General features: G+C 34.6%; 10 protein-coding genes and 4 long non-coding RNA genes across 19 annotated transcripts in view; 6 read left to right on the plus strand and 8 right to left on the minus strand.

Annotated features, from left to right (window-relative positions):
* LOC132061544 (disease resistance protein RPP13-like) overlaps positions 1 to 3,026 on the minus strand; it is a 3,186-nt gene extending 160 nt beyond the window's left edge. The window contains exons 1-2 of the mRNA XM_059454337.1: positions 2,790 to 3,026; positions 1 to 2,401 (exon numbers count right to left, since the gene is read on the minus strand). The exon at positions 1 to 2,401 is cut by the window's left edge and continues 160 nt beyond it. Coding sequence (XP_059310320.1) covers positions 1 to 2,401; positions 2,790 to 2,835 — 2,447 coding nt within the window. The 5' untranslated portion in view covers positions 2,836 to 3,026. The remainder of the gene's footprint in view (positions 2,402 to 2,789) is intronic.
* Positions 3,027 to 4,808: 1,782 nt separating this feature from the next.
* Positions 4,809 to 6,287, minus strand: LOC132060052 (uncharacterized). The gene is made up of 2 exons (XR_009415875.1): positions 6,148 to 6,287; positions 4,809 to 5,170 (listed from the first exon to the last, which is right to left on the minus strand). It is a non-coding gene; the product is annotated as an uncharacterized LOC132060052 (long non-coding RNA).
* Positions 5,176 to 6,062, minus strand: LOC132060054 (uncharacterized). The gene is made up of 2 exons (XR_009415877.1): positions 5,942 to 6,062; positions 5,176 to 5,567 (listed from the first exon to the last, which is right to left on the minus strand). It is a non-coding gene; the product is annotated as an uncharacterized LOC132060054 (long non-coding RNA).
* On the plus strand, positions 6,255 to 8,739 carry LOC132060053 (uncharacterized). The gene is made up of 2 exons (XR_009415876.1): positions 6,255 to 6,394; positions 8,352 to 8,739. It is a non-coding gene; the product is annotated as an uncharacterized LOC132060053 (long non-coding RNA).
* A 2,708-nt stretch (positions 8,740 to 11,447) lies between these two features.
* On the minus strand, positions 11,448 to 16,105 carry LOC132060055 (mitochondrial intermembrane space import and assembly protein 40 homolog). The gene is made up of 4 exons (XM_059452914.1): positions 15,954 to 16,105; positions 13,089 to 13,123; positions 12,871 to 12,996; positions 11,448 to 11,914 (listed from the first exon to the last, which is right to left on the minus strand). The coding sequence occupies exons 1-4, from the start codon at positions 16,054 to 16,056 to the stop codon at positions 11,705 to 11,707; spliced, it is 474 nt and encodes a 157-aa protein (XP_059308897.1). The 5' UTR covers positions 16,057 to 16,105; the 3' UTR covers positions 11,448 to 11,704.
* Positions 16,106 to 23,265: 7,160 nt separating this feature from the next.
* On the minus strand, positions 23,266 to 25,693 carry LOC132060056 (homoserine kinase-like). The gene is made up of 2 exons (XM_059452915.1): positions 25,232 to 25,693; positions 23,266 to 24,414 (listed from the first exon to the last, which is right to left on the minus strand). The coding sequence occupies exons 1-2, from the start codon at positions 25,584 to 25,586 to the stop codon at positions 23,654 to 23,656; spliced, it is 1,116 nt and encodes a 371-aa protein (XP_059308898.1). The 5' UTR covers positions 25,587 to 25,693; the 3' UTR covers positions 23,266 to 23,653.
* A 4,949-nt stretch (positions 25,694 to 30,642) lies between these two features.
* LOC132060057 (transcription elongation factor SPT4 homolog 2-like) lies at positions 30,643 to 38,150 on the plus strand. The gene is made up of 5 exons (XM_059452916.1): positions 30,643 to 30,903; positions 34,257 to 34,348; positions 34,458 to 34,513; positions 37,004 to 37,065; positions 37,677 to 38,150. Exons 1-5 carry the CDS (start codon positions 30,814 to 30,816, stop codon positions 37,725 to 37,727), a joined length of 351 nt encoding a protein of 116 aa, XP_059308899.1. The 5' UTR covers positions 30,643 to 30,813; the 3' UTR covers positions 37,728 to 38,150.
* A 6,051-nt stretch (positions 38,151 to 44,201) lies between these two features.
* LOC132060058 (pyruvate kinase, cytosolic isozyme) lies at positions 44,202 to 50,494 on the plus strand. The gene is made up of 5 exons (XM_059452917.1): positions 44,202 to 44,438; positions 46,041 to 46,314; positions 47,686 to 48,147; positions 49,115 to 49,503; positions 49,885 to 50,494. The coding sequence occupies exons 2-5, from the start codon at positions 46,054 to 46,056 to the stop codon at positions 50,306 to 50,308; spliced, it is 1,536 nt and encodes a 511-aa protein (XP_059308900.1). The 5' UTR covers positions 44,202 to 44,438; positions 46,041 to 46,053; the 3' UTR covers positions 50,309 to 50,494.
* An 11,433-nt stretch (positions 50,495 to 61,927) lies between these two features.
* On the plus strand, positions 61,928 to 66,831 carry LOC132061545 (alpha-galactosidase 1-like). The gene is made up of 15 exons (XM_059454338.1): positions 61,928 to 62,031; positions 63,179 to 63,237; positions 63,345 to 63,401; positions 63,648 to 63,766; positions 63,862 to 63,965; positions 64,054 to 64,129; positions 64,219 to 64,277; positions 64,370 to 64,435; positions 64,548 to 64,631; positions 64,815 to 64,878; positions 65,072 to 65,163; positions 65,258 to 65,331; positions 65,406 to 65,455; positions 65,543 to 65,683; positions 66,564 to 66,831. The coding sequence occupies exons 1-15, from the start codon at positions 61,928 to 61,930 to the stop codon at positions 66,657 to 66,659; spliced, it is 1,245 nt and encodes a 414-aa protein (XP_059310321.1). The 3' UTR covers positions 66,660 to 66,831.
* Positions 66,832 to 68,695: 1,864 nt separating this feature from the next.
* Positions 68,696 to 73,268, plus strand: LOC132060060 (alpha-galactosidase 1-like). The gene is made up of 15 exons (XM_059452918.1): positions 68,696 to 69,026; positions 69,814 to 69,872; positions 69,977 to 70,033; positions 70,265 to 70,299; positions 70,409 to 70,512; positions 70,591 to 70,666; positions 70,793 to 70,851; positions 70,954 to 71,019; positions 71,114 to 71,197; positions 71,274 to 71,338; positions 71,710 to 71,792; positions 71,895 to 71,985; positions 72,120 to 72,169; positions 72,259 to 72,399; positions 73,042 to 73,268. The coding sequence occupies exons 1-15, from the start codon at positions 68,863 to 68,865 to the stop codon at positions 73,132 to 73,134; spliced, it is 1,227 nt and encodes a 408-aa protein (XP_059308901.1). The 5' UTR covers positions 68,696 to 68,862; the 3' UTR covers positions 73,135 to 73,268.
* A 907-nt stretch (positions 73,269 to 74,175) lies between these two features.
* LOC132060061 (katanin p80 WD40 repeat-containing subunit B1 homolog KTN80.4-like) lies at positions 74,176 to 84,753 on the minus strand. 2 transcript variants are annotated; one of them, XM_059452920.1, is made up of 18 exons: positions 84,274 to 84,753; positions 82,930 to 83,060; positions 82,483 to 82,600; positions 82,160 to 82,386; positions 80,992 to 81,094; positions 79,372 to 79,442; positions 79,154 to 79,228; positions 78,918 to 79,061; positions 78,601 to 78,829; positions 77,870 to 78,385; positions 77,029 to 77,088; positions 76,836 to 76,954; positions 75,791 to 75,955; positions 75,425 to 75,499; positions 75,224 to 75,336; positions 75,015 to 75,131; positions 74,866 to 74,934; positions 74,176 to 74,771 (listed from the first exon to the last, which is right to left on the minus strand). In XM_059452920.1, the coding sequence occupies exons 1-18, from the start codon at positions 84,302 to 84,304 to the stop codon at positions 74,708 to 74,710; spliced, it is 2,427 nt and encodes an 808-aa protein (XP_059308903.1). In that variant the 5' UTR covers positions 84,305 to 84,753; the 3' UTR covers positions 74,176 to 74,707. The 2 variants fall into 2 exon arrangements, with proteins under 2 accessions (XP_059308903.1, XP_059308902.1); XM_059452919.1 differs by having other exon boundaries at positions 77,870 to 78,394; positions 84,274 to 84,752.
* A 6,043-nt stretch (positions 84,754 to 90,796) lies between these two features.
* Positions 90,797 to 95,466, plus strand: LOC132060062 (uncharacterized). The gene is made up of 2 exons (XM_059452921.1): positions 90,797 to 91,102; positions 94,819 to 95,466. Exons 1-2 carry the CDS (start codon positions 90,887 to 90,889, stop codon positions 95,017 to 95,019), a joined length of 417 nt encoding a protein of 138 aa, XP_059308904.1. The 5' UTR covers positions 90,797 to 90,886; the 3' UTR covers positions 95,020 to 95,466.
* Positions 92,348 to 93,044, minus strand: LOC132060063 (uncharacterized). Its single transcript, XR_009415878.1, has 3 exons — positions 92,914 to 93,044; positions 92,746 to 92,855; positions 92,348 to 92,488 (listed from the first exon to the last, which is right to left on the minus strand). It is a non-coding gene; the product is annotated as an uncharacterized LOC132060063 (long non-coding RNA).
* A 621-nt stretch (positions 95,467 to 96,087) lies between the features above and the next one.
* On the minus strand, positions 96,088 to 118,217 carry LOC132060064 (pre-mRNA-processing protein 40C). Of its 5 annotated transcripts, XM_059452923.1 has the most exons (18): positions 118,080 to 118,217; positions 115,343 to 115,421; positions 114,275 to 114,518; positions 114,039 to 114,191; positions 112,498 to 112,698; positions 111,699 to 112,338; positions 111,423 to 111,586; positions 109,740 to 109,777; positions 107,221 to 107,299; positions 106,446 to 106,916; positions 103,676 to 103,759; positions 101,882 to 102,022; positions 101,390 to 101,496; positions 100,918 to 101,041; positions 99,716 to 99,859; positions 98,560 to 98,706; positions 98,020 to 98,142; positions 96,088 to 96,738 (listed from the first exon to the last, which is right to left on the minus strand). In XM_059452923.1, exons 3-18 carry the CDS (start codon positions 114,512 to 114,514, stop codon positions 96,466 to 96,468), a joined length of 3,129 nt encoding a protein of 1,042 aa, XP_059308906.1. In that variant the 5' UTR covers positions 114,515 to 114,518; positions 115,343 to 115,421; positions 118,080 to 118,217; the 3' UTR covers positions 96,088 to 96,465. The 5 variants fall into 5 exon arrangements, with proteins under 5 accessions (XP_059308906.1, XP_059308909.1, XP_059308907.1 ...); XM_059452926.1 differs by lacking the exon at positions 115,343 to 115,421 and having other exon boundaries at positions 111,699 to 112,332; XM_059452924.1 differs by lacking the exon at positions 115,343 to 115,421 and having other exon boundaries at positions 114,275 to 114,530.
* Between the last annotated feature and the right edge of the window lie 4,749 nt (positions 118,218 to 122,966).

Raw genomic sequence — 122,966 nt, forward strand, 5'->3', positions numbered from 1 at the left:
AGGAACTCCAGTTGACTGAAGCTGTTATCACTGCAGGTAATTTCTTCTCCTGAATAAGCTTTCCATAATAATTCGAGATACCTTAGGTTTGGCAACATTCCCAGAATAGGCATCGGATCTTCCATGAGGTATGAGCTAGAAAGGATCATCATTGTGATTGAATTTGGAAATGGGTTTGACGGCGGCAGTTTTTCTATTCTCCCTTCTAACCTCAATTTCTGGAGCTTTTGACAAGAACTAAGAAATTCTAGGGCTGGCAATGATTCATCACACCACAATTCGAGGTTGCTAAGGTTTTGCAAGCTGCTGATGTTGTTTAGGGAGTAAGATTTCTTAATATAATACATGCTTAATTCTCGAACATTGACTAAGTCAACTGGGTCAACATCTTTCCACTGATCACAACGAATGCTTTGAAGAACTTGAAGACTTGTGAGTTTGTTTATATGTTTCAGAGGTTTTGAATATGGAGCAAGTAAATGTCTTAGATTTACTAGGTCAGCTGTCTCCGGGGGTAGTTGCCATCGGTCTAAGTTGTTTTGGACATCAAGTGTCTGTAAATTCTTGAGGTTGCCTATGGAGGAGGGAAGAACACGGATACCTCTCAATCTTAAGAACTTAAGGTGGTACAAACTTCCTATGGCATCAGGTAATTTAGATGTATTGCCACCACGAGAATCCAAGTACAACACATATATATGTTGGAACTGATTACGGAACTTTATAAGACTTAACTTATAAAAATCTCTATCGAAGAACAAAACTGATCTTAACTTCAAGTTAGAAAGATCAAGTGAGAGGTACCTTTGTGCTTGACCATGAATGACATGTCTGAGACATAAGGCGGATATGGGGTGATTTCTTTGATCATAAATGCCAAAGAATTTTTCCTCCGATGCCTTTTCTACAGCAAGATCCCGAAGTAGATCATGAATCCTGCATTCAGTAACTTCTTCCCAAAATGTACGTGCTACTTGAACCAAGCTTCGTCTTATCAGCTCATTCAGGAAGTCTTCAGCGACATCCTCCATTCTTTCTTCTTCTCTTGGTATGAATCCCTCCGCCAGCCACAACCGCGTTATGTCTTCCGCAGGGATCACATGATCTTCTGGGAAAATACCGAAGTAAAGAAAACACTTTTTGAGCTCAGTTGGCAAATCATTGTAGCTCAATGAGAGTATGTTGGAGATAGGAACAGAGTCCTTTTCAGAGTCCCTTTTAATATTCTTCCAAAGGTGGTCCTTCACCTTTTGCCATTGTTCTAGTCCCTTTTTATGCGAAAGTAGTCCACTTAATACAACAATTGCAAGAGGTAAGCCTTTACACTTGTCCACCATATCCTTAGCTAGCCTTTCCATTGTTGGGACCATTACCCGAACATCGAGTAGTTTCTTGCAAAAGAGGTCCCAACTCTCTTCTTGGTCAAGGTAACGGAGTTTATGGACAAAACCTTTGTTATCTGCTCTTTCGGCAACTTCCTCCTTCCGCGTGGTAATAATGACTCTGCTGCCATTCTTGCTATCCGGGAATGCTCTTTTCAGACTTTTCCAAGCTTCTGTATGCCATAAATCATCGACCACCACAAGGTATTTGCGTTCTTTTAATAGATCACGAAGGTGACATTCTAGATCTATTTCAGTCATCTTTTCCAACAAATCTAGATCTTCCTTGGTGCGTCCTTGGATAGATTTTATGATACTCATAAGAAGATCCATAGTATTGTACTCTTGAGAAACACATATCCAAGCCCGTGTTGGGAAGCTAGAAACTATATCAGGACTATTGTAGAGGTTTCTCGCAAGAGTAGTCTTGCCTAACCCGCCCATGCCATAAATGGAGATGGCGCTTCGGTGAGGCTCTGCTTTGAGAAGTTCAGCTAGCAATCTTTTTACAACATCCTGAAAGCCAACAAAAATCTGATCTTGATCATCCACATAGGAGGTAGTTCTCCTCAGTGTTCTAACCATGGCAGACCGATTGTTTGGTCGATTACTTGGCCCTTCTCCTGCAATATTATCGATATTTCTAATACCATAAGTCTCTCGTCTGCGAGAGATATCCACGACTCGCTGCTTGAGGGATTGGATCTCCTTGCTGATATCGTAGAATTTGGCCTCCTTCCTACAGATGCAAGCACAAGCCTTGAGACGACTAGCAAATCCATCGTCATCGCCTTTACTAGCCTCAAAGCTATAAGTCTCTAGTATACCGACAGCGTCATTAGCAACAGAGTTGATATCAGCCACCCATAGTTGAACTCTATGATCTCCAACTTGCTTTTCTTCTGCATCTTTGAGGAAAGACTGCATGTACAGAAGCTCATTTCGAAGCCACTGCACTTCCTTTCTCAGACTTAAACGCAGGTTAACTTCCTGTATGAGGAAATCCCCCAGTTTTTGAACTGCATATGACACAGAGGCATCAACCATTTTCAAGAGGCTTGATATTTAATATGCTCAGAGCTGGAAAAAAAGGGGTTGTATGGAAAATATTGGAAGAAAGCTGGAGAAAGAGAAACAGTAGAGATAAAACTAAGATCAAGTTGAAGAAACTGAAGCCGTTGATTGTGAGTTTGATAAGAGATGAATACTGTTTTTGTGTTAATGAATTGAGTGTTTAAGATGGTCCATTAATAAAAGCATAAAAAATCCGACAGATGAACATGGGGCTTGTGGAAAAATATATGTGGGGAAAAGTTAAAAGTAACAATAATATGTGTTGTACAATGGTCCACCACTTAATAATTCTGTTTGGACAATATAAAAAAAAGTTTTAAATCCTTCTTTTACCTTTTCTCGTTTTGTCCTTCTTGAATCTGGTGTTACAGCAATACATGCACCAGGCATATAAGGTCGCTGTCCCCTTTGCTGTTTCCTCTTATTTAAAAAAGGCATATGGGAGAAATTTAAATCAAGTTGGCTGCAACTGCTGCCAGAAAGAAGTTTGATACGTATATTTTAATATGTTGCTAGCTGTCATTTAACTACTCTGATATTTTAATTGTTTCAAGTTTGACCAGCCACTTGCATCCACCCTCAATAATTGATGTTTGTCCAACCCCCCCCCCCCACCCCCCAACCCCCAACCCACCAAAAAAAAAAAAAAAAAAAAAAGAAACAGGATATGCATATTACTTTTGATCGTAATCATTCTGCATAAAACAATAATTTCCAATTTGGACTAATACTAACTGGATTTGTATTCATTGTTTGTACACATCCCCCAGAAATTAATTTAACTTATATATCGAGTATTAAATAGTAGTAGTAGTATAATTGGTTTGTTTGGAGTGGGAGACCTGAAAAGCATCTTTGTATACAATCATTTGATTTTATAGGAGACAGTCAAATCAAAGTTGGCTGCTAATTGCTGCCAGAAATAAGTTTGATATAGAGTTTGTTATGAATGGGCCTGAACCACTATTTGTAAATGCTTAATTGATGTTTGAATGGGATCTTGATGATAAGTAATCGCGCATCTTTGCATATACAGTGATTAAGAATTGGGGTTATGTGAACTTCTCATCTATTCTTCAGAATAGAATCTATATTAAAAAGCTAATACTCGTCATCCCATTCTTTTATTGTCCATCGTTTCATTTCTTAGTTTTCCAATTGTAATTTCCTATTTCAGTTTGTTAAATACAATCATCTTCCCCATTGTCGAGTATTTGTAGTAGTGTTTACTACAGAGTTAAGTATATTTTAGTTTAGTTTCTTCTTTTTGGATTAATTAAAACAATAACATCAAATGCCGATTGACATTAACAACTACAGTATTATTCATTGTTCATACACATTCCCCAGAAAATTTAAAATTAATTTGAACGGCCAAGGAACTCCCCATGTTATGGCCCCGTTGAGTATTAAATAGGAGTAGTAAAATTGGTTTGGAAGCATCTTTCTATACAATCATTTGACTTTGTATTATTCCATCAGAATAATGATCAGACATTTTACATTGTGCCTCACATAACAAGCACAATGTGTTCTTCTAATTTTTTTCTCCATTTGCTCTTCTCAGTGTCATTTGCCTTTTGTGTTTTCTGATGTTTTTATTCATCCTCTGCCTTTACGAACACCCATATGCTGCCTCTGATTGTTTTTTATTCTTTTTCCCTTCTTTAGACTATCAATGCATATAAACACTATTTGTTTTGTTTTTTGGTTCTTGCCTTCGCTCTGCAACTCTTGCTGATGAGTTTGAACTTCTATTTTCTTTTGACCTTCTTCTTGGCCTATCTTGATTCATGGATATGCATGGTGTTATGGCTGACCTTTTTTTTTTTTTTTTTTTTTTTTTATGTGAATGTCGTTATACAAAGTGCCAGGTGTTTTGAGGACATTAGTAATGAAGCACAAAAGATCAAACTGAATTGCATTAGACTTTTTTGTTTTTGGTGTAAGCAGATATATCCAGAAGATACTGAGTCCATTATGGATATTCTAGGATCTTGTTAGAATGTTGGATCAGTTTTTCTTTTGCCTAAAGTAAATATGGTTTTCAGCACAGCCTATGTGCTGGTTTAGTCTATAGGTACTACTGTTACCTTCACACACATACACACACACACAAAAAAAAAAAACAATTGCCAGGTGTTTTGAAAAAATGTCACTGTAAGAAATTCGGACCTTGTTCGCACTGTTGAGGAGTGGAAATCTCAGTTTTATCTACCTTTAAGTTCTTACTGATTTTCACTTTCAAGTTGCTTCAGTTGTTTCGTTGAGGAAATTCATGTCACGCCTCAATTTTTACTTCACTAGTTTTGGACACGGGCGTTGCACGTGTGTCCCATGGAAGTAGTATGAACGATATAAATTATATTAAAGTTGCAGCAAAATGAGTTATAACAAAAAAAATTAAGTGAAAAAGTAAGTTAATTGGGCGGTGTTAGAGCTTTTCATTTGAAGTTTCGGATTCATTGGCATTGCCTGTGTATGAGGCTTTGCCTGATCAAAGAGAAAATACTGAGAAGAAAAAGAAGTAGAGAAAGTGAAATCTTGGCTCTTCAAAAGATTTTTCCAGCTAGAAATCAGCCTAAGTAATTGACGCATAGGCTCGATCACAATCAAATGTTATATTTCGTGGTAAATTTGGATGAAGTGTTCCCATTTAATTCTTATTACCGGGTAGTGAATACAACAATATGTTCCTTTTCCTTTTGCTGTCCCTTTATTGTCTGATTTGATCTAATGTTGTTTCAAGTGGGAAATTCTAATGTTATATTTCTTGGTAGCTTATCAGTGTAGTCGGTTCAATTTATGATAAAAGTGAGAGTTTCAATCATCATGTGCTCAAAAGGACAGTTGTTTCATCCTTTTCTATTTTATCTACTTATGTTTATTATACGTGCAGCTGTAATAATATAGAAAGAGCATGTTCGTCGACTTTGTTGTGTTTAGGGAGTGGGACTTGTAGTGTTTTGAAAATTGGGAGAGGAGGAATGGAAAATGGTGAAGTTGTGGAGAATGTTTTAGCTGCCATTGAAGGAATTGTTGAGTTTGTTCCGAAAAAATTGGGTGGTGTTAGAGCTTTTCATTTGAAGTTTTCTGATTCATTGGCATTGCCTGTTTATGAGGCTGTGTAAGTAATCAACGCATAGGCTCACAATCAAATGTTACATTTTTTTGGGTAAATTTTTCCGTTTTTAATCTTATTACTAGGAAGTGAATACAAAAATGTGTTCTTTTTCCTTTTGCTGTCCTTTTATTGTCTGATTTGATCTAGTGTTGTTTCAAAGTGAGAAATTCTAATGTTATATTCCTTGGTAGCTTATCAGTGTAGTCGGTTCAATTTATGATAAAAGCGAGAGTTTCAATCATCATGCGCTTCAAAGGCTGGTGTTTCATACTTTTCTATTTTAGCTAGTTGTTGTTGTGTATTATACGTGCAACTATTTCTAATCTTGAGCGGTCATAAACTTTAGCTGATTCCTGATCACTCGTTTTTTCAGGTTTACAAAACTTAAAGCGTTGATAAGTTTGGTTTTGGATTCTGCATAGGACAGCTATATCTGTTATGACATTTTATATGTGGATTGTGTATGTGCTTATTTTATGTCATAAATGCTAAGCAGCAGCAGCACGGGTTCATTTTAATAATATGGTGATGAGGTCATCATTGGTATAGACAACAAAGGATCAGAACATGAGATACGTAAAATAAAACATCCAAGGTTCATTACAGAGCTTTTATGCAGAAATGTTGTATCTTAGATGGAAGAAATAAGGCCTCTCTCTTTGAGGAATGTGATGCAATCATCTAACATCTCTTTAATGGACTTGAACTTCATTCCTAAGCCCTCCAGCTTCGAAGTGTTGAATTCATAGGGAGGCGATCCAGTTCCTTAAACCAGAAATAGCAGTGTTGGCAAATGTGAATCTTCATCAAAACGGTACTGCATTTCTTTCTAGTTTCTATTACTATATGATTTTAGCAGAGATAACGAATAAAGATGTAGCTGTAGATATTTCTAGGTCACAGAGACGGATCCAAGATCTCAAAGCAGTGAAGTGCACTCTCTTTTCTTACTATACTCACATACATACATAGGTTTTACTTTTTCACTTCTATATGCATAGTAACATATACAGGATTTTGTGCAAGTGTTATCGTCCTATTAACAGAACTTGGCTTGTACATGTAGTTGTGACTTGAGCTGTAGGGCATTTAAGGCGTTACTTCATGTTCTAAATTAATGTTTACTTTGTATTATTTTGAAGTGGTGCTAACCTATTGTATTTGCACAAAAATTTTCTACAAAACATTGTATAGCGAAATTTTAGCAAAGCAATGTCAGATGACAACTCCTGCTATAATCCGCCACTACATATACAGTCAGACCTTTCTTGGTTTAAAAAAAAAAAAGGGTCAGACCTCTCTATAACAACATCTCACTATAACAACCATATCTTCTGTGGAACCGATCTTTCATGTTATGTTATATATTCTCTATAACAACATTTCACTATAGCAGCCAAAAATATCGGAATCGGAATAAACATCGTTGTTATAGAGAGGTTGACTGTATGTAACTTGAGTTTGAGACAATAGGTTCAAATGCACCCATAGTTTATATAATGAATACGCCTCTTCTTGGGATTATACTAACCTTTTAGGAATAGGCAAAGACGGGTAGTGCTCTGATAGAACTGAGACAAGTTGATTGTTGTCAAGAACCTTTGAGCTGCAAAGGAACCTCCCATGAGCATTTGGATGCTCTTAGACAAGTATATGAGAGAGTGCTACATCATCTATATGAACATAACCCATTCTTCCATGGAATTCAAACTTATCTGTCTGTCCTTTAAGCAAACCAAGAACATCATTTGGTGTTGAACATAAATCTGGAGGCAAACTTGGCCCAATGATGAAAGAGGGGAGTAATGTAACAAGATCAACGTTGTTTTGTTTACAGAATTCCCAAGCAGCCTTCTCAGCTAGGGTCTTTGATAGTACATACCAAATCTTGCATGGAAAGAGTAAAATGGTGAGATCATTGTTTATACTTTCCATCTGAATTTATATGACACTGTTCTTATTTTGGTAAGTGTCAAAATGTTTGATCCCATTCTATTTCTATAAAACTTCCAAGAAAATTCGAGAAAATATTTAAATTTTAGGATGTGTTTGGTATGAAGGAAGTGTTTTCCTCGAAAGTAAGTAGGTTGCTTACTCATTTTCTGGTGTTTGATGCGTAAACAGAAAAAGTAGTCTAAAGAGCATTTATATAATTTAGGCAAACACTGCAAGGGTGGAAGTGGGATTGGTGGGGGTGGGGTAGCGGTGGGGAAGGGCAAGGGGGAAATGGGGGTGAGAGTTAGGGCTGCAGGGAGATAATCTAACATGAAATGCCGTTTATGAAACTTGTTTTCCCTAATTTTATAAGGGAAGTAATCTTCTGACTTTTAAGAAACTTGTTTTTCCTAGAGGAAATGTTGACCAACCAAACATAGAAAATTTCCTCCATACTGAACACACCCTATTCTCACTATCAAACTATCTTTGCAACTACTAATTTAGTACCCTTCTGTACATAAAGTCAAACTGATATTTATCAGTGTATATATACTATATATTTCACGCGCTCTAAGCCAGGCCTGTGTGTGGTTAGGAAGATTGGCCGCAGAGCGGTACAAAACTACCCTACCACCTATAGGACGGCTGCCCGAAAAGAAACCCTTATTCATGGGGAGTCTATTGACCTATATAGATAGATCAATTTTTTATCAGTGTATATATACTATATATTGAATCCCTTGAAAGGTATAAATTATATTTTGACTCTCCCAAGTGAGTATTTTGGCTTATGATTGTGTGTAACTATTTGATTTCAATACAAATATATGCAGGGGCAGAGCTACATCTTATGAAGGGAAAAGGAAAAGGGGTGTTATGCAACTGATGGGTTTGAGCCATCTACCTCAACTGTAGAAGGCAAGGAGCTCACCAAATTAGCCACCCTCAATGCATGAAGGGAATTCAATTGAATCCCCTCAGTCGGAAAATTATATTAAAAGGATAGAAAGAACCGGAGTTCTTTATCTATATGTTGAATCCCCTTGTACATGGAAAACTTTAGGGTAGTGGCATAGGTGGTTCAAAAATTGCTTTAGGTCGCAGGTTTGAATCCTTGTTATGGAATTCTTGTGTTCTTTTTTTAGTCCCTTCGTTAGAATTTCTGTTTTCGCCATTGTATGTGACATAGACAAGTAATGAGAGTATGATTAGTTCGATGTACCTGGATCTCTAACCGTGCCAATGACATGATAACCAGACAAGAGAAGGCGTTTGATCAATCATGAAGCTACAAAACTCCGATGCACACGTCACACACACTTTTCCCTTGTAATTTTTGGTGTTTTCTTCTACTACTACATTTTTATCCTCCATTATTTCCATGCTTTACAACTTCTTGATAGCACCGTGTTCATATATTGATGTGTACATATATAGGGGAAAGTTGAGCCTTCTTGAAGTTGGTTTAAAGAAGATGAGTCATTAATTTTCCGTGGCTTTTTTTTGCATTCACAAGCTGCATGTAGTTTTTTTTTGTTTCAACTAATAAAAGCGCTACCACCCTATTGTCGCTTTAGATTATTACTAGTATTAATCAAATTGTCTTTGTGTGATTAAGAGTGGTAAACAAATTATCTTTCTGTGATTAAGAGTTATAAGCAAATTATCTTTGTGTGATTTAAGAGTCCCAAGCAAACTATCTATGCAATTAAGAGTTGTATGCAAATTGTCTTTGTGTGATTAAGAGTCCCAAGCAAATTATCTATGTGATTAAGAGTTGTATGCAAATTGTCTTTGTGTGATTAAGAGTCCCAAGCAAATTATCTATGTGATTAAGAGTTGTATGCCAATTATCTTTGTGTGATTGAGTCCAAAGCAAATTATCTTTGTGTGATTAAGAGGTGTAAGCAGATTATCTTTGTGCGATTAAGAGTTTATTTGTACTGAGTTTATTTGCGATTAAGAGTTTATTTGTACTGAGTTTCATGGTTTAAATTTTCTTCCCGAATACATTAGAAAATAAAGCATATCTTTTGTGCGGTGATTATTTTGTCAAATACATCTTACCAGATGTGCCTCTAGGGCAGAAATGTATTTAGGATTTAAACTTAATGAATTAGATCCTTTAAGATTCTTGATACGAAACTTATCGTACTATTAAAATTATAAGTTTAAATGTAATATTTATTAAAATTTTAGTAAATTTTAATATCGTTGAAAATTAGCCAATACGATACATTTGCCTGCCTAAAGGACTCGTTTGGTTTGGTGGATTGGGTAAAATAACCATGGTATAAATTTTAGTATTTGCTTATCCAGTGTTTACTAGTTTTTTAAGTCATGCATCGCTAATCTGGGTATAATTTCATGCACTAATACGTGCATTATTTTATACCTAATATATCATGGAATAGCAATTCATGGGTTAAACATATACACTAATACGTGCATTATTTTATACCTATTATATCATGGAATAACAATTCATGGGTTAACACCAAAAGACAAAATTACCCTTTACTTTTTACTTAAATCTATCATCAATACCCTTTAAATTTGTCGAAGTTTAAAAAATAAACCGATATCTAAAATAACTCGCTGAAAAATGGAACACATTTGCTCATTTTGACAGGGTGTTTTCTGTCTTTATTTGTTGCAATTAACCCCTAACATTAATATTTTACAAGTTAATAATTTGTTACGATTAATATCAAAATTAAGTTGATAGAGCATGGAATCCAGAAATATGTCAAAGCGTGAGTTTAGATAAATTATTCTAGTGTGGGTTGTTGAATCCAAATATCTGCCAAAGCCATTAATGTTTTACATGATTTTCCGTACCAAAAGTATTTATTACTCTAAAATAAACTTTTTTGTTTCCCACGATTGATCATAAAATATCCGAGAAATACTTATACAAAAAGTGCATAACATGTACCTTTTACATAAATTTTATACTTAACTTGTAAGTTGTAAATATGCCGAACTCCACCTTAATACAATTTAGAGAACTTGTAAGTTGTAAATATGCCGAACTCCACCTTAATACAATTTAGAGACTACAAGTTAATAGTGAACAAAGTAATAAAAAGGCAACAAGAATAAAAAAAAATCAACCCATTTAGTATACTAGTATTTCCAAATCAATTAAGACCAATTAAACCCACAGAGAGCGAAAAGAAGCCTTTCAATTCAACTCGTCTCTTAAATAAAGAAAGCTCGCTTTGGGCCTGATCTCTCCATGTTCTATTCTCATCATGAGAAAGACACACAAAAGAGGTATTCCAAGGAGAGAGGATGAACCCGCACCACATTTTTTCGAATCGAAAGCCCCGGGGTCCCAAGACCATCTCTTCGACGACGTAGACAAAGGGACTTGTCGGTAGATCAGCTAGCTCGCGCTCTAGTCTTTCATTGATCTTTTCTCCTATTCATAGTCCGGCTAACGAGGAGGTTAACCCCTTTCTATGGGGTGGGAGGACTCCAATAGGGATTCGATTCCTAAGAAAGAAATGAAGATCAGAGCATCAGGTCGTAACACTAAAAGACTGTATTGTTATTAGTTATAATAGTTATCCATACATCTATTTGGAATTTTAAGATATTAATATATGTGCATAAAATAGTATAATTACCTTGGAAATTTTATGTCTCACCTTGGTGCAATCATCAAAACTATGATAGAATTATCCCCAGTACATGATCAAAGATAAAAGCAGCTTAACCAAAGATAATGTACAGGATACTTCCTATTCTCATCCAACAATTGTACAGAATTGTCCCCATAACTCATTATAGTCAAATTTTTTGATTAAGCACCGGGTGTCCGAGTCTCTTTGAGCCCCGACTAATCCCGGGGGTAACTCATTATAGTCAAATTTGAAGCTAAAAGTTCTATTTCTACATCTTGCAGGAGTTAAGGAAGAGACTTTGAGTGAAATTTTCCATGAAATAGAAATTCATAACACCGAAAAGTTGATATCACATGAAAACTTGAACCAATCCAAAATTCCTTAGAAGCAATGGCCTAGTCTCAACAGTTCCATACTAATAAACTTTAACAGTTTGATCATGTAAATCACAAGGGATTTTTTTTTTCTGGCAATACTCTGCTACTTAGTGTAGTTATACCACCAGAGCTTCCTAGAATGAAAGGACCAAAAAACGAAAGATAACGACGAGCCATCTAGAGCTTATTACGCTTAGTACCCTTTGATTCTACAGACCAAATAGGAGGGATGATTCTGTATTCTTGTTTTGCTGTTTCCTCCTTCTGCACAGCATCTTGTTTGCTGACATCATCCCCATCATCCTCGAGGGCGTCCTTTGAAAATGCATTAGGATTTGCCTTGATGCAGCTTTGAAGAGCGACAAAGGGACTAACGCAGTCCGATCCCTACAGTGGGAAATAAGAATTTTCACATGTTAGAAGGATGGAAAAGAAAAATGAGAACACATTTTTCATCATTTTCTGTTCAAAAGACAATCTTTGCGAATTTCATTTTAACTGTTGCGTATGAATGAAAGGAAGATGACAAACTTTCTGATCTTATTTGTTACACTACATCAAAGTCATTTACAGAGGAACATCAACGTTGGAGGCCAAAATTCTATGGTCACGAATGATCTTTAATGCCTGGTCTTGTGCAGTGGCATTCACGCTACAGGTAGTAGCAAATTTATCTAGACTTTGGGGAAAGGAAAACAAAAATTCTGTTAAGCAAAAAAAAAAAAAAAAAAAATCAGCCTCCAGCAAACCATGATCTTGATTTTTTCCACCCACAACGGATGCGTTAGCTTTACAACATGAAAAAAAATATATATATCTTTTTTGACTAACCTTATCAAAAGTGAGAAAAAAGAAGAAAAAAAGCACACATATCTTAATCTTTCTCTCCTAATATAGAACAAAGAACTATATACAACGTTAACTTAATAAGCTGATCAATGTTTTTCCATGTTACAACTTATGTGGCACTTTATGACTTCAAGTTCATAAAGGAATATTCAACTCCCAGAAATGAAATCAGATGAAATGAAACAGACTCTCTCGGTTTCAATTTAAGTGTGTCTTAGTTGGAATAGGCGCGGAACTTAAGAAATAAAGTAGACTTTTGAATCTTGTGGTCTTAAACCAGCCATGTACACGGTTAGAATTAGAGAGTTACCAAATACAGAAAGAGAACTTTCTTTCTGAAACAGACTAAAAAGGAAAGTAAAACACTTAAATTGGAACGGAGAGAAAATAATGAATCTCTACACAGGAGATGAGCAAGATAGACCAATAACATAAATTACAAAAAAAAAAAAAAAAAAGGGGGGGAGGGGAGGGGAGAATTCAAATGCAGTTACCTTTTCTTCAGCTGTGCTCTTGAGAAAACAGAGGAAAGCATCTGAGAACTGGTTGCCACAGGGGCCACTCCGTAAATGAGCAATGCAAGGGCATTCTAGGGCTTTCCGAGCTTTCTCATCAATGGACTAAAAGTAGAGTTTCAGTTCCTTGAGCATAGATATTTAACAAATTTCAACTTTTATTGAGCTAGTTTATGATCCGAAAAACTTGAACCAACCTCATTCTCACCATCTTCACCATATGCTGCAGCTTCTACAAGAAGAAAGGAAGAAAACTTGTGATAAGTTTTAGGAGTCTTTTAAAACTTGAAAACATGGTCCAAACATCATTAGGCAGTAGTCAATCAATATTAATACATGACGCTCAAGTCTTTGGGATAGCTACTTAGCATATTTTCACAATAGATCTAATACACACCTTGATGTTATACAAACAGATCAACTACAGTTACTGGATCTAAAGACAATGTGTCTTTTAGGAACTTGGGATAACAAAAAGCACTTGTAGAGACATAGAGCAAGTAGTAGAGGAAGTTGCAAAAGCAGAAATCAGTGAGAAAACAATACGTGGAAATGAGCAATGATAGCTAATCGCATGGGAAGTGAAATCAGAGCTTTATCAGTTTTCCAATCAGCAAATAGACAGAAATTGTAAATTGTAATCAATCAATTTTGTCTCAACCAAGAAGTTGAGGTTGGCTATAATGTTACGTATCAATAGATGAAAGACATACATTACATAACCAAAAAATGGAACTCAAGACTCCCTAATGTTTAACAGGAAAACTGCATTTCAAGATTATCTTTCCATTTAACTACCACCCCCACCCCCGCAAATTACAACAACAACAACATACCCAATCAAATCCCACAGTATGGGGTCTGGGGAGGGTAAAGTGTACGCAGACCTTACCCCCATCTCGGAAGATAGAGACGTTGTTTCCGAAAGACCCTCGGCTCAAGAGAAAACATGATGAGAAAAGGTCAGATAAGCGCCCCCCCCCCCCCCAAAAAAAAAAAAAAAATTGAAATCGCATTATGCATATAACTCTCTGCTATTGGTTTCATCTCGTAGTAGTAAACATATGAAACCACATATGCAACAAACCAGCCCCTTCACTCTCTTTCCCAACCAGCAAAGGTGAATCTACATTTTAAGTTTGTGGGTGTGGATTACCACTCTACTTATTACTTCTTTGGTAAATTTAAACTAGATATATGTAGTTCAAAGAACAGACAATGGATACAAAGTGTCAGTACCAACTAGTTGGCATCAAGGTTGGTTGTTATTAGCACCCTAACAATAGGTCAATATGGGTATAGATATAGCGTAGTAATAGAGCTAACAGTATAGAAAGTTACAAAATGAGAGTCAGTGAGAAAACAATACATCCAAGAAGCAGTGATAGGCTGATAATTAATCACTTGGGAAGCGAAAACAAAACTTTTCTCAGTTGCCCAAACAGCATAACAGTAAAAACATTTGCAAGCAATCAACAACGCCTCGATCCCAAAATAGTTGAGGTCGGTTATGACATTACATATCAATTATCATTACACAAAAATTATATAAGCAAAAACAAAACCAAAGATTCCTTAATCGGTGTTAAAAATAGACCTTGAGACTAAAACTCAACTCCAAAAGCTAGCTCATGAGGCGAGCATTGCCAAGATCATATAAGGATACAAAGCATTCCAACTTTACCAGTTTTTAAAAAAGGATGCAAAGCATCCCTCGACCAATATGGGACACTTACCCCCTCCCCTCCCTCTACCCCCAAGCCTAGTGTTTGGAGCGTGGATAACATTAACACAGGGGCCAACATTGGGAAACACAAGCATAGGGATGGGTTTGACTCTTACACCGTGTTAAAAATATAGACCCGAGGGTTTAACTCAACCCCAAAAGTTAGCTCATGCGATGATTGCTCAAGACCATATAATGAGATGAACAACCCATCCCTCAACTAATGTGGGATATTTAATAGTAACTGTAAAACTGCATTTCAAGATTACCTTCCCTTAATTAGCGCCACTTCCAAATAATTTTACGCAATCAAAATATTGAAACCCCATTATGCATATAACTTTATGTTTATTGCTTTCATCTGGTAGATAGAAACACATAAGAAATCGCACAAGCAACAACTGCCCCTTCACTGCCATAGGTGAATTTAGATGTTACATCCGTGGGCGCGGAGTGCTACTATACCTACTACTTTTTTGTTAAAATAGATACAAACTTTATATAATTATATATCTTAGTATAAATGTAAACCATACACATATAGTATAACACAATGAAACAATGCCAACTAGTTAGGATTAAAATTAATTGTTATTAGCACCTTACACTAGTTCAGTTTGGATAGATAAAGGCTAAGCAAGTGTTGTCCTAATGAAATAGCGGATACATTATAACCCCATAAGTCCGCTCCTTTTAATAGACATTCTTAGCAATCTATCTAATTAGATGAAGAATGAACCGATAGTGATACTTTTTGATAAATGGGAAATATCACCAAGACGCCTTTGGTCGATGTTCACACCTGATCCACCGTCTGCACTTACCACATTCACTATGGAGAAGGTCCTATCTCAATAAGCCAGACCGATCGAATAAGCAGTAATTCAACATTGAGTAGATGAATAATGGGCTATAAAAATGTAGCCACAAGTACAGAATTTTAAATAATCTCTAGTTTAGATCCATATTTACAAATTATTGAGAGTAGTGGAGTAAAATGAACCTCAAAACTACTTAACTGAGGATTCATATAGTCGACCCACAGGTTTGGAATTGATAATACATATATGTAGCTCGAGCAGAAAGGAATAGGTGCATCCATCCCCTAACTTCACTATACAAAAAAAAATAAAAAAAATAAAAACATATATAATAAGAAAAATCCACACCCCACCCCCACCCTTAACTCCTCTCCTTACCCCCATAAAAGGAAAAAAGTTAAGCACTTGTAAGTCCTTATAGTGCAGTTACTAAGCCATACAATTCTTTGAATCTTGATTCTTGAAAAAAGAGCAAACATTTATCCAAAAAAAAATAAAAAAAATTGAGGAGTTACCAGCAATCAAAGAATCAAGAGAACGTGGTTGAGAATCACCATCAGAATCATCATCAGTACTTTGAGATTGATTGTCAATGGCATCACTTTGCACTTGTCCCATTTTTATTTTTGTTTTGCTTAACAATTGTTGGGTCCTTGACACTATGACCTTTGCTATTTTATAATGAGTCCTTTTTTTAAAAAAAAAAAAACTAGTGGACCTATTTTAAGGAAGTAATAAAAAGAAAAAGTCATGGTGTTTACCGCAAATGAAATTTACACATTGGTTCCTATTTTTGTCATATGTGTTACTCAGGATGGTTTGATATGTTGGACAAACATAAATAGTCTTAAGGATAAAAATTTAGTATTAGTACCTTATCTTTTGTTTGGTTAGTAATCCTGGGATGAGTTATACGTAACTAGTAATAGTATTGAGATTAGTTATCCCTTCCGGATGGTAGAATAATAGTACCGGAATTAGTTATCCCTAAATAAAACAATGAAAAAAATACCCCTAAGGTTCTTCAAACCATTTTTCTAATCAAAAAGGTGGTGGGGGGATGTTTTTGAAAACAAACAACTTCTTCTCAGAAATTATGCAATGCATGTTATTTTTAATAAAACAATTAAACCGTTTTGATAATTAATCTCATCATAACTAATCCCAGTATAACTTGTCTTCTGACCAAATGATCCCTGAGTTTTAGATGTCTTATTCCATCCTTGGTTTATATTTATTTTCAATAAGTCCACTGAAGAGTGAATCGAACTTCTTTTTATTGATATTTTTTCAAGTTTTTGCTTCATTCGGATCTTAATTCAAGTAAGAATAATATCTTAATATTTAGTTCAGGATAGATGAACTTACTGAGTTGGACAAATTAAGTGACAACCACGATTCAAATGGCAATACAATAAGTCAATTCAACGTGATTATTGTGGTTTAGATAGATTTTACCTACTTTTTACATAATTTTATGTTCATTCAACATAAAAAAAAAATGACAACTTATTGAGCAATAAAATAGAGTCACAAGAGATTCCTTACGGTATAGAACTTACGAATTAAAGAGAAAAATAACAAAATTTTAGGGGTACAACTTTTCCATCTCCCCACCTTTATTATAAGTTTTCTTCCAAGTTTATTTTTGTCACTACTGCAACTCTTCTCCCTTCCTCTACACAGGCTCTCTTTTGGCATACCTTCTCCATTCTCTCATTGTTGTTTTCCATACCTTTCCTTGTGCCCTGTGCACAGTGATGGAGCCAAGGTTTCCGCTGAGGGGTTCAAAATATAAAAAAGTAAATATACGAAGAAGCCTAAAGGGGTTCAACATCGACTACATATACATAAAAAATAATTTTAACCTTGTAAAAACAGTGTTTTTTTCTGCCGAGGGGGTTCGGCCCTCGGCTCTATGTGGCTTCGCCACTGCCTGTGCGTGGGTTAATGGAGGTGGTGAATGGACAGGGTAAAAGATATTTGACTAAGCTTATAAGCTGATAAAATTGACTCATAAGTATTTTTTGATTTATTTACGCAGTTGGCAAACACACAAAGTGCTTATAGGTCAAGCCTTTATAAACCAAAAACTATATATGGACCATTCTTAACTTATGATTTTTCAGCTTATAAGAATTTATAGTTTGACCAAAGTTAAGTTTGCACGTTTAAAGTTATTTTGATTCATTTCGGCCATTTTGAGTTCACCTCATTGCAGAAATGAAATATAGTAATGCAAATTAAGTAGCCGTTTGGCCATAAAATTATTCACTTTTTTCGAATTTTTTTCTCACTTTTTTTACTTTTAAGCGTTTGGCCATAAATATTCGGAATACAACTCCGGAGTTGTATTCCGGAATACCAAAAACAAGAAAAACTTGTTTTTCAAAAAAAATTCACTTTTTTACACTACAATTCACCAAAAACTATAATTTAAAAAATTATGGCAAAACACAACTCCAACTTCAACTCCAACTTCAAAAATTCCAAAAAAAGTGAATTTGTTTTTGGTATTTATGGCCAAACGGCACCTAAATGTACTCATAATGGTGTTCAATCATCAGAAACAGAATTTTAAAAAAATTTAGATGACAGTTATGATTCTGTCGCTGTGAGCTGTTGGGGAACATTAACTTATTATCCCTAAAGTAACTTTTATCAGTTGAACGACGACCCTTACAGTCACCGTTGAATCACTAAGGCCGACGAATCAAGTAACAAAACAAGTCATAACCAACTCGTTTAAACTTGATACTAAATTATGACTTTTTTTCCACATCCGCAAAAAAAAAATGTTAAAATTGATAGGTGATTGAGCGAAAAAGGAATTGTGTTTCCCACTAAGCATCTGAAGGACAGATGGACCCAAAGTGACTTTCTTAAGTGTAGCAGTCAAGCTGGACAGAAGCTTTACCAAAATTGATTTATCCTCATATTTTGAGATATAAGTCGAGTTACAGAATTTAAGTTGTTACCCCCCATATCATAGAATTAAGGTTTGACTCGTATCGTTAGAGTTTTAGTAGAAAATTCGAAGGTTTGAACGTTTTTCGAAAATGGTTAACGGACCTACTTCGGGCAGCCATAACCCCTTAATTAGTTAGGAATTTGGAAAAGGTCTCTTGATGAAAATTGTACCTTCCCGAGCATATAAGGATCAAGTCAATCGGAGATCGGAGCAAGGAGATATGATCGTCGCAAGATGGCTAATAGTAAGGTGCTCAAAATTCGAAAGAATTGGCTAAGTTTACGGCAGGTCTGCCTTCCAGGCCAATTTCATGATAATCCGTTGGGAATTTGAGAAAACCTAAAACATGAAAGTTGTATTCCTTTGAAATAAATTTCCAGCGGTATATTATGGAGCCCGAACGGAGCTCTGTACAAGTTATACCCATTTTACTGGACACTGTGCAGAACTGACACGGGCTGCGCGTGAGGGCGCGTGCGATGCGTCCGCTTCGCCGGCCAATCGCCCAAAAACACCCTCTCTAACCAGGGACCTACAAGGGGTCCTGAAATGGCCATGCATCGCTGGCCCATCGCGAAAAATGGTTGGGTTTCGGATCAAAAGTCGGATTTTCTTGTTTTCTCTTATATTTAAGCTTGGGGTTTAGTTCCCTAACACCCCTAATCACAAAAAATCATCCTAGGGCAAGAGATAACAAGTCCCAAGCTTCAAGAACCCTCCAAGGTGAGTTCTCCAATGATTCTAGGTTGATTTCAAGTCTCTAATCCCTTTCTAACTTGAGTAAACCTTTCTAATCCATAGAGTTGTGATTGGAACGTTATTGTTGGACGTGAAAACCCTAACATCCGAATTCAAGGAGATAGAACTTCAAAAAGGTAATACTTCTACTCTCTAATCACTTATAGTTGTGAATTGATGAGTTTTGGGGAGAATAGTGAATGGGTTTGATAAAGAGCATCTTATGAACTATGCTAGGGCTTTGGATTATTGACTTAAGATTGTTGTAATCTTATGGGTGACGAAGAATGATGTTAGTTACACCTAATTGATATTTTGGAATCAGCTAAATAATAGAATGGGAATTGGATGAAGAAAACACCATTAATAAAGGTGTGGAGCTTTATGCCCACCAAGTGTTTGATAAAATGCTTAGATGACCAAAGCATGGATATTATTGCTAATATGAAATCCCTTTGACTTGTATTGCTATAGATTAAAGTTGAAAGGAGTGATGAATGTTGTATTACGCTCAAAGGCTAGAATTAAAGTATGTGAGGCTAACTCTCTACGTTTGGGAACGTTGATGATTCTCCCTGCAACACAATTCATTGGTTATTACGATTTGCCTCAAAATTACAGTTATATCTTAGTTCCATGAATAGTTGCAGAACCTCTATTCTCTAGTTTCGTAATTCATCCATGACTTTCATTCCGAATGACGTGAACTCTAAACGTAATCCAATAGACTCGTAATTCATACCCAGGAGTCTCAGTATGCTTAGAAAACAACCAAGGCTTCAGGTCCCATAATCAATTTGTGAATACATGTCTCAACCTAGTTCTATTCAGTATAATTCAGTATTTCAGCATAATGTATTATAGTATGACTTTCAGCTCTTTTATATTACATGAGTCTCGGCCATGAAAACTCGGTATGTGTACACTCCATAATCAGTTCAGAAATACATGTCTTAATTCAATTTTGACTAGTTTTCTAGTGTTATGCATTACAATATGATTTTTCAGTTCCAATATATATTATGGAATGTTGAACACCTGCATCTTTACCCAAGGGCACAGTCTTATGTATACGTATACGTTGCCAAGGCCACATACTGACGCATTTACTTGGCCAAGGCCATAGTTTTGTGCATTTATAGTGGGCCAAGGCTTGGGAGTGTTAGCACCTACTTAGCCAAGGCCATAGTTTTGTACATCCATATTGGGCCAAGGTCCCGGATTATTAACTCTGTAAAACAGGTGATTTATACTCAGAGCCAAACAATTGACATAAAGGTAAACTTATGGATGAAGTGTAAGCTTTAGTTGGAGCAAGTAGTGTAAAATAAGAATTAATTATCATGGATGTTGTCCACAAGGTTCCTCTATCACCTTGAGCCAAACAATTGACATGAAGGTAAACTTATGGTTGAGAAAATCAAGAACATGAGGGAGAGAATAAGGAGAGTAGTAAAGAGAAGCGTCCAATTTCCTAAATGTCCTTTTCTATAGCAGCAATTGAGTCTTTTCTACTATTCCTCTATACCAATATAGTTGGTAAATGACCAAAAAAAGCAAAACAAATAAACAAACACAATGATGAAGTTAGTGGCGAAGCCAGAATTTTAAATCAGAGGGTTCAAAAATGTAAAGAAGTAGACAAACGAAGAAGTCGAGGGGGTTCAACATCTACTATATATATATATCTCTCTCTCTCTATATATATATATATATATATATAAAATAATTTTTTGTATATAGGGGGTTCGGGATAATTTTGGCCCTTACTACATCTGCCACATTCAGGATGAACCCCCTTGGCCCGTACTACATCCGCCACTGGATGAAGTGTTGAGTAGAGCTGAAATTGGTACTGATGATTAACAAACCTAAATCTTTTCTCCCTCTCTCTGCCACTATCTATACCATCGATCACCCTTTCTTCCTTCTTTGACCCCTATGCGGCTATACACCTACATTAAAATAGTATTATATATTGCATGTTCAAGTCGTTTAGCGCATTCCCTCTTAGCGGTGTAGGTTGTGGTGTGGTGATAGGGAGAGAGAAAGAGGAAGGAAAGGGGAAGAGAAGATGGTGGTGGTGGAGGTGATGATGACAATGGTGGCGGGAGAGACAAGGAGAAACGAGGAAGAAAGGGTAATTTGTGGTAGAGGTAGTGGCGGAAAAAGAGAAGAACAAACAAATAAAATATAAAACTCAAAAGTTAGAGAGAAGGGTCAAATTTGCCCTCGAGCTATGCGAAAGGGTCAACTTTGCCCTGAACTATGCAAAAGGTTCAAATTTAACCTCCGTTTAAGAATTAATTCTTAATTGCGTGACACGAGGCATCACCAGGTGCTAAGCTCCCACCGTTTAACTACAAAGGCAAATTTATTCCATTTTGCATAGTTTCGGGGCAAATTTGACCCCAACTAGTAATGGTGAGGACATATTTGACCCCAGCTATTAACGGAGGGCAAATTCGTTCCATTTCGCATAGTTTAGAAGCAAATTCAACCCTTTACCCTATTTTCTATTTTGTCGAGCCCATGCGAATTTCTCAATTGTTTTGTTAGGTATTGGAATGGGTAAGAAAGAAGACGAGAAAATCAGAAAAATAAAGATTTAAATCGCCTATTTTTCCCACTTTAATCTCGTTTTTTTTTTGTTTATTCTCGTCACGAAACATAACTGTTATAATAATAAACAATCGAAGCAGGTAAAAGTACTCACTTCACGCCCTTGAAAAATTATTCACGGATGATTAAAGTTACTTTTTGTTGTGGACTTTGTTGGAATATTGTGGTGTGTAAATAGAGATCTTTCCTTTGCATTAATTTGGTTAGGGATTTACCAAGCGTGATTTTTTATGATCAACAGCAACACTTGAAGACCATTGGCCTTCCCTCATTAAATGTAGCTGCAAACCTGATTAAGGCCCTTAATTTCAGCCTCCGTTGGTTGTTTCCACCTGAGATTAATGAAGATCTACGGGACATAGATTCCGTAAATACTCGAACGCTCCTTCTCCTTGTTCAGCACAGTAGCGGAGAAAACTTACTCGTACCCGGTGTTTAAACCGTACCATTAATTAACTTTATTTAAGACAAATTGAATTAAGGGTACATATTTATCAACTATAGTTAATCGATACCAAGTTTATTTGATTGCACATCTCATGCATTCATTGGTTTGGTGTAAACACATACCAATAGGTCTTTGCTATTGTGGCAGCAGACCAGTGTTAATTGAGCAAGAGTTAAAGAAACAAGTGTGAAGCCTTCTAATTGTGTAACTGTGTAAAGGTTTGAATCTCCTTCAGTCTATTTCTCTTTTATTCTTTTAATTTACAGCTTGAAGGGAAGTCTTAGAGCAACAGTAGAGTTGTTTCCGTGTGACCTATATATAGGTCACGAATTCGAGCCCCGCTTGAGATAAGGCCCTTCTCCGGACCCTGGATGCTTCACGCACCGCGCTGCCCCTTCATAGTTGTTTGAGGCTTGTCTGTCAAATTTGACAAAATGGGTACTCTGATCCGAACACATATATATAAGTAGAAGACATATCTAAAGCAGGAGAAGTTATTTCAGAACAAATCAGGAAGAGAAAAGCTGAACATGTACAATCACACTTGATTTAGGAAGAACTTATAAGCAATGTTTCTTATTCTTAAAATCAAATTGCTAACCTTGCAGAATGCAGATCTTGTTAAGAAGGGTTAAGAACTATGAGATCATAGGACCAGAAAAGATGAAGAAACAAAAAAGTAGTCCTCGTTACATTAGACCAAATACAAAACAGTGTGTATATAGTGCAGGAAATGGTAAAATTTTGTATAACAATAGTTGGTGTTTTACAGGTGGAAAGCTGGAAAAGATACAAATAAGTTTGTTGATCTGCTGCAGATTTACTACATAACTCTGCAACGCGGCGCCTAATAAATAATAATTACTACAACATAGCATTGGTTCTGACAGCTACAATCAGCAAGTTGAAGAATCAAGAAACTAAATAGCATACTAAGTAATAAGCCATGAAAGATCACTCCTTCGTGACACGAACAATATTGAAGAAAGCACACTAACTGGGTATAAAAGCCCAAATATGAAGGAAGAATAGCCAAGTCCATGCAAAATAATCCAAAAGTGCAGGTGACATTCAACATATTGCAATATAGATATTGAACAAACTGTTTCCCAGAAAGACAAATCAAGAATGCCTATCAATTAACAAGCAAGCCTTTGTCAAAATGGCAGCTTCAACTATTTTATTTGCTCAGTAATTAGCTGAGAAGATGCAGACCTTACCCTACCTAGGGAGAGGTAGAGAAACAGTTCCCGATAAGACAATTAGCTGATTTCTCAATGACCAATATATGATCCATTGCTAATTAATTGCATAAAAATTCCTAAATATCATCTCACATAGCATGATGACTTCACAGTGAAAAGATATAAAGGGTACATACAACCGAACACCAAACTAGACTGGAACTAAGGCATAGTTGATTCATGATTAATTGATCATCTCGGATTGCTACTAACAAGCCGGGCCCCAACACAATCAAGCTTCTTCACCATAGCTTTCGCCTTTAAGTTCCCTTCCTTCATAAACGCCTCCACCATTTTCTCCCCAATCTCTCTCCCCTTCTCCTCACTATCCGTCACCGCCACCAAAGTAGGTCCCGCTCCACTTATCGTACACCCAAAAGCCCCCGCCTTTAACGCCGTCTTCTTCACTCCCTCCATCCCCGGTATCAACGGGCCCCTCCTCGGCTCCACAATCTTATCCGACGACAACGCCTTACCTAAACCCCTCGCATCCCCGGTCAATATAGCCGCAACCAACGCGCCCGCCTGACTAGAATTCCATATATGATGCGACATTGTCACCTCTAATGGCAATGCCGCCCTCATTTTCTTCGTTGGGGCCTCGAATTCCGGGTTCACAAGCACAAAAAACAAATCTTTATCATACGGGAATGTTAATGGTATCAATTCCAATGGATCATAACTTCTGATCAACACAAAACCCCCCATTATCGAAGGTGCTATATTATCAGCATGATAGCCGGAAACCTTCATTTCCGATTCTAAACCTGCAGTAACAAGATCGGAAACTTCCAATTTCCGACCAAAAAGCTCGTTAACAGCCACAGCTGCCGCAGCAGCACTGGCTGCACTAGATCCTAATCCACTACCTAAAGGCAACCCTTTTTCAAGATTCATTGAAAGGCCAACAGATTGTATATTAAGCATTTTCATAACAGAAATAGCAGCAATACCTGCACATAGAGGTGGAAAAAATTAGGCCATGAAAATATAACCCGACCAACCCGCCCACGTAGCTAAACCCATTTCAGCCCAACAAAAGTTAGACTGATATATGCCCAAATTGACTTATGATCTTCTCAAAAATTGTTTGATATATATATATATATATATAGCCATAATAGAGAAAAATAATAAGTTTATAAGCTACTCTCTCCGTTCACTTTTCCTTGTCCACTTTTGACTATGCACACCCCTTAACAAATAATAAATGAAGAGGATAATTTACCAATATACTCATATTAATTGGTGCATATTTTTATTAGATTTGAAAAATAATTTGAAGTGAGTATTTAATACTATAGGTAAAACAAGAAAAAAGAAATTATCTTGTCTTAATATGCTAAGTATCCATTTTTAGTATCTTTAGATAAGTAAAAGTGAACGGAGGGAGTACTAAAATTTTCCCAATTTAAGTGTCTTACTCTCCTTTTTTGTCTGTCCCAAAAAGAATTTCTCTTTTTATATTTAATAAGTTGACAATTCAAAATCCTACGTAACAAGCTTAAAACAACAAGATTCAAAAGACATTTTAATACATTAAATACATCTTTAATTTAGAACCACAAAATTCAAAAATCTCATTTTATTACTTAAATTTGGTGCATAGTCAAATTAACACACTTAAAATGAGACAGAGAGAGTATAAATAACAAATAAAGCAATTAAAACTTAACAAGAATTGGCGGGCTGAGTTATGATGCGCTCATTTATTAACTCAGCCCATTTTAACCCGCCCAAATTCAGCTCATACCAGTCCGATACTTTTACCTGCACAGTTGGATAAAGGGTCTTTGCTAAGCTTATTTCCATCGCCAGAGATGCCCGAAATCGAGACTTGACCCGGTTTGACATCCGGGTCGACCCGAAGAGTGATGAAATCTCCGAGTCCATCAACGGCGCACCCGAGGAAATCGAAACCCGGCCCGAGATTGGCTACGGTTGCTGGGGCGAATGATTTGACGGATGTGAAAACGGGTTCAGGTTCGGGTATTGTTAAATGGGTTTGGATTTTAGAAGAGACTGATTGGAGATTCAACCCGATTGAAAAACGGGTTTTAGGGATTGGATTTGAGATGGGATTGTTGAAGTTGAGTTTAATGGGAGATTGAAAGGTTATAGCCATTGAGATGTGAGAGTTTTTGAGGAGTTCAGAAGAAAACAAAATGCAAAAAACAGAGGTTTTAGCTTTATTGTAGATTCAAGATTTTGGGTTATACTTCATATATGCACTTCAACAACAAAAATGAAAGAAAATATTTTATTGATAGAGTCTGTGAATGTGAATGTATATGGTTCTTCTAAAATAACTAGTAGTATTTTTATTTATAATAATTTGATTATTAATCCTAGCTAGATATGGATTAAAATATTAAATTTTAATTTATTTTAATTTTTTGTAATTTTAAATTATTATTTTTAACAAATGATATATCCAGTGTAATTCTGTAAGTGAGTCTGAAAAGGATAGGATGTATACACAGATTACCTCAACATTTATGGGATAGAGAGGCTATTTTTGATAGATTCTCGGCTCAAAAGAAACAAAGTCAATGCAGAATTTGAGTTTACGAAAATCTCACACTTGCATTTGAGTTTGATTAGTAGGTTTGGAATTTTTGAAAATGGAGTTTGAAGATGGGAGTTGTATTTGATTATTGTTTTTGTAAAAGAATATTTTTAATTATTTGAATATACTTAAAGTGAAAAATGGTGCAGAAAGTGAAAATAGGGGTTTAGTTTTATTTTCAAGGTCAAACCTAATTTTTAAATAAAGTAAAAAGAATTTCGGAAAAAGTAAATAATTTTAAACTCGCGTCGGAAAAATTTACATTAAGGATAAAACACATCCTAATAAGGGTGACTTTGTAGGCAGTAGAGCTTGAACTCGGAACGTTTGGTTATGGATGAATTTATATTTCATTTTTATGCACTACCAAACTCAGGACTTCAATTTTATTAAGGCAGTGATAACGAAAGAAGGTATTTAAATTGTTATGAAAAGAGAGTGGAAAGAGACAAACGTCACATTCAAATTAAATAGAGGTAATTCAATAAATTTAGATTATTACAATTTATGAAAAGAACAAACATCACACCTAATCTAAACTGTAAATAGTGTGCTAAATTAAAATATTGAAATTTGTAAAAACCTGATATTGAAGAAAATAGGATAAAAATGTTGAAATTTTTATTTTTTTTTGAAATCAAGTTTGCTTGAATGCACATTTAAAAGGAAGCAAATTATTATAATTGAATTAAATAATAAATTAAAAATTTGATGTATTAGAGAAGGTGCTAAACCTAAACATAATATTTGAATTATTAAAAATCACACAAATTGGATATGACTATTATTATTGGAACAGTTATCAAAAATTAGACATCGAAAAAACCAGTATAATAATACTATGAAAAGCCACGTGTTTAAGATAAATTTAAAAACTTGTAAAAGAGACCAAAATTAAAACCTTCCTACATTCTTTGACTTTAGATGTTTCTTAAATGAAAATGAAAAAGTAAATAACCATACCCGACATGGAAGGGCAGGCAAGAAGGTTATAGCCTAGTATAGGTTGGGTAATGACCTTATTCTTATAACTCTGTGTAAGCACATGAAATTTAGTTGATTTTTTCAAGTGCAATTATATGTATGGATTTAGTTTCGTTTGAGTGTGAATAATTAATTTGGACAAACAAATTAAATAATATCATTTTAATTAAATTCAAACCCAAAGACTATTTATCGAAGGTCCAAACTCATGGCACCATTCAATGGCATCGTATACAAGTCAAATTCCAAACCAACAAAATAATGTCACGTGTTTAGATGATGTAAAAACAAGAAGCAATTAAAAACTTTGGTGCCAAAATGATATATGGGAGAGATTAATTCACCATTGGAGTAAGCATTCCATAGTTTAATTGTTCACTCCCTATCACTAAAGTGGCTACACAACTCTTTGGTGTCATTGAGAATGGGAGAGAGAATTCATCATTGGAGTAAGCATTCCATAGTCGGCGAAGGCCAGGGGCGATTCAAGAAAATTTGTGGCCTAAAGTCAAACTTTAACGAGAGGCTCCAAATTATTTTTGAAAACTTCATTTATATTTTTTATTTGAGGTCCAATAACCTTTTGAGATGAGTTTTAGTAGAATTGTAGAATAATAGAACATAATTCAAGAGCTTAAATAACTTGATATATATATATATGTGTGTGTGTGTGTGTGTATTGTTTCAATATAGTTGTTTCAATATAGTTATTACAATGCTTGAAACCTCAGAAAACATTCAAAAGAAATGCACGGTATTTCTATTCAACAACTTTAAATATATATATATATTATTTTTAGTAAATACCACTCCTATATAGGCTAACCTTAACACAAACTTGAACTTGGATAAATTAAGAAAGGCAGGTAGTATAAAAATCAATTGCAACACATAAATCTGATGAGAAAAGTTAAAAGGGGAACTTAAAACTCTTAGGCGAACTAAGAAAGGAAGTCTAAGAGTTACTTTCCATTCTTTTATAAAAGAATTACTTTCCATTTTAAAGCACCCAAGATTTCTTAAAAGCAACTATAATCCTCGATTTTGCGAATGTATAAAAGTGGTGTATATATACCTTTATATATATATATATATATATGTGTGTGTGTGTGTGTGTATTGTTTCAATATAGTTGTTTCAATATAGTTATTACAATGCTTGAAACCTCTTGTTATCAAAAGTGGTATATATATATACACCACTCCTATATAGGCTAAGCTTATAAAATGAACTTGGATAAATTAAATATATAAAAATCAATTGCAACACATATATCGTTACGAAAATGTTGAACTTAAATATACGAACTAAGAAAGGAAGTTTTTACTTTCCATTCTTTTATAAAAGAATTACTTTTTTTAAAATCATTTAGGTTATTTTTTAATTTAAAAAATGCCACTTGATTTTTTTAAAAAATCAGTTGGGTTATTTTTCTACCCATTTTTTTTTAGTAGATATATTTTCTAAAGCCACACAGTAATTTTTTTTCCTGGTCTTTTGGGTCTAGTTCATTTAAAAAAATGGGTAGCCTTATTTTTTTAAAGTTACGGGAATATTTTTTTAAACGAACCAGACCCGAGACATCAGAAAAAAAATTACCATGTGGCTTTAAAAAAATAATAGGTAGACTTTTTTTTAAAGGTACGTGACATTTTTTTAATTAAAAATAACCTAAATGATTTTTTTTTTAAAAATTCCGTCAGCGAAAAGGGTTTATTTGCACCATTTGTAACGATAGGGGTATATTTGCACAATTTTGTAACGGTAGGGGTATATATATACTACTTTTGTAACGAAAGGTGTATCTGCTCTAAATCGCAAAGTTGAGGGTTATATTTGCACCTTTGCCCTTTCTTAAAACAAACAAAAATTAACCTACTCATTTTTTAACCTATATAAGTCTGCTATTACCAAAATTAGGGGCCGTGAAAAAATTGGGGCCCAAAGCAGTTGCTTTATCTGCTTGGCCCATAGGGAGGTCCTTGCGAAGGCATTCACAAACATAGAGACCCAACGTCAACTACATACAATTCTTCAAAAAAAGTTGCGGTAGACGTAGTTTTTCCTGAAAGTCAATGACGAAGTGCTGACCAACGTTTTTGATGATCAACTATAGCATAAGGAAGTCCGCATCATGCTAAGTTTGAGAAAGACGTTGCTTCTAGTCTTCAATCACAAAGAACCTAGAAAGAAGAAGAATATATATAATTGTACACAAAATTAATATAACTTTTTTGTGATATTGCATCAAAATCGGTTCATAAACAAAAAAGATATGAAAAAAAATTATGTATAAATATTTGTGAATATAATTCTACGCATTTCTTTAATTATTTTCTCCAGAATTCTCCATGCATGATTTGAGAGCTAGATATAAGCGTGTTTTAAATGTTGAGAAACAAATAGACTAAATTATTAATATTTAAATCTTAATACAATTACTTAATATTCAGATACGTACAGTCAAATTTCTCTGTAACAATGTTGTTTGTCTGAATTACTATAACGAAATGCTATTATAGAAAACATGTAATATTTGTTGTTATAGTGAATGACTATTATAGAGAAGTCTGATAGTATTAATAGGGGTGTCATTGGTACGGTCCTTGCGGTTATTTTATAAAATTTATACCATACATATTTTTCTGTTATTTATATAATATAACCTAAATTAGACTTTTCGAAACTATTCCATTATCTTGATTTTCTTCGATATTATTACACTTCGGTTAATATTCGATATATTTTTAAAACAAAACTTCATGTAAAAATTACTAGTAAAAGTTAGAACACGATACGGTGGTTGGATTTTGACCAAAATTTCCTAGACATTTTTACTGTTTAAAAGGTGATGAATCAAGAAACATGAAAGACGACAAGAAAGAGATTGATCTCAATATAAAACAAAGTTAAGCAAAGACAAAATATATAAGTTAAATCACAAGTAGGAAGAAATCAATCGAGATAAGACTCAAGGACTGAGTCCACTAGATTAAGTATCCAATAAGAGAAATATAATTTAAATCATATGAGAGGAAATATATCTAATATCTTGTAGTTTGTTATCCAAAATCATTCGAATACCTTAACGCTTACATGTTACTAATCGAGATCCTAGTCCCAAAACTAATGTAGTTTTAATATATAGTAGTAGTATAATACTGCAACATCTTAGAGCCCGTTTGGATGGCCTTATAAGTTGGTCAAACCAACTTATAAGCTATTTTTAACTTATTTGAGTGTTTGGCAAAAATAAAAAATAACTTAAATTAAGTTAAAAAGTGCTTAAAATAAGCTAAAACTAAGAAGTTACTCAACCTCAACTTATTTTTTTAGCTTAAAGGCCATTTTGATTCTGCCAATAACTTTACTCTTTTATCCCTTAGATTTTCTATTAATTCCAATACTACATTTACTTCAAAAAACCCTTTAAGCACTTTTATCCAAACACGTGACTGTTTATTTATAAAATAACTTTCAACACTTATGCTTAAAAATCACTTTTTTTCAGCTAATCCAAACGGGCTCTTAATCTTAAAAATCAAGCTCTGCCTCATTTACAAATACTGTAACCCTATTTTCCAATTTTAAACAGTCAATAGAAAATCATCTTCAAATTAATAAGGGAAAAACCAAATCCACCCTAAACATGGACTAAACCAAGTAGTACTATAAATTATGTTGGTGGGATTATTATTCCCCAAATAGCCAAAGACTGGAAAGCAGGTTAATCAAATTCCAGTAAACTCTCAAAGAGAAAACCAAAGTTGCCAAAATTATACTGCAAAGAGAGTGAAGAATGGGAAGCCAACCAGCACAAATTCCGACCAGTTTTGGACATGAACTAAGGGCTTGTTTACGTTGTCGCCTTGTCAAAACTTATGACCAGGTTTTAATCTTTTTTTTTTTTTTTTTTTTTTTTTACACCCTTTTGAGATTTCTTCAATACCCATCATTTTGTTTTTCTTCTTTCATCCTTTTTTTTTTTGGCACATTAATCAACTGTATCTTAATGTTGGGTTGGCTGTATATATCATAGGACTAACGATTTTGGGTTCATTATATTTGGAATAGACTGTGCTTTTCCCTTAAAAGACTGAGTCTTTAACATTTTTTTAAGGGAAATTTATGACCAGGTTTAATTTAAATCCTTTTTTTCAGACACCCTTTTGAGATTTCTTCAATACCCATCAATTTGTTTTTGTTCTTTCAACTTTTTTTTTTTTCATCAATTGACTATATCTCAATGTTGGGTGGGATGTAGCCTCTATGAATCATACATGACCTTGGATAGGAAGGTAGGGGGTCGAGGATTAAGGTAGAAGGTTAGTAGGTAACAGAGTGTTGTCCTACCTTGAGTCGTATGATGTAGGAAGGTATGCAGGTCGAGGATTAGGGTAGAAGGTTAATAGGTTACAGAGTGTTGTCCTACCTTTAGTCGTATGATGTAGGAAGGGTATGAAGATCAAGGGTTAGGGTAGAAGGTTAGTAGGTTACAGGGTGTTGTCCTACCTTGAGTCGTATGATGTAGGAAGGTATGGAGGTCGAGGATTAGGGTAGAAGGTTAGTAGGTAACGGAGTGTTGTCCTACCTTTAGTCGTATGATGTAGGAAGGTATGAAGGTCGAGGATTAGGGTAGAAGGTTAGAAGGTTACAGAGCGTTGTTGTCCTACCTTTAGTCGAATGATGTAGTTAGTCGCGTATTTTTCGCTAATGTGTATTGATATCTGATGCTACTTTTGTTTTGTACATTTACTATTTAGTTGTCTCCTTTTCTTTCCTACATTCCTGCATCAGTTACATTTTTTTTTTTGAGCCGAGGGCCTATTGGAAACAACCTCTCTTACTTCACAAGGTAGGGTAAGGTTGTGTTACACCACCCTTCCCAGACCCCACTTGTTGGATTACGCTGGGTATGTTCTTCTTGTTGTTGTATTGTAGTTAGATTGTTTTCATATTTTTTTATCCGGGTTTGGGATAGACTGTGTCTTTTACTCAAAAGGAGGAGTCTTTAACATTTTTTTTAAGGGAAAAAAGAGAGTGGAATTAGGGTTTTTGTTGGATATACTGGTAATGGGGTTAATGTTTAAACCCTTTTTTTCATACACCCTTTTGACTTGTTCGATACCCATCAATGTGTTTTTGTTCTTTAAATGTTTTATGGGGTCAGCTATGTGAATCATTTGTATTAATTCCATCACATTTAAGGACTAACCAATTTGGGGTTCATTATAGTTTGATTATTTTTATATTTTTGTTTTTTCATACACCCTTTTGAGATTTCTTCAATACCCATCACTTAGTTTTTCTTCTTTCAACTTTTTATTTCATCAATTAACTATATCTCAGTGTTGGGTCGGCTGTGTGAATCATTTGTATGAATCATTTATATTAAGGATTGACACATTCTGGTTCATTGTAGTTAGATTATTTGTATATTTCAATTAGTTTTTCTTCTTTCAACTTTTTATGGGGTCGGCTATATGAATCATTTGTATCAATTCCATCACATTAAGAACTAATGATTTGGGTTTGTTGTAGTTAGGTTATTTTTATATTCTTGTATCTGGGGTTGGAATAGGCTATGCATTTTGCTCAAAAGGCGGAATCTTCAACATTTTAAAGGGGAAAAATGGGTGATTATGACCAGGTTTAATTTACATCCTTTTTTTCATACACCCGTTTTTGATTTCTTCAAGACCCATCAGTTGTTTTTGCTCTTTCAACTTTTTAATTCATCAATTAACCTATGTTTCTGTCTGATGTCGGCTATATGATTCATTTGTATGAAGGACTGACGCATTCGGGTTCATAGTTAGATTATTTGTATATTTTTTTATCTGGGTTTTGGAATAGGCTGTGTTTTTCACTCAAAAGGAGGAGTCTTTAACATTTTTAAGTGAAAAAAGAGAGTAAATTAGGCTATTTGGTTGGATTTACTGGTAATGGGGTTTATGTTTTGGATGGCTGATTAGCTTAAACCCTTTTTTTCAACCTTTTTCGATTCTTCAATACCCATCAATTAGTTTTTGCTCTTTCAACCTTTTCCTCAGCAATTAAAGTATAGTGTTGGATCGGTTGTATGAATCATTTGTATTCTTGTTACCTTTATCAAAAAAAAAAAAAAATCATTTGTATCAATTCCACCACATTTAGTGACTAACTTTTTCGGGTTCATTGTAGTTAGATTCTTTTCATGTGTTTGTATCCGGGCTTGGGATAGACTGTGTTTTTCCCTTAAAAGGCTGAGTCTTTTACATTTTAAAAAAAGAATGAATTAGGTTTTTTAGTTGGATATACTGGTAATGAGTTTATGTTTTTGATGGGTGATTAGTTTAAAGTTTAAACCCTTTTTCATACACCCTTTTTCGATTTCTTCAATACTCGTGAATTTGTTTTTGTTCTTTCAATGTTTTACGGGGTCGGCTATATGAATCATTTGTATCAAGTCCATCACATTTAAGGACTAACGAATTCGGGTTCATTATAGTTGGATTATTTTTATATTGTATGTGGGTTTGGAATAGGTTATGTTTTTCTCTCAAAAAGCGGAGTTTTCGACATTTTAAAGGGGGAAAAAGAGTAAATCAGTGTTTGTAGTGGGGTTTATGTTTTGATGGGTGATTAACTAGTAAATTGGAGCTTAGTGGATCATTGTAGTGGGGTTTATGTTTTGATGGTGATTAACTAGTAAATTGGAGTTCAGTGAACCCTTATTCAACGTTATATTTCATTGATTAGGAATCAATTAATTAAGTTTCATTCTGAAGTTGGCTATATGATTCATCTGTATCAGTTGTATTAAGGACTAACGCATTCAGGTTCATTATAATTTGATTATGTGTATATTTTTGTATCCGGGTTTGGAATAGGCTATGCTTTTTCCCTCCGATTTCTTCAATACCTGTCAATCTTTTTTGTTCTTTCAACCCTTTTTACTTCAATTAACGTATGTTTTACTGTTTGGCTCGGCTGTATGTATCATTTGCATCAATTCCATCACATTTAAGGACTAATGAATTCGGGTTCATTATAGTTAGGTTATTGTATCCGGTTGTGGAATAAGCGATGCCTTTCCCTCGAAAGGCGGAGTCTTTAACATTTTTAAGGATAAAAAGAGTAAATGAGGTCAGTTTTAATATATATATACACACACACACACAGAGTTTCAAAAAAGAGTAAATGAGGTTTTACTTGTAGTGGGTTTATGTTTTTGATGGGTGAATATCTGGTAAATTGCAGTTTAGGGAATCAGGCTGCGAGAACTGTCCCTTCTTCAAGATGGATGAAGATCATGAGCGTGTGGTGGACTGCACTACTCCTAATTTTACTGGGTATGGTGATGTTTACTTTCTTATACACGAAAGTTTTCTATCTTTTTTCTTTTCTTTTGGGACCCGGGTGCTTCTTTGAGTTAGTAATTTTGGAGCTATAATGTCACAGCCTGATCTCTGTCATGGATCCAACTAGGAGCTGGGCTGCCCGGTGGCTTCGAATTGGTATGTAGAACCTTTCTTAAATTCGTTTTGGCAGAATTTGTTTACTTATATTTTGCATGCTTGAGGTTGCGTATATAAGTTCTTTATAGTGCTCTTGGCATAATTTAAGGTGCTACACGGTATTAGTAGTGATTATGAGATATCTTTCTCCCTTTAGTCTCGAAATATGAAACGAGTAGAAGTTGTTATGCCTTGGGGATAAAAGGTTCTCGTGCCTAGAATTGTTTACTGCTATTAGCATGCACATGAACTCCTGTATCAAGGGTTCTTAATGTTCATTAACCTTTATGAGTAGGCTTACTTGTAAGCTTTCTGTGAGGGTGGGGGTGTATATATCATTTTTATTTAGGAATTCTCCAAAAACGCACAGATTTTTGGTGTACACTGCATCCTGTGGAAGTTTTCAGGCATTTGATGATATAAATTCTGGAAATTCCTTAATATGCATTTTTAAATTTATTTGATCAATATTTGGGTAGCTCTAACTTTCGTGTATCCTCAAAGGATAAATGCTTCCTCACTGGCTAAATAAAGCATGTTGACCTACGAGATGCTACCACATTAAAGAAAAAGAGAGATGCTGCCACTTTTTGCAATATGTTGCTGTTTCTTTGCTTCTTGAGGATTTTTTAAGATTTGTTCATGTGTGCATTTCGTACTTACCAGCATAGTGCTCTGAGCTACTTACCAGCAGAGTGATCTGAGCTTAAAAGGCAAAATTTTGATTTCCAATTCCTTTTAGATATAGCTTTGCTGCAAACGTTTGGAAATTATGTAGGCACCGATGGTAGAAAGTAGTAAATTGAGGCTAAGCGGGAATGTTTGAGGGTTGTTTCTTTTGCTACTTCTGCATTTTGCCTTAATAGCTAGAAGCATGGTGCTTCAAGTTTAAAGGGCTGAATTTTTAGTTCACATTCCTTCCATACCTTCTTTTTTTTTTTTTCCGCAAAATGATTGGAGATTTTGTGAAAGGGACCATGGTAGACATAATTTAGGTAGTGGGTTCAAGATGCTAACAGGGATTCTGTTCTGTTTTTAACTTAAAATCAATAGATTCATCTCAATTTATTGAATTTGGTCTTGTTATGTGGGGAAGCGCTTGTCAGAGGCCCTTCTTGTACGTAACTTTCCTATTTGGCTCATAAGTGAGTACACATTTGTGACGAGAAACTTCAAAGAGACTTCCTTTTTTACAATCTTTTTTCTTTGAAACTTATCTAGGTAGTTTGTCCGCCTATATGCCTTTTACCCCCGTAATGTTCCTATGTTTCTTTCCAATTGGTTTTGAGTTCACCGTTAAGTGACATATATTCCTAGTAAGGCTAACAGTCTCGAGTCCGGAGTACTCCTTAGTGCATCACTATTAAGAAGTCCAGTGAGGCTATGTTGAAAAGAAAGCAGTCTTGATTTGACAAGAAAGATTTTCAATGCAAATATATGCCCTGAATCGGTAGAACAACTTAAGACTTCCAAAATGCAAATAGTTAATGATATTATGCCCTAAGTTTATAGCATATTTGCTTGGAGATCGGCTAGAAGATAACAATTGGAGGGGGGAGTTCATAAAATAAGGAGTATCAGCAAAGGTCTCATTATCCAAATAAATCAGCAGATTTGTGTCCATACGTCTCTAGTATACATAAGTAGCTTTTTTAATCTAAGGAACTCCTCTTAAGATAGTCAATACCAGTCAGCATTCCAACCTTTTTTACCAAGGTGTTTCACCTTTTTTGGCTTCTGAAGAGCACTGGTAGGTTTCATAGTCAGGATTAGCAACCTGATTGGTTGATAATGAGATGTAGTGAGTTGTATACTATCCTCCATGTTATCCTTTCAAAAGTAGGATATCCTGTTTAGATGAAGGAATAAGGTGTTAACCTATACTTCGTAGATGCTTCATATATCCATGGCTCAGAGTGATAAAAAGTGTACGCATGCTATATAGATGAAGGAATAAGGTGTTACAGTTTGGAGAACGAGAGGCTGAAAACTTATTTTACCTATTCTTTTTGATATCTTAAATATTCCATTCCCCCAGCCATTGCAATGCATGAACAAAGAAAAGGGTCTGGACCACCTAAGAAACCTCCAGATATACTGAGGTAATTCTAGAAAACTAATGAGTACTTAAGACTCAAGTTTTTACAAAAAAAAAATAAAAATTGAAGCATCAGATTTTGCAAATTGCATGGGTAAGTGAAAGTTCAAATGATAAAAATCTGAGGATTGACCTTTTCTAGTCCATTCAATGGGAATCTTCACTGAGGGGAAGAAAGTCAGAAAATTTAAACGAAAAAAGTACACATCGATATTTGTGTTCTTTGCTCTTTTGCTAGTGACTGTTTGTTTACAAATGTTTTCTGTCTGAATATTGTATGTTGGTAAAAATCCTTCAATCTTTATACAAAATATTGTTTTCTTGCTATTGCACAACTGGACAAATTGTTGACCCGGATTCTCTCTTCTATTTTCTTTTTTAAACATTTGCAGCACGGTATGTCCCTGGTTGTTACACACTTGCAGTGTCTGAGGCACTTCCGGAAGATTTGCAGGTAAGTGATCCCAGATGTTTGCTACTCCAAAGTCCTTTTATCTTTCATCAGATAGCTGTAAATTTGCAATTTTTATTTATCTAGCAGCCATGCCAATATATTCTTTTACTTGTAATAGTCTCTTCGTTCATGTCTTGTATTATATTGTATTAGCTATTCCTTGATGGGTCAAATATTTGGTCAGCTTAGGCCTTTTTTATTTGAAATTCCTTTTAGGTTGGTGAGGATAATCCCTCTTTGTGTTGGCTTACTTGGACTTGTCGAATCTCAATATCTCTTTTCCTGTTTAGCTTTTACCTTGTCTGAGCATGTGATAATTCCTAAGAGTTGTTGCAAAAAGTTATATTTACTGTTGGAGAGACGGATCTCTGTCTTTGTCAAAGCATATTAGAGTTTGCTAACGATATAAGTGTCACTTTGGGAGCTCAAATCCTTAAATATTAGGCTAATGAGTATTTGCCAAATTCTAATCAACTTAGCTCTGTGGAAGAGATTTGCATTTAAGGTCGCATATTGCTCATTCTGGAATGTTTAATTTGCTAGTCTACACATCTTAATTTGAATTGTGCATTTATTTCGCTTGTGATTTACTCTTTTTTCTTTTTCTGCAGAATCTTTGTGAAGATGAACATATCCCTTATGCTCCTCCAAAACGCCATTGATCGGACAGACCAGCAGTGATAACATCAGCACATTTTGGGTTTTGATATGGGAAGTAGTCGCATTTTGCAGCATCTAAAGTAAATTTAGGGTGTCTTTAGGAAGCCGGGACAAATGTTATGTAATTAAGACAACGAATTACTGAAATTATCATTAACCCCCCTAATCTGGAAGCTGAACATATTTCATGTCTCTGTGTCTCTTAGTTATCTGCTTTGGTGAACTCTCGTGTACTAGTGTTTATGTCCCCCGTTATATTGTGGTATTTTCTTGTATTAATCTTTAAGGTGATGTGTTTGTAGTAGAAATGGCTGTGTTAATCATTTTCCCAGCCAACTGTGAACACCATTTGTTGGCTGTACCTTATATGCTTTGTTAGTAGTACCATCAACCTATATGGCATATGATAGGCATGTTTGATCTTGCATTCCTTTACTTATCTTTATAACCGTTGTGTCCGGAACAACTCGTGCGCATCTCGACTAATTCTATTGGGTATCGTGCTATCTCCTACCAACACAGGTATCGGGTAACTCTGTCCACCAAAGCTTGGACAGATGAATAGAGTCACCTAGTTTTTTATTTTTTATTTTTATTTTTTTTGGACAGATGGTTGTGCTTGAATTCTTGGTTTAGTTTTATGCCTCCCAAGTTTTTTTCTCTTTTTGTTCATTTCTTGATTTTTTAATTTGGAAGATTGTGTTCTGTCTATTTGTTCCCTGTTATATCTCCCATTGAATTCTGTCTATTTGTTTTCTGTTATATAAACCTAAGGTCAATATTTGCACTATATATTCTTGTTGTGCATTTAACATCTATATTTTTATTTTTTAAGATTGGTGCTTTTTTCATCTAAAATTATAGAGTTAATACAATGCCGTCCAAACTTAGTAGGGCTGAAGTTGTAGGTTTGACAGTTCCCAATCCATATCTCCTGAGGTTGTATTTTGTCACCTAAATTCTCTTTTGAAAGTGAGATGTTGGTTTCCATAAGAGGAAAATATCACTCTGTCGACGTAGTAGATGTGTCGTTAACAAGAAATTTCATAAAAGAAGAAAAATTGCGTTAAAATAAAAGATCCACAAGATCAAAGCATCTTTCTTCTTTTGATTCAACAAAACTATCCTTTCATATAGATTGTCGGATGTTTGATAATTCACTAGCACATGGTAGGGTAGTATTTTCTTATTTAGCTACTTTTTAGGGTTGATACTGTACCAACCAAACTTGGTAGGGTAGTACTTTGTCATCTAAAATTCTGAATTTATTGCACTCTGTCATCATGTGAACTTTAAACTTCTTCAAGGGGCAAATGTTATCTTGCAAAAAAGGAAAGAAAATTTTGGTCAAGACTCAAGACAATGACAAACCAAAAAGATGTGCATCACTGTCAAACTAGTAAATAGCTTAAATGCAACAAATAATGAAATAAACAGGTCGCTAAAGTCTCAAAGAAATATTCTATGAACACAATTTGTTTGTCTTTTTGGGGAGTGGAGGGGTCAATGAGGACATGCAGCAGTATTCCACGGGTCCCTTACTTCCATCTTATAACGTGAGTGCAAACACTCACCCGACGTCTTAATTTATGTGATATATAATTTGACTATACACGAACGTAAGAAAAAAAAAAATTAAATTACTCGCTTAAAACAATGTTGTAGATATTTCGCGCGCTATAAATCATTTCAATAGAGAGCTTTAAGTTAAGTTATTTCTAAATTTAACGCATCATTCTTTTTTTATCATATAAATTGAGACATATTGGAGTATTAATAAAAGGGAAAGATCCAACTACACGTTAATTTGTACAATGCAAAACGATTTAAATATGCCCTTTATTAATGAAGTAATAGAGTTTGAACATATCATCACCGTTATCAAACTACTCCCTCTTCCCAATTTATGTGACACTTTTCACTTCCCGAGATTCAAACTGCATGAACTTTGACCAATATTTTAAGATATATTTTTTTACAAAATTAATATGAGAAAATTTGCAACTTATAGTACTTCTCATGTAGTTTTTAAATATATTAAATTTTATTGTTACAATGTTAGTTAATCTTATTCAATTTAACTTCAAAATTTAGTCAGATTAATTTAACTTCAAAATTTAGTCAAATTGACTTTCAAAAAGCTAAAAGTGTCACATAAAGAGGAAAACCTTGTAAGGGGGGATATGTTTGATCTTTCAAGACTCACATCATTTATATAACCGACCTAAATTTGTAGGTTTTATACTTTACGATCCAAACTCTATAGAATTGAATTTGGTATGGTTGTATTTTTGTCACATAAACTAGTAGGTTTGCTACTTCACCCATCCAAGCTTGGTAGCGTTTTACGCTATCATTAAATTATTTTCGCTATCATTAAATTATTTTGTCAAACTTTAGTACGTTTGATATTTTACCATCCCAACCATAGGCGAATATAAGATTGCTCGAACATGAGTCATTAAATAAAAAAAAAAGAGAAAAAAATGTATTAAGTAGGACTTGATCTCTAAATCTCTAAATAAATAACTCAACCTTCAACCAAGTGCATCATTGAGCTTTTTTGTAACATATGTTCCAACAGATAGTATTATACCAATTTTAGAAAATATATACATAAAATACTTAGTGTTACGGAGAGACCACGTGTTCATGTGCCTCAATTTTAGCACCTGAGATCGCTCCTGTCCAAACATAGTAAGTTTGTGCTTCGCCGACTAAACTCTAGATATATATGTACTTTCTCATCCTATATATGAACCTAATATTTTCTATGGGCAAATCTTAGCTTGCTAAAAGCAAGAAATTAAACATTAATTAGACTTGATGAAAAGATAAAACCAAAAAGAAATGCATCAATTAAAATTAGTACAAAACTCCTATTCAACAAATAAAAATGGTTGCAAAAGTCTCAAAGAATATTAATAATAAAAAAAAAAAAAGGAGAAGTTTCTGTCTTCTGGGGGATGGAGGAGTCAATCAGGACATGAAGCACTATACCATAACATATTTGATGGGAAATCTTTTGTGGGCTCCATGGCTCCCTTATTTCCAATTCTTATAAGCAAAAAAAAAAAAAAAAGGATTGAATATACTTGTCATAAGGGGAGGTAGGATATTTATCCACCAAGTTCAGCATTTATTTACTTATACTAGTGTCATTTGGCTCGTGCTAAGCCCGAACCCAAACTGATCTTACAAAATTTAATTTGTAGATATTTTGTCAATTTTTTCTGTTATTGTTCCTTTGTTTTTCTAATATCAATTTGATACTTTCAATAGACTTCTATCCGAAAGTTAAGGGAAAACATTTTTTTTAATTTATATATTGGATTTTAAAAATAATAATCAAACATTGGCTTTTCTAATTGCTATTTTACTTAAATATTTTTAGAGTAAAATCTCCGATGATCCAAATCCAACTTTTCCTATGTTAAATTAATTTTTTTTTTAAAATTAAACTTACTTATTTTTTATCAAAAATTATTACAATATTCAATTAATGTCAAAAATATTTACTGCAAAAAAATATTGTTGTTTGATGAATCAATAAAGTTAACTTATAAACAAATATAAATAATTAAGACCCTTGATATTACAAGATATTTTTTTAGATGTTTTCTCAAATTAAACACACAAAAAAATATTAAAAAGTCCATAAAATTAAATTGTTCTTACTTTAAGCTTTCATTTTCCTTCCAAAAGATGCATGTTAAAAAATAATATCTTTTTCTTAATTTAATAAATCATTTTATGAAATTCACATTGTAATAACTTTTTCATTTTGAATTTAACTATTTTGTCTTTGATTATACGGTATTTTGCAAAATATTTTAATATTAAAAAGGTAAAAAATATACTCCACTTTTTGCAATTGTTTAGTATTATTACTGTTTGGTTTCTTTAACTACAGTGTTTTTCTAACTATAATATTTTATAATTCCTCTTTTAATATAGTAATTTATTAGTTATGTTTTATGTTGAAAGCGTGCGCACGTAAAATTTGCATGATTAGCTAATGCACTTTGGACTATAATTTACAATTTCGATTCTTTTTTAAGTATATTTAACAATGATAGTCTATTTGTATTTATTCTTTTGATTTTAAACCTAATCTTACCTTAAGTAAAATCTTTGTTAATTACTTATTTTTGCCAGCATGTACGACACAAAATTACAGGAGAAAATAAAAAACTTTATCTATAACCGGACGAAGAAATTTTTAAATAGAAAATGATAATTGGTAATTAAAATCAACAAATAATAAATTATAAAACAATAATTAAGCCTATATTATAGAATTTGATTGACATGATAATTATATTCTTTAAGTGCCTATAATAAATTCTTAAGGAAATATAATAATTTTAAACAAATTTAATATATTACTCATAAAAGACTCAAATATGTATAAGCATGTTTTGTGGGACCACTAATCTTTTCCATGACATCATCATCTCTAGTGGCATAAAAAAAGCCCTTAAAGTTCTCAAAATTTACCAAAATTTGTAAGAATTCACAAAGTAATAAAAACTTTAATTAGGGGTAAAAAGAGACAAAAAATCCATGTAAGGACTATAAAAAATTGATATTCTCCCTTATATATAGTAGTAATATACATTAAAGAAAAATCTTGTATATAAAGTGTAAAAATTCTTATTATCAATATTATATTGTGGGGTTGATTTCTCCGATGGTCACTCCATAAATAGTTATTATCTCAGGAAATCACTTTTTTATTAATTTCAATTTTTTTCAATGAAGAAAATGACTTTATGAGATAATGTAACAATTAGTTGAGTGACCGTATGAGAAATCAACTTCAATATTATTCCATTTAAACTTATCCCACTCCAATATTACAAATTAAAAATGAAAATCAAAATAAGCACCAAAAGCTTTCTATATTTAGACATATAAATATTTGACAAAACTAGAATACTCCCAAAATACATTAGAGATTACATACCGTAAATTGTTTTTTTCTTGTCTTGGTGGACTGAAAAGCATGGAGTCCAAACAAGGAGGCGTCCAAACAAGGAGGCCATGCATAGTATATCCATGGTTTGGAAGTGGAGTAAATTAGAGTTATATTCATGAATAATCACTTTTCAATCTTCATAATTGAAAATAATTATTGTTATAAAATTTGACAATTTATATATAAAATTCCAGGATGTTATTAGAATAGTCCACCTTTGAGATTTGAAATTATATGAAAATAATTATATTTTAATTACATGGACAAAAAGGGACACGTGAAAGCTATTTATACACTACATTAAGTGCCAAAAAAAGTAGCCGCTGAGATGATTCATTAGTCCACTTGGCACATATGTCAATATCAGCTATGTAGCTAAGTATCGTTCTATGTTGATGCCATAATATTCTTTTACTTATTTTAAAGAAGCACTGCACGTTCACTCTAAGGACCACTACCTCGGCCTACCACAAGTCCACAATTCAGATTCAGATGGGAAGTTTCAATGTTTTTTTTTTCCTTTTTTGGAATAGTTCCAACTTCCAAGTAACAACAACAACAACATTATAATCTCAGCAGTGAGGTTTGGGAAGAATGGTGTGTGCGCAGCCACCCATACCTTGTGAAGATCGAGTAGTTGTTTCTGACAGACCCTCGACTTAAGTAAAACATAACAAAGAAAATTAAGAAAAAGAAATATAGCAGTGAAGAAGCCACGTAAAAAATAATAGAGAAAAAAATCACAGCAACAATAAATAATGCGATAACCGAAGAAAAGGAAACACCATGTAATAGGACTACTAATATTTAAGAATATAATAGGAGAGTAATGATAATAATACTGATAAATGAAACTAGACAACGTTCAAATAATAATACTGATAAAGAATAAAATAGCCGAAGAGTAATAATAATAATATTTTCTCCGTTCATTTTAGAAAATCAAGAGATAATTTATCATATTATACATACTTTACCCTTATTATTAACTACAATCATTTTCTAATGCACTTCCCAAAACAATGAATTTATTATATTCAAAAGATGACATAATAAATTCGTTATTTTATTTATTACTCTTTAAGAGGTGTGTCAAATTAATATATGATAAGTAAAAATAGACCGGGAGTAATATTTCTACGATAAACGTTTTTAATATTGAGGTATAGTAAGTTCACTTAAAATTTTGGACCTTGACTTAATTTTTAGTCCACAATACTTATTAGTTACGCCCTCCGTTTCAATTTATGTAAACCTATTTCCTTATTAGTCTCTATGAAAAAGAATCATCTTTTTCTATATTTAAATGCAATATTTATAATCACATAAAATATGTGACTCATTTAATATCATAAATTTAAAAGTTTTTCTTTTCGTCTTTAAATTTCATGTCTAGTCAAATAAACGGAGGGAGATTTCTTCTAGAACAAAATACAAATGGAAAGGGCATTTTATAACAGTCAACTTTGGTCATTTGTATAGAGCAGCAGCCCACCGTTTAACACGACTCTTTTTCTTTTGTCCTCTCTTGTACTATACTTTAGCACTTTTCCTACTGTGATACCCTATATAACAAAAGCAACTGATAATATTTTTTTAGTCCCACAGCCATAGTTGAATCTCACAAATCACAAAAAAAAAAAAAAAAAAAAGTAGCACCAAAATCTTGAAGTAGAAAAAGGGTGTTGCTCTACTGTGTTACTATCTTGATCTGTAGTTTCTGTGTTGACTGGTGAGAACCTTTTTTTTTTTGCTTCAAGAACTTGTGTAAATCCCTTGTTTGTTGTAAAGTTTTCATTTTTTTTTTTGTTGATTTGGTCATTTGGGTTTTGATTTAATGTTGTTGGAGTTGATCTGTAGGTTTTTTGGTGACAGGTGAGGACTTTTTTTTGGCTCTGTTATGATTTTATTACTTGTATAAAACCTTGTTTTGTTGTAAAGTTTCATTTTTTTTGTTGATTTTGTGATTTGGGTATTTGATTTAGTGTTCTTTAAGTTGATCTGTAGGTTTTTTTTTGTTTTTGTTTTTGCTCTGTTATGCTTCTGACACTTGTGCAAATCTTGGTTTGTTGTAAAGTTTTCATCTTTTTGTGATTTTTGTTGATTTTGGTCATTTGGGTATTTGATTTTGTGTTGTAGTTAATCTTGGTTTGTTGTACAGTTCTTTTTTTGGGTAATTTTTTCTTGATTTTGGTCATTTGGGTATTTGATTTAATGTTCTTTTAGTTGATCTGAAGTCCCAGATTTGGAAATGACAAAAAGTTCTTTGCTTTTGATTTGACCATCTAAGCATCTGTTATGATATTTTTTCGATCCCCTTTTCTTGTTTCCTTTTGTTTGAAAGTTCAAGATTTCTATTCTATTTTGTTCTCAGAGGAAGTATTGTCCTTTAATCTTTTGGTTGAAGGGAGAAATGTAAAGTCTTGATGAAGATTGAATGGCCGGGGAAATCCACCTATTTGTTGTTCTATATTTCACCTATATCCTATGTAGCTCGGAATCTTAAAAATTGTTGCTAGGTGTGTGTCTGATTCTCTAAAAGTAGTCCTCTTTTTGGAGGATCCGATACGAGTACGACAACTTCTTTGGGAAGTTCGAGCAACATAGAGCTGATATAGGTGTTTCTATCTGTCTGATTTTTCTCAGGAGCTGTTTGTTGATTGTCAAACCCTAAGGGTGTGTTTGGTATGGAGGAAAACATTTTCGAGAACTTATATTTCAATTTTCTCATGTTTGGTTGGTGAAAATATTTTGGAAAGCATTTTCTCTAGGAAAACAAGTTCCTTAAAAATGAGGAAAATGACAACTAGGGGCAGCAAGTTTCACAAGTGGCATTCCACACTAATTGTCTCCTCCCCACCCCGTATAGGCCCCATAGCCCCATCCCACCACCCCTATATCTTACCTGCTCCTGTAGTGTTTACCTAGATTATATACTAGTGCTTTTGGGACAATATTTTCTGGTAACTTACCAAACACACACACACACACAAAAAAAAAAAAAAAAAAGAAAAAGAAAAAAGAGGGTAAGAAAACCACTTGTTTTCCTAAATGACTTCATACCAAATACACCCTAAATGTTTGTTCGTACAGTTAAAGGATACATGGAAGTTCATATTTGTTTTAAATCAGTACCCTGCCTCTAAGCTCTAAATGTATAAGTAATGAGTGTGGTTCTAATTGCCAGAGTTTTCTATAATGGTCCTTCTTTTTGCTGTACATACATGTACTTTCTTGGTACAAATCAATGAAATTTTTACTTATCGAAACTCGTTTCAGAATGAGTTAGTTATATTTGCTACTGAAAAATGGTAAGTTTTGTCCTTTTGAACAGATATATTGAAGAAATGGCCAACATAGACATAGCTGGAATCATGAAGGATCTACCAAATGATGATGGCCGTATCCCAAAGACCAAAATTGTTTGCACTTTAGGGCCATCTTCTCGAACAGTGCCCATGCTGGAGAAGCTTCTTCGTGCTGGCATGAACGTTGCCAGGTTTAACTTTTCCCATGGGACCCACGAGTACCATCAGGAGACCTTGAACAATCTTAAGATTGCTATGCAGAATACTCAGATTCTGTGTGCTGTCATGCTCGATACCAAGGTTTGATTTTAAAGTTTATTTTAGCTTTTCTGTTACTTTCTCCTTAAATTATTTGCCGTGTTTCTCTTTTAGACGCTTCTTAAGAAAACATTAATTAAGAGGGGTTTTTGACTGTTTTACCTAGTGTATGTCTTTAGATATAATCTCTCTTCATTGAATATATCCTTTATTTATGTGCCATCACCCCATAATTGAGGTGTTTGTAGTCTTCAAGAACAACTACTACTAATGGTAAAATGAGAAAAAATAATTAATTTTGTCTTGAACTTCTAAATTTACAAATAATTTGAGACAACTATTTTTGGAAATCACGACAAATAATTAGAGACGGAAGGAGTATTTTTCTTCTATTTCAACTTAGTTTTTGTGCAACTGGTTTGCCATTTTTTTTCTTTTTCTGTTTTTGTTTGTTGTACTTCTATAAGAAGATGTTTATGTGCTAGTATCTTGAAATTCCGAGGAAGGTAGGGTTGTTTTAAGTTGTTACACCACTGATCTTTTAAGTTCACTATTAAGACGTACCTTCTTGGTTTCATAAACCAAGTAGTACAATGTTCTTTAGAATTCGTCCAAGATGGAAGTCAAATGTTGGGAAATCTGAATTATCTTTGTTCAAGTTAGCATTTGTTTCTACAGTACAATATTTTTTAGTTTGATAAGTCTTCTGTCTAGGGAAATGGAACAAAAGGAAGTACTTTTGAGGTGATAGTAATTTCAGCGTGGTATTTGCTTGAGGATATACCTAAACCAGGTGTAGTCAGCTAAATTAGGGTATAATTAGAGTAAAGTGAAGCTGATTCACACAGAAATACACGTTTTGCTTACAGTTTCATTGGCAAGGATGCTACTTTTTGCTACTTGTCTCTGAGCCTCCCCACCATCCCTTTTTTGTGTGAATTAAGTTTCTCAAACTGGTATAGTAGCATTTTATGGTAACATACATTTCTAGCCGATTCAGGCAAGGGGTAGAGCTTCCATGGAAATGAATCAATTTCTCGTGGTGGTTATTATGTATACCTGATACATGACAGACATGGAGGATGAACTTTTTACTGCATTAACTTTCAGTCTCAACTCTTTTACTGTCTTTTTATTCACGACTTTGAAATCTGAAGGACCACGTTTCCTACGTAGTCTGGAAGGGCTTTATGTTTTTTTATGTGGTCCTAAGCAATGCCCTTCTTTAGTGGCGGATAAGTGCAATATCTTGTTTCTAGGTTCTTGATGATTAATGCATTTGGTCATAGAATGGTGCTATCATGACAAAGTCAAGAGTACCGGTTTAAGACCATTCTTTTATTCTGCATGTGCGACAATTCTATAGCTTGAATTTTCTTAAGAGATGTTGGACTAACGTACATATTTATGCAGGGGCCTGAGATTAGAACTGGTTTCTTAAAGGATGGGAAACCGATTCAGCTTAAGGAAGGTCAAGAAATCCTTGTATCCACAGACTATACCATAAAAGGAAATGAAGAAATGATCTCAATGAGCTATAAGAAGTTGGTAGTGGACTTGAAGCCTGGCAATACCATCTTGTGTGCAGATGGTACAATAACCCTTACGGTTTTGTCAACTGATCCACCAGCTGGTACGGTGAGATGTCGCTGCGAGAATACTGCCACCTTAGGAGAGAGGAAGAATGTAAACCTTCCAGGTGTCGTTGTGGACCTTCCAACACTTACAGAGAAGGATAAAGAAGATATACTAGAGTGGGGTGTTCCTAACAACATCGATATGATTGCTCTTTCATTTGTCCGTAAGGGTTCAGACCTTGTCAATGTTCGCAAAGTTCTTGGCCCACATGCCAAGCGCATTCAACTAATGTCAAAGGTATGCAGAGTCATTTATAGCCAGTTTGGCCAAGCTTCTAAAATCAACTTATTTGTAAAGTGCTTTTCAAAAAAGTTCTTTTGGTGAGAAACAATTTGTGTTTGACTATCAATTTGAAAAACACTTTTGAGCAGCAATTAGTGTTTGGCCAAGCTTTTGAAAAATGTTTTTGAGTGTATTTTTCAGCTTCTCAAAAACAACTTCTGCTTCTAGTCAAGTTCACTTTTTCTCCTGCTAAAAGCTTGGCCAAATACCTCAACTTTGAAAGAAAAAACCCCTGTTTTGGAAAGGAAAAAAAAAGCACTGTTGGCCTTGGAGAAGCTTGGTCAAATATGCCATTAGTCTGTATGTTTTGTATGGTTGAATTTTTTAGGCATATGCATTGTTAGGAGAGAAGAACATAATACATGGCAATGGATTGGGTTTTCTAAATTTGCATGTTAAACTTCTTCCCAAACATGTCTTTTCATTTATCCTTCCCTTTCTCTAGTTTTGGTTTTCTTTTGGAGAAATTGACATAAATAGCCGCCCGCCAAAATAATATGCAGGAAATGTATAGTTTTGTATATTAATGTATGATGTGCATTTTTTTTTCTTTGCCATGATTGCTTGCCGTTATTTCTTTTTCTGATCTGCTTTGATATGCTTTTCCTTGAGCCGAGGGTCTATCGGAAACAACTTGTCTACCTCCCAAGGTAGGGGTAAGGTTTGCGTACACTCAACCCTCCCTAGACACCACTTGTGGGATTACACTGGATATGTTGTTGTAATAGTGTATATTTTTTGTATATTTGGCCGACTGGCCAAATGTGTAATTTGCCCTTTCTTTTGGGGGGAATGTGGGAGAGATTTTGGGATGGTGGATGATTCAATGTGGGGAGTCAAATGTCTATTTTACAAACATTTTGACTGCTAACTAGTTTTATGGCATCCACTGATGTTTTGATAAACTAAAATTGTCTTGAAGGTTGAGAATCAAGAAGGGGTTGTCAACTTTGACGAAATTCTTCGTGAGACTGATTCTTTTATGGTTGCTCGAGGTGATCTTGGAATGGAAATTCCAGTTGAGAAGATTTTCTTGGCCCAGAAAATGATGATATACAAGTGTAATCTTGCTGGGAAGGCTGTGGTAACTGCCACTCAAATGCTTGAATCAATGATCAAGTCTCCACGACCCACCCGTGCTGAGGCTACTGATGTGGCTAATGCTGTCTTGGATGGCACTGATTGCGTTATGTTAAGTGGGGAAAGCGCGGCTGGGGCCTACCCTGAGCTGGCGGTAAAAATCATGTCACGGATCTGCATCGAGGCGGAGTCTTCACTTGACTATGCGGCTATCTTCAAGGAAATGATCAGGTAGGGGTGTCAAATGTGGGTGGGTTGGGCTGAATTTGAGTGGGTCAAAACGGGCTGAGTTAATAAATAGCCGGCCCAAAAGTTACTTGGGCTGAAATGGGTTGGACTAAAAAGCGGGTCATAACTCATCCCGCTCAATGCTTACCAAGTGTTAATCTCTTTGTTTGTTCTTTTTATAATTTTTTAGTACCTGATAAAACTATTTTTTTCTTTATTATGGCTATATGTAACATATCAAATAGAAAAATGTCGTCTTAAAAATATTTTAACAAGATAAATGGGTTAATTTGGGCTGCATATTAGCCCAACTTTTTGATGGGCCGAGCTATTAACTTGGGGGTTTATGTCTTCATGGCCTAATTTTGCTACCTCTATGAGCAGGTGTACCCCACTGCCAATGAGCCCATTGGAGAGTCTTGCATCATCAGCCGTCCGTACGGCCAACAAGGCTCATGCAAAACTCATTGTCGTCCTGACACGTGGCGGGAGTACAGCAAAGCTGGTTGCCAAGTATAGGCCTGCTGTTCCTATTCTGTCAGTGGTTGTACCTGTTTTGACTACAGATTCTTTCGATTGGTCCGTTAGTGACGAGACACCAGCTAGGCACAGTTTGGTGTATCGGGGCTTGATTCCAATTCTTGCTGAAGGGTCCGCGAAGGCAACTGATTCCGAATCAACTGAGGTGATCCTTGAAGCTTCTCTGAAATCAGCAGTCACGAAAGGGCTATGCCAACCTGGTGATGCTGTCGTGGCACTTCATCGTATTGGTTCTGCATCCGTTATCAAGATTTGCATCGTGAAGTAATCGTCGTGTCACAAAACTTCGATTCTTGAGCCCCAACTGGAGCTCAGACTGATTTCCATTCTGCTTTCTGGTCTTGATAATGCATCAATATGCTGATTTTGTCAGTGTCCTAGGATTACTATGTTTCATGTTAATTCCATATCTGCTTCAAACTGGATTTCAAATAAATATGTTTTGGTGCAACAATACATGAGGGGAGAAAGATAAAGATAGCTTTTAACTTTCTTGAGGAATTTTAAATGTAGTACACTGGAAAGGGTTCCATTGACAACTGATTTACAATTGTTCCAATGGCTCTTTTTCATTTTGGATATCAGTGAAAATTGCTACTGTATTATCTGCTCCTATATTTGTTACTCTATTTATTGGTTTATCTATAGTTACAAATGTTGACACGTAAAATTCAATATCTATGGAGCCTGCATTTGTACGGCATAATGAAAAATTTTCTGTTAATATCGCCGGAGGAAAAATGTTACTCTCTTGATTTATCTTACAGCTTGTCTGGATGGTTGTTACTTGTTGGGATTATATCATTTTGTTACTTTTAACACAATGTTTGTTTTGATTACTACTTAAATTTTATTGCATTAGTAAATTCGTTGCTATGTAATGATGAAAAGTGTCATTTTATGTAACAACTGATTTGGTGTAATCGCTACTTTAATTTGTCCTTATTTATTATTCGAAATAGGGTCAAAAATATCTCTAAGAAATAACTCACAAATATCCTCGGTTAACCTTTGGTCTGTAAATGCTCATAGCCTCTCTTTTCTTGGCTCAAGTATACCCTAGAAGTATAATTATTAAAAAAGTATAACTAATGGACTAGACTGACATAAATTTTGGACTTTAATATAGCCACGTGGTAAGCTTATAACCTGTCACACGACTATTTTAATCAAGGGTTATATCAGTTAAGTGAAACGTTTAAGGAAAAGCAAATGATAGTTTAGACAAATATTCTTATGATTAATGTCAGAATTAATTTAACCCGAATATCATTCGATTTTCATATTTTGTTGAATACGTATTTCCTTTAAAGTCATATTGTCTTCTTACGAAACTTGTGCTTTTCTTTTTTCTTTTCCCCAAAAAAGACAAGAGGGAAGGGCATAATTACATTTTTGTTGTAAATATCTCAGAAGTGGATGTACATTAATTATCTTGTCATCATCTTGGAATTCATACGTGTAAGTTTTATGAGCTTCACTTGGTGACTAATCCTTTGTATGTTGCTCCTATAAATAGGAAGCACACATGCAATGTTGAGAAAGGAAGGAAAAAGGAATATCAATACAAAGCAATAGTTACGTACTGCCTTACATATTTCATCATTTAGTACCTTTTGTACTTTATAAATTAAGTTAGTCTTTATTTTATATCACGTTATCAAGACTTTGAGGCTGTTATCTCAAGCAAATCTTTAAAAGCCTCGAGGTATTGATTTTTTTTTTCTCCTTTACTAATGGCAAATCTTACTAAGCGTGAATTTGTAGCCTTAGATATATCGGCGATAGCTATATGTCTTGGATTCTTGATGCCGAGATTCACCTTAACTTAATGCGATAGTGCTGCGTACACCATCAAAGATAAAATACGGCATCAAACCAAGGCACCGTGCCAAGGCAATGATATTCCTCCGCCATCATCTTGATGAGAATTTGCAAATGGGAATATCTCACGGTTAAAGATCCTCTTATTTGTGGAATGATCGAGAGATAGATATGATCGCTCGTTACTTGGGTCATACTTCCACAAGCACGTTATGATTGGCTCCATTTAAGGCCGCAAGATTTTAAATCGTTAAGGCATATAATTCTCCGCAATGTTTAAAATTATTTCTCCTGAAATTATGTGGTGAAAATATCACCGATCATGATATCGCCGGAGAAAACATTCTCCACTTTCCCGCCTCGAGTATGCTCACCTGCAAAGACAGCATCGAGAAATGAAGTTCAAGAAATATTGTGAACTCATTGCACATCTTTTAATTCTTTGCTGAACAACATAACGAATTATTAATGAAAAATCATGAAAGTCGACCCATTTGCACGCCCATTCCGAAAGTGAACGAGAGCAAATTTTCGCCATTCTAGGCGTGGAAGTGGTCGTGGCTCCGGTCGTGGTCATGGTCGTGGTCGAGGAAGGAATTTTAATCATGATTCTCGTCTTGCACCAAATAATACCCTTCACCGCATAGCGTGTAAAAGGAAGGATGAAAAACGTAACCTGTGCAAAAGAAAAATTCGTAAAATAAATGCTTCCGATGTGGAGGAAAGGGGCACCGGTCACGTACTCGTCGTACGCCAAAGCACCTAGTTGAACCATGTCGAGGCCTCCCTCAAAAAGGCCGAAAAGAATGCCGAAGCAAATTTCATTTTCGAAGATAATGTTGAACTTATGCATCTAGATGTGTATTTCTTTGAACAGCCTGAAGGAAAAATAGATCATCTGATCGGCGATGGATCTGTAATAACTTAGATATTTCATAAATGTCGTTTATATTAGCTAATATGGTTATGTTTTCATAGTTATGTAAATAGAGTGTGTGTAATGCTTTGTTTAATAGTAATGTATGTTATAAAGCGTATGTAATGCTTTGTCTAATCATAATATCTACTTCGATGTTTACTTTGTCTATTCTTTCGTTTTGAAGAATATATGGAAAATCCTCGAACATTATTTGGATCAATGACCATCATGAAGATATTTGTGTGATTGATAGTGGAACAACGCATGCTATATTCAAAGATGAGAAATATTTTTCTCACTTGCGTAGAAAAAGGGAAATATTAATACAATTTCTGGCAATTCGAAATTAATTGAAGGCTCCGGAAGAGCTACTATATTTCTACCTAAGGGGACGAAACTTATTATAGAAGATGCATTATTCTCTTACAGATCCCTAAGAAACTTGTTGAGTTTCAAAGATATCCGCCGTAATGGGTATCACGTCGAGACATTAAGTGTAACAAATGATGAATATCTTATTATTACAAAGAATGTCTCGGCCGAAAAATATGTTTTGGAGAAATTACCAACTTTGTCTTGGCTCTGTACTATGCGTAAATTAGTACAATTGAAACGCACTCAATCGTAAACCGAAGTTTAACGATTCAGAACTTTATGCTTTGGCATGACCGGATGGGTCATCTGGATTGATAATGATGAGACGAATTATTGAAAATTCAAAAGCATATCCACTTAAGAACACAGAAGATTCTTGAAAGCGTTGAATTTTTCATCCGTGTCGCTTGTCATCGTGAGGGCAAATTGATAATCGGCCATCACCAATGAAAGTTGACGTTGAATCTCCCGCTTTTCTAGAGCGTATACATGGGGATATATGTGGACCTATTCACCCGTCTTGTGGGTCATTCGTATATTTATGGTTCTAATAGATGCGTCTTGTGTGGTCTCATGTATGTCCTTATATCGTCTCATGACTTTGGCGTTTGCGAAGTTATTGGCACAAATAATACGCTTATAGAACTGGGTTCGTATTATCCTATTAAGGCTATACGTCTTGATAATCTTTGGAGAATTTACATCTGAGCTTTTGATGATTATTGTTTATCGGTTGGGATAAAAGTTGAACATCCCGTAGCTCGTGTTCATACCAAAAGTAGCCTCTTTGAGTCATTTATTAAGCGTTTGCAATTGATAGCAAGACCATTACTTATGAAACACAGTTGCCTACCACCGTTCGGGGTCACGCTATCTTATACGGCATCACTTATTCGCCTCGCATCGAGTCATTATAATAAATACTCCCCAATCACGATTAGTATTTGGTCATGAACCAAATATTGCTCATCTCCGAATCTTTGGTTGTGCTTTGTGTATGTGCCGTAGCACCACCACAACGCACTAAGATGGGCCCCTGAAGAAGGTTAGGAATATATGTTGGGTTTGAATCACCTACTATTATTCGCTACCTTGAACCATTAACGGGAGATTTATTCATCGCACGATTTACGCATTGTCGATTTGATTAAACAAATTTCCCACAATTGGGGGAGAGAGAAAGAAGAAACCAAAGAGAATTGCGTGGAAAGTTTCATCACTATCTCATTTTGATCCACGTGCCCCTATATGAGCGGGAGATCCAAAAGATCATCCTTTGAAAATAGCAAATCAAATGCAGAGACGAATTTGCGATGTTGAAAAGAATAACTAAGTCGCATATCCCCGCAATGTGCCTATTCGAATTGACGTTCCAAAGGACAATACTAGTGTCATAGCCTGCGAATCTCATCCACGCCCGAAGCGTGGTAGGCCGATGGGCTCCAAGGATAAAAATCCTAGAAAAAGAAATACAAACAATGATCGAATGACACTATGAAAGGATCTCTACGAAGAGATTCAAGATCGATTAATCTGATATTTTTGAAGAAGTCGGCAAACCCGAGACTCCGGTGAGTAAAGAACTATCATTAAGTTTCTTGATGATGAGGTCAATTTGAATCATTCGAAAATTGTGGTGAATAGTGTTTTTGCATATAATGTTGCACTAAATATTATGAAAGGCGGTGAGGATCGGGAACCTCAATCCGTCGAAGAATGTCGACGAAGATATGATTGGCCAAATGGCGAGAAACGAATTCAATCAATTGAATTCACTTGCTAAACGTGAGGTTTTTGGACTGTAGTCCAAACGCCTAATGGTGTAAAACCGATTGCCACAAATATGGGTCTTTGTACGGAAAAGAAATGAGAGAAATGAAATTGTACGATACAAAGCACGCCTTGTTGCTCAAGGATTCTCTCAAAGACCCGGCGTTGACTATGAAGAAACGTATTTTAGGCATGGATGCTATAACATTTCGATACCTTATCGGTTTAGCTGTATATGAAACCCTTGAAATACATCGATGGATGTGGTTACGCTTATCTTTACGGCTCACTTGATAATGAAATTCTTTATGAAAATTCCCGAAGGATATAAAATGCGAAGCATTTGGTTTAAAGTCTCGGAAAATGTATTCGATCGGTTACAAAGATCATTATATGGTTTAAAACAATCAGGGCGCGTGTGGTATAATCGCCTAAGTGAGTACTTGATAAACAAAGGATATATAAATAATGCCATTTGTCCATGTATTTATTAAGAAAACAAAATCGGGGTTCATTATACTTCCATTTTATGTTGATGACATAAATCATTGGAACTCCGGAAGAGCTCGAAAAGGCGATTGAATATTTGAAGGAAGAATTTGAGATGAAAGATCTCGGAAAGACAAAACTCTATCTTGGTCTGCAAATTGAACTCTATCTTGGTCTGCAAATTGAACATTTCACAAAAGGGATCTTTATCCATCAATCTGCCTATATAGAGAAAGTTTTAAAACGGTTTTACATGGACAATGCGCATCCTTTAAGTACTCTATGGTCGTTCGCTCACTTGAAGTGAGCAAAGATCCATTCCGACCTCGGGAAGAAAACGAAGAGCTACTTGGGCACAAGTACCATATCTTAGTGCAATAGGTGCACTTATGTATTTTGCTAATGCTACAAGACCTGACATAGCATTTTCTGTCAATTTGCTAGCAAGATATAGCTCTTCTCCTACACGGAGGCATTGGAACGGATTAAGCATATATTGCGATATCGAAGTGGAACTAGCGATATGGTCCGTTTTATATAACAAAGGTAGTACGGTATCTTGTTGTTGGTTATGCGGATGCGGGTTATTTATCGATCCACATAAAGCTCGATCTCAAACGGAGCTATCCGTTTACGTGCGGAGAGTCTTGCTATATCATGGCGATCGACAAAGCGAGTCTATTTGCGTTGCTACTTCTTCAAATCATCTTTGAGATAATCGCTATTCATGAAGCAAGAGAGAATGTGTGTGGTTGAGATCAAAGTGATACATTTCATCCGAGAAAGATGTGGCTTGAAGTGTGATACAAAAATACCCACAATATTATATGAAGATAATGCGCACATGCATAGCTCAATTAAAGGAGGTTTCATAAAAGGGATAGAACTAAGCACATTTCACCAAAGTTATTCTTCACACATGATCTTGAAAAATGGTGATATTGATGTACAACAAATCCGTTCAAGTGACAATCCTGCGATTTGTTCACCAAAGCTTTGCCAACTTCAACTCTTGAGAAGATGATATTCAAGATTGGAATGCGAAGACTCCAACATCCGAATCGTGGTCTTGATCGGGGGAGTAGAATACGCGCCGCACTTTTTTCCCTGTATGCCAAGGTTTTGTCCCATTGGGTTTTCTTGGCAAGGTTTTTAATGAAGCGACCCTCAAAGCGTATTACTAGATATGTGTACTCTTTTTCCTTCATTGAGGCTTTTTCCCATAGGGTTTTTCCAAATAAGGTTTTAACGAGGCACATCATCTATTAATGGACATCCAAGGGGGAGTGTTGTAAATATCTCAGAAGTGGATGTACATTAATTATCTTGTCATCATCTTGGAATTCATACGTGTAAGTTTTATGAGCTTCACTTGGTGACTAATCCTTTGTATTTGCTCTATAAATGGAAGCACACATGCAATGTTGAGAAAGGAAGGAAAAGGAATATCAATACAAAGCAATAGTTACGTACCGCCTTACATATTTCATCATTTAGTACCTTTTGTACTTTATAAATTAAGTTAGTCTTTATTTTATATCAATTTTTTATTTTAACTATATAGAAGAGCCGGTTGGCTCAACTTTTTCGTCTTCCGTTCCATTAAAACAAAAGTGTGGGCCCACATTAAACACCAACCAATATTAAAAAAAAAAAAAAAAAAAGGGAAAAAAAGTGGAACCCACCATCTCCAAACTCACGGGAAAAAAAAGTGGACCTCATATTCACAAAATCAAGCAATATTAAAAAAAAAGTGAATCCCATATTAAAAAATACACAATATTCATGTAATTTCCAAAGTATCTCATTAAATCAATAATGATGAATTCATTGTCACATGCGTATCAACCCATTAGTGGGAACAAATGAAATTATTATACAGCAACATACTTAAAATACACATTGTGTGATCAATCTCAAAATAAAAGTAAGATACACTCTGTCTGTGACACAATGTTTCATGAGATGCCTAACCTGGAAAAGAATTCTTAGCTACCCATCAAGGGGTAATATTATCTAGAGGAAGAAAGAAATTATAGAAGTGTCTCTGTTTTGAATTCCACCAGTGTGTATGTAAGACAGTTTTCCAACTCGACCTGAGGACTCGGTTGAGATGTCAACTACTAAGGCAATATCTTCTGGATTTGCTTTATTGAGGAAAGTAATACAGTGGGGGATAAGATGTTTTGGACACTTGAATCTATTCCACTGTGAACATTCAAATATAATACTTTGTTTTTTCCTTCTCTGTCATTTTTTATTTCTTTTTTAAAAAAATTAAATTACATTCTCTCTCCCTCCTGATCAGCTGTGAATTTTGAAATGGGAAGAGATTAAGTTATAAATTGTTTTTTAAGTGCAGAATTACTTAAATTGACGCTTTATGATGAGTTTTGCTTCTATACGGTCTAAGAGAACATTGTGCTCTAGAACAGTGTAATATGTGAACTTCATTTGTACATGAAAAAGAAAGGAAATATTCACTTAAATCATTGAATGATTTGTTGTGATTCTAAACCTCATAGGAGAAGTCAAAGAATATAACACTTAGAAACTCAGATATGTACCTCTTGAAAACAAACATAGAGTATCACTTTGGGAATTTTTTTTGCTGGTGATAATTTAATTACTTTTTCATTTTTTCCTTACTCTAATAAATGTGAAAAAAGATTAATGTCATAAAAGAAAAAATAATATTAAATGGAGATCAAATAATTAATAAAATAATTAGTGAAATTATAATTCTAATTGACGTTTCCTTAAAAAACCGTGCAAAAGATAACATGACAAGTAATATGAGTTAAACCAAAAATATTTACTAAAAATAAAAAATAGAAGTTCTTCATTTAAATAGAAAATCAAATTTCTACTTTGTTTCATTTTAAACATGTAAAATTAATATAATAATTTGAATTAGAATTATCCAAATCAAAATTTGATAAAAAAATAATAGGTATTGTTTAGGTCCAATCTACATACATTAACAATAGAATATTTTACACATTTAAATTAATCGAATCAAAATTTAAAGTATCAACTGATGCTTAAATATTGCTATTGTTTTATCTCAAAGAGAGAAAAAGAGTTTCCTTTTAAATAAGTCTTCTCTTTTAAAAAGTATTAATAAATTTTTGACAACTTTGTATTCGTAGCAAATACTAATACAATAAAATTTTGGATACGGAGCACAAATTACAATGTTATATTAATCGTGTTTTGAACATAATATATGTATTACTTTACTACTATATAGAAGAACCGGTTTATAGAGGCAAGATCGTCGTCCGTGTTCGGTCCCCCTTTTTTATTTAAGAGCAAAAAAATCCTTTGTGGTCCCACCCACTTTTTTATTTAAGGGTAAAAAAATGACATTTTATACTTTATATTACCAACTCTTCTAAAAAGTAGATGGAAATACTTTATTATATTTCTATTTTTCTACTATATAGAAGCATCAGTTTACCCATACTTCGTCGTCGGTCACTCTTTAAAAAAAAAAAAAAAAAAAAAAAGTTGGACCCCATACTAAAAACGCCAAGCAATATTAAAAAAAAAAAAAAAAAGGAAAAAAGTGGACCCCACCCTCTCCAAACTCATAAAAAAAAAAAAAAAAAGTGAACTCCACCCTCTCCAAACTCATGAAAAAAAAAGTGTACCCCATATTAAAAAAAAAAAAAACAATGTCAAAAAAAAAAAAAAAACATGCACCCCATATATTAGAAAATCAAACAATATTCATGTAATTCCCAAAGTATCCCATCTGTCAATAATAGTGGATTCATTGCCACATGCGTATTAACCCATTAGTGGGAAAGAATGAAATTATTGCACAAAAAAAAACATGGACCCCATATTATTACTTTTCTTCAAAATATTTAATTGCTGTATTTGCTATTCAGTCATTTCATTTATTTGTTATGTTTACTAAAATAAATATACTTAAAATATTTATATATTAAAATAAGATAGAATTTAATTACTTTTTTATTTTTATTCTTACTCTAATAAATGTGAAAAGATATTAATATCAAATGAAGATCAAATAATGAATAAGGTAAATTAGTCAAATTATAATTCTAATTCACGTTTCCTTAAAAAATCATGCAAAAGACAACATGACGTAAAATGAGCTAAACCGATAATATTTACCAAAAATTAAAAAATAGCATTTCTTAGTTTAAATAGAAAATCAATTTCTAATTAAACATGTAAAAAATAATAATTTGAATTAGAATTATAAATATTTGATAAAAAATAATCAGTATTTCTTTAAATTTGAATTAAAATTAAAAGTTTTAAATATTACTATTGTTTTATCTCAAAGAGAGGAAAATAGTTTTCTTTTAATAATTTAAAAAGTATTAATAAATTTTTTCAAATAAAAATTTGATAAAAAAATAATTAAGTATTTTGAACATGTAGTGTGTGTGTGTGTATATATATATATATATATTATCACTATCTAAACGCAACTACATATATAATAATATAAAAGTATACGGGGCATGCCATCTAGTATTTATTAGATGAGTTGGCAAAGGGAAATTGGGTTGTCAAAAGTTAAGAGTTGGACCAAATTTTCAATTTGCAAAAATCCCCGAATAGAATTGTCTAGAAAATATTTTATATTAACGTCCTTTTCTTTTACCTCTTTTTTCTGAACATGATTTCACCTGCATCTCTCAAAGTTTTTGATAATTTTCGGGAAAATGCATAAAAACACCCTCAAACTTGTTTACCAAGAACACAAAGTATTAATAATTGGAATTATAAACCCTTAAGTGATGATGTGGCACGGAAGTGTGCTCACTCTCGTATATATAATAAAGTTTTAAGATATACAAGTGTCATTTTTTAATTAGATATCATACAATTAATTATTAACTCTCTCTTTCTCTCGTAACCCTTTCCCTCTTTTTTTTATTAAATTGGCAGGCAAATTGTCACCCACACGCCTCTTTATATATATATATATATATATATATATATATATATATATATATATATATATATCAATAGTGTAATGTAAAGCACAATCAAATGGATAGTTTGCTTGTAGATTTCACTAGTCATGAAAGTTTATTCCAATTAGTCCCACCCAATTATCACTCAAATCGGACAATGACACGTGGAAAGGGAAAATCAAGATGAATAATATTTTTGCAGATTTATGAATCATAATCAATTGACATCTCAATAGTAACTCTTTATTTTATAGTTTTTTTTTTCTATGAAAAAATGGGGTTTGTTGATAAAAAAAAATAATCAAGAAATGCAATACCATAAAAGGAAGTGATTCAAGAAGGAAAGGGAACGAGCAAGTAAAAACACAAAAATGGAGAAAAAAGAATATTTTGTCAAAAGTCAAGAACGAAGCTTTGGAAACAAGAATATTGACATATATCCGAAAAAGCTTATTTTCAATGTTTAAAGAGATCAATTTGTGATTATCGCCGTAAGAAAAAATAAAATATTGTGGGAGTTAGAAAGATGGTGGAATTTATATTAAAGAAAGAAAAAAAGGATAAAGAAGTGCGGAAAATAAGGCGCGTTTCTTCTACACTCGGGTGTGACATTTTTTCTGAACATCCAGTGGGGGATAGGACCTTCGTAAAGTATAGGTGTGTTACCGATCTCTCAAGTTTGAGGGGGTTTTTTGCATTTTCCCATAATTTTCCATACCATCCGATTAAGATGATTTGTAATAACAGATAACTCTTAGTAATAAATGTAAATTAAATAAATGGCCTGCTAAACAAGTTAATATACATTAACAATGTCATTATGAGAATTTTTTACATGATCAAGTCATTTTTACCTATTGTAGTAGTCTAGCAGGTAACTTGTTATATTTCAAGATTACTTCCCGAATTTTAAGGCTTAACTATGAATATCATTTCGAAATTATTAATCCTACATTTTAAAAATAGCTTACATATATATATCTTTAAGGTGAGCTGATAACACAAATATATTTTGCTTTGACAATATGTATAATGTAAACTTAGTATAATAATTAATAACTGATTAGCTTCCCGGCATAAAGAGGGAAATGAAGAAGTGTTGGAGAAGGTAATAACCACCTTAATCTTATCGATCATTATATATCCTCCGATGGATATAGTTAATCAAACACTCAACATCTATAGTGTTAAAGAAATATTTTTCGTACTGCCAATGCATACAATTTAAATCCCAATCTAATTAAGACACAGTAATTTTCGGGATTTATGAAGGAGTGCTCCACAAAGTAGAATTTAAGTCCCTAATAACAACGTCAATCTTGTCAATCATTATCTCCTTCAAATAGATAACACTAGTCATCACTCAAACATCTTGTATATAACATGTATATATGTAGACCAACATAATACATAGGAGTAGTAAAAGTAGTAAATAATTTGTTTTTGTGGAAATAGTAAAGTGATGGAGATAAAATTAAGGACAAAGTTACTACTTTCATTATGGCTATTGATCTCCACCGTGTGCGGTGGTTATGGCTACCGGCCAATGGCGGGACTACGGTGGCAGCAGGAGGAGAAAATATCCATTAGTTCACTTGACAAACGACGTAATTTGCTATCTAATGGACTTGGCTCAACTCCTCCCATGGGGTAAATTAATTCTATTTGTTATCTACAATAATATTAAAAAAACTTTCATTAAAAGTTTTAAACTTTCATATTCAAGGCGAGGTGCCATGGTGTATGCTTTTCGCGGATGACATATAGTCAGGGTTGGCGTTTTATTTTTCCCATTTTTTTTAATCTTTTACTCTCTTGTTTTCCATCTTAATGGTTTGAACGTAGTATGATGTTATGTGTTGCATTCACTGGAAGACAAGATGCGGGAAACGAGATTGAGATGGTTTGGACATGTTAGATGGACTATGTATACTAAATATATTGCCAAAGTTACAAGATAGTAGTGGATGCAATGGAGGGTACTCGGATTAGGGTAGAAGGCTAGTAGATAGTACATATATTTTTATGGCATCCCGTACTTTGAACTATGTCTACTAAATATGTTGCCAATGTTACAAGATAGTAGTGGATGTTGTTGTTGTTGTTGTCGCCTAATCTTTTACTCTCTTTTTTTCCATCTTAATGGTTTGAAATTAGTATGATGTTATTGCATTCACTATTTTCAGTTAGAACTATGTATACTAAATATATTGCCAAAGTTACAAGATAGTAGTGGATGCAATGGTACTCTACATATATTTTTATGGCAAACTATGTCTACTAAATATGTTGCCAATGTTACAAGATAGTAGTGGATGCAAATCATGCAATGGCGCTCTTACATATATTTTCGTAGAAAATTCAAAATCTGTCGATGTATTTGTTCTTTATTCTAATGAATGGATTTAACTCTAATTAATCGGTAACCATCAACCAGAAAAGGGGAAAAGGTACAACTTATTTACGTGTAGCATTAAAAAGTATAGACTAATGTTTGCGTGTGTATTATGCTTTGATTGTACGAGTTTAACTTCAACCTACCGATAGTAACCGTGCATAATAAGTTGAATTAGTTAATTACTTGAAAAATAAGGCCAAACGTAAAAATGCATTATATGGTTAGTGTATATAGGTTAATCCAAGTACATATTGTCACAAAGAATAGTGGATACATAACACTCTACATCCACTTAAAATCATGGATCTTGAATTTTTCTTCGCAACCAGTTAAGCACAGTAGATTAATCTCTATGTTCATTGACCTTTTTTAACTAACAATTGCAAAATTATATTTTAGGTGGAGTAGTTGGAATCATTTTGGCTGCAACATTGATGAAAAAATGATAAGAGAAACTGGTAAGTAATTTTTAAATACTACACAATGTGGTTTATTTTACCTTCTTTGTCTGCATCACTGTAATTTAGTCCCTGATGTAACAACAAGAATTTGTTTTTATTGACAGCTGATGCCGTTGTTTCAACTGGTCTTGATAAGCTGGGATATAAGTATGTCAATATAGGTACGTCTTTGACTAAAGGTCGATTAATCTAATAGAACTTTCTATAACAATCATATTAAATAACAATATTTCACTATAACGATCAAGTTTTCTTTAGACCCGATTTTCATTTTATATTAATATATGTTCTTTACAATAACATTTTGCTATAGAAGCCAGAAAATATCCAGATAAACAATGCCTTTATAGAGAAGTTTGACTATACACAAATTTTAACTCTTTGTTTTAGATCTTCTGTATTGTGATGTACACCAGCACCCCTCGACTTAGTTATCAACATTGCAGAAGCAGATAGCTTACTAAAATTATGTGTAACATCTTTCTTTTTAGATGATTGCTGGGCTGAACCTCAACGTGATGATCAGGTACTTTTTTCAACTGCGTTTAGCTCTAAATTCACCTTATTTTGTGTACTAAGCCTTACTAATTTTGATCTATTCATATGAAATCCAAATTCCAGGGAAATTTTGCAGCTAAAAATTCTACATTTCCTTCTGGAATGAAAGCTTTAGCTGATTATGTTCACAGTAAAGGTCTTAAACTAGGAATCTACTCAGATGCAGGGTAACTTGAACATGAATTAATTTAAAAAAAAATATTCTTGATCATATAAGACATCATTTAAGATATTTGTTTTATTTTTATTCTGCAGGTATTATACTTGTAGCAGAAAAATGCCTGGTTCACTTGGTCATGAGGAACAAGATGCTAAAACATTCGCCTCATGGGTAAGAAAAAAAGTTTCATGATCAAGCTTGATAATTTTTAACTGTAAAACAATTCAAACCGTAGTTGTGAAAAACGACGTTTCATTCAGGGCATCGATTATTTGAAGTATGATAACTGCAACCACGATGGAACGAAGCCAACTGTGCGGTAAATATTTGGTTTTTCTGTTGAACTGACGAAATCATGTGTGACAAATCGTCTTTCTATCGTGGTTTTTTTTTTTTTTTTGGCTGTTGCAGATATCCTGTTATGACAAAAGCTCTAATGAATGCTGGAAGGCCTATCTTCTTTAGTCTTTGTGAATGGTGACAACAACTTTTTTCCCTAATAAGGCCTACACTAGTGATACTTTCTTCTTGTTTCCCTCATTTTGACATTATTGTGATGACCCTCTGTGTACCTATTTATTGTAAATAGGGGTGATTTGCATCCGGCATTGTGGGGTGGCAATGTAGGTAACAGCTGGAGAAACACGATTGATATTCAGCCTACATGGGAAAGGTAATGCTTTTACCATTTAGCTATTAGGTTTATTTTTCTCGTTGATGGTCATATGTATACATGCCCCTTCGGGGGACGATGGAGGCATGGCCATAAGGGTTTTATGACTTAAAATTGATAGATTTCATGTATCATTGATCTTGAATATTAGAAAATCATCTTCATATTTTCTTTTTTTGACAGCATGATTTCTAGAGCAGACCAGAATGAAGTTTATGCAGACTTTGCAAAGCCTGGCGGTTGGAACGGGTAGTATTAACATAATGCTTTTTAGTTTTTTTCTAAAAACATGATGCACATTTTACGATTATGGATTAAATTTTAGCATTTGTTGATGAAATCTCAGTGAGTTTTCACATATGAAACAAAAGGTTATGTTCTGTTGAACCCATCGATTATATGTTGCATCCGCTTCTGATCCTTACAATTGTTTCTGAACAGATCCTGATATGCTTGAAGTGGGAAATGGAGGGATGACAAAGGATGAATCCATTGTCCACTTTAGTCTCTGGGCGATTTCGAAGGTACATCAGTATCTTTCTGTAAATATTTCTGCTTCTGTTAGTGTTATTGTGCTCGTTGGGGGAAAAACGTACGATCCATTTTGATCTTCTTGCTGATTCTAGGCGCCCCTTAACAATTTTATCAAACGATACCATGGAAATACTCGCCAACAAGGAGGTCATTGCTGTCAACCAAGGTACTAAACCGCGTAATAAGTTACTCCTACTATTTGTACCTGGTTACCAACACTCATTTCATAGTTTTAAACAGATGAATTAGGTGTCCAGGCCAAAAAGGTTAGAATGCAAGGCGATCTCGAGGTAAAATCTCTATACGTATTAGTAGAATTTGTTTTCGCTGTCCATAATGCAGAAAAGATAATTTTTTTCATGTTTGATTATGAACAGGTCTGGGCAGGCCCGTTATCAGGCGATAGAGTAGCTCTGGTACTTCTCAACCGAGGCTATCAGAAAATCGAAGTAACAGCTATCTGGGAAGACATTGGCATCCCTCCTAACAGTCTTGTTGAGGCAAGAAACCTTTGGGAGGTATGTATAATTTCCAGTTTATCACAAAGGCAGAACTTTTAGTTACTTGAACAAGAACTAGTTTATAAGGCGCATGAAATCAGACAAGTTCCTTTTTAGAACTCTGTCAAATATAGTTAGACCTTCAAAACTTGCTATAAGTTAACACTCTTGTTAAACTTTTATTTATATTTGATGAAGCTATGTTACTCAGATACTTCAAATGTTGCCTCTACTTTGGACTCACCAATGTCCGAAGGGGTATATAACATGCATATAAAGTAGTCTATCATTCCTTTTTTTTTTTTTTTTTTTTAACAATCTGATATCCGAAGTCCACTGACTCGACTAATTCAGATTTGCGCTAGATATGCCCGCTTAGTCTATTGTTCTATCATATATAGTGAAGTTACAAAAAAAAACTTTACCACTACTCTCTCATTGACAATCTTATATTTGAGATCCTCTGGTTCGACTAATTTAGATTCACACTTGGTATGCCCACTAAGTAGCCTATCATTCATCATATAGGGATTGGAAGTTACGGAACCACTATTTACTCACTGACCATGTCATATCATGCCCTTTGGCTCGGCTAGTTTAGATTCATGCTAGATATGCCCACTAAGTAGTCTATCATTCATCATCTAGGGAAGTTGCAAGAAAATCTTTACCACTATTCACTCACTGACTATCTTATATTCGAAGTACTCTGGCTCGACTAATCCAGATTCCCGTTGGATATGCCCACAAAATAGTCTATCATTCATCATGTAGGGAAGTTACAAAATAATCTTTACTACCATTACTCGCTTCATTGCTAGCTATTTTTATACTATGGTATTCTTATGGCATATTTTTGTTTACAAATTAACATGGATTATGCAATTTTGAGATGCAGCGCAAGACATTGGAGACAAGATTTGTAGGTAATTTGACAGCAATGGTGAAGTCCCATGCATGCAAGACGTATGTATTGAAGCCTATTGCTGCCTGATGATCAGAGGGTGCTTAGCACTAGATTTCTCAATTTCTTCATCCAAATTTGTTATGTTTAATTACAAAGATAGATTATTTATTTATAGCATTAAATATATCATTAATAAGACGGGAATGCAAGGTTCAATAGAGACATGTGAATACAAGTTTCTTTTGAGTTTCCATTTTAATTGACCTCAAGGTCGAATTATTTGGCAAATCATTAATAGTAATACTCTACAAGTTCTGCAATATAGAATTATTTATTTGATGAAATTTGAAGGTAATTTTCAATCCATCAACCTCCCATTTTAGGAATTCATGCTTTTACAATAGTAAATTGATTGGGAAATAATCATTCAATCATTCAAGAGGCTTTGTCTAAGAAATGATCATTTTATCATTCAAGAAACAAAAATTTTACTATGAGTGAGACACAACCGCAAAGTAAAAAATTTCTTCAAGAAAGAGTTATTTTACCGTGGATTCAAGATTTAAACGCCCAACTCGACTTGTCTCTCCCACGTGGTCCTCAGTCTTTCTTTTTCCCTTGAAAAACTCTGTGACAGGCCAAAACCGAGGTCCCACTCATTAAAAGCAATATTTTTAGGCATAAAGACAGGAGTGCTCCAGAACATTAATTTTGTCAATCATTGTCTCCTTCAATGGATAACGTAGTCGGCAGTCAACAACTCTTATATAACCGGTAATGTTGGTTTTTTAACAAACAAACGGAGGAAATAATACAGAAAAATATACTGCAATGCAGTCAAAGAGAATTATATTATTTAGCTATGTTTAGCTTTTCATTTATAGAAAGAAAAAAAAAAGTAAAAAGAAAATCATAAATTAGCCTAGAATATCTCTGCAGAGTATATCTTTACTAACTAATCTAGCCTAGAATATTTTTACAAAGGATATTTTTAAATAACTAATTATTAACAGTAAAACAAAATTATTTAAAAGCAGTAAAATAAAATTACTACAGTCCAAAAGCAAATACTCTAACGGGTAGATTAACACTGTAAGAAGCAAGAACCCATAATAAAAAATATAGTACTACGAGTCACCAATAATAATAATACTACTTAGCAGTAGAAAAATAGCATAGTGAAGTAGTGCAGCTTGTGGACCAGTTAAAATGATGGGGATAAGTATAGGGACCAATTCCTAGTTGCATCATGGCTCTTTATATATTTGGTAATACTTTTAAGTATAATTTATTTTAGACCATAAGATTTAAAAAACATTTTAATTTAGAGCGAATCTCACTTTACCCCCTAACATTTAAGAGTTGGGAAAAGTTGCCCCCCTCACATATTGAATGGAAACGATAACCCCCTATCCAATATTTTCCGGTGAGAATCATTTATTTTTAAATAAAATTTTTTTTTTTCTTTTTAGAATTATATACAAAAATATACAATTCTTATTATTGTCTCATTCACCTATTTTATTGACAATTTCACTTAATAATTTCCTCCAAAGCACATAAATTGAGGGATACGAGTACTTGTAAAGCTTTTCGAGGAGCTCCATATCTTAGGCTATTAGAAAATAAAATGACTTTAATGGTCTTAAATAAAATTCACTCTTTAATTTATTGTACATTAATTTAAGACCATTAAACTCATTTTATTTTCTTAAACTTTGTGACTAATTAAATTCAGATTTAAATCAATCAAAATAAGGACCCCTTTGGACAAATAAATTTCCTCTTTTTTTTTTTTTAATAAATAATGATTGGTTATATATCGAAATAATTTTTAAATTCTATTGTAGATGAGTTTCAAGTTTGAAAAAAAAAAATTGACCAATTTTCAAGTTGATTTTTTCTCACTCACAACTTCTTTATATTTTCAAATTAAATACATATCCAAATATAACTTTAACTTTCCATTCCCTATTTTCAACTTTTTTTAATACATAGTGCTTATCACATTTATTTATATCCAAATACACGTGAAAATCCATCCAATCAGAGGTAGTACTTATTACGTGAGTAGTACAGTAACTTACCAACTTCCAGAAAGTTAATCTTGTCAATCATTGTCCTTCAACGGATAACGTTAATCAGTACTTCACATCACAGTTCCTATATATAACCAGTATATACTAAAACACTAATATAAATCTAGTACTACTAAAGAGAGTCCCCAAGAATAGTAACTTACTTATAACAGTAGAAAATATAGTATAGTGAAGTTCAGTTTTGTGGACTAATGGAGATAAGAATAGGGACAAAGTTACTACTTGCATTATGGTTGCTGATATCCTTCGTGTGTGGTGGTTACTGCCACTGGCTGGAACAAAAGGAGAAAGAAAAGTCAGTTGAAACACGACGCAGTTTGCTCAGTAATGGACTTGGTTTGACTCCTCCAATGGGGTAAGTCAAACTCCTCCAGTAATATCACTACTAATCAAGAACTCCCATTAGTAATTTCTTTTATTTTTTTATGCTTTACTCTTTGATTTTCATCTTTAACTGTGTGTCTTCATGTTGAGATAGTAGTATGGTGATGTGGCATGTACTGCTTTCAGTTTGTTCAGAGGCGGATCTAAGATTTAAATTTGATGGATTTATATTGAATCTATTATACCTTTGAAGTTATGAGTTTAAAATTTTAGTAGTTTTTTATCCGTGTCTAAAATGTTGGATTAGTTGAATTGAACCCATAGTGGGCGCAGTGGTACTCTGCATACACTTGCAGAAAATCCTAGATCTGTCTTGTGTTTATTCTTTATTGTGATGGATTTAGCTCTAATTGATTTGTGCAGATTAACTAGAATTATGTGTGTGTATGTGTACATATTATCACAAAAGAGTTGTGACACTGCAGATATAAATAAAGATGCATACAAAGTTATTAGCCTGTATGGCCAAGTTTCTAAAATTTGCTTATTTTGAAAAATGATTTTTGTTAAGTGTTTTTCTGAAAAGAGTACTTTTGAAAAGTAGCAGTATGTGTTTAGCTAATCAATTTGAAGAACACTTATGTCAATATTATAGCATCAATTGTGTTTAGCCAAGCTCTCAAAAAGTGCATGATACTCCGCGTTCACTTATTTAAAATCATGGATCTTAACTTTTTGTTTGCAATCAGTTAAGCACGGTCTATTAATCCGTTTAGACTTCGGCAATTTTAACTAACAATAGCAAAATTTTGTTTCAGGTGGAGTAGTTGGAATTATTTTGCCTGCAACATTGATGAGAAAGTCATAAGAGAAACTGGTAAGTTTTAAATATACTGAACTAAGTATATTTTTTGTTGTCTGTTTTACTTAATCAGATTCATATGCAGCTATAATATTTAACTTTCTTTTGGTTGATAACAGCTGATGCCCTGGTTTCAACTGGTATCAATAAGCTTGGATATAAGTATGTCAACATCGGTATGTTTGACTAAAGGTCTACATAGAATTTTTGTTTGAATCTCTTAACATACACGCGACTTTTAAATTTTTGTTTTAGATCTTCTATACGTAGATGAGACTATAGGTACGGCTTATATGGTAGATCCACCTGCATTTGATTCTGCTGTTTGCAGCTATCTTTCCTTAGTTATCAGCATTACAGAAACTGACAGCTACTAAAACCATGTATATGAACACTTTTCTTTTTAGATGATTGCTGGGCTGAACCTCAACGCGATGATCAGGTACTTCTTATCTCAGCTGGAAATTTTGTCCAGATCTGCTTTACCTTATTTTATGTAGTACCATATTCCTTACTAGTAATTCTCTTTGCTAATGAAATCCAAATTCCAGGGAAATTTTGCAGCTAAAAATTCCACATTCCCTTCTGGAATGAAAGCTCTAGCTGACTATGTTCATAGTAAAGGTCTTAAGCTAGGAATCTACTCAGATGCAGGGTAACTTGAACTTGCACATGAAATTCATTTTGAAAAGATATCCTTGATCTCAAAATTCACCATTTAAGGTTTCTGCAGGTATTATACTTGCAGCAAGAAAATGCCTGGTTCACTCGGTCATGAGGAACAAGATGCGAAAACTTTTGCAGCATGGGTAAGTACAAGTATCCTGATCCATCTCAACAATTAACCATAAAACAATTCGAACATAGTTGTAGATAACGATTTTTTCATTCAGGGTATTGATTATTTGAAGTATGATAACGATTTTTTCATTCAGGGTATTGATTATTTGAAGTATGATAACTGCAACCACGATGGAACAAAGCCAACCGTGCGGTAAAGTTTTGTTTTCTGTTCAACTCAAGAAATCATCTGTTACAATTCCACTAGTTGTCTATCACACTTTTTTTTTCTTGACGGGGATCCTTTCTTCTGTAGATACCCTGTAATGACAAGGGCTCTAATGAATGCTGGAAGGCCTATCTTCTTTAATCTTTGTGAATGGTGACAACTTCTTCCCTAATAAGCCCTTGTGTGGTTTCCTTCTCTAATTTTGACATTATTGTAATGACTCTATGTACCTATCTATTTCAAATAGGGGCGACATGCATCCGGCACTCTGGGGTGGCAAATTAGGTAACAGCTGGAGAACTACAAATGATATCACTGATACATGGGAAAGGTAATAGTTAAATAGGTCTTTAAATTGATAGATTTCATGAGAGTTGATCTTGACATCATCTTTCCTTCTTCGACAGCATGGTTTCTAGAGCAGACCAGAACGAAGTTTATGCAGACTATGCAAGGCCTGGTGGTTGGAATGGTTAGTATTTAGATGCTTCTTATTTCCTTAAAACTCAATATCGTTACTGTTGAAGAGTGTCATCATCTCCATCTAAAAACTTTGCTATTAGAGAGAGTAGACTTTTAATTACTTAATACTATTCTTTCTCAACAAGTCCTCTCACGTGTGGGCCTGATTAATTTTCATAGGCCAAATATGTGGAGATACTGTTTTAGTTTTTTTTTTTTTTTTTTTGGGTGGCTATGAGATTTTATCATATTAGTTTTTTGCCTAGTTTGATATCATGTTAAAGTGCGTGACCATCTGACCTAAAAGTTTATAGCTATTAAAGAGAACACATTTTTAGTTTATTATATTATGTCTCCATACTTACAATTGTTGCTAAACAGATCCTGACATGCTTGAGGTGGGAAATGGAGGGATGACAAAGGATGAATACATTGTCCACTTTAGTATTTGGGCAATTTCTAAGGTACATCAGTATCTTTCTGTAAATATTTCTGCTTCTTTTAGTGCTATCGTTCTCGTTGGGGACAGAATGTATGATCCATTTTGAGCTTCTTGCTAAGTCTAGGCTCCCCTTATCATCGGCTGTGATGTGAGAAGTATGACAGAGGATACTATGGAAATACTTACCAACAAAGAGGTCATTGCTGTTGATCAAGGTACTAAACTGCATAATATATTGACTGCAACTAATCATTTGTACTACTATAATTTATACGCGATTACCAAGATGAGAGCTATATCCTTTCGGTTGTTTTCAAAAGTATTAGCACTCATTCATTGCTTTGAGCAGATGAATTAGGCGTCCAGGGCAAAAAGGTTAGAATGGAAGGCGATCTTGAGGTAACAAAAATCTATACAAAGTAGAACTTTTTTTCCCTGCCCGTAATGCAGATTGCAGACGATAACCTTTCACTTTCTATTACGACCAGATCTGGGCAGGGCCTCTGTCAGGGTATAGAGTAGCTTTGGTGCTTCTCAACCGTGGTCCTCAGAGAAATGAAATAACAGCAAACTGGGATGACATTGGAATTCCTCCTAACAGTGTTGTAATGGCAAGAGACCTTTGGGAGGTATGTCTTATGTTACATTTCCTTATCTGTCTTTTGGTAGATTTCTGGAAGAATGAGCCCTAGGCCTTTGGTCTAGTAGTAAGAGCACAAGTTTGATGTGCGGGTTAGGCGCACATCAAGGCCCTCAGAGATTTCTTGGTTATCAAAAAGATTTCCTGGAAGAATGATTTCCAGTTAATCAGAAAGTTAAGGACTTCTGTTACTTCAACAAGAATTATCGCACAAATCAATCAGACAAGTTCCTCTAAAACTTAGTCAAGAATAAAACCTTCGGGACTTACTATAAATTGATGCTTTCTTGTTAAACTTTTATACTTGATCTACTATACAACGAAAAACTTTTTCTGCCTAGATTAGAAACTCACCAATGTCCAAAGGGTACATATGACATGGATATGTATGTACTTCATAGTGATCCTTTAAAATGCACTAGAAAACATTATACCACTCGAACATACTCGTGAATGAGACATACCTCTAAAATACTAGCCAGATTCATAAAGAAGTCTACGTTATATTCAGATCAATAAAGTAGTCTATCATCCACCATTTTGGGAAGTTATTGGAGAATTAAATCCTTACCATCATTCACTTATTGATTATTAGTCCTTTTACTCATTATGGAAATAATTTTGCATGCAGCACAAGACATTGGAGACAAAATTTGTAGGGAATTTGACAGCTACAGTGAACTCTCATGCATGCAAGATGTATGTATTGAAGCCTGTTGCTTGAAGGATTCAGCTAATGGTTGGCACCAGATTTCTCAGTGTCTTCCTCTCAATTTGTTATTAAGTACAAAAATGAACTTGTCATTTGTACAAAGAATCAAACATCATTAATAAGATGTTATGTATGAGTTTTCTCTACCTAATGCTTTCTGATTTTGGTTCTCGACTTCAGTTCCACATCCTCTTAATGGATATATCTGGTCCGTATTTTTTCTCGAGTTTCACCTGTATTTCAGTAGATGATTCTGCAATCCATCTTGTGTAAAGTATTGTCATAAGCCATTGAATCTTGATTCAATGTGTTTGCAAATGCTAATACCATAAGATTAGTTTACAGGTGTTCAGACTGACTATTTTAGTTTTCTATTTTAAGAACTTTTAGATGTTGGGGTAGATGGATTGCAGTAGGGGAAAAAATAGAAGCAGAGAAAGGTTTTACGTGATGCTTATAAAATTTGTTGTGTAAGGTAAAGTTGCAACCATTAGAATTTATCATTATAGATGTGATTTTTCAAAGCAATGCACCTGTAACATATTTGTTTCTTATGAAGCTAGTTATCTCTTAGTTCTTTGAGTTACACTTACATATCGAGCCAGAGTGCAAATTCTTTTTAACAGCCATGAATATTCAAGGAGTGTAATTTTTTAATAACTGATAGATGAATTTAAAATAAGTAATGTTTGAATGTAAAAAATGGAAATAATGTCAATGAATTGCACAAAACCAGAATAAGAAAGAAAAAAACAGAAATAGTTTATGAATAGTTTGAGTTTGGTTGGCGCAGTTTAATCTGGTCATAAAGCTACTTCCATTGTTTTCAATTTGTGTGTTATTTTTCTTTTTAGTCCTGATGAAAAAGAATTATCACTTTTCATTCCACTATTCCATCTGACATGTTTAAGACCAAAATATTCAAAAAACAATTTGGTATTGTTATACACATCTTTAGCTCAAGACCACAACATCTAAAAATCTCCCTTACTGTTTAAACTTTGTGCCCAATCAAACTAAGACACAATGAAACGAGGAGTACATAAGAAGAGATACAAGAAAGGTCAAGATACGACAAGGTTCAGACATATCAATCAACACTGCCTCAATCTCAAACTAGTTGAGTCGGCTATAGTTTAGACACCCTTGCATAATATTATAATTACCACAATTGATACATGATTTCACACAAGAAACCTACAATTACAAAGAATGATATGTATTTGGTTAGGGGAGATGGATCCTTCTCCAACAGAGCAGGTTCATTAGCAGCAACATTGAGACCAGCAGCAACTTACAGCATGTTGTCCTTAACTATCAATACAACAACTATGCCTCAGTCTCAAACAAGTTGAGGTCAGCTATATGAATCCTCACTGACCATGTCGTTCTTAACTATCGATAATAAGTGTAAATGTAAAGTTAGTACTCAGTGTTGCATCTTAGCAGGAATGTACATAGCTCTGCAAGGTACAAAAGCATGCAGTGCAGACATCTACAGATCTACAAAAGTCGCTCAAGTTCAGCAACATCATCGTTACTTTCCAATAATATTATACCGATATTCCATGCAATAACAGTAAACTCATGAAACTTCTTGAAGTGCTAAATTCAGCTCCTGAGCAAATTTGGCAATTGATCCTCCTCTTCTGAACGAAAATAAGAGATGTAGAAATGGAGAAATGTTAGCAATAGGAACTCTCCACGGACACACAGATGGTTGTTTAAGACGTTTTCAAATACCTAGAAAGACCAGGCAGCCAACTCTTGACTTTTTCAAGCTCAATAAAGCAGAGATTGCAGCGCTCCATCCTTTATTTGTCAATAAGCAATAAAACCGTTCAAACTAGAAATAAAAAGAACATTAAGTATAAGATAATATGTAATAATACCTTTGCTCTGCCTCAATATCAACACCAACCGATGTTGGCGTAGACAACGAAGTATAAATCAGTGAACCAAATACTTTAACAAGCTTGAGCAGCATATTCAATGATATATCTTGATGTCTAAAGGAAGTCCACCAAGAAACAAACATGTCAGTCATGGAAACTTTTGAACAATGTTAGCGAAGAAAAGGAAAACAAAGCTCAATTCCTACCTATCCAACTTGCTCTCAAGCAGCCCTGTGAGAAGTGGTAGAAGGCATGTGCAAATATCTAATGTGATAATGTCATTTTTCTCTGCCAAGAAGCTCACTAACTCAGCAAGCACCTGTATAAGCCGGCAAATGGAAACCCTACGGTGTTAAAAAGCTAAGTATCAAGATTAAAAATAGGGCACAAAAACCAAAAAGACTTACAGCATGATCTGCCATCTTCTCCATTACACTTACTGCCCCTTTAATATCATGTCTTCGCCAGTACTGGTAGACAACCTACAAAAGATCAAAACAATATCTGATTAAGCGAACTCTTAAAGAGCAATATAACATGGTACAGATCAACTGAATGAATTTCTCTCCCCTCCATCTGCATGTCTTACCGATTAGCAAGCAACCCTGCAAATGAGTAGGCTAAACATTCCAAGTAGGTCATCATCTCATGATAATGCATATCGGTTACAAGGGACTTAAACAAATAAATTAGTTGCAAGGGACTGAAAAAGCTTTGTAAATACACAAATCAGAGCATCAAATAACCACTAGTGAGTTTTCCAAATATGCTACCTGTAATTTAGACAGACGAGATTGCATCGAGCCAACAAATTGGTTGTGCTGTTCCATCAAGTCAGCAATGATATCCTCATCGGAAGCAGGAACCACCTCACTTACAGCTGAAACTGGGTCTTCTCTCTTTTCATGTACGATTTTTGAATTACGATGAGTTAAATTCTGTGTCAGGAAAGACAGAAATTATATTACCTTCACCAAATGACTTTTATCCTATGATATTCATGGATGAAACAATTAAATCATGAGCATTATGCGGAAAACATTTTTAGGTATTAACAATTCTATGTTCCAGCTATCATGTGTCCTAACGCATTGGCTACATAGCCATAGAAGTGCATGTCTATCTATGAAGTCTCCTCAACTACTAAAATACTGAATGATATGCAGTTCATGTCCACTATTCTAGTCTAACAATTAGGAAAGATTTCAGCAGTTGAGCTACCAACCAAAATGATGATAGAAATCAAACAAAACCTAGGAAAAGGAAGATCCGGTGATGAATTTAGTTACTATTTCTCTCAATAGCGGCGTGCTAGCTGCCCCACCGCCCTTATGATTCCTGTTTGAATGAATATGTCATCAGCTTTAACTTTTCGCTCTTTGAGTTGGACAAATTAGAAATCGGATTTCTGATTGAAAGTCAGATTGGTTATTTTGCAGCCTCGTTTATTTTTGTGACTTTATCACTGAGAACCTTCAGGTTTTATGTTGAGTCAAGAATAATACCAAGCCTGGTAGATTTTTGACTCAGCTTGAATTAAGTGTACCCCTAACTGTCAACTGAAACCCCATACCCCCCTGTTCCTGCACTATCCTTTCCCATGTTTGTAAAGGAGCTAATTTAACTTGAAAATATCCATAACTTGCTAAAAGTCTGTGGAAGTAAATCACACATTGAAAATACTGAAATGCTTCCATATTATTTATATAATCATCACCAAGATTAGCAATAAACGGTTACTAAAATTAAAGTGGAAAATCTCAACATGAAAAAACATTTGGAATAAAAATAAAGAAGAAACTCAGATTTGACTCGTACCATATTGGTGGGAACCACATCTGGAGCAGGTACCACCCCAACAATGCAGGAAGAAAGATCGTCACTATTAAGAACTTTGTCTCTCTTTTCCCAGTTTGCAACAGTAGATCGTGTCCTTCCTAATTTTCCAAATTCAATGCAGTGAGACGACCGTAATTTAGAAGTACACCAATAGCAGTAAAGAGATTTTTACCTCTTTGTTGACCTCGCATGGAATACGGTTTCCTATTAAGAATATTTCCACGGGCTTCATCTGGAACAAAGGATAAGTTTTAACAATGTAGTTAGCTCATATTATTCTAAAGAACAGGAAAGAGAAGATACAGTTAATGGTAAACACAGAACTATGAAAACAGCTTTTAAGAAATTGTACTGAGTAGAAGAAAGTGATAATTTATGGGGTGAAATTACAGAAATGAATAAAGCAAAGGATATATATAAGTTATTCCCTACCACAGCAATTACGGTGATGGTCAGCTGAACCAGTGAGCAACTATGAAACCCAAACAAAGAACCGTCTTTTATTGAAATGATTTGCAAAGAACATAATTAATTTAGTACTTTCTCAAAACTTAAGTATAAAAGTACGAATAAAATCAAGACAACAAAAATATTACATGAAAAGCAAGACACACACACATCACATACATCAGTAGATATATCCAAACATAACCACAAGTTAAAGATTAAAAATTTCCTCTACGTCCATTATACCATTCCTTCAGTTCCATAAGCAAATGAAACTTAGTGGTACACTATCACTTCAAATACCACTGAGACTAAAATGGGAGGAGAAACACCAGGCTTTTCTTTTTATAAATAAAATATAGCATCCAGTAAGAAGTATATCCATGCAACTTAGTACTTCCCACAAAAGAATGGTGCTAAACTTCTAGATCTAAATAGAGGACACATACATAATTGATACCGAATGGTATACTATACCTAACATCTAAAAAGAACCCACAGCGCACAAAAACATAGCAAGGTTAAGACAATATAAAGAAATAGAAAGGATACAAGTGAATACGCACAATCTTCAATTTGGTGTCTGGAAAGTGACTCAGGTGCTGTATTTATTTCAAGTTTTGTGGAAACTAAATTCTTGTCATCATTCACATTTCTATCAGTTGCAGCAGTTCCAAATGTTGAGCAATTAACAGAAGGAAAAATGTTCCTATCTCCAGCATTACTACTTTCAAAAGCTTTAGGTACTTCAACTTCAGACTGTGGTGCAGCAGTTGGCCTCCCAAGGTCTTCGTTGGGAGTAGAAGACTTCCAATCAGATACTTTTGGTTGCAATCTTTGTGGCATTTCCCTTCCTACAACTCCTCCTTTCCTGCATTCAGATGCCAGCTCCATTCTTTCATTATTTCTTGGGACAAGAACAGGTACTATCTCTGACTTATTGACAACAGAAGCATTTTCTGTTGACTGGGTTTTTGCTGAATTCCTCTTTACACCAGTTGTATTATGAACTGCTTTTGAGCTGATTGGAGGTGCTTTTGGACCAGTACTGAGATTTATTTTTTGTGTGCTTCCAGGAGTATCTGTGATAGCTTCATTCAGAAGATAAATGAGAAAATCAAAAAATATTCTGGCAGCCAAACTTAGATAAAAGAAGATGATCAAAGGCTAGGAGCTAGAAAATAAGTAGGAAACTGGGATTTAGAGAACCAGAGTAAAAACTTAAAATAAGGTGCCAAGCTAATAATGTTAACGGCTTAAGGCAAGGCAAAGATATAAAAAGGGAAGAGTAGCATACTAGTAAGAGTAGCAGAATCCCTCTGAAGATCCATGTTGTGTGACAAAGAAAGTCTTCTAAAAGACTTAGACTCTTTCACAGCATCAGAATTTTGTGAAGTTAATAGTCTCCCAGAACTTGCATCTGTAGCATCCTCAGCCGGAGTAGATAGATTCACTCTCAAATTGGATTTCACTACTGAGTGACCATTTAATCGTGTAGTACTATCCATTGTGTATGGTTCAAGACACTGCAAGAGACAAGCATGATAAAGTGAGACATATCTCAGAGGAAGCAGAACATCAAATACAACTTCAATGGGATAAGGTGACAATTACCGAAATATCGACAACCCACACGCCAACACAACTTTGATTATATGAACATCCAAGAAGTTTTCCTTCATGAATACTAAGATCGGACAATGTCGACCATCCAACATCTACTGTATCATGATATCTAATTGGTTCCCACGAGAAAACCTACAAAGAAGGACTACTTACTTTAGGAGATGGACTAAGTGCCACAATATATTAAACAACTATTTCTCAAGGAACAGCAAATAAATGTCTACCTTCAAATTCTCATGTAAACCACAAAGAAGGGTTCTTCCATCAGTATTAAAGGCCATGCAACGCACTCCTGTTGTCTACATTTTGAGATAAAAACAGGTTTCTTAATATCTGACAATTCGTACAGTTGCCAATATACATGAGAAACACTCAGCAGTTGTACTGCAATGAGAAAAGGGAGATCAAAGAAAAGAACTAAACGAAGATGACTACAACAAACCTCAGGTCCAGCAGAACCTATGAGTTCAAAAGTTTCAAGGTCCCAGAATTTAACTGTTTTGTCAGCAGAACCTGGTAAGGCAAAAACCAAGAACAAATAGTTAGGCATCTGACGGTTTTGGCGATAAGAGACAATGCAGCCCAACTCTTAAGGTGACCCTCTTTAAAATTAATTGAGCCCTTTCTTTGATGCTCACACCCACCGACCCCACTCTGCCCTGGATTCGGTTGGGTTATCAGCACTACTAGCCAGTAACTGAAGATGGAGGCTTCAATAAGTTATCCCCTTATAGTTTCTCAAAACATAAATATAGTGTTCCCCTGTTTTGGTTCCCCCTCCCTCTTTCTCACCTTATTGCATTGCAAGGTGGCTAGTCGGTTGTGGAGAGAGGCCCTAAAGTTGTTTAGGACGCAATGGGTGATGCCGGGCACAGCGAAAGAGGCTATGCATAGTTGGAATCAATGAAGAGGGTAGAGAAGATCAAGGGCATGGAGTGTCACCCCTTTAGCAATCATGTGGGTCATTTGGAAAGAGAGAAATAGAAGGGCATTTGAAGGAGTGGAGCAAGATTTTGTAAAGTTGCAAAGTCGTGTTATTTCTAGTTTCCTTTTGGTGTACTTATGAGGTCCCTATTTGTATAGAGGATTGGATCTCTTTTGTTGAGAATCATATTTTGGCGTAGATTCTCTTCTTTTGGTATAAGGCTTGTATACTGGGACACCCCATTGGTTAATAAAATACTTACCTTATCAAAAAAATTAATCACGAAAAAGAAAGCTAAAACTTAATTTCCAATAACTCAACACAAAAACAGAGATGTCACTTTTAAAATGGCTTCCTGGCATATCTTCTCGAGAAACACAGCAGGAAACCTCAAAGCTCACTTAAAACTAATTACTAGTTTCCATACTGGGAAAAGGACGCGGATACTAGGATTTCGTTTATTTTGGTTAGAGAAGGAAAACTCAACTATGAGGAAACAAGAGACTATTGTCTCATGGGACATGCAACATTTATATGAAAAACTTTTTGCAAGGTATCAACTCCCACCACAATGAGACAATGTACTTCTATTTACATTTTATTTAAGCACTTACATAAAAAATAAATTAAAAAAAAAAAAAAAAAAACAGATTCTTATATAAGTAGACCATGTAGTTCTATAGATAATGCCCCAAGCTGGACATCACAGATCTGATTGGAGGGAAAAGCGGTTATACTGGAGATATTAAATATTGAAAGAACAGAAAATATGAAAAAGATTGATACTGATCACGGCAGATAAAGTTATTTGGAACGTGTTGTTTTGTAGATAAAGTTACTTGGAATGTGAAGAATCAGTACGCAAAACTTATCAAATATGATCATAAGTCCAGATAAATGAGACTATTCTTCTCAATTGTCATTTTCTTGATCCAAAATGTTTGGTTATCTTTACTAAGAATATCACCATGAGAAAGTTTTAGGTTGCCACAAGATTCAAATTCTACATGGATCATAAAATACATCAGCAAACTCATTTCAAGAATACAACAAAAGTTACAGGAAGAAGTACAACACAACAAGAAATATGGCCTTCACTGAAGAACAATGTAGCACTATGTCAAAGCTGTATCTAACCTGTTGCCAGTAAAAACTCATGAGGATGAAAGTCTATGCACTGAATTTTTCCTTCATGAGATTTGAAATCATGTAAAAGCTTTCCTGCAGTCAAATCCCATATCTGCCACAAAACTGAATCTATTATCAGGATAATTAGACTTATTTTTTTTTATGAAGTAAGAATATTATTAACAATAAGGGCATTAACTATCCCGTATACAAGAAGTATACCAAAAAGTAGAAAATCCTACAAGAATACATGATTTTCTACGAAAGTCGCCCAATCACCTATACAAACAAGTAACCTCATGGGTGCACCAAAAAGAAATAAAGGAAAAGAGGCTATTTCTCAAGTGTACGATATCTTTCTCTATTCCATCAAAAGCTCTCTTGTTCCTCTCACTCCATATGGTCCACATCAATGCTAAAGGGGCAACTTCACATGCCCTGCATCTCCTCCTCCGCCTTCTACGAGCCCAGCTAAACATGGTTTCTTTCACAGTTCTCAGCATTACCCACTCGAAACCAAACCATCTCATCAACTTCCCCCATAGTGAAGATGCTACACGGCAATGTAAAAGTAGGTGAGCTACGACTTCCCCTGATTCTTTGCACGTGAAACACCAACTAACACAAGTAATCTTCTTCTTCCTTAGGTTCTCCGCTGTCAAGAGCTTACAGGCTGATACAGCTACTTGATATCAAGCAAACAAATAATATCCTAGAAAGAGAGACGTTGAGAAAAGAAACTACTTAAAAGATTAGCTTTACATCACTGTCACTTTGTGTGACGACACGATTGATTATAATGATAGTGGTTTTCATCATTGTCATAAAAATGTGTTAAGTGCCAAGATTAAAATATCCGTCCTTCCACCATCTCGTGACCATGTTTAAGCTAGCAATGGACTAATCTATAACAAAGTAGATCTGAAACAAAGTAGCTTCGGTAAGATGCAGAAAGCTTAAGGTTATCAACCTAAGTGAATGTTTCATTAAGTTGGTGTATGTCAATAATCATCTGTGCTTTTTTCTTTTCTTTTTTGAGCAATGTGGTTTAGACATCATCCCAAATATTAGCAAGTCCAGTCTGATATGGCTCACCCAACCATAAGAAGGCACTTCAATGTGTTAGGTCCCAAATATATTAATGAACGAGGAAAAAAATAAAAGGAAAAAGTCCGACCTTTACGCTACCGTCTTCTCCACCAGATACAACCCAGCGGCCATCTGGCGTGAACCTGATGGCATTGACACCTCTAGTGTGACCTTTGTATGTGTGAATGCACCCTTTGCGTCTAATATCCCATATCTTTAGATTTGTGTCCAGAGACCCAGATGCAAAGAACTCACCAAAGGGATGGAAGTCCAATGATATACAATTGGATCTATGTCCCGTGAGAGTCCGAACAACTGAGATAGATAAACCGAAAAAGGGAGAATTTATAAATTTCACAATAAACAAACAATGATTTTTCATCACAAAGAATAAAGTTATAACAAGCCTACTCTTGGCCTCTTCTAAATCCCAAAGCTTGATAGTACCACTTGCTGCTCCTGCAGCTACCAGAACTTCTGAAGAATCAAAGCTAACTGAATCAATTCCGCTTGAATGACCTGACAAACTCTACACAAGAATACAGATACAAGACCATCAGTAAAAACAAAGGATATTGCCGCTAAAATTGCATCTCTGCAAACAGAGAAAATGATAACAGCCTTGATCAGGGAGAATGTTCCATTGTGGGCTTGTGTCCATCCCAAAAAGGACTAAAACATAACAGGTTTTGCTGCTTCGAAGTATAAATTAAACTTAGTGACTAGGTATTCACCCTTTGTGCTCATATACCTTCATTTTTGGTTATCGGCAAAACACACTTTGATCTCAATTTACATATATAAATAACAAAGGAAATGATAGTATAGCGAAAAGACAAGCAAGGAGAAAATACTAACCAATATGGCATCGGGCTTGCCAATGGACCAGAGATTAACCTTGTGATCTTCTCCCCCGGTTACAAGAACCCTGGATGATTTTCTCCCAATCTTTAAGCAGTTCACGCTTAAAGAATGTGCTACAAATTCCTCTATAACAAAGCATTGTCAAGGTCTCCAAAATTTAACTCGAGTTCTCTAATTTACTGTTCATTTCTCTCCCCCTTTTTGCCAGGAAAAATAATCATTAAGAACCTAGTCAAAACAATTAGTCTCCAACTATATCAATTGTCTATATCCATCCGCTCAAAGTTTAACATCCTCCTTATTGCAAATTGATTTAGATTTTTCAATTTTCGTAAAGAAATTGTTTCCTCTATGACCAATTGCAACCCAAATAACAAAACTAAGCAAATAAACTGACAATTTAAGTCCAAACCAACAACAACAACAAAACACCCAATGTATTAGGTTGTTTCCGATAGACCCGGCTCAAAGAGAGAAGCAAATAAGTACTTACCCTATATAGAGCCTTGCAAAAGAAACACTTACAAAGTTAGCAAATTATCAAATCCAACATAACTCTCAAGTCTCAACATATCTAGGATAATCCCACCAGGTTGGGTCTGGGGAAGGTAGAGTGTACCCAGACCTTACCCCTACCTTCACAAGGTATGGAGGCTATTTCCGATAGATCCTCAGCTCAAGTGACACATAACAAGGCAGTTGCAAAAAAAAGGCATAGCAAAAAAGACAGCAAATAATAGAGAAAACACAATATAGCATTCAGAGCAAAATACAGCGATAATCGAAGCACAAGAAACAACAGCTAGTAGCAGAAATCTAAGGACAAGAAACTACGAGAACAACAAAATTAACAAATTAACAAAATTAAGCAAATAAACTATCAAGTTACAGCCAAATAACAAAATTAAGCAAATAAACTGACAATTTACAACCAAATAAAAAAATTAAGCAAATAAACAAAATTAAGCAAATGAACTGACAATTTACAACCAAATAAAAAAATTAAGCAAATAAACAAAATTAAGCAAATGAACTGACAATTTACAACAAATAAAAAATAAGCAAATACAAAAATTAAGCAAATAAACAATTTACAACCAAATAAAAAAAATTAAGCAAATAAACAAAATTAAGCAAATGAACTCACAATTTACAACCAAATAAAAAAATTAAGCAAATAAACAAAATTAAGCAAATGAACTGACAATTTACAACCAAATAACAAAATTAACAAATTAACAAAATTAAGCAAATAAACTCACAATATACAACCAAATAACAAAATTAATCAAATAAACTGACAATTTTAAGACCAAAAAAAAAAAAAAAAAAGGATACGTAGCTTATAAGCACGTTTGGTTGTTGTCATCGAGAAATTCCAAAATCAGGCATCAATAAAACCCTAATTATGCGATAAATCACTTATTAATTCGCATCACATTACGCAAAATCAATAAACCCTTTGTTTTCCAATCCTTCCTGTTAAGAATTAAAGTCAGTTTAGTTCTAAGTAAAATACATTACACAAATACATTACAATGCATATGATTTAAAAAATTATTGGACTTACAATGCATATAGGCTGTGAATTTGGGGATTAAAAAGGAAAAAATATGAAGTATAGTTAACAATAATGGCTTTGGCTTCTTTTTAACTTAATTTAAATGGGGTAAAAAAAAATAAAAAATAAAAGTAAACATGATTTTGGGATGGTTGTTGTTTTACAAAGACAAATTAAAACAATGGTGAAATGCAGAAGTAAAAAGAAGGTAAGGAAGAAGGAGAAATGGCGTTTTCAAAATTGGGACAAAATGACAAAAATGGTCCTTTTTGTGTTTGAGGGTAGATAATTCATAATACTAGTACTAGTATGTACGTACAATTTTTAAATTTGTCACAAGTCTACAATGAATATATTTAGTAGGCCTCTGACTATGAAAATCAAATATTTTTCGCTTTATTTGGAATTTTGAAGTTGGAGTTAAAGATGGAGTTGTGTTTTGTTATAGTATTTGTAAAGAATATTTAGTTGTTTGAATGTATTGAAAGAGAAAAAAGTGAAAACAAGGAATTTTTTAGGTGCAACAAGAATTTTTATGGCCAAACGCTGATTTTCAAATAAAGTGAAATAATTTTCCGAAAAAAAGTGAAAAACTCTCATAGCCAAACGGGTCCTTAATAATATATATTTTTTAAATGGTGAATTGATTAAATGACCCTCTATGAAATATAATAGATCGTCTTTGTGTTATTTCAGAATCGTCCATGTATATAGAGGGTCATATACCTCTATTCATTTTGTAAAGACTCCTTTTAACTTAATTTTCTATAGGAGAAAAAAGGGAGATTTAATACACAAAAGGTTATACTAGATACCAAAACGAAATGAGAAAATACTAGAAATTGAATCTCAAAAAGATGCCCCAGACTATGGAAATAAATCAAAACTAACTGAAAGCATAATAATTGTACCTCTAAATGTGAGTTTTTGCTAATTTTTTTATGACAAGGAAACCTGCAGCCACTACCTTTTGGGTGCGCACGGGGTAAATCCGACTCCCGTACAGTAGCCCACATAATTTCTACTAATTTCATTTTTTTTACTACTATTCTCGTTAAATCTAACGGATAGAGTTGGCTAATATTTGAAGAAGAATAAAAATGATAATCTTTGGCAAACTTAAAAGTACCAAAATTGTTGTGTGGGATTCTTTGAACCTACTATCACCAAACATAAGAGTCCACTTTTGTCATTTTCTCTCAAAATCGAAGCAATGGGGAGTTCTGCTAATCTTAGCCGTTAATCACTAATCTAGCACTCATCCAACGACTGAGATCTGACGTATTTGTTTCTATTTATAATCTTTTAATTTAATGTTATAGTGACTTTTTCTCGTCAATTTTGAAAAGGTGGCGGTCCTATGTAATCATTTTTTTACTTTCTAGAAAGAAAAAGTTGAAGTTTAATCATATATTTAGTTTAATTCTTCTGCTTTATATCTCAAATTTGAAAAGGAAGTTTTGTGTAATTATTTCTTTTTTCCTTTTCTAGAAAGAAAAAGGTAAGGTGTAATTAATAGCTTGATAAATATCTTTGAACTAGGTGTTTAAAATAGAGAGTTCGAATAAGTAAAGGTGTTTACTTAGAAAACTCGTGCAGTTAAAGGGATTGGGATGACAAAACGGAACAAGTAGAGATGTCTGCTGGGCTATTAAATTTATACTTAACTCATATGATTTTTCTGAATTTTAGGTTTGAGTTCTGAGTATGAAAATATTTTGATAAGGAGCATTTTTTCTTTTCATGGTTCTTATAAATACAAATTCAAATTTGTTGGGACCTCGATACAAATGCTAAACACCGTGTAAAAAAACAAAAGAAAAATTCACATGATCTCTTTGTTTCAAATTAAACTTTGTGATTCATGAACCGTTTGAAGTTAGAGAAGGAAACAAAGGAATATAGAATGTGTCAAAGTAATATAGAGGGAAAACAAATCAAATGGAGTCTTGGGAATCTTTTGAAAACTAGCTTTTTAAATGGAGTGCTCTATAATTGTTAATTATTTAATAGTATTGCAAATGTCTAAAGCAGTATGTATTGATGTCTTTTAGATTATTGTAATTACAAGAAGATTATTAGATGTAATGAACAATTATTTGTATAAAAAGAAAAAAAAATCATAGTCAATTCATTAAATTTGATATTGAGTGTTACAAATGAATGGAAAAAAATATGATAAAGATGTGTTTTTTTTTTCCACATGAGCATGTGATCACACATGTGAAATATTACCTTCCTCCATCATTCAAAATTAGAGATAGTAATAATAATTAATTCTTTGTTGAGTTTCGAACTAACTAGTGGTTTAAAATATATTGATAAAATGGTAAGCTTTAATTTCCTCATATTCATTACTTATATTAAAAAAATAACAAGCACCTTTCTATATTTCTATATTGATTGAATTCTTGGTCATCTCTACAATCAACCATTGAGCTAATTGAGCTAATGATTTGATTGATGTTTAACCAAGAATCTTAATCAACTCACTAAACAAAGTCATAAATAAAAAGAAAGTCATTTTCACACAACTTGTGACATTTAAGAATAGACAGAGAAAAAGATTTAAGTAGAAGTGAAATAAAAATATGAGCTATACTTGAGATATTATAAATGCGTTTGTCAGTGAAATATTTTTTTTCAAAAAATGGAACAAGAAACGGAAGAAGAAATAATTAAGTTGGTATTTGTTTCAAGTTTGTTTAGGGAATACATTTTTTGTCATCCGGAACTATTGTGCACATATTTATACACAATTAAAGTATGGCTAAATTGATTCAACTAATGTCAATTAAAAAAAAAAATAGAAGAGGAATGAAGAAACAAAAAAACACGAAAGAAAATAACCAAGAAAAAATAAGTTTGAAAGTATTTGAATATAGAGTTTAAATGGAAAAATGCAGCAAAAGTAAAAGTTTATTGGGTGGTGCTGCTCTTTATTTTAAGAAAAAACATAAGTTAGACGTGTACAGTGTTAGAATTTTTTTCCCCACCAGTATTAGGATCAATTCTCATATAGTTTTCACTTTTAGTTCTTTGATTATCGATAAATTTTAATTTTGAGTGTGACATCTGATTAAATTTTAATCTTTAATTAGTTAAAATATGTGTCTTTGATCCATTTTATGTAGAAAGTATGTTATATTTGAACTTTTTTTAAAATTATATTATCGTTAAATATAAAACATTAGTACAAATTTAACATAACAAAATGACTAATAAGTGGTGGAACGATGTAATTATAACAAACGTTTGGAATATTTACTAGTAAAGGGATAAAAATACAATTTCAATTTCAAGGTTCAAATATCCTAGATGATGTTTAAACATCTCCCCAAAAGTTTCAAATATTTCAAATACTTGCAGAGATATGTCAAATATATCTTCGGATGTTCAATTTTTATTCAAAATTTTAGGATTTTCAACTTTAGTGTCATTAAGTCAGTTTTCAATTTAAATGGACAATATTTTGAAGTCCGAACTAAGTAATTCAAACTTTAGGCTTGCATTTCAAAATTTGATGGTTGTGGTTCCAACTTTAGGTTATTGAAGAACTAATATGGAGAGCTAGAAAGAAATAACAATAATAATGAATAATTAGATACAGTTGTCTTACATTTGTTGACTAAAACAATCTGTACGTTCATGAAATTGTATCCTTTTACGTTTGAATTTTACAATTCAAATTTCAAAATTCAATGTCTTTTGAGTGTGGAATTCAAATGACACTGATGCAAGAATAAGGTTACGACACTTATATGATTTACAAACCATGCTTAATTGCGAGATGGAAATCATCATTGATTATGGATATTAAAAGAAGACGACGTAGAAGAATAGAAATGGGAAGCTGTAGAAAAAGCGAGAAGAAAACAAAACAAAACAAAACAAAAAATGAAGAAGAAAGAGGCATCACCCTTATTTAATTTCTGGCTAAGCTTTTAATAAAATCCTGGTTAAAACTTAACTAGTGAGCGCAAAAAAAAAAAAAAAAAATATACATGTGCACGTCGAAGAAAATGGACAGTTTTCCTCCAAATGGAGCGTCATCAATTGTTGCACTTCAAAATCGAACTTATGCGTGACGAGACATACTTTCTAAAAACACAAGACATAATTTTGAAGATATATAATGCAAAAATATAAACTTATGTCCCTTAAAAAAAAATATTTGACTTGAGGAGTAAAAATTAACATCACAAAATAGGGACATAAGTGCAAATTGAGTCCTCACCTACATTTTTTTTTTTTTTTTGTGTGGATTGTCCTTCAAATCATTGGTCTTTAATTTTTGTCTTTCGTCTAATATCATTAGGTTTGGGGTTTGAAAAAAATGAAAAAAAAAATTACAAGGCAGAGTTTCATAGCAAAGTTAAGCCTGTTCGGGCTAAAATTAAGCCTTAACGCAGAGTTTTACAAAATTCTAAGTGAGTGAAAAAAAAAGTAGAGTTTTACAAAATTCTAAGCCTTAACGCAGAGTTTTTTTTTTCTTTTAATGCAAACCTCTACCTTAAGGTAGAGCCCAATCGTGCCTTATGCCCGAAGGTAAAACATTGCGTTAACGTAGAGTTTGGCTTATGCCTTAAGGTCGAATTTCAAACTCTGTTTTGCGAATTTAAACTTTACTTTCAATTTTTTTAACTTTTGACTGAGCGGAGGTTCGAACCCCAAATCAAGAAATTTTGGCAAAAGTAAAAATTAAAGACCACCCCCCGAATAAGGAGAATCGTGCAACTTGTCCCCTCACCTATATAAGCTGTCCATAGGCCTAATGTTAAATGAATTCTACAAAGCCCAATACGTTTCCACCATTCCAAAATAGCTAAACAAGGAAGAAAGTCGCTCTGCCGCAACTCCAATAGCGTCACTGTCAATGGTGCTGGCGTTACTTCTTTGCTGCCACGTACACAAAATGCTTATTTTACTCATAAAATAAGACATTAAGGCCTCCTTTGTTTTTATAAATAATTGACGTCTGAACCTGAATAATTAAGCTGTTGTCTACAGATCTGAATAATTAAGACTGTTTGTTTTTTAACATCTAAATGTACAGAATGTATTTATTTAAACCTTGTACATATATTATTCAAATAAAAAGTAATTAAATATTAATATAATAAAATAAAATTATTATTTGATTAAAAAAATGAAACATTTATGTTCGTTAGTGATGGTGGAGATGCTTTTGTAGTGGTGGTGGTGACGAATGTTGGTGGTGGTGATAGTTGTGATGGTGGAGGTGGTCCGGTGACTTGCATGATGGCGGCAGTTGGTGATGATAGAGACTGTTAGTAGTGGTGGAATAGTGTGGGGTGGGTGGTAGGTGGAGAGTGAGTGGGTGGGGGGGGAGTGGTAGGGGATGGGGCAGTGGCTGTGAAGGCAGAGATGGCTAGTGGGTGTGATGGGTGGGGGTCAAGAGTGGGTTAGGATGGGGGTGCGTGGTGTACTTAAAAAAAAAACTATTAGCTACATTTTTTTAAACTTAATAACATTGTCATAATTTGTTAATTTCTCTGCCCAATTCATGTGATGTTTTTCGCTTCGCAAGATTCAAACAACATGAATTTTGATCAACATTTTAAAATGTATTTGTTTCACCAAATTGATATGATAAAAGTTACAACTTATTATACTTTTCAAATTTATAAATTTTAATATTAAAATATTGAGTTATTTTAATCCAAATTTAACCTCAAAGTTTAGTTAAATTCACTCTCAAAAAATGAAAAATATCACAAAAATTAAGAAAGATAGAGAGAGAGAGTACTGCTATATTTTGAAACTTAATAATTATCGCCATAATTTGTTATTAGGGGCATAAATAGCGCTATTTATGAAAATTTGCTCCATATATACATTTTTTTGTGCGGATTTCCCTTCAAAAGCACCGGTCGTTAATTTTTGCCCCTCCAATTGGTGGTCTTTAATTTTATCCTTCGCCTAATACCCTAAAGTTCTGGGTTCGAACCCCAACTCAGTAAAAAAAAAAAAAAAAAAAAAAAAAAAAAAAGGAATTAAGACGTAGCGTGACAAAATTTCGAATGCAAAACTCTGCTTGCAGGCCTAACCTTATCCCGAATAGGCCTAACTTTGCTACAAAATTCTATCTTCCAAATTTTATTTTTTGACAGAAATGAGCTCAAACCCTAAACCCGTGATATTAAAAGAAGAATGATAAATATTAAAGAACACCATTTTGAGGGACAAAAATTATAGACCACCCCTAGCAAAGGATAATCCTGCAAATTCCCGTGTATATATAAGCTTGGATGGGCCTAATTTTAAATGAATTCAAAGCCTCAGAAAGCCCAATACACTTCCACCTACTATCCAAAACTATCCGAACAAACGAGAACTTCCCCTCTGAGCCGCAACTCAACTCCAACAATGGCGTTGTCAATCGTGCCGGCGTTATCTTCTCCGCCGCCACGTACGGCGGCCACGTTAAACCGCTCCTCCGGTTCACCGTCACCTTCATACACTTACCGGTTTCAAACCGTTGCTTTTATGAGACCGTTATCTCGCCGGAGTAGTTCTCAAGTCGTTCGTATGGCGCCGGATGAAGAGAAGATGACTCGACGCTCTCCTCTCGATTTTCCTATCGTAAGCTTCGCAAAATCTCTTTTTTTTTTTTTTTAAACTTTAAATATCAGCTGTTAGATGAAGTAGCAGTGCTTTTTGTGCCATAATAACAGCTATAATTACCTTTAGATTGGTAAAACATACCGGAACTATCAGTTTAGGAAGGTAAAGGGAACCGAACAACGAATAGTTAAGGTGTGAAACTCGCGAAAAAGTGATAGTTTCAGCTGTTAGATGAAGTAGCAGTGCTTTTTGTGTCATAATAACAGCTATAATTACCTTTAGATTGGTAAAACAAACCGGAACTATCAGTTTAGGAAGGTAAAGGGAACAACGAATAGTTAAGGTGTGAAACTCGCGAAAAAGTGATAGTTTCAGCTGTTAGATGAAGTAGCAGTGCTTTTTGTGTCATAATAACAGCTATAATTGCCTTTAGATTGGTAAAACATACCGGAACTATCAGTTTAGGAAGGTAAAGGGAACAACGAATAGTTAAGGTGTGAAACTCGCGAAAAAGTGATAGTTTCAGCTGTTGCATGAAGTAGCAGTGCTTTTTGTGTCATAATAACAACTATAATTACCTTTAGATTGGTAAAACTTACCGGAACTATCAGTTTAGGAAGGTAAAGGGAACAACGAATAGTTAAGGTGTGAAACTCGCGAAAAAGTGATAGTTTCAGCTGTTAGATGAAGTAGCAGTGCTTTTTGTGTCATAATAACAGCTATAATTACCTTTAGATTGGTAAAACATACCGGAACTATCAGTTTAGGAAGATAAAGGGAACAACGAATAGTTAAGGTGTGAAACTCGCGAAAAAGTGATAGTTTCAGCTGTTAGATGAAGTAGCAGTGCTTTTTGTGTCATAATAACAGCTATAATTACCTTTAGATTGGTAAAACATACCGGAACTATCAGTTTAGGAAGGTAAAAGGAACGACGAATAGTTAAGGTGTGAAACTCGCGAAAAAGTGATAGTTTCAGCTGTTAGATGAAGTAGCTGGGCTTTTTGTTGCATAATTAAGCAGCTATTTTAAACTGCAGCTTATAGCCTAAATAGAAGTTAAAAGGATAACTTTTTTAATGTAGATATGATTTTTGGTTATTTATGTGTGAGTGATTGGTGCAATTTGGATGAATTAAATTGTGCTAATCCACTCAAAGTGACAAATTCTATTAGAAAATAGTTATTACTCAGAAAGTGCAATTTGCTTTGTGATAAAAGTAATTGGTTACTCATTTAGGTGTGAATGATTGTTCCTGTTTAGCTTCGAAAACTCATTCGTTCTGGTTATTTAACTTTAATTGCAGCTATGTTGTTCTATCAGCTATTCTGAACTGCAGCTTAGTATGTGCTAAGAGTGAAACCTATTATGTAGAAGTTAAAAAGAGATAATGGTCAATTTGTTCTTAGATCTCATCAAAAATGGTCAATTTGTTCTTAGTTTGTTCTTTTTTTGGTGTAAACAGAATTTGTGGGGGGATATAGGAGAATTGGTAGATTTAATTGGCAATGTATAAGTTTTAGCTTTTGAATAGGGGTACTGACTTTTGCTGTAAGTATGATTCTGTAAAGTTCTTAACATTTTTTAGGTGTTAAGTTATGGTTAATACAAATGGTTACCTTTGACTCAAAAAAAGAAGAAGAGAGAATGGTCAAAAACACTGAACTATCACTTTTCGCGAGTTTCATAATCAGTTGTTCCCTTTTCTGCCTGAACTCTTTGTGTATTAACACACACCTAAGTGATAGTTCAGATAAGAAAAGGAGTTGACCTGAACTCTTTGTGTATTAACACACACCTAAGTGATAGTTCAGATAAGAAAAGTTGACCTAATCAGCTTCGAGGTGTGTTTTAATACATAGATGGTGATAGTTCAGGTAGGAAAAGGGAACAGATGATACTTGGGGTTTGAAATCGCGAAAAGGTGATAGTTTAGGTGTGTTTTTTTACCATTATCTCAAGTTTAAAATATAACTAGATTAATGTAGATATGGTTTTTGGTTATTTAAATGTGAGTGCTTGTTTCTGTTTGGATGACTATGTATGAATGTCAATAGATAAGTTAACCACTCAAAATATGTCGAGATGACATGTTTATGTGGTTAACTTACCTACCTAACAGACGCTTGAAAACAAGCGCAAAAGTTTTTTCAAAATTTGAACCCAAAGTGTCTAATAGGAACATTTTATCATGTGTTTTGGTGCTCAATTCAAACAAGCCGTAGTTCGAGTGTCTGAATGAAATTTATTGACAAGTTTAAGGGGTTGTCTATGTATTAAGCCAAGTTTAAAAAATAACTTGTTTAATGTAGATATGATTTTTGGTTATTTATGTGTGAGTGATTGGTGCTAGTTGAATGAATATAATTGTGCTATCAACTCAAACTAACAAATCCTATGAGAGAATAGCAATTACTTGAAAGTGCAAGTTGATTTGTGATAAAGGTAAAACCTATGTTTAGGAGATAAAGCTAGTAAGTTTAATTTAGATACAGTTATTGGTTATTTAGGTGTGAATGATTTTTGCTGTTTGGATGAATTGAATTGTGCATTTACTCTCAAAATTATCAAGCTATCAATTTCGATTTTATATTGTAAAAAAGAGAATGGAATTTCCAAAATTGTACCCCAAATGTAGTAAAATTCACGCCAACCCAAACTCGCTATCCTTGTAAAAAAAGTTAGCCCCTTTGTTTGATTTGTCAGTTTTCAAGAGGAGAGGTTCTTATGCTCAGGCATGCTATTAATCCATTATTCGGCCTAGTCGAAACAAGCTGGAGAAAAGTGTTGGCCTACATAACCAAGTTCCAGTATGTGGAATGATATCCAATCTCCAATGAGTAAAGTTGGGGAGAGGTTACCTCTACCCTCTATCTTTCGATCCTTCCCTCTCAAAAAGAGCCCCTCATTGTCTTTGTTTAGCCTCCGATCTATTATATCTCCTTGAAATTTCCCTCTTAGACCACAAAGTGCTACCAAGAGAAGGACAATAACAAATAAAATATAAAAGATAAGACAGGAAGGAGGGCAGGGTAGCCACTAGCCCGTCAGGCTAGGGTTGCGGGAATGGGAGAGTAGTAGATGTATGTGTTGCAAATTTTCCTTATCTGCTTCCATAGCCTATTCAATTGATGCTCAATTTGTCAACCACTGCCCTTTGTGCAGCCCTTCCCATGCTTGCAGGCGACATCTCTCTCTCTCTCACACTCTCACACACACACGGATATTGCAACAACATGCAGAGCGCAAGCCCCCCCCCCCCCCCCCCCCCCACACACACACAAAAAAAAAAAAAAACCCACCCCAATTTTGTTGGCGCAATTAAGTGAGTGCAATGACATCTCTCCATTTATTCATGCATTTTTGCTAAACCTCCATAGCCATTTTATGAGGAGATATGAATTGATCAAAGTTACTCATACTCCTATGAAGAGGTGTATCATCTCTTCCGAGTAGCTAAACCTGATATGGACATATGGTTAGTAATTTGGTAACAGAGAGAGAAAGATGCAACACAATTTTGATCCCCCTTCATTTAGAGTTATTTTTTAGTAGCTTCTAAAAGCCCTTGGACATGTCTTTCTCATAATCTCGATGTCCTCATTAATACCTGTTTGCATCATGATACTGCGTAGAATTTGACCAATACTGCATTTTGCTTTCTAGAATAATGTCATAAAAAAAAAATGTCATTAAAGCTGCTAGGCATTTTGATGAAACATGTTTATTGGCAGGAATGGGAAAGGCCCAAGCCCGGACGAAGACCAGATATCTTTCCCCAATTCAGTCCCATGAAAACTCCCTTGCCTCCTCCTCTGCCGGGTGATCCTCCAGAAGAGGACGAGGAAGAAGAAGAAAAGAAAGAGGAAGAAGAAGAGGAAGATCCTGAGAAAGAAGAAGATCCAGATAATAAACCAGATGATGTGCCAATGTGATGATTTTATTCCAACAACGCAGCAGGGCAGACTCGCGTTTGCTATTGTTAGCTAAGTTGTGGCGGCTTATGTACATTGGCCCTAGGTCATGTTCTAGATAGAATTAATGGCACGAAGAGTTTTCGAATTTTTTTGTAATACAGTCTACTATCCAGACAATCAGTAGTGTGATGTAATCTTTTGTTTCAAGAAGACTAGTGTTTACTATTCTTAGCCTACTCGTTGCATCACATGTACATTGGCTCTATGCATATTGTACATTGAGTTGATGGCACAGAACTCTTAGAATACACCTCTTGTCAGCATCTTTCAGCAGAATAGGATCAACTGTTGGCACATCAACTGCCTAAGTCAGGTTGTAGTATTATTGAGTTATATTATTTTTCTTTTCGCGTTGACTCAAAAAGATCATTGGCAATAGTCTTATTTTTGTTTGAGTTGTCTCAATATTCAGCCTTCTAGCGGAGATTTTTTTCACAAATCATTAGTTTTTGAATACTGTTTAGTTTACGTAAAGTTAACTTTCTTTTTAACTGAACTTCAATTTTGTCAAAAACTGCTCTTTATATCTTGGATCCGCTTCCGTAATAAACAACTAGTTTTTCAACTCGACTCAATTATGCCTAACTAATTTAGGAGAGCCATTATGAGAGAAATGCAGCGTTCTAGTAGTGTGATTTGACTTGAAGAAACGGGAAAGTTGCATCCGTTTTACCAGCCACGAGTTAAAAATCATAAAATCAACAACTAATGGTTGTGTCAGGGTAGACTATAACCAAGTGCTGCTTGCAGATGGTACTTCCAATTTTTGTAAGAGGACCATTTAATAAAAAAGAAAACCAATGCGTCTAAACGTAAGTGTATTTACTAGACCTAATGTAAATAATTTGCAGTTTTTGGGATATGGGAAATTCTTGCATTTACACTTCTCTAATAATAGTGAGATCCTTCTAACTAAATATTTTTTCTCTTCTTTTGCTAAGACAGTACGAAAAGAAGCCTTGTTTCAGCCATCGCTTCAATTTGAAAAGTACACTACTCTCAACATTAAAAAGCAAACAGAAAATAGATCGATTCGAGCTTGTGTTCCATTTCTTGTTCAGGCAATACTACGAAAGAGAAATGGCTGTGATCTTAAATTCTAACATACATAGAATTAGAAGAAATCAAATCTACAACATGATCACCCAAGTATGAAAAGATTACAAGGAATGATCAGATTTGACAAAGTTCTGAATACTGGCTTTAAATTGAATATGAACTGCCAAGGAACTGGCAGAAAGTACTCTGCTTCCTAGTCTCTTCAAAGACAGTGTCACAAGAAATCTACTTTTCTCAGCTTCCGGAGGTCAAGCTAAATGCTTGAGGATTACTACGCTTGATCTTAGCCAAAAGGCCAAGAAAGGTAGAAATAGTTGAGGATTACTATGGCTCCTGCTTCTTGCTTTATCTCCTCCTTGAATCTGAAGATCCTTTACTTCTTGCCTTATCTCCTTCGTCAAGCGTTGACTTTTGCCTCCGTTGAATATCTTCAACATATCGGCGCCACAAGGATTCCCTATCTTTTCTTGCCATTCTTGAATATCTGGGATCGGCTTTGAGTAGTTGTTTGGCTGTTGACCAAGAATTTGCAACTGTTTTACCATCTTCTGTCTCTCGTGAACAAGCTTCAACAGTTATAACCTCGGCTAATAAAGTTTTGAACTCTTGTGCACACCGCTAGAAAACCAAATATATTATATGAGAATAAAGATGAATTACCATATTCTTGATAAACAATGAAACAGATAAACTGCAAGAGGGGCCAAACCAAACAAACGTACACGCGTCAGTTTGAATGATGAAAACTGCTAGTAAAGCATTAAAGGGAGCTACATGACACTTGTCTCTTTAGTAGGTTTTAGGTACTTTAACAGCAATATGACATATTTATTGCAGTCAAAATCAAATTAGATTTGGGAAAAAGGATGAAAAAAAAAAAAAAAGAGAGCAGACAAGCCTAAGTGAAGAGCCTTGCCTTATAGGTTAGGCCGATCTCATCATTCACGCAATTCCCCCGTCCATCGAGCATAAGCGAAGTCGAGGGATTTCCGCCTCACTAGTGTCTGAGAGTAAGCAAGCTAACCTTCATTCAACAGATCTGTGGTTGCTAACTCTCAGCCATTTGTTAGGAGTGCAGCTTGATTATCGGGGGAATCAATGGGAAGGAAAAATAATGTTAGATTATTCTATTCTATTTCCACCTTTGGTAAGAATTGGCTTTTTTTTCAAGGGTATGTTAAAAACCATCGTCTTTTTTTTTTTTTTTTTGATGACATAGTAAAGCATCAAGAAGATGCAAGGTTACAGATGGGCAAAAAGCTGCTTACCAAAACTTCGGGTGCGCAAAACAAGAAGCAGGCTGCTTCAACCAAAACAAGAAGCAGACTTAGCAAAAACCTGTAGAACAATCTAAAGATATGCAATAGCTCGCAAACCACACAGGAGAGATAACCCGCACTAGGCAAGCCCAGTGAGACAAGCTAGACCCAGAAGGCAAATCCCCTGTTGTCGTAGGCAGGGGGTTTCGAACCTGAGACCTCCATTATGAAAGCCTCATGCTCAACCATTGTCTTTTCTTTGTTTGTATCACCGAGACACCAGAAGGGCCAGTAATATGTACCTTGGGAGCCCCACCCCATTCAAATAAAAATAGAACGAGCACCTATGACTAAGGCGAACGGAATGTCGACCACAGGGTGAGAGAATCTTATAATACGAGTCATTAAACTTAGTCATTCTGATCAACATGCTTTTGTGCTAGCTTATGAACAAAAAGAGCTTCTTGACCCTATGAGATACGGGTAAAAACAAAACAACAAAATTCTATGAAATTGCGCAACCTCATGCAAGCAACTCTGATTAGATAATATTAGCAACTCTTGTACGTATCATCTTCCCCATAAAAACCAGATAAGAAGGATAGCATAACTTAAAAAAGAACATCAATAGTCATCTTACCTCATACAATATCTTCACATGTTCCCGAAAGAGCTTTTCCAACTCAGACTGATCCAAATGAGGATTAGCTGCACGTCCTTGGGGATCCTTCTCTAATTTAGGTTTTGACTCTGTCCAAGATGCCTTGCGTGCAAGGTAGAAGGATGTTTTAACAATTTGAAATAGACATCTAAAGAATAAACAAAATTCTTCCGTACTTCATCAGTAAATGTAAAGCCAAAACCCAAGAATTTTTAAACCACATAAACTGATGAGCACCAAGGAGCAATGCTATTTACTAACAGAGTTAAATGAAGGCAAACACCTTGTGTAAAGATGGATGGAGCTTTGCAACAAACAAAGTTCTTTCAAATTTTGTTTCTGAATTAAGATGAAGGAAGGTAAACCATCTACAAGCTTATTAAGATGAAGCAGAAGTTTTGTTTCAAGGTTTTCGAACTATCCAGACAAACTGTCTAATCAAGTAATGGGGATATGATACATGACACATGTTCTAACATATTTCCTTGTAACAGTTTTGGGGTCTTTACAAGACAATACCTGAGGATCCTTAATTACTTCAACCAGCAGGGCTTGATAAGATTCGACAGCTTCCTTTCTACGAGCTTTCAACCGCACCCTCTCCACTTCTTGTTCTTCTCTTTCTTTACGTTTTCGCAAAGCCCGTTCTCTTTCTTTCAATTTATCCTAAAAGCGTCAAGCAGAAAACCATACCAAATATGGAATCAAACAGAACCTCGTGTACACATTCTAAATTTGCCAAAACTTCAGACCGTCCAATACACACACATATAAATGCATATAAGTAAAATTAATTAAAATCACAAAGAATCAATTTTTAGTTTTCTAACAGAATCAACATAACAGAGAGAATCAGCGAGAGCCCTTAGGCACAAACACAGCAGCTCGAATTGGCAGAGACGAGACAACCATTTAATAAAGACCAATAAATACAATTATACTACCGAAAGAGGTGACCTATGCAACATGTTAAGAGGTGTTAGAGTCTCATGTTGGTTGAGGGTATGTGTTGTCTTCTTATATGGTTCGTAGCAATCTTCACCTCATGAACTAGCTTTTGTGGTTTAGTTAAGCACAAGATCCATTTTTTTCCAATGAAGGTTCAAATTGGATTCCAGAAATTTCTTCAGGAACTCGGTGCATTTGGATTCATGCGAAATAACAAAAGACAGAGAGAGAGAGAGAGAGAATTAAGAATATAGGGGTTTAAGTGTTAGTCCGCTCAACAAAAGGCCATTAAAAGTTCCAAACCCTATATATAATATGTGCGTGTGGAGAGAGGGAGAGAGGAGGGGGTGACAAGGAATTAGCCACATGTTAAGAGTCACATTTATGTGTCATCTGTACATGTTGAGTGCCAATTAAGCTTTACAGTATAACTAGTTACGTGCTAAATAAATAAGAGAGAGAGGTGACAAGGAATTAGCTGGAGTCAAATCTTAGGTGTCATCTGTACATTTGAGTGCCACATTAAGATTTATGGTATAACTAGGTACGGGTAAATAGGAAAAAATTTAAAAACCCTATATCAGAAAGAAAGTTAAGAGGTATCACATAGAGAGAGAGGGGGGGGGGGGGGGGGGGGGGGGGGGGGTTGGAGTTGACAAACCCAAAATGAGATATCAAGATAATACATTTGGATTGTGGCGAAATTGGAAAAGAAGAGTATTCTCACCTCTTCATCATGTTTTGCTTTTGCAATTCGTGCAACTTCCTGTTCAGCGGCCTTCAGTTCCGATATATACTCATTGAATAAAGCCTCTCTGTCTTCATGCTTAACAGACTTATAACGAGGATCATTTCTTAAGCCATCCTTCACCTAATATCAGCAGAAAGTTGCAACTTAGGGAGGGAGAAAAAGAGAATTGCATCTACCCAAGGAAAGGGGAAAAGAAAAGCTTAAAGTAAACTTGAAATAGAATATTCATCAACACAAGACTAAAACAAGGGCAAGCATATTTGCCCTTCATGAGCATTTTAAGAAATGGACAACTGCAAGATCCATACTACCATTTGAATTTTGGAAGCACAACTTCCATTGGTTTTAAGGAGAGACGATACGGGACCGATTGAGAAAATAAAACAATGTACAAAAGAACAAATCATTTCTATCTTGTTGATTTGCAGACATGACATTCATCATCTAATTCAAATGGATACAATTCAATATTTGACTACTATTTTAGTTCCAGATAGCAAGATTTTTAATTCTATTATTCCATTATGCCCTTTCTTTCAAGTTGATGCTACCTTTGTTTACCTTCTAAGGAAAAAAACTTTGATTTGGGCTAGTATATTCTATTGGAGCTTAAAATATAAAAAACATCAAGACACAATAAAGTATGTTGGTAAGTGAGAAGTGCAATCCACTAAACTTATTATTTTGGCACTGCCCAACATGTTTATGCCATTTGATTTAAAAGGACGGGCTTCTTGTTACGGGCTCCCTGTCTTAGGAAAGTCAACTATTATTTTGGCACTGCCCAAAATAAACCTGTGCCATTTGATTTAAAATGACGGCTTCTTGTTTTACTTCACCAAGTTAAGGAATTATTGAAATTTGATGACATTTTAGACCTTGAGACCAATTGGAGCTCAACATGGCATGAGTTTTGAGGAATGTTCCACCATATTAAGAACATGAAGGGAGGTCTGTTGAGGAAATTAAAAGGAAGTTAAAAATGTAACAGAAATTGAGAAAACTAAAAGTTGCAGGTGCCACATACTACTCTAAATAGAATAAAGCAATAAATATTATAGCTTTTAATGCATGCCAATGCAGACTAAGCAATCAATTTGCAAGCAAGTAAAAATATCTCCAAGGAAACTAGTTATATTGATATTTTCTTATCATAACAGCTCAACAGATAAACCTACCTTTGACCACCGTGTATTTAGAGTAATATCTCCTTGTTCTCGAAGCATCGACTTGAACTGAGATACAGCAGCAGCACGTACAGCATGAGCTTTTTCTTGAGCTGCTTTCCTAAGCTGAAGCACCCTACACAGTAAGTACAATCTTGCCTAAACAACCGGATCATTAGAAAAAGAAATGGGAATACATAAAATCCCCCTGGGATTGCCACGAATCAAAAGGAAAAAGAACAAATCCAGGCCAGTAAAAGAATAAGATCAGAGAATGATACATCAAATCATCCTAGAATTGCCACGAACCAAAAGGAAAAAGAACAAATCCAGGCCAGCAAAAGAATAAGATCAGAGAATGTTAACTACAGTGATTAGTCCTCCAGCGACTGAGCATAGTTGCAACACAGACCTATTAAGGCTAAGATGAGAAAAATATTAGGAAATAAATAAGTGACATTAGATTGGACCAGTTGACCAATACCTCTCATTCAGCAGCACTTCCCTCTCCTTTCGATCTAAGGACTCGAATCGTGGATCATGACCCCATTTCTTTTTGAATGATTGATAATTAGTATCCGCGTTGATATCCTGGACATAAGTTCAGCAAGCAGTGTAAGCCGGTAAAGTTTTCATTTTCAAATAAAAAGTTCAACTTCAGTTGGGAACAATTTACTCCATTCTCCCTTAAGTGAATACTTACTTCCCAAGGAAAGCTCTATCATACATTACATTACACCAAACTGTTTATAATGCTTTCACAATATACTGGCTCCATCACAAATTCCCCCATTTAAACCTTAAACTATTACAGTTTTAATCTTGCCAAGTAGAACTTGGACAACTACCTTAAGCAAATTAAGTTTTAATCATGCCAAGTAGAGATTAGACATTCCACCGTGACGGAAGAACTAGTGGAACAATATAGTGAGATTACACTTGAAAGAATTAAAGAGAGCTTAGTAACAAGATAGACCTCCTTTGCTTCTTCCAGTAGTTGCTTGAAACCCTCCACCGCAGCCTTCTGCGCTGCCCGTTTCTCCTTTCTTTCTTCATCCGCACGTGTCTTGACATAATGCTCAAACAGAGCTTTTCTAGCACTGTAGCTTGGAATAGCCTGGACAGGGAAAGCCACTATTTAGGAAGGTAATGAAGAAAGCACCACAAATGAGAGATGGAAAAAACAGCTGATAACATGATATGTGCATGCATGATCATATGGTAGCGCTCCGAACCTGGAAGAGGACTAGATATTAAAATAATATATCATGAATAGACCATCTAGTTACTGTCCCAGCTTGTAATTGGGGGTCTGTCTGGGCAGAAAGGAACCAGAGATGTTTTGAGGGCAAGGAATGCAATATTCAGAATTTAAAAAAAAATTGTTTAGGTCTTTATTATTTTGGTGTAAAAAGGAATTATTAGCACAAACTGAAGATATTTTTGATGTTCTAGGCAGTTTGTAAGCATCTAAACATATAGGGTTCCATATAGTAAGTAAACTACTTTTGAGGGGGACTACACAGTTTTTGGTGTAGCATACCTGTTGATATTAATATAACTGTTACCTTTATCAAAAAAAAAAAAAAAAACAGGTAGTTACTCTCCCAACACGTGAAGTGATCTCAGAAAGTTAATAGCTAGTAGATAATCGATGTTAATTAATGTAGTTTCCGTTAGAATGTCCCACATTGGTTGGGGGTATGGTTGTGGTCTCCCTATGTGGTATCTGACAACCCTCACCTTATGAGCTAGCTTTTGATTTTTGGTTAGGCCCAATGTCCATATTCTTAACATGGTATCATCGTGTCAAAGCCAGATGCATCCGGTTCTTGGTTTATCCAATGTTGGGTTGTCCTCCATTAGTTGAAGGTATGGTTGGTAACCTCATCAGCCCATATCAATCAAGGGGAAAGTGCACAATGTCACCTTGTTTGACTCCAGAAAGACCTTTTGGAAAAAATAATCTACGGCAAATTGAAAACTGATGGTGTCTTCCATGTTACAAGGGAAAGGATGCACTTCTCTAATAAGGCAAACAATGCATGACAAAAAGCTTCTCTAAAGAAGGAAAAGGTAGTTTTACGTTTTGGAGCAGTAAATAGTCTCTCTTATGAACATCTTTTCTTTGCAACAAAAATAAAGAAGATGCAGTAATTATCAGTTTGAAAATCCAAAAGTCTCTATGTCATCAGTTTGAAATGGAGGCTTTTACAAGGCTACAACTACAAGTTTTGACAATAAGGCTATTTGTATACTATTTGCAACTGAGATGCACTTTGTTCACATGAGCATACTCTTTTTTTTTTTTTTTGAAACTACATGAGCATACCCCTTTTAAAGCAACAGATCTCATTTACTTCTTTTCCTGTCCTCTCCACATATCCAACTCTTCTAATCTCACTTTTCAATTTGGTTTGTATCTTTCGAATTCTGTCCACTTTGAATGACCAATAGCTTTTGACAGAAAAAAAGAGACCTCTAGTTAAATGGATAATAAACCAAAGTGAACCACCTAGTACCTAAGCATTGAATTCCCATTACAGTTACCACATACAACCCGAAAAAGCACTGCATTCCTTGAGGATGGAACTCATACATTGCTAAAAAGGCTACACAGTTGGCAGACGCAGCAAACTACAGACAATTAAATTCACAAAAATAAGCTCATGCAGTCTAGGAGATGTACGATTTATAGAGATAAACCTGTCTTTTAGGAGGTGAAGAAAAGGCCACTAAGTCCCACATAAAGTCTTTAGTTTCAACGAACCTTAAAGCGCGGATCAAACACTATTTTTGGTAATTCCTTCTCCCACTTTGAGAATGGTGCTATTCCACGTTCCTTCAGCATCTCCTGGAAATTTCACATGCATGGATACATTTAGACTAAAAAGGTGACACACCAAGCAAAGATTCAACTGAAAGCAAGGGACAAAATGATGGTATGCCAAAACACCATTGTTAGGGTACTTACAGCAAAGAAGCTAACTGAACAACAATAAATGAACCACTGCTTAGTGGGCAAGGGACCTCAAATTTTCCGAAGTTGTAATGAATTTTAATGTATAAAGCATAAGCTTAGCACTCACATTCACTTTGGGCCCAAGATTTTAAGGCTTTGGCTTGATATCAAACACAGGTAATAACTGCAGCAGATGGTAGGTTCAACCTTTCTGACAAAGGTCGAGAACAACTTAAGAAGACCTAGATGGTTGAAATGATCAACTACCTCTTTCGAATTCACTAAGTGTAAATTTGGATGGAACGGCTTGCAGAGGAAGGGCGAGATATAAAAGATGCTAAATGGTTTTGTGTCTAAATACCTCCATTTCATTCCTTTCATCTCTCTAATTATTATTATTATTTTTTTTAAATATGGGTCCGGGCCATTTCTTTCCAGTCAGAAACAACAGATAAGTCATCAAGCATAATCATTCAAATTAAATACTGAAAGTTTGTCTATTCCTTAGCCTGGACAACTTATTGTCTTCCCATGTCCATTAGCTTGGAACTTGATTTGACAACAAAAGTAGGCGCAGATAAAAATTTCACGACAGTTAAATCTCAACCTATGACTAATAACCAAAAAGATAAATGAAGTTGCACAGTTAGTAATTAAAATTTTCGTCTGCAGTCCAAAACTAGGAAGAGGACAAGTTGAATCATTCCAAAAGCAAGCTGTAATAGTAGGAGGCTTGAATGTATCTGCATCTATGGTAGATAGCTAAGATGAAAAGCAAGAGCAATCATATTATGAAGGACAGTAGCATCAAAATAGATAACATGTCTAAATACCCCAAATATAGCTCAATCCATAAAGATGTTATAGAGCAAGCAAGCAAATCCGACATGCGGGGGATCCTGTGGTAATATTGCAGGATATGAGTCCCCTATTTTGGTTGCATAACCTCAGCGTAGAAGAGTTACAACACACATAAAAGAATGAACTTATGAATACAGCATACCATTCAAATGTAAATTTCTAGTTCTAACATCATCACCATTAATGAATCCAGCTTAACCATTCATCTGGAGCTACTGCTGATTTTATTCTCGATCTGTTCTAAAGAGGAATACCAGCTTTTACAAGACATGACAGTTTTTTTCCACAGATAGGTCCATGCATAAGCTAACAAAAGTGTAAGATGAAAGTATCCAAAGAAACAGAGAGTTAATGCGAAGAGAATTATCAAAGGGCATCAGCAGGTCAGTGAGATCTCGAGGTGGTTCAGAGTGTAATTTAATTAGTTAGACGAGCCCCATATGCTTTTTTAATCGATAAAAAAACCTACTCTGGCGAACTGTAAGTAGTAAAATAAATTTCAGGTTGATATAACTCTGAGGAGGTCCTAGCTATAAGTTTGTCTAGATGACAGATTTATTTCTGTAACTTCCCAGATGTTTCTCACACTGCACCACCACATTGCAGCCCAAATTTAAGGTCTTAAAAGGGGCAGTCCGGTGCATTAACCTCCCGCCATGCACGGGGCGGGGGAAGGCACTAAGATTCATATGCTGCAGCTAGTCAACGGACACCAAATTTACACTCTATAGATCTATTCTCCTCCCTGAGAAATCTCCATTTTAAAAGTACAGCTAGGTTTAAAATTTAGATTTCTCAATAACCAATCTATCATTAGGTACAGTCCAGCACTCCCATCTTATCAATTATCAGTCTCTCCTGCTGGAAACGTGTCTTCACACATGGTGAGCATTCAAATTGCTTTTTCACAGATAAAGAAACAGAAGCAGTTCATTCAGGAAGCCAGAAATGTTACACAGCTATTACGTAACAAGCTTTTGCTACAAAGAAAGCTCATGAATCAAACTGCACTGAGTCTAAATGAGAGGATAAGGACAAAATAAAGAGTGGACCACATCAGAGAGAAAGTTAGCATAACATTCACCACACCACATATAATCCTACAAATTGACTGAAACAAAAAAAGTAACAAACACAAAAAGAGAACCATTGAAAAGAGAATTGTACAAAGGAAATAAATAAGCCGTGGAAGTGCAATATGGACACCTGTAAATGTATCTTAGATTTCCAGAAAAGGTCATGTGCAAAACTTTTGTGGAGTCTACCAAAAAAAAAGGGAGTAAACGGAAATTATAAACCTTGGAATCTTAAGTTCATCAAGAGAGGCTTTAGTAATTCGTGGTGGGGTTAACACTAATAATTCAAGAAACTAAGCTATATCTAAAAGGAGGTTTAGACTTAATCGCTTCCACAATCCACACCACAGCAAATCATGAGCTCAAGGAACATTGAAGACAAAGGTTTTTAATGTTAGCACTGAGATGTAGGTGAAAAGGCATGGGCCACGTCTTACTTTTCTGTAGAGCATGCAAATATCAAAATAAATTATTTGGGCAAAAAGTCAAACTAAACTACAAATATAAACAGGACCAAAGTAAACAGATGAATGTACTTGTATAAGCATAAAACTTATGTAGGCCATAAAATCATGAAAAACAGAAAACTAGACTTGCTTATGAGGTAGCAAAATCTCCAAAAGCGAGAACAGAAAAGAGACCTTGAATTGGATGATACAGTCCTCTTTGGTTGGTACACTCTCATCATCCTCTGAATCTGAAGAGGACTCGGACATATTGCCATTGTCATTAGCTTCTTTTGACTTCTCTTTGCTGTTTTCTTTTTGTGGACCTGTGGTTGTAGATGCAAGTGCTTTTGACCCATTTACTTCGGATGATATTACTCCTGATGAGGCTGGGGCTGGTGAAGAAACGGCAGGCAGAGCACCAGAATCCATTAACTTCTTTTTTACAAGATCCAGTGCAGAAGATCCTGGAACCATTGAAGGTCTTAAAGTAGTCGCATCACGACCACCAGTACTAACAGCAGGAATGCTCAAACTAATAGGAGCAGATCCTTTTTCAGTTGACTCATTTTCATTCGGCGTTGACGTGGATTGAGCCTGCAAAGCATCAGCATCATGCTTCTTTTTCAACTCTGTCACCTCATTAGGAATTTGCCAGCTGCTTAACTGGGTAAGAAGGCATCCAAGGAGAAAGGGCATTAGAAAAAAGTAACAGCTACATTTACAATCTTTGAACTAATTCACCAAGTAATCAGTGCTAGAATGTACAACTCACTTTTATCATTCAGGACCTATGTATTTGTTTTTTGTTTTTTTGATAAAGAAAACAATTTTATTAATAATAGGAAAATCTCCTGTATACAAACAGCATACCAGAAAATGCATGCCGAATGAAACAAATGAATGAGTGTAAACCTCTAATAAAACAGAAGAATATTTATAGGAAAAAGAATAAGCTGATTGATCATACCTTTGTTTTTGTGTTATAGTAGTATTTTTGTCCATCATTAGTAGCAACCAATGCCCAATCTGTACCAGCCAACTTTTCCCTGATTGTAAGTGAACAAGTTGGAATGGTTAATTGAGCTGGTAAAGCTTGTATCACCATTAAAGATACTTGCGAATAAGAACCAACACAGATCAATCAACATTTTTACGAAAAGAAACTTCCATCCAACACAAACTGATAAAACGAAAGGAAAAAGACACCTGATTTAAAAAAAGAAAGAAAGAAGACCTGGAAGATCAAGCAATAAACTCATCATGCAATAGATTTACACAATGAAACATGAGTGGTGAGACTCCTAAGGAACAACTGCTACTCTGACAAGAAGAAATGGGTAGTATTCTGACACCAGACAGGCATGAAAGACCAAAGAGAAGTATACTACTTAATGATGGCCGGTCCAAATTTTTCTACAATAGAGCCCCTTCATGAGACAACCTAGGCTTATACTTTCAACCAAATTTTCTTGGCAGTGACACTGTTAATCAGTTCTATGACAGAAACTCGGAGAGAATTCAACTTGATGCAATCCATCATTCTAACCCGTACCGGTATTCAGTAGATGAAGAAGCCAACTCTATATTCAATTATAAGGGGATATTTCTCTTGCATATTGTTGTTCAGGTAATTACCAAGGCAAGGAATGAAGTTTGATGTATGTGCTATTTACTGGCATCAATCGAAGAAAAGAAAAAATAAAAGCCAAATCTCAGTTCAAAAGGTACACTTGCTTAAGACTTGCTCTAGGATCTCGCTGAACTATGAAGTTTAACACTGTTTTAATTAACAAGGATAAAAGTTAGCTATAACTAGCTATACTGATCTTATTTGACGCTTGTAATTTAAACTTTTTGCAGAACATACTTTGATTTTGATAAAATTGCCTTTTTGCTGAACATTCTCTATTTCTCTTTGCCTGGTCGTATCCAGGTTGGGTGGTCCTTTATTTAAATTTTTCTCCATTGGATTTCGAATTAAAATGTTCTTTGCAAAGCTAGAATTCATACTTTATGTATGGCACACAACCCTCCTCAAAGTATTAAATAGAACATTAGATATGTTCAGTTGTTCACATAGGACTAAATAGGTAAGTAAGAAGCTTTAATAATGTGTTCCTGAACTAAGACGGTGCGGTGTATGTGCAAGATTACAGTTGCAAAAACTCAGTCCCTACACGAAAGAAGATCGATATAACTTATCGCAGCTAATACTTCAACTGAAGAAAACTTAGAAAGCCTAAGGAAGGAATGTGAAGCATACAATGATTGGACAGAAATTTCAGACCAGAAAAAGATGCAAACTGTGAGCACACCTAAATTGAAGCATAATACAATGGAAAGAAACAAAGGAGAAGCATCATGAGCAGACGCTCAAAATCATGAACCCTAAAAATCTAAGAACGAAAGAAGTAGCACATTTTTCACTGGAACACCAACGGTATATTGAGCTCACAAACAGATTCCTGTCTCCATATTATCCATTATCATTCATTTACATTTGATGGGTAGTCTTTTCCTATAGGCTACAGATCCAGTATAATTTGACCAAGCTCAAACGTGTTCACCAACATAAATAAATAAAAAAGGGACAAGTTACTGAACTCCCACTGCTAGCATATAAAGTTCTTGTAAAATATTTATATTCTTGATATGCATTTTTTTTTAAATTGTTAACTGTATCTATATTTAATCCTGATCAAAACAGTACATAGGTTGTACTGAACCATATTTACAAAGGTATTCCTACTTTCTGAGATCCTACTCCTACATTGAATCTAATACACCAATGATGGAGACCGTATCATTGGAATAGACCTGATTACACCAGAAACATAATAACATAAATCTACAATTGAAGCGAGGCTCAAAACATGTTGAGCGCTTCGCCTCGCTTTATTTGCGCTGTCATCAACAAGGCTCTAAGACATATTTTCCTTGACAATGAGCCTCTCTTGAAGAGGTGACACTAGATAATTGATATTTCACTCTATCATAATGTTTTTTCAATTTTTTTGTCCATATATTTGTTGTTCATGCTTATTATTTAGTCTTGGACTAAACATATATATATTTATTCTTGATATGCAGCTTTTTTGTTCCTTTTAATAAACTGAACATAATACCATTTTCTGCATACTATTTTCTACATTTTCAAAACACCTAGAGTTTCTCTCCTTCCAGAACATAATATATTCTTGATATGCATTGTTCCAATAGACCACCATTTTTGCTTGTGCACTTGAAGAACATCACATGTATGCAAATATTTACTTAAGCTGTCGGACCATGTAGAATAAGCCATAAATAAGAAGGTACATTCACATGAATAAACAACTACCGTCAGTCCCAAACAAGTTGGGATCGGCTATACTATATGAATCCTCACAGACCATGTTAATTCATTTAATACAATACAATGAATTTATTTAGAAGCACAAAATACAATAGTACAAGTAAAGAACTTATAATACTATTGAAATTTACCATGAAACCGGAGTTGGCTGCGCAGCTACTTTGCCAGGCTGCACCAGAAGGGGAAAAACACCGTTGTCATGTGCTATGAAAAATAATTGACATGCATGGATAAGTAAAGTGCGTGAGAAATAAGCTTTAATAGATAGAGGGAAAATAGTGCCAAACTACGTCACAGCCAGATTATGTAGTTAAATTTCACTAGCAATGTTAATATAGATAATGCAATTAAAATCAGTTTAAAAAAAAAAAAAAAATAGATAATGCAATTAAAATTTCTAGCACCACCCTGTAGCCAAATTAACCATAACCAAGCCAAAAGTTATCATCTCAACGGAAGTTCCAAACTCTTGCTTATTCTAGACCACGATAGTCATCACCAAAGAAGGCAATAAACTGTGGATGGAGAAGTTCATTGGGGTTTGAGGCTTTGGAACTTGCAAGACTAGCAAATCATAGAGTTGCAGAGTTTGATCGTGTTGCTCCACAAACAAAATATTTCACAGTTTAGCCTTGATGTTTGGAGGTGACGGAGGGTGATAATGGCATATGCTCTGTAAAGTTTACTATGAAAAGCTACTGTGTAGGGAGGAGGCAAACTTTCCTTATCTCTTAGTATGGATTAGTAGGTTACCAAGGAAAATGTGTTTCTTAACCTGGCTAGCAGTGAGGGGGCTGGTTCTAACGGCTGAGACTTTCAGGTAGAGGAGAATTACATGAGTTAGTTGGTCCTTCCTGTGCAAAAGATCGGGAGAAGATTTGGATCACCTCCTCGCCTCTCACATTGTCAGATTGCATCTCACTTGTGGTGGGAAGTACTGGGATAGTTTGGCCTTCAATAGGTGATGCCAGACACAGTTAAAGAAGCAATGTTTAGCTGGAGTTTCAAAAGACGGAAAAGAAGACGCAAGGCATGGAATGTCGATCCACTCGCACTTATGTGGACTTTATATAGAGAGAGAACTAGGAAAGCTTTTTAAGGAATAGAAAAAGACTTTGTACGTCTGGGATTAGCCTCTTTTCCGTTATTGTTTTTTGGTGTACCCATGAAATTCCTATAAGCATAGAAGATTGGCGTCTTTCGTAGAGAACCATATCTTTTTGTGAGGTTGCCCTACTTTTTGTTATACTTCTTGTATACGGGTATTCAAAAACACCCATGAAATTCCTATAAGGATAGAAGATTGGGAGTCTTTCATAGAGAACCATATCTTTTTGTGAGATTTCTCTACTTTTTGTTATACTTCTTGTATAAGGGTATTCAAAAAAACCTTCGAATCATTCAGAAGGGAAGAAAGATTTGCAAGTAAAGATTGTCAAGCGTAAAATCCATGTACAAAATTTTCTGAAGAAGATACATTTATCAGAAAGAGAATCAGAAGAAGAAAGATTAATGCTACCATGAGAAGTGGAAAGGGAGAAAAATCCTCTAGCTTCTTTATCACCTGGGTTTCATAAAAATGGAAACTCTAATGGAAGAAATTAGCGTTCTCATGAGACAAAGAAGATCTAGCTCTTTGATTAAAAATAAATAAACAGAGAACTGCGTGCTGGTGAAAGCATTTAGGCAGAGCCCTGACCTAATTATCTTGTGAGAAATTAGTACTAGATTGCCATTACCCATTTTCAAATGAAGAAGACACCTATTCATTATGCACATGCTTAACGCTCAAAGACATAGAAATGATATCCTACCTCTCCCCTGAAGCCAACAGGTTTCTCATAAGTAGATTCTCCTGTCAAAGAATTATAGTAGTATATAGCTCCTGTTTCAGTCCGGTGAGCAGTCCAGGTCTCCAGTTGTTCACTGGTTGAAGCTCCTTCTTTTGTGTCAGCATCATTTACATGCTTACCACTGTCTGAAAAGGGGAAAAAAGAAACACAATGCCATGTGCTGTGAAATAAACAATGGATAAATGGCAAGAATATCATGAAAGAAAAGATTCCTCTTAGCAGGGACTATATGCATACCCACTCCAGGAGGTAACTCTGGCTGCAACCCTGAAGCATGGTTTGGCTGACTAGCAGTAATCGGCACTCCAGGTGGAGCTGCCACTGGGGCAACACCAGGAGGCCGAGTGTCAGGCGATGTCACTGAAGAGAGTGGCGCACCAGTAGCTGACAAAGGAAAGGGAACAGCAAAACCTGCAGGATATGATGGAAATGGTGGTCTTAGCATGGAAGTGACAGGTGGAGGCGGCAACCAAGGTCCCTGGTGAGATGGAGCCATAGGAGTCGGAGAAAGATAGGGAGAATATGTATGTTGCTGAACAGATGGATTGGCCAGAACATGACCAGGAGACACATTGGGCCTTAAGGGTAGAGAAGGACCTCCGGGTGAGGCTGTAGCAGTCACATTGGAAGATGAAGGCATAGCCAGACCAAGACCAGGAGCACCAGGCGTAACAGGACTTCTAGGCACTCCTGCTGGAACCTGATATTGAGGTGTGTGGGGCATTCTTATATTTGGAGAGCCCATATGAGAGGTTGGAAATGCAGTTGCCGAAGAACCAGAACTCATATGACCGGCCTGTGTAACAGACTGCATGATAAAAGTTGCAGAAGTCATTGCTCCCATTTCCTGTGCAACGTCAACCCTTCTATTCTGCAACTAGAATAAGACCAATCAGTAGTGAAATCATGATCAATTGTTTCAATTTCTCACAATAGAAAATGCTCTGCATTCAGTTTATATATATATTAGACCAGTCTTTAACAGACAAGCGTAAGGCTTTATGCTTCAACAGACACAGCGCTTAGTAACACATACTGGTTTCATTGTTTGATCTGTCCGCACCATCTGAGGACTTCCATTGAAAGATATGTTTGAACCACTTAACCGGGGGGCTGCAGGTGCTGCATTTCCAGGTATGAATGAGCTCAACCTTGTGGACGCCAGAGGAAGAGGAGGCTGTAATGATGCTGCAGGAGATGCATTCTTTACATCCCCAGCATGATCAGGAGCAACAGGCTGCCACAAACAGATACGTCTTGTCATACGCGCCAACGCCAGCAAAAGGAAAATTATGAAAAAGATAGTAGCACTCTCTAAAAGACACATGGGACAATCCTAGGAAAATCCATGAATACAATTTTCATCATTAATGGGAAGGTCAAGTGCCGCAAAAGATGACTAGGACTTCATCTTTTGCAAAAGATGACTCAAAGAGAGGACTTCAAAAAAAAAATCAAAAAAAAATAATGCAATATCCCAAATACAACAGTGCAACCCACACACTTGCCAACAGCAGCGGATGAGGAGAGCAAAGAGTAACAGATAATTCAAAGCAGCCCACTAAAGAACACTACACAAAAGGACATTCCGAAAAAGAAAAGAAAAAAGTAACACAGAGGTGATTGAACAGAGCGGCCAACTGCTTTAAAAGCTAAATCACACATGGAGAAATAGCTTCATAGGAGAAGTCACTGAAATATAACTCTAAAATATGGTACCAGAACGGTAAAAGCATAAAGCAAACAAGGACTTCTAGCATTGTGGATTTGTTAAATCTCGTCTTCTTAAGCGATGCACCAAATAAAGTGCAACACCGATAACTACCTTTTTGTAATTTCAAAAAAAATAACTATCTTTTTGTAGATTAGCAATCTTTAACTGTCCTTATGAATTTCTATGTAATTTGATATTTGATAATAGACAGCAGTTATCCTCTTCCTGAATTGGAGGATGCAATTCTAACCAAATGAAACCCCAGGTACAATGCGAAGGGTATCTAGAAGCAATTCCTAAAACTTGTCAGTTATTCATTTCCTTAAAAAAAAAAAAAAAAAATACTCTCCAGTATTTGCCACTGTTTTGCAGCCCTTAACATACCTTCCAATATATGGTTCTCCTGTATGGACTTAAAGCACACATCCTAAAATGCACAGCATGCTCCTTTACAATCCTAAATCCTATGATTTCCAGCTAACTTCACTTACTCTAACTCGGATAATTGCAGGCTTACAGGGTCAAAGATTCAATTTCAGCTGCAGGCTTTCACGAGCAGATCCAATGTTAATTTTCCCATTGGACATTTACCTGGTCTAATATCCACGCAATAGAAAACAGTAGTCTTTGTATGACATCTAGATGTGGAATATTCCCAAAGTATCCACTGACTACATGTAACACAATCTGATAATACATATGAGCCAAATGTATGATGTAATATTACTTTTTTTTTAATCAAGTAAGAGATTTCATTGATAATAACAAGGCCAACTTGGCCATATGCGAGCAGTATAACAAAGAGGATGTTCAACAAACAATGTATGATGTAATATTACTGTCATCAATAAGCAGAAACTAACCCTCAAGGTGCTAGACGAGAACTGTGGGCCACTGGAGAAATTGTTATCAGTTTGTGAAATGTTGTATGAAAATGAAGAGCCAACATTTGCAGACTGGCCAGGAATGGGCGGTTGGGGTGATGCTGAAGAACCTGAAGAAGTTGATGAAATGACCTGCAACAAAAAGCCAAGTCATTCAAAAGTGTCTCCAGATGAACCACTATATCTTCCAAAACCAAATGTAAAGATTGACTAACAGGACTAGAAGACGACTGTTGAGAGCTTCCAGAAGGTACACTAGCATTCATATAAGAGAAAGAAGCCCGACCAGCATTATATCCAGGAGGGGGGATAAATTTTCCTTGGGCAGCTTCCTGAGTTGAATCTGCATGTGGAGTTGAAGAGCTTGTAGTTGGTTCTCCAGCTGCTGAACTCATAACAGATGTCTGTGAACTTGAGGACTGCATTTCCTGGGGCAGCCAAGCTGGGGATGCCATTTCTCTGCAAAAATTACTTGAAGAAATAAAAAGTGTGATCCTCTGTTACTGCTTCTTTGAGATAATTATTTTGCTTTCATTTATTTGGTTGGCGTGTCATGTTTTATTTCAAATTTATGTACTTGTAGTTTTTCAGTATTAAAAAAATGTTTGTCTTTCAAATTTAAGAGAGGGAGAGAGAGTAGTTACAGGAAAAGATTAAGGTCTTCTATCATAATGGACTGCAATGACAAAGGAAATACATATCCACTTAAGAAGACACTGCAAAGGAAATACATAACCACTTAAGAAGACACTCCCTCTGCTGCAGCATGGTTACTTTCAGCTCCCTAGGGTTAGACTAATTCATATGATTTCACAAAATACTTTGAAATGCAATAATATGCAACTTCTAATTTCCACGAGGTTTCCAAGTCTCTAAAAACATATTTTCAAAGAGACATTAGATGTGGCTCACGCATAAAATTGGCCAAATTGACCCTCATTTTTCTCTCTCTCGAACTCACTTTATGCAATTATAATGCTCTATATCCGATGTTATCTTTATATTATATCCATATGAATAAATCAATTAATTGCGCCTCAAATTTGAACTAGCTGAGGTTAACTATACGAGTTCTCTATATCAATTCCTTCTATTTGGACCTCCTTTTTTTATAATGATGGTGTTCAGGTTAACTTGCACGCACTTTGACTATTAAAGGGCATCCCGGTGCATTAAGCTCCCGCTGTGAGCGGGGTCCGAGGAAGGGCCACCCTGCATTTCTGCAAGAGGTTCTTTCCACTGCTCGAACCCGTGACCTCCTGGTCACATGGCAAAAACTTTACCTATTACGCCAAGACTCCCCTTCGACTACTCTACCACGTAAATGATCCCACCAACACAAGTACTGGGTAACTCTGCCCGCTGAAACATAAGCAAATGAGAGAAATTAGCAGTGTTTTTGTCTTTGATGAGATTTGAACCATGGTCTTCAAGGTTTGCACTCACTTCATTGACCACTAGGCCATACCCACAGATGCACTATTTGGGCCCATTTTGTTCCACAACTAAACAATTGGAGTATAAATTACTCTGTGTCACTTTCATTAATAGCATACGTACTTACGTAGAGCTTTGAAAACCATAAAGGCATTTGGCTTAGAGATGCAGCATAAAGCATGTAAAATATTTAAAAAATAAAAAATAAAAAATAAAAAAAAGTGGTTAGGGAAACCGCTATAAGTCCAGATAAACGACATTGAAGTTAACAGTACTAAGCAAATGAAATACAAAATAAAGCTCCACGTCTTATATTTAATTCTTCAATCCCTCTTTTCCACTCTATCAATTTGAAAAATGCTGTGAATTTAATTATACAGTTCCATACGAAATATTTTATTCAACAACATACCCACTTACCCAGTGTATTCCCACAGAGTGGGGTCTGGGGAGGGTAGAATGGACGCAGACCTTACCCCTACCTTGACAGGTTGAGAGGCTACTACAAAATATTTTATTCCTCGACTACAAATTAGTTAAGGTTTGGCTACATGCGTCCTCTATTTTCCTTCTACTCTATGCAGTTTTATTTTTATATTATGTGCATATGAAATTGGTATTATAAATTACTCCTGTCATGTTACATAAGCAGAGATATAACCTTTAGGGCAACAGCTTGGAGATGCAACATAAAGCAGCAAGATAACAACCTGAGCTGCATTTAGAGCACCACTGAAATCCAGTAACAGAATGTTATGATTTCAGTACTAAGTGAGCTTATTTCTTTATGTGGGGATGAGAAAACCTAAATGAAGCACGGGAGTTTTTTTTGAGAATCGTATACTATATCCAAATGAGGCACAGGAGTTTATCAATCAACTATGCCTCATCTCGAACTAGTTAGCGTCCTACATGTTCATTCAGTTCCACTCAAGCTTACTCCTATTGCTCTCCAACACTGGCAATTTAAATTAAACTTTAAGGCAATGAAAGGGGTTTCCAAAATCATACACATCCTTCTCATTTGGTAGGGCATGCCAATTGCCAGGACTCTTAGAAACACTACGAATTAAAGGGCTTTATCCAATTTCTACCAACACCTATTTCGAGTCCCATGGCTGTAGTCACTATACCAAAACCTATGGCCATATGACGAATGCATAGCTGTTTCTATTCTTTATGTACTAAGTAAGCGAGCTTAATTCTTTATGTGGGGATTAAAAGAACCTAATTGAGGCTTTGTTACCAAAGCTCATCAATCAATCAATCAACTACACCTCAACTCTAACTAATTGGAGCCCTAGATGTCCATTCAGTTTCTTTCGAGCTTATTTTTTCCAACACTGCCAATTAAGGTGGGTATCCAAAATCATACACATCCTTCTCATTTGGTAGGGCATGCTAGTACTTCCTAACAAACACTACGGATTAAGGGCGTGTTTGGTATGAAGGAAAATATTTTCCAAAAAGTGTTTTCAATTTTCCCATTTTTGAGGAAAACAAGTTCCTTAAAAATCACGAAAATGACTTCCCAAATAGAAGTAGGGAAAAACAAGTTACATAAGTGACATTCCAAGTTCATTGTCTCCCCCTTACCCACTCGCCCCCCCCAACCCCCCACCACTTCCATAGTGTTTTATGTGTTGCTAGATTACGTATAAATGCTCAGTCACCAACACCCATTTCGAGTCCAACAACTAGATTTATAGTACCTGTACCCAAAATCTATGGCAATATGATGAATGCATAGCTGTTTCTGTTCTTTATGTACTAAGTAAGCGGGGTTAATTCTTTATGAGGGGATGAAAAAAAGCTAATTGAGGCTTTTGTTACCAGAGCTCATCAATCAATCAATCAACTACACCTCAACTTGAACTAATTGGAGTCCTACATGTCCATTCAGTTTCTTTCGAGCTTATTTTTTCCAACACTGGCAATTAAGGGGGGTTTCCAAAATCATACACATCCTTCTCATTTGGTAGGTCATGGTAGTACTTCCTAACAAACACTACGGATTAAGGGTGTGTTTGGTATGGAGGAAAATATTTTCCAAAAGGCGTTTTACAATTTTCCTATTTTTAAGGAAAACATGTTCCTTAAAAATGACGAAAATGACTTCCCGGAAAAACAAGTTACATAAGTGACATTCCAAGTTCATTGTCTCCTCCTTACGCACTCGCCGCCCCCAACCCCACCCCACCACCCCCAAACCCCCACTCCCCACCCCCATAGTGTTTTATGTTTCGCTAGATTACGTATAAATGCTCAATCACCCACACTCATTTCGAGTCCAATAACTAGGGTTATAGTACTATACTCAAAACCTAGTTCCCTATAACAAATGCATACCTGTTTCCATTCAAGCTCAAACATGGAAATATTGACTATTAAATAAACACTACGAATTAAAGCCCTTTGCCCAATTTCATCAACACCCATTTCGAGTCCAATAGCTAGGGTTATACCAAGTATACAAAAAAACCTATGGTTATATAAGCAATGAAGATACTGGCCATTAAATAAAGAGATAGAAAACGATAAAGCGGAAACATATAGCGATATAAAGAGAGTAAGAAAGTTTACCTGTGAACCGAAGAGTGAAAGGAACTAAGCGATTGGTTGATTTAACGAAGAGAATAACATGCAGCGCAGTGCTCGCAAGGTGTTCGACAAAAATACTGAGAGAGGAAATGAAATGTGAGAGTGATCAAGGGCTTTTTGTTTTATAGGAAAATAGAGAAGAAGATTTTGAGGGAAATGACCATTTAACCAAGCACCATGAATATGCTTATGAATTTTTTTTTATTTTTTGGTTTTCCATCCGGATTTTGGGTAATGGAGCCCGACAAAGTAGGCGTTTGGCCATGAAAATCAAATGGTTTTCACTTTATTTGGAATTTGAAATTGGAGTTGAAGATGGAGTTGTGTTTGGTTATAGTTTTTGCAAAGAATATTTGGTTGTTTGAATATACTCAAAATTGGAAAAAAATGAAAACATGGTTTTAGGTGTTTTCCGAATTCTAAATACAACTATTTTCATGGTCAAAAGCTGATTTTCAAATAAAGTGGAAAAAAAATCCGGAAAAAGAAGTGAAAAATTCTCGTGGCTAAAAGGATCTTAAATCACGATTCGTGCCGAAAAATTCCTCATTGGGATAAAACGCTCGCTAACAAAGATGACCCTGTACAGTAAAAGTATATTAAAAATTTAAAAGTAATTTATAAATTAATGTTTATACATAGTTATTTGATTTGATATTTCATATATGGAATCAAACCAATTTATTGAATTTTCTCACTTTCCTTTATTTTATTTTATTTTATTTTCTAATTATGAAGAATGACAATAATGAATTTAGTGGTCAAAAGTTTCACGAGCCCGAAGCGTGCCTTGGATACAAAACCCCATGGCAAATGCCATTGTCTACCGAATGATTGTCGGTCTACTATCAGTACACAATCAATCTAACCAAGTTTATAATCAATAATCATATTGGGCCCGTGTGAGCACGAAATTAGATTATCTAGTATATATACAATGACTCTGATAATGCGTACGGTCATATGGCTGCTATTAACCTACATTTTCTAAGTAGAAATAGATAATGTGTACATTATCGTCTTACAACCTTGGGTTAGATATCTTACGGTGTAGATATGATCTCCCTTTATTGTTTACATAATTTCTTTAATTAAAGGCAATTCATTCAGTAATACTTTCAAATTTATTGAAATACCAATTAAGATCATATTTGTTATGGTAAAAATCCTTAGTAATGATAAATTAGGATGAAAATGTTGTTCAAGATCATATGGTACTAGTAACATCTATTTTATTGGAAAAGAGAGATAATGTGTATAAGAATGTGATCTCTTATGATCACGTGTTAAGTCACTCGTTATAGATAATAATATCCTAATTATTTTCATTATTTTTTATTACAAAGTACGTTTTATTTTAAAAAAAAACTTGAAATTTATTACATCAAAGTACATTTTATTCTAAATCCATCCTTTGATTTAATTTGTTACCTTATCCGGAACAAATATGTGACACTCCTAAAGTAAAATGACCAAAAGGTCGGGAAAAAATACTGGGACTCCATATACTAAATGACAAAAAGCTTAGGAAAAAATGTTGACCTCCTAAAGTAAATGTGAGACTTCTGACCAACTTATCTATTATATAGCATTTGTTCATACAAATAGTTCAAAGATTTAAACAAGTGGATAGATCTAGACACACATATATATATAGATGCTAATTCAGAATTTGAATTTTATTGATGGATTCAACAAAGATGGTTACCACCAAAACCCATACACTTTTTGAAATTTTATAGGTTCAAAATTTAATAATGTTTGAGATTTTAGAAATTTTGTTGTATGTGCTTATACTTCCCATAGTAAATATGTTAGGTTCAAACTAATCAGTAATTATATACCGCACATAGATGTATATATATCATCAATTTTTATATAACTATACATAGTCTAAAGTTGTGTTCGGTATGAAAGGAAACATTTTCAGTACTTTTTATTGAAGGAAAAGTCCAATACTTTTTTCTATGAACTATCGTTTTCAGTTATAATGATTTTTTTTTTACAAAAAAAAAAAAAAAAAAGACTGACAAAATCAATGATATGACCTTTTTATTCAACGAAGAACCAATATTTTTTTTTTGGTTTTCCGCTTGGTGTTTGGGTAATGGAGCTTACAAAATAGGCGTTTGGTCATGAAAATCAAATATTTTTCACTTTATTTGAAATTTCAAGTTGGAGTTGTGTTTGGTTATAGTTTTTGCAAAGAATATTTGGTTGTTTGAATGTACTGAAACTGGAAGAAAAAAAGTGAAAACATAGTTTTAAGTGTTTTCCGAATTCCAAATACAACTTCAAGTTGTATTTGGAATTTTCATGGTCAAACGCTGATTTTTAAATAAAGTGAAAAATAATTCCGGAAAAAAGTGAAAAATTCTCATGGCCAAACGGATCTTAAATCACAATTCGTGCCGGGAAGTCCCTCATTGGGATAAAACGCTCCCTAACAAAGGTGACTTTGTACACTAAAAGTATATTAAAAAATTTAAAAGTAATTTAATAAATTATTATTTGTACCTAGTCATTTGGTTTGACATTTCATATATGCAATCAAACCAAGTTATTGAATTTTCTGGCTTTCCTTCATTTTATTTTATTTTCTTGCTATGAAGAATGTCAATGATGAATGTAGTGGTCAAAAGTTACACGCGCCTGAAGCGTGCCTCGGATGCACAACTATTATTTACTACCGGATGGTTGTCGGTCTACTGTCAGTATACAATCGATCTAAACCAAGTCTATCATCATATTGGGCCGTGTGAACACGGGCTTAGATTATCTACTATATATACAATGACTCTAAAATTGCATATGATCAAATGGCTACTATTAACCTACATTTTCTAAGTAGAAATAGATAATGTGTACATTGTCGTCTTACAACCTTGGGTTAGATATCTTACGGTGTAGATGTGATCTCCCTTTATTGTTTACGTAATTTCTTTAATTAAAGCCAATTTATTTAGTAATACTTCCAAATTTATTGAAATACCAATTAAGATCATATTTGTTATGGTATGGTAAAAATCCCTAGTAATGATAAATTAGGATGAAAATGCTGTTCAAGATCATATGGTACTACTAACATCTATTATATAGGAAAAGAGAGCTAATGTGTATAAGAATGTGATCTCTTATGATCACGTGTTAAATCACTCACGTTATAGATAATAATATCCTAAATATTTTCATTATGTTTTATTACAAAGTACGTTTTATTCTAAAAAACTTTGAAATTTATTAAATCAAAGTACATTTTATTTTAAATCGAGTGAAAATCAATTTCATCCCCCAACCTTGCTTTAAAAATAAAAGTCCCCCCCCCCCCCCTCAACTTTGAACAATAGTCATTCTCCTCCCTTTATCCTAATTGGCTTTTTAAAAATTTCTATTTTACCCTTACTTTATCAACTTGTCTTTTTTTTTTTCTTTTACTTCTTTAAAATCATGATTTATTTTATCTCTTTAATTTATGTAACAAATTTCCCATAAAAAATAAATATTATTTTCGAGACCAAAAAAGAAAAGTGAGAAATATTAGTTGAGTATATAACTTAGTGTCGTTCTATAATGAAATAAGTGAAAAGAATAAGATTTTTTTTATTAATAATAATCAAAACTCTGATATCTATTTATACAAGTAAAAATAACATATAATAATAATTTTATAAATATATTTCAATGAAGATAATATAAAATAATTAATAAAAATAGAGGTATATTCTATAACAAATTCCTAAGATATTATCTATTTATATTATAAATGAACTTTAAGTTACAAAATATTTCATTAATGACAACCAAAACTCGTTTATATATTGACAATAGAAAAGAAGAGAGAAGTGAAACTTAACTACACACACAATATGTAAAAATAAACGGTAATGTGTGTGTGTACTTAATGCATGTAATATTAAAATATCATTCATAAAAAGTAATATTTGATTTTGTGATAAATTTATAAATGGATTATTCTACTTATAATATGAATTTAAATAAAAATGTATAAATACCTAGGTTAAAAATATTAAATTTAATATAATATAAAAAGTTATTACATAGATGGAGGATTGAAAATGCCAAGGGTAAAATAGACATTGCTTAGGATAAAGGGGTGGGAGGTGGGGGAATGTCTATTGTCCATAGTTGAAGAGGGAGTTTGATTTTTAAAGCAAAGGTGGGGGGAGAAAGTGATTTTCACCCATTCTAAATCCATCCTTTGGTTTAATTTGTTACTTCATCCGGAAAAAATATGTGACACTCCTAAAGTAAAATGACCAAAAGGTCAGGACAAAATACTGGGACTCCGTATAGTAAATGACAAAAAGCTCAGGAAAAAATGTTGACCTCCTAAAGTAAATGTGAGACTTCTGAGTCTAAAGTTGTGTTCGGTATGAAGGTGACGAGTGTCTAGACTAGAGCATATACAATTTTAATTCGTACTTTGTAAAATAATAGTATAGAAAGATATCAAATCCACACAGATTGGTTTATCTATTCTACAAACGTTTTTTATTTTAATTACTATTTGAGAAAATCAGAAAGAGTTGAGTCGTGAGTTAATTAACTAAAAATAAGCAAATAGAGCAATGGAGATTTTTTTTTTCCACAAATATAATAAAAGGTGTTGGGATCCCAACTTCACTTGATATTTCTATTATAAAGTAAATTATTTAATCTTCAATTTCTATTTCTCAGAAATATATAAATGCATTACATTTATATATTATTACTTAAGTTGAAGAATTAATTGACTCCTCTCGGTATATACAAATTAATTATCAAAATAGTAATATTAAAATACCGTAAATATACGCTTGAACCGAAACATGCTCTTTATATAAGTTTCTTTTTGCATTTTTACTTGCT

Source organism: Lycium ferocissimum, chromosome 6 (assembly GCF_029784015.1).
Source record: "Lycium ferocissimum isolate CSIRO_LF1 chromosome 6, AGI_CSIRO_Lferr_CH_V1, whole genome shotgun sequence".
Classification (NCBI taxonomy): Eukaryota; Viridiplantae; Streptophyta; class Magnoliopsida; order Solanales; family Solanaceae; genus Lycium; species Lycium ferocissimum.

Excerpts from the sequence above, each read along its gene's own strand:
- LOC132060060 (XM_059452918.1), top strand. The coding sequence starts at position 68,863 with ATGGAGATAAGAATAGGGACAAAGTTACTACTTGCATTATGGTTGCTG. Across the intron at positions 70,513-70,590 it reads GGAATCTACTCAGATGCAGG|GTATTATACTTGCAGCAAGA; the intron begins GTAACTTGAACT and ends AGGTTTCTGCAG. Across the intron at positions 71,986-72,119 it reads GGTCATTGCTGTTGATCAAG|ATGAATTAGGCGTCCAGGGC; the intron begins GTACTAAACTGC and ends TGCTTTGAGCAG.
- LOC132060056 (XM_059452915.1), bottom strand. The coding sequence starts at position 25,586 with ATGGCTATAACCTTTCAATCTCCCATTAAACTCAACTTCAACAATCCC. Across the intron at positions 24,415-25,231 it reads CCCTTTATCCAACTGTGCAG|GTATTGCTGCTATTTCTGTT; the intron begins GTAAAAGTATCG and ends CTCTATGTGCAG.
- LOC132060061 (XM_059452919.1), bottom strand. The coding sequence starts at position 84,304 with ATGACAACAACCAAACGTGCTTATAAGCTAC. Across the intron at positions 79,229-79,371 it reads TAGGTTCTGCTGGACCTGAG|ACAACAGGAGTGCGTTGCAT; the intron begins GTTTGTTGTAGT and ends CTCAAAATGTAG. Across the intron at positions 76,955-77,028 it reads CATGCGAGGTCAACAAAGAG|GAAGGACACGATCTACTGTT; the intron begins GTAAAAATCTCT and ends TTGGAAAATTAG.
- LOC132060055 (XM_059452914.1), bottom strand. The coding sequence starts at position 16,056 with ATGGGACAAGTGCAAAGTGATGCCATTGACAATCAATCTCAAAGTACT. Across the intron at positions 12,997-13,088 it reads GTGAAGATGGTGAGAATGAG|TCCATTGATGAGAAAGCTCG; the intron begins GTTGGTTCAAGT and ends CTCTACTTTTAG. Across the intron at positions 11,915-12,870 it reads AGAGCACAGCTGAAGAAAAG|GGATCGGACTGCGTTAGTCC; the intron begins GTAACTGCATTT and ends TTCCCACTGTAG.
- LOC132060058 (XM_059452917.1), top strand. The coding sequence starts at position 46,054 with ATGGCCAACATAGACATAGCTGGAATCATGAAGGATCTACCAAATGAT. Across the intron at positions 46,315-47,685 it reads CTGTCATGCTCGATACCAAG|GGGCCTGAGATTAGAACTGG; the intron begins GTTTGATTTTAA and ends ATATTTATGCAG. Across the intron at positions 48,148-49,114 it reads GCATTCAACTAATGTCAAAG|GTTGAGAATCAAGAAGGGGT; the intron begins GTATGCAGAGTC and ends ATTGTCTTGAAG.
- LOC132060057 (XM_059452916.1), top strand. The coding sequence starts at position 30,814 with ATGGGAAGCCAACCAGCACAAATTCCGACCAGTTTTGGACATGAACTA. Across the intron at positions 34,349-34,457 it reads ACTACTCCTAATTTTACTGG|CCTGATCTCTGTCATGGATC; the intron begins GTATGGTGATGT and ends ATAATGTCACAG. Across the intron at positions 34,514-37,003 it reads TGCCCGGTGGCTTCGAATTG|CACGGTATGTCCCTGGTTGT; the intron begins GTATGTAGAACC and ends AAACATTTGCAG.
- LOC132060064 (XM_059452924.1), bottom strand. The coding sequence starts at position 114,514 with ATGGCATCCCCAGCTTGGCTGCCCCAGGAAATGCAGTCCTCAAGTTCA. Across the intron at positions 111,587-111,698 it reads AGAGTTACCTCCTGGAGTGG|ACAGTGGTAAGCATGTAAAT; the intron begins GTATGCATATAG and ends TCCCCTTTTCAG. Across the intron at positions 99,860-100,917 it reads TAAATACACGGTGGTCAAAG|GTGAAGGATGGCTTAAGAAA; the intron begins GTAGGTTTATCT and ends TGCTGATATTAG.
- LOC132061545 (XM_059454338.1), top strand. The coding sequence starts at position 61,928 with ATGGCGGGACTACGGTGGCAGCAGGAGGAGAAAATATCCATTAGTTCA. Across the intron at positions 64,436-64,547 it reads TTCTTTAGTCTTTGTGAATG|GGGTGATTTGCATCCGGCAT; the intron begins GTGACAACAACT and ends TATTGTAAATAG. Across the intron at positions 64,879-65,071 it reads CAAAGCCTGGCGGTTGGAAC|GATCCTGATATGCTTGAAGT; the intron begins GGGTAGTATTAA and ends TGTTTCTGAACA.
- LOC132060062 (XM_059452921.1), top strand. The coding sequence starts at position 90,887 with ATGGCGTTGTCAATCGTGCCGGCGTTATCTTCTCCGCCGCCACGTACG. Across the intron at positions 91,103-94,818 it reads CTCCTCTCGATTTTCCTATC|GAATGGGAAAGGCCCAAGCC; the intron begins GTAAGCTTCGCA and ends GTTTATTGGCAG.